The 140,506-nt window shown below is 43.4% G+C and overlaps 1 long non-coding RNA gene across 2 annotated transcripts; it reads right to left on the reverse strand.

Annotated features, from left to right (window-relative positions):
• Nucleotides 1-49,244: 49,244 nt before the first annotated feature.
• On the reverse strand, nucleotides 49,245-119,466 carry LOC141479801 (uncharacterized). 2 transcript variants are annotated; one of them, XR_012464055.1, is made up of 3 exons: nucleotides 119,343-119,466; nucleotides 79,876-80,132; nucleotides 49,245-50,366 (listed from the first exon to the last, which is right to left on the reverse strand). It is a non-coding gene; the product is annotated as an uncharacterized lncRNA (long non-coding RNA). The 2 variants fall into 2 exon arrangements; XR_012464054.1 differs by lacking the exon at nucleotides 119,343-119,466 and adding an exon at nucleotides 118,803-119,011.
• Nucleotides 119,467-140,506: the final 21,040 nt, after the last annotated feature.

Raw genomic sequence — 140,506 nt, forward strand, 5'->3', positions numbered from 1 at the left:
ACCTCAATCCAAGAGAGATATCGAGGTGCTGGAGCGAGTGCAGAGGAGGGCAACGAAGCTGGTGAAGGGCCTGGAAAACAAATCCTATGAAGAGCGGCTGAAGGAGCTGGGACTGTTTAGTATGAGGAAGAGGAGGCTGAGGGGAGACCTCATCACTCTCTACAACTACTTGAAAGGACACTGTAGAGAGGTAGGTGCTGGTCTCTTCGCACAGGTAACTAATGACAGAACGAGAGGGAATGGCTTCGAGCTCCAACAGGGTAGGTTTAGACTGAACATTAGGAAAGAATTTTTCACAGAAAGAGTGGTCGGGCATTGGAACAGGCTGCCCAGGGAGGGGGTTGAGTCACCATCCCTGGATGTGTTTAAGAGCCGTTTAGATGTGGTGTTGGGGGATATGGTATAGGGGAGAACTTTGTAGTGTAGGGTAGATGGTTGGACTCGATGATCCCAAGGGTCTCTTCCAACCTGGATGATTCTATGATTCTATAATCTTCCAGATGGGAAGCATTACAAAAGCGTCATTACACACATGTATTTTTAATATTAGGCAATTATTGTCTTGCACACAGTCTTAGGGCAGCGATCACAACTGAAACGCATGGCCGATCGCAGGGAGAGGAAAAGAAAAAAAAAAAAGCAGCTTCAGGCAAAACCACAGAATCACAAGGGATGGGTGATGTGTTTTTTACCACCCTCCTTGCCCGACCCCCATTTCAGCATTTTAAACAGTTTTAGCAAGCTGAAAAAAAAAAAAAAGCAACAAATTAAAAAAACCTTACTTCTTCTTTAAGCCGTCTGGGTGTTTTCCTACGGACGCTATCTCAGCATTACCCAGCCAATAGAGCTAACGGCATTAATTGCTTTCTCTTTGCTGAGATCCGAGTCCTTCCCTTCACTTTCTCTTGAGCAAGCGAACAAACAGAAGCAGCCTAGGTAGACAGCATCTCCAGAAATAAAAAAAAAAATAAAAAAATAAAAAAAATATCTATTTTACAACAGCAGGAAACAAATAAGATAATACGTATAGACTTCAGACATTTCAATGTTGGGTTTAAAACGCCGGCTGAAAGGCTCGGAACTCCCTGGGGCAGAACCGAAGTGAAATAAGCCGAGCAAAAAGGGACGTATTTCTGAGCAACGTGCCTTTCCACCGTGGTGTTCTCAACTTTTATCCGCAGCCTCTAAAATAAACTGCTCCGTTGTGTAATCCCAAACCTTGGAAAAGTTAGCAAAAACCTCCTTCTCCTGTAGCGGCTTCCTGCACCTGCCCCTACAGGTAATAAAGGATTAGAAGGATCAGAATTGCAATGTTTATGAAACTTTTTTTTTTTTTTTTCCCCCTCTGCTCAGCAAGCAGCTTATTTCTGATTCTTAAAATGAAAGGAGTGGCCGTGCTAAAAAAAAAAAAAAAAGGGAAGAAAAACAACATAATGAAAAGGAAGCACACACCCATATGGAAAAAAATGGCCAAAAGACGAAGCATGCTTATTGCCAATGCTCTGTAACCTTGTCACCGACGAAAAACAAACCATTAATTAGAAGAGAAGAAAACTTCAAGGTTTTCTTTCCTGTGTATTTTCAGAATCTTACAAGCGTCGGCGCTTCCATCGAGGACGCAGGTTGCTCCGCCAGTGTGATACGTTTTAATATCCAGCAGTAAACTTCTCGTTAGAATCTCAATAATTGTAAATATTCTCCCGGTGTCCCTGCAATCCCACAGATGGCAACTAAGAGCGGTGGTTTTGAGGCAGCAATTCCCTTCCCGCAGCTCCCTCCAGCACAGACAAAGCCTGTGTAAACACCACCAGGAATTCTTCGGCTTTATGTAAGAAATGCAAATTTGGGGCTTTGACAGATCTACAACCCAACAGGCTGGGATTAAACATACCCACACGCTCCTCCGCGCCTCACCTCGCACACTCGCTACAGCATCCCAACATCAGCAAAAGATTTGCTCCGCTTCGACGGTAAGAAACATCTGCCCGAGTACAGCAAATGATTTCTGGATTTCTTCCAGATAAGTACGAGTCAACGCTGATTACTGTACGAGCTGGCTCGGCTACAGATCAAAGCCTTATAGGAACCTTAGTTTGCAACAGGTGACCATATTCTAGATGAGAAAGATTTCCCTCCCTGGTTAGGGATACTTTTAAAAGAAGCCACCAATACCCTGAATAGATTTTCCAGATGCTGTGTAACCCCGTGTTACAGACTTCTGCCTGGCAATAAAACCCGCAGTGAGCGCCGCGGAGCTGGTAGGAGTTATTAAACGCGCCGGAACGCTGGGCTGGCATCTCCTTCCCGAGCACGATGTGGGTGCAACCATCGTGAGTGACGCAACTCACTGATTAACAACGCAACAGCAAGTGTGGGGTTACGGTGCTCCTGGCAGCAGGATCATAGAATAGAGTCACAGAATGGTTTGGGTTGGAAGGGACCTTAAAGATCATCGAGTTCCAACCCCCCTGCCATGGGCAGGGACACCTCCACTAGAGCAGGTTGCTCAAAGCCCCATCCAGCCTGGCCTTGAACACCTCCAGGGATGGGGCAGCCACAACTTCTCTGGGCAACCTGTTCCAGTGTCTCACAACCCTGACAGCAAAGAATTTCTTCCTAATATCTAACCTAAATCTCCCCTCTTTCAGTTTAAAACCATTACCCCTCGTCCTCTCACTCCACTCCCTGAAAAGAGTCCCTCCCCATCTCTCCTATAGCCCCCTTTAGGTACTGGAAGGCCGTTGTGACAGTCTACCTGGAGCCCTCTCTTCTCCTGGCTGAACAACCCTATCACCAGGTCCTCATCCTGCTGATGACCACATCCAGGCAAAGTAATGTAGTTTTCCTCAAAAAGGAGGTCCAGCAAGGCAAAACTCTCACCTTACCCAGCTCTGCAAAAGCCTGCAGAGCCTGGTCTCCAGTAGGATTTTTCAGTACACAGAACCACAGAATCATATGGGGTTGGAAGGGACCTCTGGAATCATCTAGTCCAACCCCCCTGCCAAAGCAGGTCCACCTACAGCAGGTTGCACAAAAACGTGTCCAGGCGGGTTTTGAATGTCTCCAGAGAAGGAGACTCCACCACCTCCCTGGGCAGCCTATTCCAGTGCTCTGCCAGCCTCAAAGAAGTTCCTCCTCATGTTTAGGTGGGACTTCTTACATTCAAGTTTGTGCCCATTTCCTCTTGTCTTATCCCTGGGCACCACTGAAAAAAGACTGGCCTCATCCTCTTGATGCCATCCTTTTAATTATTTATAGGCACTGACCCAATCCCCCCCTCAGCCTTCTCTTCTCTGGACTAAAAAGACCCAAGTCCCTCAACCTCTCCTCATAAGAGAGATGCTCCAGGCCCCTAATCATCTTTGTCGCCCCCTGTTGTACCCTCTCCAGCAGTTGCCTGTCCTTCTTGAACTGGGGAGCCCAAAACTGGACACAATGTCCACAATGTCTACACCACCATGTATTAGTTATTCCTTAGTAAATACACACCTTTTTGTCAGCTAAGATAAAGCCTGTAACTTCCTGCAGTAGTCAGTCACCTCTATTCAGGCTTCAAAAGGACTTGTTCTATTACAATAAATATTGAAAATGTACCATGCTTACATTAACTTAAAGTAACTTCAACAGGACAGTGGAGCCTTCACCTTAAACAACAGCCCAACTGTACCCGCCTGGAGAGAGGTCACAGCCAAGGTTGTAATTGCCATGGTAAATTAAAAACACTTAGGTATTAGTCACGGTGAACTATGTCCAGCCTTAGAGCACTTTAGTAAAAGATCCTAATAAAAGCCCAGTCATTCAACATTTGATCATGACTTAAAATTACTATAACTTCACGTCTCATTCATTAAAACGATCTTCAAGTTTGGGAGATGCCTTTACGCTGCTGTGTTGTGAGTTTGTAATTCCACCATATCCGTCACCTTTGCAATTTTTTTTTTTTTTGTGTCAGGTTACTCCTTCCATCTGCAGCTCTCGGGAATACCCACTACAAACTGGAATGCTCCAAAGACCCTAAAAGCGTCTGTTGTGCTTCAGCTGCTTTCTCTGTGACTTTGTTAGAGCCAAAAAAAAGCCCCCAGCAAATAATAATTATGGTCTTCTGTATTTCTGCAGGAACACCAGCAAAATGCAACCACCTGACCGAGGTGAAGATTAACACAGAGATACTGAAGTTCAGGCAGAGTAAATGATGTGCCATCCAAATGAAGTGGACAGCAACCGGTGGAGAGCAATGTGACATCTGGAGGGTCTGCCTGCTGGTCCCTGTGACAGCACTGGCCATCGGTCCTCTCTGCAGGCCTGGAGGAGGCTGGCTGTCACCAGTCCTTCGGGTATCATCCCAGAGCCGGCCCGTGATGCTGCTCCAACTTCTTCGCTGCATACCTACCCATCGACTCACCCACTCCTACCTCCTCTGGCTCTTACCAGTCTAATTACCCGCCCACCCACATTTTCTCTTACTCACTTCAGTAACCCACCCATGTACATGTTTTTCATTCATCTCCCTGTTTGGTTACACAACTTGAACCTCAAACACCTTCAATCCACTCGCTAATAGTAATTTTACCTCCTAAGATATGCCTGTCCTTACCTCTCTAATCAACACCCCTACCCTGCATCGAGCTTCCCAGTGGCTTGAAGAAGACAGTTTAACTACCACCCCAAGCTCCCAAGGTCCAGGAGGATCCACCAGTCAAGTTCTCCGCGCCACACCAATGCTAACCAGCTCCTGGGATCCATGCTGAATGAGTCAAACTTGAAATTTCTTCTGACACAAGGCAGACTCTGGCCCTGCCTTCACAGGCTTCCAGACAGGCACGTAACGCATGCCCTCGCTCCCATCCTGCAAAAAACCTTTCTCTGGAGACTTGCAACACAACCCTCTCATCCTTTGGAGCACTCCGAAAGGAAAAATGGTAGTAATGCTTCAGAAACCACAGAATCATGCAGGTTGGAGGGGACCTTTGAGATCATCGAGTTCAACCATCAACCTAATGCTACCAAGGCCACCACTAAACCATGTCCTTCAGCACCACGTCTGCCCGGCTTTTAAATACCTCCAGGGATGGACTTCCAAACACTTCCCTGGGCAGTCTGTTCCAGTGGTTGATAACCCTTTCCGTGAAGACATTTTTCCTAATATCCAATCTGAACCTCCCCGGTGCAACTTGAGGCCTTTTCCTCTTTTCCTATCGCCTGTTCCTTTGGAGAAGAGACCGACCCCCCCTGGCTACACCCTCCTTTCAGGGAGTTGCACAGAGTGAGAAGGTCTCCCCTCAGTCTCCTTTTCTCCAGGCTGAACACCCCCAGCTCCCTCAGCCGCTCCTCACAAGACTTGTGCTCCAGACCCCTCACCAGCTCCGTTGCCCTTCTCTGGACCCGCTCCAGCACCTCAATGCCTTTCTTGTAGTGAGGGGCCCAAAACTGGACACAGCACTCAAGGTGGGGCCTCACCAGTGCCCAGTACAGGAGGACTATCATTGCCCTAGTCCTGCTGGCCACACTATTGCTGATACACACCAGGATGCTGTTGGCCTTCTTGACCACCTGCGCACTCTGCTGGGTCATATTCAGCCATCTGTCAACCAACACCCCCAGGTCCTTTTTCCACTGGGCAGCTCTCCAGCCACTAGAAGAGGTCTGGGGTAAAAGCATCCCCACCATAGGCAGCTCCGAAGGGATGGGCTTGGGCCAGCATGGCCATGTGCCAGCTCACACCAACCAGCCCATTTTCTCATGGGGCGACAGCAAAAACAATGCCCATTTGTCCTCTTTACGGCCACGGAGTATTTGTTTTGGGAGGATGTTGATGTAGCTCTTTGTGGTCAAGAAAAGGGAAAACTTTGGAGTGCCTGAGGCTTCTGGTAGCGAAGACGGAGCCCTGAAGAAGAAACAATAAACAAGCAACGCCCGAATCCCACCAAAACAAGCGAAACTATAAAAAGAAACAATAGTTATGAAGTGAAGAAACTTTGAGGGAAAGACAGAATAATGGAAAGCTTAGGGGAGGGCGGGGGGGGGAAGACTCAAATAACTACATTACAACTTCCACTATTTCTATCACTAATGGAAAACTGTGATTTTTTTTTTTTCATCTTCCCTGTAATGCCATCTGCAGACTTGCCCGCACCCATCACTTTCTCGCAGTTTAAGTGCCACAACAGAGTTAAAAATCACTGAAGTTATACTGGCATAACTTCCCCATATAAAAACATCTTCATTTCCGAATAAAATTGGCCTTTCTGGCTACTTTTCAACAATTTCTCAAGTGACACCAGAACGGATGACTCTTCCACCGGAATAAAACACGCGTCTTGAGAAATTATACTATTAGCAGTTCAGTTTAAAACCTATCTTCAATCAGTATAATTTTCCCAAATCCTCAAGAACTGAAGACTTAAGTCTAATACTCAAGAGCACATAATATTATTCTGCTTATTTTTACAGGCTGTTAACACCACAAAGAGAATTACTGAAAGATGAGAATGAAGACTTGAAATAATACGGTGAAACAAAGAAATGGAAAAATTTAGGCCAAATATCGGGGGGGGGGGAAATCTTGCAGTCAAACTCTGTGGAAAAGACTCCAGAAGATGGAAGTGGAAGGCCAAGTTCTTAGAGTATCTCTTAGCCATAAACCACAGAGAAAAAAAAAAAAAAAAAAAGTAGCAGAAAACATGTACTGGCAAGAAAGACGGTCTGGATGATCTAATGCACTTTCCATCTCTAACATCTATGATTCTGTAATTCCATAGGAGGGCTTAGCAGAGGGCTGGCAAACTTTCGCAGCAACTCGATCGTCTGATTATTGTGTGATAATCACAAAGCGTTCAATCAAAAGGAGGTCCCTCGGAGCTGGATGCTGTAGCTCTGCCCCCACCACTCTCCCTCCAAGTTGCGCATTGCGTTGCCAGCGGAGAGCCTGATGTGAATGGCAGGCGGGCGGTAATTACAGAGTTGTGGGTAGCTCTCCTAAACAGGCAAAACAGAATTTAAGTAATTAAAGAGACAACCATCATCTTTCTTGCAAAACGCCCGGGGGTCAACTTTTGACAGCGTTTTTGATATTACAGAGTTCAACTTCGTCAACATTTCTGCATGCAAATAACTTTACTCACACATGCAAGTAAGAGTTAGCGTGGCTGCATCTATACTATACAGCATTTTAACTCTTGATTTGTGTGCGGATAAAATCCTTCCTTAGGGTAAAATACCAGATTGTTTCTCCAATCATGTGCTTTGTTTGCTATTTTCAAGCTGTTAGGTAAGCGTACACACAGAAAGAAGGAAGTGCAAGACGACGTATGGCACAAGCACATCTTTTATGTTTAAAGCATGTGTATGAGAAAAATGGATTATAGCAATAGGAAGAGGGACCTGGACAGGCTTGAGAGGTGGGCTTGCGCAAACCACATGAAGTTCAACCAAGCCAGGTGCAGGGTCCTGCACCTGGGATGCGGCAATCCCAGGCACAAATACAGGTTGGGTGGAGAATGGCTGGAGAGCAGCCCTGAAGAGAAGGAACTGGGAGTGCTCGTGGATGTGAAGCTCAACATGAGCACACTGACAGCCCAGAAAGCCAACCACATCCTGCGCTGCATCAAAGGAAGCACGGCCAACAGGTTGCAGGAGGTGATTCTATCCCTCTACTCTGCTCTCTTGAGTACTTGAAGTACTGTGTCCAGCTTTGGAGTCCTCAACACAGGAAGGACATGGACCTGTTGGAACAGGTCCAGCGGAGGGCCACAAAGATGATCAGAGGGATGGAGCACCTCCCCTATGAAGACAGGCTGAGAGAGCTGGGGTTGTTCAGCCTGGAGAAGAGAAGGCTCCGGGGAGACCTCAGAGCAGCCTTCCAATATCTAAAGGGAGCCTACAGGAGAGCCGGAGAAGGACTCTTGATCAGGGAGTGTAGCAATAGGATGAGGGGCAATGGTTTTAAATTGGAAGAGGGGAGATTTAGATTAAATACTAGAAATAAATTTTCCTGTGAGGGTGGTGAGACCCTGGCCCAGGTTGCCCAGAGAAGCTGTGGATGCCCCATCCCTGGAAGTGTTCAAGGCCAGGTTGGATGGGGCTTTGAGCAACATGGTCTAGTGAGAGGTGTCCCTGCCCAGGACAGGGGAGTTGCAACTGGATGATCTTTAAGGTCCCTTCCAACTCTAACCGTTCTATGAATCTATGATTCTAAGTTTAAGAATCAGGAAGATTGAAAGAAAAATTAAAAGATAAAATCTCCAAAGAAGAAAGGTAAAAAAGAGGGGGCATATAGAAAGATACTCCTTCACAACATGGAACCGTGCTGTGTCTGTGGGAAGCCCATCGCCTGAGCCATCGCTGCCCTGAAACCTTCTTTGGAGGATTGGGTTAGAGGGTGTTTTGCACGTACTTTTCCTGGCCAACAGAAATTCCACCCCAACTCTGACTAGGACGGAGTGTGATCTGTGGGATTACAGCCAAAGCCAAATTTGGTGGAAAGTATGAACAGAAGAACAATTCGCGATGCTGTCTGAAAAAAAGCCAAATTGATAAATGCCATGAGCCTATCGGCCTCTATAAATATGATTTTAATACTATTTATTTCCATTGTTGACTAGAAATTTTACTAAAGGACAATCTCCTCTTTGCCACCATACAGTGATATCAACCCTACTCTTAAGTATTTAGGCTCTGAACAGAAAATGGAAATATAAAAGGAGCACACTGACTACTCAGTGTACACAGAAGCCTAAGTTACATGTAGACACCAAAAATCCAGATGCCAAAGGAAAAGAGGGAAGACTAAAACCCACCAGATTGCTTGTTTTGGAGAACAAGGTTAACGTAGCTCTTGCTTGAGCTCCACCGTGATTAGGAGACAAGGGAGGTGGGGTTTCCTGAACAAGTTGAACTAAACTTCATGCAGGTGTCACCAAGAGGGACAGTCCCACCTCCTCCTTTGCTTCTGGCCACGAGTTCCTGTTTCTTCCCCATCAGCACGAACAGTCACAGAGCTATGCAATGAGCTGGATCATCCCCAGGCAGCGCTACAGGCTTGGGGAAGAATGGCTGGAGAGCTGCCTGGCAGAAAAGGACCTGGGGGTGTTGGTCGACAGCAGGCTGAACATGAGCCAGCAGTGTGCCCAGGTGGCCAAAAAGGCCAACAGCATCCTGGCCTGTATCAAGAACAGTGTAGTGAGTAGGACCCGAGAGGTGATCGTCCCCCTGTACTCGGCACTGGTGAGACCCCACCTCGAGTACTGCGTCCAGCTTTGGGCCCCCTACCACAGGAAAGACATTGAGGTGCTGGAGCAGGTCCAGAGAAGGGCAACGAAGCTGGTGAGGGGTCTGGAGCACAAGTCTTACGAAGAGAGGCTGAGGGAGCTGGGGTTGTTCAGTCTGGGGAAGAGGAGACTGAGGGGAGACCTTATTGCTCTCTACAAGTACCTGAAAGGAGGCTGTAGAGAGGCGGGGGTCGGTCTCTTCTCCCAAGTTACAGATGATAGGACAAGAGGCAATGGCCTCAAGTTGCGCCAGGGGAAGTTCAGGTTAGATATTAGGAAATATTTCTTTACTGAAAGGGTTGTCAGGCATTGGAATGGGCTGCCCAGGGAGGTGGTTGAGGCACCATCCCTGGAGGTATTCAAGAGAGGAGTTGACATAGTGCTTGGGAATATGGATTAGTGTTGGGTGGTGTGGTGGTGTGTGTGTGGGTTGCGTGTGTGGTGGTTTTTGTTTTTGTTTTTTTGTGTTGTGTTTGGTTTTTTTTTGGTTTGTTTTTTTTTTTTTTTTTTTTTTTTTCATTGGTTGGACTAGATGATCTTAAAAGGTCCCTTCCAACCTCTGTGATTCTGTGATTCTGTGATTTCTGATTTTCCCAGAAGAAATGGAGGAAAAAACCAATAAATCTAGTTTTCAACCAGATCAGCAAATTGAGCTGTCTCACCCCAAGGCCACATGGTCATGGTCATCAGCACTAACCGCAGAAGAAGCAAACCTTAAAACCGCACACGAAATCTGCAGAGTGTACCCAATAAATTGAACTGCTCTGGTCAACTACAAAACAACATGTACCAATCACGATAATCCGAAACCATGTCCACAGAAGCTAATATTGTCACCTTTAAATAGTAAGCCAATGGCGAGAGGTCACCTGGGAAGGCTGGGCACCTTTCACCCTGCAGATCCCACCTCCTGCAAAGTCCTGGAACCAGCAGCCTTCAAGCAGAGCCTGGGCTGAGGTTGCTTTTTGCCCTCCCGCTGGAGCTGAGCCAGCGCAGGGAGGAATTCAGAATTCACAAAGCCATCAAGAGAAAGCCCTGGAGGGTAAGTATGACTCCATGAGAAAGAGATTCCCAGGAGAAGGGGTAGAGCCCTGTATTCTGGTCCCTTCTCCAGGAATTGCTCATGCCTACTGCACTGAAGATTAGATAAAACGTATACACAGCTCCTTTTATACTAAAGCTTGAAAAATACATCCTATGAGCTATGTAAATACAGTCAAGAGCCAGTGAGAGCTCTGCCCTAACAGGAGAACAGCATATACCTACCTGTATTCTTGGAAATATTTTTATTTTTGGTGTATAAAAGTAAATCAAAGAGCAAAGCTGAGATCTTCACAGTTATGACTCACTTCTGCCAACCTCATGTTTTGGCAATACAACTGCATATACACTCTCAAAGGAACCTGTAATAACAGGTCATACGGGGAATTTCAGTAGCCGCTTAGGTCCTTAAAGTTACAATTCAGGTGACCCAAAGTTTGATTAGAAGTTGAAAACGCCTGGTAGCTTCTATCTGTTGCTGTAGTGACTCCCTGAAGTCACAGCCCTGCCTGGAGGCAGCCCAGTTTGCCAGCAGACATACGGGAAACGAGGGAATTTCAAGTCTACTTTCTCATTTTTCAGCCCTCTGGGACACCAGAGATCATAGCACACAACCCTATCTTGAAAATACACATAAAAAAAGTGGCTTCTATTCATACCTCACATTGCTGGAAAACATGTGGTTTTTTATTTGGCTCAATTTATTTTTTTAGATGTTGGTATTACTGGTATTACCATTCTGGTAGAGCAATGGAAGAGGAAGCCCTCCCCTTTTCCAGATCCAATTTTGAGCTCACCATCCTGTAGGCAAACTTCAGCTGTAAACTCTGCATTTTGGATAGCTGCGGGCCATAAAGAACTTCACTCAAAAAAAATTTACAAGACAAACAAGGAGGAAAAGCCAACAAATTCTCTATACCTCCCCTGTGAACTTTTGCATGGGAATCCCTCAGAAATCAGCACGAATGAACGCTACGGAGAAGCTGCATCAACCTAAACCATCAAGCATCATGTTGGGTTGGAAGGCACCATACCACAGACCTGTATATCTAATTTCAGATTGTGTTAGTGTTTTCCTTAGATGCAATTTATGGCTTGTGTTTAAAAAGCTACCATTTGTGGTAAAGGGGTTTTTTTTTTTTTGTTTGGTTGGGTTTTTTGTCAGTTGTTTTTTTTACAAAATCAAGTCCTTCACTAACGTAATAAGCAGTTTTCTGCTTCAGAGAGAAAGGGCTGTTAAACCTGCATCCACGTGGCTGCTTTTTTTGTCAAAATAATAATAAAACCCCATGGAAAAATGCAATCTCTACATCATGTATTTTAGATTCTATTGTATTACGTGACATTTTAAAAACTGCAAGGAAAATGGAAATACTACAAACATAGAATCATAGAATGGTTTGGGTTGGAAGGGACCTTGAAGATCATTGAGTTCTAACCCGATGTCCCTGTCCCTGGCATGGGCAGGGACACCTCCCACTAGACCAGATTGCTCAAAGCCCCAAACATACATGTAAAAAAAAAAAAAAAAAGCCATCAGGTTTCAAAACATGTTTTTTTTCCAATTATTTTGGGTGGGAACACCCCTGTGCGCTGCATCACTGGTACCAACCCGCTCCCCAAAAGAGTTGATTTTCAAGAGCAGTGATTTCCCTGTCCCAAGGGTGGGTAACACAATAATGAAACCAAGATCTAAGACTCCTTTTCTCCTCAAACAGGGTCTGCTTGTAACGTCTTAGTCAATGAAAATTGCTCCAGTGTGAGCCCGAGGCAATTTGATCCACCGCTTCAGTACAGGTTTAACAGTTAACAGTCTAGGGGCTATAAAAATTCGTAGTTTCCTTTCCTTTTTATCTGGAATGATAAGAAAACAATGGTTTTGGTTTTGTTGCCCTTTTTTTTTTTAAAAAAAAGAAAAAAAAAACCCTCCCTCCTGAGAACACTTTGATATGCTTACGGTTAAATAAATGATTTTCAGAAGATATGCAGTTAATTCACAAAAATACTTGGCAAAAATCTAACGGCGAATATCTAATTCATAGAACATTCTCCTTTATTTGTTTAATTCAAGTAAAATATTTTCCTCCGCCCTTTCCTTTTCATAGGCTTTTCACACCCACATAACAACCGAGTGACTCTTCCCTGACCCTGCCTCCCACGCCTTTGGGTACAACCGCTCGCTGGAAAGTCACCCCGCTCCCAAGCTCTTCTCCCAAGATCCAGAGGAAACACTTAAGGAAAGGAAATCCAGTACAATGCTAAACCTTCCTTTTTATTTATTTTTTAATTTTTTTTTTTCCAAACCGCTGGGTTTATTTGCAGTTCCGTAGGGATGTGTGGTGTACGGGCTGCCTTCTCGGTTGCTTGTTTGGAAAAGAGGGGACAATAAAATATCCACGAGCGCCTCACTGCATCCCGATGTCACCCACCCAGGGAATTCCTCCCTTCCCGGTGGACGCTTAGGACACAGCAGCAGAAATTCCTACAGCTGGTGTCTGGAGGGGATCTGCCACAGAGCGTGGAGAATTCAATAATCACTATTCCGCTTTCCCTGTCTTCTAATAAACTACGCCTACAAAACAACGTACTAGAAATCCAAGAGCTACAGCATCACGTTAACAGCGTCCCCTCTAAAAGGAAAACATAGTGACAAAGCACTGAAGGAAAGTTAAATATCACTATCCTCGTTTTATCGACAACTAAGAATAAATGCCTTGGCACAAGAAGCTCCCCCCCGGCTCCAAAAAATCCCTCCCCAAACCAGTGATTCGGGGCACACGACTTCCAGACCTAGCTCCATCAGCCAACGTGATTCCTTCTGGCCAATAGCATGTTAATGATTTGAGGTTTTTTTTTAAAAAAAACCACTAATTGATAGCTTGCTTTATTTTTTCTTGGGATTTACAGAGCCACTTAAAACCAACGTTGTTTCTATTCTAGGCATATTTTAGGAAAAGCATCATTAGATTTAATTCCAGGGACCGACATCTGATTTTCACGTGAAATTTAAGAAGACCCAAGCCTTGTTCGTTCAGCAAAGCGTAACAGGAAAATCACAGCATCCAGCAGGACAGGATCCCAAAGCCGAGGGCTGGCCCATCCTCTCTGCTTAGTACCAGCGTTAGCAAAGGTTCATAGGTTAAAGGTGGGAGGGAAGAGCAATTTCCAATTGTTTTTGTCGACCTGATCAACCAGGTTTCTCCCCTTCTTTACAGATCCCTGAACTGCAGCAGCCCAGTTAGTGTTTGCTGTAAAAGCTGCTCCAGTGAAAAAGACGACTACACCTTGCCACGTTCAGAAAGCTGTTAAAGAGCTTTCTTTCAATTCCATTTAGCCAGATACCATCTCAGCACTGAAAAAGAGAAGTATATAAACTTACCAATGCATTATCAGGAGAAGCATCAGAAATCACGTTCAGGTGCAATTCAGCAGTCAGCACCTCAGCTCCTTCCTGGCACTAAATAAATCCCACAGGCAGCAGGTACCAGAACTGTCTCTCTCCTTTGGTAGTCATACCCCTAAGCTCACAGGCGTCTTCTGAAGCTGCCACCAACAAAAGAAACCACAGGAAGACTGCTTCCCTAATGCTTCATAACTGAGTCAGTAGGTCAACAATTCCTTCGGTTTAGGAGCCAGACCAATTCCCTTAAACACCCCCTTTTTTCTTTTTTTTTTTTTTTTTTTAGTGATGGAGACGCCAACTGTCTCCTGCCAGTGGCAGCCCATCTGCTTCCAGAACAGAACCAAACCGCTCCAAACCACCACCTCGTCTTGGCACAGGCACCCGTCCTGACGCAACTCCATTTTGTCTCTCGCGTCTGGGCGGGGGGTGGAAAACCAGGAGAAAATACTTACAATTGGAGAGACAGCCAGGAAACTGCTCCTCGTGCACCTTGCGCTGCTGCCGCCGTCTCCCAGCCCACATTCTCCTCTCCCATCCCCGCGATGGAGCGGGAAGAAGACGGGCACTTGACGGAATTCCAGACCTATTCCCAGTCTGCCTTGTTCCGGGCGAGCAGAGAATATCCTGCATGTGCATTTCAGGAGCGCTGCTCGAACAAAGAGAAAGCTCTGAAGCTGCTATCCCTCTTCCCGAGCCATGACTCAAAACGTCTGGTTGAAAATTGGTTTCGTAATAACCCTTTAGTACCACCTACTCACATCACAGAGCAACTCTCGCAGCAAATGCACAGGAAATCACCACCGAGTGCCAATGGAGCTACTATTCCAAGAACTAGCTCTTTCGGTTATTCCTTCATCATTGGGAAACTGAGATGCTTTTACTTTCTCTATCGCACAGGATGTCTATATATATATATATATTTTTTTTTTTAAGAGGAGCTTTTAACTATGATCCTGTAAAATACTTTGTTGATAAATCACCAGCTGAAAACTTGCCCACTGTAAAAAAAAAAAAAAAAAAAAAAAAAAAGAAAAAAAGAAAGTATTTCACAATACTCATTCCAGAAAATACAGTAACTCCTTTCTGGAAATAACTCACTGGACAAAAATCAGAAGGGCAGAATTAATTTCCAGCGACAGTTTGCATCCTGCAGAGCACACAAAGACGGTGGAGTCAGCCACGTGCCTTTCTGACCACCAACAGCAGACCCCTGACTCACCCAACCGCAAGATGAGTCGCAGGGAATGATTTCCTCTTCTTCCACGCTCCCCCAGGGCTCCTTCTGTGCCACCGGCATATCCTGAGCTTAATCCCGACTTTGATGGGAATTCCAAAACTCCTCTGGTGAGGCTGTGGCCACCGGCTAACGACGCGACCATCTGCTGGCTCCTGCTTTGAGTCACCTGTCAGCGATACAAAAGGAAATTACTCAGCAGCGAGCACGTGGAAACCCATCGTTACAGCCTCTCCCGGACCCCACAGAGGAATCCAAAATTCCCCGAGCCCTCAAAACCCGCCCCCCCCCCCCCCCGAAGTAAAGCTGCTCTATTCTGTTTTGCTAACGTTCAAAAAAGGGGGAACTCGGTTAAAAAATAAAATAAAATAAAATAAAGGACGGGAGAGGGTTTTGGCTGGGTTTTCAACGCCAGCATCACTGAAGCTGCTATGCAAGGGGGGGGGGACAAAAAAAAAAAAAAAAAAAAAAAAAAAAAGAAGACATTTCACAAACACTAGACCCTTCACTGTGCGTGACAAGAAAAATAATTAAAACAACTGAGAGAACTAATCTGTGGCTGCTTAGGAAGTTAACTCTTCGAAGGAAGTGATTAAGGAAGAGAACAAAAGCCAAGTGTTATGTTTATCAAACAAGTAAACTTAACAACCCGGGAGTGCTTACTCACCTAAGTGAGGGCTCAGCACTGTCACTGCCTGTCCCCCCCCCGCAGGCACAGCTTCACGCGGGGCTGGGATCTTATTGATTATTAAGCAGTTATTATTGCAAAGAAATAAAGCTTTTAAAAAATACGCAGCGCTGCTTTGCCGAAACGCCATCAGAAAAGGCAGCCACAATGTCCTGCCCCTCTTCAGGAAATTCCCTGTATCTAATTCCTATTCAGGACAAAATTCGCCAGGATTTTCCTGCGAAGTATTTACAAATTCAGTCCAGCAACACACTTTTTTTTTTTTTTTTTTTTGTTTCATCACAAATTACGCAGCTCGTGAATTCAGCCCTCCGCAACCAGACTCCCAACTTCTCCCAAAAAAACAGCAGACGAACAGAAGACAGCGAGTATACACGACACTTCGGATCTTCAGGAATTTCACCAAAAAATTAATTAATGCTAAAGATTTAATTGTCCAACCTGCTTCTGCATGCAGAAAGAGCCAGACCTGGTGCCTCTACGGGGGGGGGGGGGGGGAGGGAGGCGCTTCTTGTTCCTGTTTTGTACTTGACTTCTTTTTTCCCCCCCCTGCGCAGGAGATGATCTAATTATTCAACGTGTCAGTGTATTGCTTCACCCTTCCTCGTGTGTCTCCTTACATTAACATATTTTAACAATTCAGCTCATTAGGAAGGAGGGGAGGAACAAAACGGCCAATTATCCTTAAAAAAATCAATCACAAAGGCTGGAGTCTTTCCGTGTTTTGCCCCGTACCTATCCCCAACTCCACGAGAGCACACGACCGCGGATGCTGAATGTAAAGGGGACACAAAGCTCCCTAAACCCAGTCCTCGCGTTAACGTACCTGTACAAGGCACAAGCCTCATCCCCGAGCTCTGCCAAGGAATAATTTTGGGTCTTGCCCGATTGGGAAGGGGAAGAAACACCCAAATGACAGCCTTTTATTGTTACTGATGCTCAGCTGCAGGCTCTATGGGCGAGAGGGGGCTGATGGAGCTCGGGTATATTCATCGGGTGATGAAAGCCCGGGATCCAACCACGTAAGGCTGCTCCCCATCGACTTGAACTGGATGCGAAACACCCCGAAATCCAAATACAACGTGTACGGCGCCAGCATTTGCATATGGAGGATGCCAGCCGAAGTTTCCGAGCCCTTTTATCAAATGCCTTTCTCACAGCAAACAGCCATTCAACACCCAGCCCTTTCGGCAGATAAGGATTCCAGAGACCTTCTCGGGGTTTAAACCTTGCCTGGAATGACAACGCCAGGTTTGCTCAGGAATTGGCTCCAGCAGGGTCCCCACGGCACGTATTAAAATCACCGGTTCTCGGGGAAACGTTTCTTCAGCAAGTTTGGCGTGCGTAACATCAGGTCCTATATATAAACCTGTTTACGACTATTTCTAAAGAAGAGCTCGTTCTGAAGCAGCTCCTTTATTGTGATCGAACGCGCTGGATTCGTTCCCAGTAAAGGCTTATATAAGGCCTTCAAGGAAGTAGAAACTTATTTTGTACAAAATCGAGCCCGTATAGTAGTAGGTGCAACGGATTTATCCTGTTACACATTAAGTTTTACTAATAAAAGCCCCACATTGCAGTTATAAAGTCAAATGCTGAATCCCACTAGTACAAACAGTCAAATATTTCCTGCCATAAAATCAAAACCTTCTCAGCCAAAGGAAAGACAACAGGTAAAAAGCATCTGCTTTTCTTTTTTTTTTTTTTTTTTTTTGGTATCAAAGCATCACGCTCCTTAAAAGCAAAATCATGTAGTTGCTGGAATGCCTCATCTTCATCCCTTGCCTAAATCTGATTTAACTTTGGTTTAAAAAACAAACAAACAAACAAACAACAGACCAAGGAACATTCAAAAGAGAACCATTTTCAAATGCACGATGTTAATTCTCTCGATGCTAATTTTTTACAAGTATATTGTTGGTATTTTTGTTAATTCTGAACAAATCACCCTCTGGGCAGGTCTGTCCGCTCTAATAAATAAGGAGCTTTCTGAACCGTGGTCCCCAGTACGTCTGTGTAAAGCTTAATCCCATGGCCTCTGTTGGGAGGGATGTGTCCTCACTCCAGAAACCCTCGTGAGGACCTAAGTCCGTACCAGGTTTGGTTCCCAGGGCCTCACCCAGCCCTCTGACACCGCTCCAGCAAGATCCATGCTTCCCAGGACCACCAGGCAACAGGCCACACCAACCTCAAATCCAGTCTTCACAACCAAAAGCTGGGAATGTGACCAGGTCCAAAAACTCAAGCTCTTGCTACTTTAGGAATAAACCCACCAAATCAAACCGTAGCGTCTTCTTTCAGGTGCTTTAAAATGAAAAAAAAAAAAAAACAAACACAAAAAAACCACCGAATAGAAATGAAAGGTTGTGAACATCTTCACGTGGCACAGAGATGTGGTCCAAGCACCACGCGGTATCAGTGCAGGGAGCCTGTTGGGCTAAAACCATCCATGTCTGACATGGGCTGGGAGGCCAGTACAGCTCCCTTGAGTGGACCCAGTTGGTACACACACAGCCAGCGAGACAAAAATACCCATTCTGGTGTCGTTTAGGTGTCTACATCTGGATATATCAATCAGTCTCCACCTGATTAGCATGGACACCCTCCACAGCACTTCATCGGTAACGCCAGGGCTTTTTGCCCTCGGCCACGTCCCATTTTGTGCTGTCACACAGAGGCAGTTCAAGGGTTAAACCAGCTGCAAACTAAACCTCCTCTTGCTTATGATTAAAACGCTATAGGACTGACCCCGTAAGCACCTCAGCCTCACTTTTCAGAGGGGTCCACGTTACAGGTCTAGCATGAAGCGCTACACTACAATTTTCTTTGCAAAAATACGGTCAGAGATGCTACTCCCCCTTCTGCATCTTCCCAGAGCTAAGTCTCTTACCTGGGAAGTGGGAGACTTATCTTCTGCTTTCTCCTCCCAGCCCCACAGCCTGGAGCGCGTCGTGATTTTGATACTACACATTTACGAACCGAGGGGTGACCTCTCATCCCTCTCTCTGAATCACGCCGCCGCTCACAAAGACATCAAAGATTCCGAGCGAGAGAATATGCCAGAGCAGCTCGACCCTTACCCTACAGAGAAAAGGGACTTCTCCGGGCATTTGGAAGTCGAGATTTCGATTTCTTTTCTCAATCCCCCCTCCGCATTTCATCCAAGCTGTATAAGCAAGCCTCAAGTTAGGGCAGCTACACCTCTAGCATTTAATACTGGCACGCTTTTTTTCTTCCCACTGAGCTCGCTGGCAACTCTTAGATGCTTAACTCCTCTTATTCCTTCTAACAGGCATCTTGTTTTTCAGTCTGTAATTCCAGCGTTGGCATTTTTGGGGTTTTTTAGCTTTCGTCTCACGGGCCCGGGCACAAACAGCGTGCACAAAGGAAGTCTGGAGCTTTAGGAGCCGAGAGGAACGGCGGAATTCTAACGCTGGCAGAAAAAAAGGATGCCGTGAAGGGCAGGAGAGGCAGCACAGAATTGCTCTCCTGACTTACCCTGGTAGCTACAACAGATGGATCACATAATCCAGTGCAAACAGCAAGCAAGTTTCTTGGTAATAAGAGAAAAAGGACACGATGACCTCTAGGTAAAACTCCTAGGAACAGCAAGCACACATAAACATCAACCTGAGCAACTTTTATTTCTGTGCCAGAGCTCGAGCTGAAGATAACAGCAAAGACAAACACCCAAGACAGATTTAATTCAGACTGTAATTCACCGCACACACACACATGCCAAATCGTGGTATAAACCTCGTGCCTTTTAACGCTCCTCATTGTAAGGCCTGTTCTTATCTGGGTGACGAATGGAGGTTTTTCGAAAGGTTTTGAATCCTTCTGCAATTTTGGTGTAGCCTTCTTTAGGCAGAGAGGAAGCTGGAAGAACTTCAGGTTACTAACTGGGGTGGAATACGTCCTCCCACCGATCTCCAGACGCGGGACATCTTTCCGCAGGGCTCTGTTGATGAATTGTTGCGTAGCTACTGACAAACACCTTATTGTTACCTCCCTCTCTCCTCCTCCCTAAAGCATAGGTGTTTTAACCTTAGATTTATTTTGTTTGCAAAGTCGGTTCAGTTCCTCCAAGGGGAGGCAGCATGAACTCTGTTTTCTTGGTATGAAGGTACAGACCTCTTAAGTTTACCATATACTTCATGTAATAGACTAAAAAAATCCCCTGTTCCTCCTTCTGATTAACAAATCCTTGAAGAACTCAATTCCCCAGCACTCAGGAAACCCAACAGGGTAGCGGGGGCCATAAATATTCATTTTCTGCCCCAAACCAGGGAGCATTTCAGAAATAACAAGTATTGGGAGGCGGGTGGATTTTTGGGGGGGATTTCCTTTATTTTGAGTGCTGTTGGTTTGCACCACTAGATGGCACGTTTGAAACTCTTGGCATCTCGGTGAAATCCCAGCAAAGTCTTTGCTCTGCATCACCCCGTGTTTATCCTGCTCAGCCTCGCCTGGGATGGAAAAGTACAGGTAAAATGATATCTCAAGAGCCAAAGAACAGAGACATGAGGACAACAGCACGTAAAAAAAGTGCTTGTGCAGGAAGGTAACGTAATTCAGTGAGCTGAGAGCAGGACTGCAGGGCATCCCGAGCTCCAGCACTTCTGTGATCCTGGCGTGGCCCTGGATGTCTTGGGAGAAGGAGCAAGGACAAGAGGAAAATGGGAAAGCAGGGTGAGAAATGAACCTTCGCAGGCACGATGCCACCTTCAACGACAAGCTGAACAATCTCTGCAGGTCCCCAAGAGCTCAACAGACACAAAACCCATTCACAACCTCTCCAAACCATCACTGGCACGAACTGATGGGAGGGAGAGCATCAAAGGCACGACCAAATGCGGGGGAAGATTTAGCCAACCCCCAGCATCACGTTTCACCATCGCAAGATCTAGCTCTTCCAAAAAGGTCAAGCATTTCGCATCCCACGGCAGATAAGCAAACACAGAGCAGCCCACGACCCACTGAGTCAGCTTCATGGGCAAGTCACCTCCTGTGCTGGACACGTTTTGGAGTGTACCCAGCTGTGCCCTGGTGTACTGGCCTTGGCAGGGGTGCCAGCTTTTGGCAGCACCGCTTCCTTTAGGCTTCTTGCTTGTTCTCGCTGCCAGTTCCTTAATTTAACTCAATCCACTTTAAAAGTGCTTTAGCACAAGCACGTATCCGCCCCAACCAACAACATTCCCTCAAAAAAGAACAAGTCGGTTCAGCACCAACGTAACAATCGCGGGCACTCAGAGACAGTACTTGTCATGGCATCGCACCCCACATTCCCCGTGTGTGCAATTTCAATAGATGAGGATTAACAACCTACCATGAGCGCTTCAACACCCCACTCAGTCCTTGGACCCGGCTCTCACATCAATGGAAAAAGTAACTGTCAATTTAAGCTGGAGGAGGAAAGAAGTTTTGTTGATAGACCCGAAGAGCAATGGTAAAGAGCGCTGCTTGTCCAGATGGAAGAAGAAATACCAACTTCCACCTCCCAAGAAAGAACACCTCAGCCCTAGAACTGTGGGAAAAGGTTTTCCTTCCCTTCTAAAAATAAGCCCACACACCAGCACAGGTTGGGGGTTGACCTGCTGGAAAGCAGCTCTGTGGAAAAGGACCTAGGAGTCCTGAGGGACAACAAGATGACCATGATGCAGCAATGTGCCCTTGTGGTCAAGAAGACCAATGATCTCTTGGGGTGCATTAAAAAGAGCATGGCTGGCAGGTTGAGGGAGGTCATCCTCCCCCTCTACTCTGCCCTGGTGAGGCCCCATCTGGAGCACTGTGTCCAGTTCTGGGCTCCCCAGTTCAAGAAGGACAAGGAACTACTGGAAAGAGTCCAGCGGAGGGCTACAAAGATGATCAGGGGACTGGAGCATCTCTCTTAGGAGGAAAGGCTAAGAGACCTGGGTCTGTTTAGCCTGGAGAAGCCTGAGAGGGGATCTCATCAATGCTGAGCAATATCTAAAGGGCTGGTTTCAAGAGGATGGGGTCAGGCTCTTCTCAGTGGTGTGACCACCTTGGTAACGACAGGGGGCAACAGACACAAGCTGGAACACAGGAAATTCCATCTCAACATGAGGAAGAACTTTGTTTCTCTGAAGGTCCCAGAACTTGGAACAGACTGCCCAGAGAGGTGGCGGAGTCCCCTTCCCTGGAGATATTCCAAACCCACCTGGATGCATCCCTGTCCAACCTGCTCTTGGTGACCCAGCTTTGGCAAGGGGGGATGGACTAGATGATCTCCAGAGGTCCCTTCCAACCCCAACCATTCTGTGATTCTGTAGGATTTAGCTCTGTAAAGATGCCCCCAACTAAATGGCAGAGAGACACTGAACTGCCCTCACCATCACCAGCTTCACCAACGGACCAAAACAGTCTCCTGAGGCAGCACCAGAAAGCTCGCAGTAGCACCATCCATCCTGGCTTGCTGTTTAGGAATTCTGCTCTTTCCCGATCCATCACTCTGACAACTATTTGTGTATTTACATATTCATGTTTACATAGTATAAACCTGCTGGGCAAATATCCCTCCCAGTGCACCCGAGTACGTTTCTGTGTTGATGTCTACGGAGTCTGCCAACAAGAGTCTGTAGACATCAATGCACGGCAGTAGCATCCTGCAGAAATATTCCAGCAAGGCCTCTATTTTCAGTGTACAAACAACTCAAGAGAAACTAATTTCAAACATAATGATGCAATAAGGTCAGATGAATCTTTTCAGTCCCCCTGGGCCCGCACTTTGGATGCAGCTCCTACTCCTGTGAGGACACGCCAATGCAGAGACGGCAGCGGTTTGGGGGGACCCCCAAATGGAGCATTTGAGCTCCATTGATGGAGCTATGGGAATGAACAGCTATGGGCTGTCCCAAAGTGCAGGTTTCCACTGGATGACGCTGAACCTCTTCCAAATATGAACCTACCATGGATTTTGACTGCTTTTAAATGAGAACCACAAGCACTCCGTCAGGTGGATTTGTTTCTCAGCGTAATTACAAACTACACTGCTAAATCCAGTGGGGAATAAAAAAAAAAGCAGATATCTATAAATTAAAATCCCTGGAATTCTGTTGTAGATTTTTCTCCTAAGCCAATGAAACCCCCAATACACTGTGTCCCAACTGGAAGAGTGAAGGAGACTTGACAAATGGGATTCATCTCGCTTCTATCTGCGTACCTGCAGCGTAGATGTTCGAATCTGAGTTGGTCACAGGGAAACCCTTTATGGGCAGTGCAAAAAAACTGTCACTTCCATGACATGATTGATCTGACTTAGTCCAGAGCGTTACGTGGGGACGTTTCCCCCTCACAGAGGGGAAGCTGGGAACTTCACAGCCCTGTCAGATGAATAACGGCGGTATCAATTCTCAAACGCTGTTTTAAGCTACTGCAAAAAGTGACATGGAAAATGCGAGGTTTTTGGTAGTGACTTATTTACGTGCACTTTTCTCTATCTACTTATTTAAGTGGAAAAAACATAAGTAAGAGTGATGCCTCTTTTAAGTTTCTATTCAAGAATTCTCTCGTTCGAATTTGTAAACAAAATTCTGTAGCACTAGCCTGGGACACGAGAGGTGGACAAAGAATTTGGGCCAATGCGCAAAGGGGAATTAATTGATCCATTTTCACACTCTTAAATAATTCGAAAGCAAACCCAGCGACATAAAGAGCAGAAAGTGGATTTCATCACGCAATATCCTTTTACTTTACTAAAAGGATGTTTATGAGGAAGGAAGAATAAATCTTATGGTTAAGGGCAAGATGTTTAAAGTGCACTACCAGCTCTGGACTGTATTTCCCACTTATGTTAACCAGTCAGTCTCTACCTCGATGCCACACACATCATGTTTGCTGCCTCAGACTTACGTTTCTGCAGAAGACTGGCATGGAAGGAGAACTTCTTGGGAAGAAGACAAAACGGGCATTGCTGAAGCAGAAGTCTCTTGAGCAGAGCATCAAGGGCCAAGCTCTCCCTCTCTGGGAAAGATGACTGCAAAGAGGATGGATCCCAAGGACAATTACAAGGACGCGGCTGTTAATGAGTAGAACTGATACTTGTGACGTTGCTCTGGCTTTTGCAGCGCTGCTTCATTTGAGATACCTTCTCTGGAAACCCCCCGGCCACTCAGCCTTGCTCTCAGCAGAAGAGTCGTCAGCAGCAAGCGTTGCCTTAACCTCGCTGCCCTTGCTCACCTCCTCCTCAGCAGACAACCGCCTGTACGTAAACAGCTTTCTGAAGAAACTGGAGAGACCAAAGGGATCGCTTCTGCGGAAGAACCGTGAACTCTCAACACTTGAGCAAGTGTCCTGGGGCTCTGGTACAGGCTTGGCTATATTCTGAAGGTGCTGGACCTCCAAATAGAGACCATCCTATAACAGAGCACTGGGGTTTTAATTTCCGAGCTCTATGCTGCCGATGCAGACTCAGACCTCGAAAACATAGGAGTAATTCATACGGCTTTTAGTCCTCTTCTAATTATTTATCTCCCATCTACATAAACAGATCCACTCCACTCTCACCAATACTTTTAACTAAATTACTATATGATGGTAGATCAGCAGCTTCTTCTGCAAAACCGGCTGTATATGATTAGCCGCCAGGAAAAGTCAACATCCTTGGTCAAAGAGCATGTAACAATTAATACACTTCATTTAGCTGCCACCAATGATGTCACCAAGAGCAAAGTACAACAACAGAACTGACAGCCAGGCGGGACGGAGCGTTTCTCGAGTATTGTTCGAGCGACAATCAAACAAACCCCTCGTTGTTTATCCGCCTGTGGAAGCGGATGGCACACACACAGCTACCTACGTGTTTCTCAACACATACTAGGAGATGCTCGGGCAAACGTATCCCTGGAAGAGAAGAGCATATCCAACAGACTGCAAGCTGAATCATGTACATTTGGGTAAAGAGAATCCCATTAAAGAAGCAAAATTAACATTAAGTGTATCAGATGAAAGATTTCACTTCTAAAGTCAGCACCTGAACAAAAATTCAAGCTGCTTCGAAGATACTCAGGTCATTCAGACAATTATTTTAAAATGGCAGAGGAAGACAGTCTGACGATCCGTGTGTGGAAATAGGAGCCAGAAGTTCTGAATCATTCGTAACAACACTTAGCAGTTCTATCATCTGCAGATCTCAAAGCTACTCCGCAAAATGGATATGAATCGTTGGCACCCAGCTGTGGCTCCTCTGGAGCTGGTTGGCATCTCACCGCTGCTCCAGGAGGCCTGGAGAGCACCAGGGTGCTTTCCAAACAGCAGTCAGTAATTACAGCTTTCCTCCCTGTTTATCCACCTACCTACCTGCGATTCTAATTCAGCATTTCCCATGGCTGACAGCTATGGCTGTATCCGATCTCCCTCCGCACCAACGCAGGAGAAACTTCATTCAATTCTCTGACACCTCCGGCAAATCAACTTTTTCAGAGTCAAAGGTGCTTCAAGGAGCTGCGTTTTACTCCGATCTCCAACAGCCACATGGACTTGGTGGACTCTCAGCACCTGTTTGTATCCGAGAATTATCTTTCACGCTACTCTTGTATTTAAGGGCTCAGACGAACCCACCTTTCCCATCCCAACATCCCTGTGCTCTTGTTTTTTCCCCCCTCGGTCACCTTTATAGATTGAAGCCCCGAGATTTACTTTGCAAGAAAAGGAAACCAATGCACAGAGAAAAAATAAGCGGTGTGCTGAAATAACAGAATGATTCCCAAAGATAACTGCAGGCTCCGCATTGCCAGAGCCCTGGCTTTCCACCCAAACCACTCCATGCCACTGCACCCAGTTGGAACATTTGTTCTGAGGTCGCCACTGACTCCCTAAAACTGTCTGTGCCCCAAATACCCCCCCTGCGTAACAGCAACAGCTGTTTCACAGGGAAGAAGTGGAGGTCTGAAGGGATATTTGCCTTTTAATTGCAGAACACCTTGTTAACAACACTGCATCGCTGTTACCCGTCGCTATTTCTGCAGCTGCCTGGTACAGCCGCGTGGTTAGAAGTTTAAGCAGCTCTAACTATGGGGCAGAGACCCGTTTCCACATCACTTCAACAACCCTCCCTGTAGCCAGCCTTGTTCTTGCTGTACCAAATAACAAGGGGAACAGCTGCTGTCATCAACTGTCCATGGAAATTCAAAATCATAGAATGGTTTGGGTTGGAAGGGACCTTAAAGCTCGTCCAGTTCCAACCCCCCTGCCATGGGCAGGGACACCTCCACTAGACCAGGTTGCTCCAAGCCCCATCCAGCCTGGCCTTGAACCCCTCCAGGGATGGGGCATCCACAGCTTCTCTGGGCAACCTGGGCCAGGGTCTCTCCACCCTCACAGTAAGGAATTTCTTCCTGAGATCTCATCTAAATCTCCCCTCTTTCAGTTTAAAACTGTTCCCCCTCTTCCTATCACTCCACTCCCTGATAAAGAAGTACTGCAGGCTGAAACCTTAAATAAACATAAACCCCACTGTCCTGCAAATGAAACTCCATGACAGGACACATTTCCCTGAACTAGAGAGCAGGGCAAAGAGATAAAATTAAAAGGAAAAAAAACAAGAGGCGGGGCGAGGCAGGGAAGAACTATCAAGAAAAAAAGAGCCACTACCAACCCCCTGTCCGTGTATTTCGGCCAGCTATGAAAGTCTCAGACACTAGAAGTTCAAGTCTCTTCTTCCTTGCTCATCCCTCAACCAGTTTTGCCCCGTGTTACAGGTCCAACTTACACCAACACCTGAAAATATTTTTTAATGAAGCCTTGAGTCACAGCCCATTTTTACTAGCTACCTCGACAATCAGTGTAAGATTAAAACCTTACATTCTCTCAGCTGCACCCTTTTACGTCTCTTTGACCCCCCAACTAAGTCATAATCCAGAGTTTTAGATATCCTCTTCCTTTCCACTCCAGCCATGGAATGACAGAACGAGGCGTAGGATTCCTCTGCACATTGAGCTTGAACTAGGAGGGGTAAAAGATTCTATTAAAACTGGAAAATGACTGAGATTTACAGAGGTAAATATGGACTAAACCCACAAGGATAAATGAGATTCTGTCTTGTAAATCTGGTTTTGGGAGCAGGGTCCTCATTTTTATATAGAACTTTGTCTCTTCGCCTCCTGAGAGTTTTCTCTTACATAGAAGCTGCCCTGTAAACGTATGTGTTTGAGATGCTTCTCCCAGTAATGCAAACATCATATAACGAAGCTCCAATAACTTCAAAGGAAGAGGCTGCTCAGGGCAAAGCTGAAAAACAAATTTTTTTTGTCACCCGGACAAATTTTTATGAACTTGCTCAAGCAGAATAATTTTTAATCCCACCCTTTCCAGGCGTGCCTTCAAAGAGAAGCGAAGGTGCCTCCCCTCGACGCGAAGCTGCAGAGAAAACCATTTCCTGGTCAAGCCCAGTTTGTGCCAAGTTACTCCTCGGCCGAGCCCTCGTGCCAAGCGGTGCCGAGAACCGCAACTCGCAGCAAGCCCCAATTTTAACAAGCACGACTTCCTGCTTTTCAAAGGGCTTATCCGAATTCCTCTTCTTCCAAAGTTCCTGGATATTTCTAACATTTGTCGTGTATTTCTTTCCTTCAATAAGTGTGGCCGTGCCCCTCTGATACCCAGGAATCCCTCTCTCCTGACCTCCTCAGTTCCATGAGTTACACAAAAAAATTCAGTCTCCCATTTATTTCTTGAGTCCATCATTTGAGTCACATTATTTTCATATCAAGTATCATTTAAATTCAGCAATAATGGTCCTCAGCCTTCCCTGGGAATACTCAGACTGTTTGAAGTCAGTCCACTACGTCTAAACATGAAGCCAGAAAAACTATTCTTTTAAAAGGCCTATAAAAGTTGGATAATTATTTTATTGTTCTTCTTTCAGTTCGCAGAGGAATTTAAAAAATTAATATTACTATAAATTAAAGCCGCAATTTAATTTCACGTGGATTACTGACGTGCCTAAAATGCTTTGCCAGATAAGGACCTATCAGGAGATCCCTAATGATTCCAGCAATCCCAGCACAGTCCAGCCGAGTCCAGTATAAAACACCTCTCTGCCATTCACGCTCTCCCACCTCCAGCGCTCCGTTTGCAGCCACCCAACTGCTGGAATGCCACCCCCAGCGCAGGCTCCAAGCCTGGATTTAGGATAAAGATGGGGCCTCATTAAGGAGAGAGTGAAGATAAAGCTTAAGCAACCAGAAAAGGGAAAAGTTATGAAGGGAACAGAGAAATACAGATGTGACCAGATGAGCCGCGCTCTGTCCAGAAGAGGACAGTGACAGAAAACAAGCTTGTCCTACCACCACCAGCCCACATAACCTTGCCTAGACAGAGCACTCTGCACCACCATCGTACTAAAAGGTTAAGAAAAAAAATGGCCATTAAAAATACGTTGAAGTACAAATTTTTCCAACAAGGTTCATTAATGATACCTACTGATGTTGAAAACAAATAGGCAGAACATACACTGAGCTTAAAGTGGTCACTCAAGTTCCAGCAGCTTCACATCCTCAGGCTCCTTGGACCTCAGTGAAAGGACTCTTTGAACTGCGTCTCAGCAACAGGTCACAACACTGAAATAACTTTACCATTTAATTTAAGGCGTATTTAGTAAGTGATGAAAATCAATACAGGGATGATTAGTTAAAAGAAGTTCATTATTGGTGTGCCTGATCTTCCCCCTCTATCCTCTGTGCCTCCATCACCCAAACCCACACACCTGCTTTTGGAAAGTATTTATTACTTTTAATGACAAGTGTGACAACAATTTCCACAGCATTGACTAGTAGCATTTTTTCGCTACAACGACTAAATAATCACAAATACTTTTAAATTTTTATTTCTGGCAACGTTACCAGATAAATACCAGAGAGACAGCTGATCCTACTCTGAGCAGGAGGTTGGACTAGAGACCTCCTGAGGTCCCTTCCAACCTCAATTATTCTATGATCCCATGATACAAGCATCGTCTTATAAAATCCATGCAGGCTTGTTCATGTTTTTTTGGGTCTCGTGGAAAAAAAAAAAAAAAAAAAAAAATCATCTCTGCTGCCAAAATGGTACAGAATTGGGTGGCAGCAAAAAAAGGACCTACCAACTTTCATTTACACTGGTAATGCTTCAAACTTGTCTATACTTCTCTGAAATTATTTTCATCTTCGGATCTGGAAACTCCCTAAGCCCCACTTGTTCCATTTCATAATACCATTTATGCTCCCATGTACATAGGCAAATTCACTCTGGCACAGTGATACCGTATTTATTTCCCCATGAATTCCTCTTTGAGGAGAGTAAAGATACGGAGCAACCAGACGAGTACTACTACAGAAAGGTCACCTAAAAAAAAAAAACCCATTATGTTCTTTATTTACTATCCACATTTGAGTGTTTAAGTATGAGGGAAAATTTGACTATGCACTTCCTCCCGTCTGCAGTGCTCTTAGTAAATCATTATATTCCCCAGAGAGTTACAGAGCAGACTTGGACAGCCCTAATTCTGCTTTTACCCAACTTCAATTTAACCTCTGCTTCAGCCTCCTCCAGCCCACACACTTACGCTGACACGTACAAGGTGAAAGTCGAAGTTATCTTTAACAAGTTAACTCAATGAATCTGCTTAACGTCTCCTAAAGCTGTCAATCCTTTGAAAACCAGTCCTTTTTCACACCCTTAATACTCTTAAACTGCCGTTAATTTATTCCAGCTGAGCCCAGCAATTCCATTCCCAGCACCCCGAGCAGGTTGGCCATCCCATCCCAAACCTTCCACCGTGTCTCCGTGGCTGTTCTCCACGGCAAGTCAAAATTAAGGTTAGAGAAGGTCTCCCCCAGGTTTCAACGTATTCAAAAATGAAGATTCAGGCCTCATAAGGTGCACAGATGAAAAGAGGAGGAGATCAATTAGCAATACACCATAGTTTTGGTGAAAAAGGTACTGCACTCTGCAAGGAAGGACAGGATTTCGCTCCGGGAAGAGTGACGGCAAAATGCATTTTCTGTTCTCTCTTTCCCTTGCGGAGTCGGTGGAATCCAGATTATTCTGCAGCCATGACAGAGTATTTGAGAAATATTCTGCACGAGAAATTTCCAGCTGGCTTCAGGTAGGATCTTCACATTTAGAAATCAGGCAGTAGATTCCACTTCACCCAAACCACTGAAGTCAGAAATACATAGGTAACTAAAAGATGATACAAATTTCCTGTCCTAAAAACCCACTGAATGCTCTTTTCATCGTAAAAAAAAAAAGGATTAGCAGCGTATAAACAATTTATATAAGGAGACTTTAACGATTTCATTGTGATGTGCTATTTAGCATTTGCAGAGGATCCGATTATAAAACTTTTACTTAGTTTTCCATGAGTCACCCTCTGAATAACATGTTTTGATTTACCTAACAGCAAGAACTCTTGGTAGGAGACTGTTTTACTAAATGCGGTCATCCAGGCCTATCATCACATTGCTGTTGGATGCAAATTGTGTACAGAAAAAGGAGATTTTGCTCCGTGAACATTAACCTATTGTTCAATCTCACCTAGCTTTGAAAAAAAAAAAAAAAAAAAAAAAAAAAAGTAACACAGGGACTTAGATTTTGGCTGCAATTGTACCGAAGGTTTGTCTCTCGGAACAATCTGGCAATGTCTGGATGGCGAGGGATACTGAATGTATGGTTTCACGGTATCTCGAAACAAAAACCAGTCAAACTTCTGGACCATGAAGCAGGAGTAAGGAACCCTAAAACAATACAGCACAGTCAGCTCTCAAATATGTCCGATAACAGGAAACTGGGGTAACCTAGTTAATGAAAAACTATCAATAACAATACTATTCTTTATAAAAGGCAGCTCCTGGCATCTTTGGGTGGTTTTTATTAGCTTGGCCATGGCACTGCAAAAAGGTGCAGATCCAGCCTGGGTCCCAAAGCAACATGGTTCCTCTAACACAGCCCTTCAGCCTCCAGGGCTCGTACGGAGCCGTTCATGTGTCTTTGCACAGGGTTGTTCAAGTCCAGAGTCAATATCACCATTATGGTATTTGGCCACAGTAAAGTCATCACCCGGACGCTCCACTTATGGACGTCACAGACCTGACCACACACACCAGACCGCTTTGGCTCAAACACCAGTAAAGTCCTGTTGGCATCCTGGGGCTGAGGTTATTCTTGCCATATCAGCTTCAGATCTTCATGGGAACCGTGGTGTTCGAGGCTAAGAGCATCTCAGGAAGAAATCATTCTTCTGGCAAGTGAGAAATTGGCCACTCAAAGAAGCGGAGAGGGAAAAAAACAAGAAGAAAAAGCAGATGCCAATAGAGAAAAAGGAAGATATTTTCATTCTCATGGAGAGCAACGCGCTCCAAGGACTGCGGGTGCCAGTACACAGTGCTACAGGAGTGCAAAGTACACAACCGCCCGGATGCCAGACAAACAGCCGCAGCCCTAAAACAATCAAAGCCCTCAATGCCCATTCTCCTGAAGACACAATACAGGTAACATTTCCACCAACTTCTCTTTTTTTTTTTTTTTTTTTTCCTCCAGGACTAGCTCTGTTCCATCTACCAATAACTCGCATAACAGGAGACCGCTCAGAGCAGCAAAACCCAAGCTGTTGACAAAGGGGGAATCTACGACGACACACGGATGCTCTAAAGAAGTACCTAAGGGGGTGGAAAGACAGTAAACAAAACAAAAATAAAATGCAGATGGTGTGTAAGTAAAGCAAACTGCATGGTTCGCCGCACACCTAGCAGGCCAAGGAGGAAGGGAAATTCCTTCTCGGGGTTTACATGAACAATGAGTTTCCCTGAAATCTCCGGGAGACCGTTCCCAGCTCCTCCGCTGGCACCATTAATAGGAAAAAAAAATGCTGGGAAGGTTCTTTCAGTTCATTACTGACCTCAGTAAAAAAAAATCTCAGCACTGGTGAACTCCAGTGTAGATCGATGTGACCTCTTGCTTCGGAGCGGTGGTGCTGTTACAGCGTGTACAGCACACCGTGCTGCTTTTTTTAAAAGAAAATCCAGCTGTCGATACGCTACCGCACTCAAATCCACGTTCCGGCAGTCGCACAGGTCTCATCGGACCAAATTCAACATGTTGATGCTCAATCCCACCCTTAGGATAACAGGCAACCTCTCAAATTTTAATAACAAAGCATGGAAAAGACACGACGTGTAACTGTAATTGCAGGTGAGGGGTGAATTCTTGAAAGCAGCAACCCAGCTATTATACATAAAAATCAGCGAGGGCTGTAGCCACCCCTATCAGTCAGAGTTGGGAACAAAATAGACGTTTTGGGATACATCTGTCACCCCATTTGTTAGCTTTTAACAACTGGACATGCAAATACAAATGAAGTTGCTTCTGAAATACTTCATAAAAACGTGTTCAAAAAAAATTCATCAAGAAGCTCTTTAAAAAAAAACAATCTTCTAAAAGCAGCCGCACCGAACACTAAAACATCTTTTTTTTAAATAAAAAAAAAAAAAACAAACCTGTGGCTCTTCTGCCACATTGTTTCTATTGCATTAAAAGGTCAGTAATGGTTAAAATGTGAAAAAAACGGAAAGTCTCACCATTTCAAACCAAACCGCAAACCACTTTGTAAGATCATGGAATTCTACAAGTTAACAGGCAAATGAACAAACACGCACACCAATAAAACTGCACAAGAAGAAACATGCCAGCTTCTATTTATTTTCATTTGCTGCCTTCTGCAGTTTAGGGGAAGAAAGGAAAAAAAAAAAAAAAAAAAAGGGGGGCCGTAGCAGTTGAGTTTTGTTAGAGCCGGAGGTAAATTTTGGAAGTTTTCATCAAAGAATTCAAGATAATTTTCTTTTTTTCAAAATGGCTTTGATTCAAAGCAATGGAAAAAGTTACAAAAGCATTTCAGAACCTGAAAATAGGGAAGACTGGAACAAACATGAAGTCATCTATGGATAATGTTCTCCAAATATAAATTCCTCCGCTCAGTGTCTTGGTAATACTTTGATGTGTGCCGTGGTTAAAGAGCGAGTAGAAAGAAAGGACAAAAAAGAGGTAGGTTCTTTAGTGCAACTCATCACAGCAGAATTTTAGCTCAGATATAAAAAACAGTCTAAAAACACTGGCACAAGTTTTTACGGAAGTTTCCATCTCCTGTTTTCACGGGGGTTTAGAATCACTAAAGAATTTGGGATTCTGTGCACAATTCCAAATAGCAACCTCGTTTTCCTGAAAGCAGGCACACGGAGGCTGGACCAGGCATGACCTAGCAAAGCCAGGGAGAAAGACGGGAGTAGAAACCTCTCTCTGCTCTTCTCCTGTCCACTTTCTCGGCAGGTATGAGGCCAGTCTTTCCTCCCGTAATCCCTTGGAAAATGATGGTGAAAATACCAGTATTTGAAAACCAATTCACTGACTTACCGTTTAAAAACCAGCTGAAAGAGAGTAAGAAGGGACAATCTGACCTTGTTTACCTACAGGACTCTGAATCTCTACTGAGTCAGCTTCTTACAGTGTAAACGTACGTCAGCACATTCATAACTTTTCGAGAAAAAAGGCTGAAATCCAACCTTTAAATACCTATTTGTCAAGTCCAGAGAAGTAGTCACTAAAAAAAAAAAAAAACAAACCCAAATAAATAAAAAATCCACCAAACAAACAAACAAAAAAAAAAACCCATAGCAAATCTCTTTGTGAGATTTTTTTCATCGTGGGTTGGTCACTGAAGGTATCAGAATCCTACTGACGCTGGACAACTGGTTGCTTATTTAACTGAATTTTTCCTGAATTACTATAACAGCAGAAATGGAAGAATATACAGCAACGTATCACTGCATAATTTTAATTATGCAACTCTTATTTAGCTGATGTTAATGACTATCCTGCAGGTAAACCCTTCCAGTTCTTCAACCAGGTTCTAATCAGCTCACGACTCAGCAGAAGCAATTGGAATCCTGGCATGAGCTGCTACAGAATACAGTTTAACCATTAATTGCAACTAATCATGTATTGTTTATTAAATCTTTACAGTCACTTGGAAGAATTCCTACCCGTAGCAATTTTCAATTCCTACAGAATACGTTAAATAAAACAGCGGTAATGAATGAATTACATTTCACTCACATAGTGCGAAGAAAGTAGAGAGAAGTAGGTGTCCTAATTAAAAATTAATCGTAATTTTTCAGATGGGAAACTGCAGCACAGAAGAACGCAATGACATGCCCAAGATCACAGGCGGATAACTGTAATTTTAACTTAAAGGTTCTGATGCAAATTTTCCCCGCGCAATACAGATGACTGCTCTTCTTCAAAGTACCGGGGACTGACAAACACTGAGCACTTCAGAAAAATGTCCATTTTCAGAGGCAAACTGACCTATATTTCAACCATAAGAACTAATGCAAACACGAGAAGCCTTACTTACATATATTAAGTATATAGTAGTATTTTTTTTAAAACCAGGACACACAACCGAAGGGTCTTTCTTTCTTGGTATCTCTTTAAAACTCGTTACCTGGCCCTTTCCCACGAAGCCCCCGCCTCCTCTCGCCCCTCGCAGACACAGGCAGTTTGCAGGCGCTAGGACCGAAACCCTGCCAGGATTAACGCGCCGGGAATATTTCACGCGAGGAATAGAGAAATCCACGCAGTAAAGAGATTTCTGGAAGAGTTCCAGAAGCTGCTATCTAAGGTAACGCGAGCAAAATCTAAAGGATTTCCGTTTGTCCTTCCTTCCTCTCTCCCTCCTTCCCCCCCACCCCCACCCCCCTCAATGCAAAAACCGCTCAAAGGCTTTTTAAGGAGCATAACGTTACTTTGAGATATTTAAGAAGCAAATATTTAAGAGGCGTTCTTAAAACCAGCCAAACAAAACTTTTCTCTCGCCGTTAACATACCGCTCGTCTCGAAGCTGTAACGACCTGCACTTGCAGCCAGGGACCAGTCACGCTTTTCAGGCGCTGCGAGAAACCGTCCTCCCGGAACGAAATGCTGCCAATCCTGCGTTTTCAGTTTGCAGCGAATTAACGATTAAAAGTACCAGGAAGTCCTAACACTTCTGAAATGACTTACTAAAAATATCTCCTCCCGCCAGAGAAAATAGCGACGCGAACTTGCTCATCGGTTTGCAGTAACGTACTTTCCCCAACACAGAGAAAAATGCTGGCGATACCGACAAGTAGAGAGAGATGTTCATCTTGGTATACGCGGATGATTAAAACAAAAACCCATTATGGACTAAAAATTGGGCTGCAAATACGCTGATGTCTGCTGGAAGCAGCCTTGCAACCTCCCGTGGAGAGAGTTGTGATTCTCACCTGCGCAACCTGGATCCGAATCTAAAGACCTCATTCCTCTACTCCAAAAATAAAAGTTACTGGAAAAGGAGCTCGCCGAGATGGATAGAAACATGCCCATCAGGCAGCTGTGTACCCATTTAAAGTAGTTAAAATAATAGATGAGGATAAAACTATAAAGACCTTTTCTGATAGAATTAAAGCACTATTAAAAGGGAAGAGACACAGGAAGAATTACCTCCGTTCTTGCTGGCAGATACGTAGCCAGAACCAGACCAACTGCATGCCCCGAGCCGTTAATAAAAAGTAGAGCAAGCGAATGAATAGCTTTCGGATGAATCCAAATAGTTTTTGTTTCTCTGCTGCAGTTTCACCACTCCCACGGGGTAATTTCTGCGTTCACTTTATACCGAAAGTAAAGCACAGGTCAGAAGAAGAAAGGGAGGAGACCAAAAAAAAAAAAAAAAACCTCCACTAAATTAGTCAAAGTTTGTCACCCTTGCTGTCTTGTTTTCAAACGGGGGGACACGGGGCTGGTGTGACAAAAAGGGGATTTAGAGGGGGTGTTCTGCTTATGCATAATAAACGAGAACCTCGGTTCATCTGCATTTTATATGATCTGATTGGTAAAAGCAGGAAGCGAGAAAAGCTTTCAAGCGCATGATTTATGGAGAGATCATCACATGACTCAAAAGCACAGAACAAGAAGGGCCAAATTCAGCTTTCGTTTACATGGATGTAGATCTCCGAAGAGCTCTGATGCCTTTGACAGATTTATTCCGTTCGAAAGAGAATAAAATATCTGGTCTCCATAAAGACATAAAGCCATTTTAAGAATCAGAATTTAGCCCCCGCTTTTCAAACACTGCGATTGTTTCAGGTTTGTTGGACGCAGAATTTCTGTAGTGGCCGAGAACGACACGATCTATTTGTAGGATATTTTTAAATATATTTCTGCCACTTCTATCGCTCCGTTTCCAAACGATCCCGCTACCCATTGCTGATCTACACATTCGTGCGCGCTTACATACTCCTATCTGTTTTAAAATCCATTGTAAATACTTAAAAGGCAGGACAGCCCGCAAGCGCATTGGAAACGCTCTCTTGCATTTCATAAAGGAAGTTAATGAAAGCAAACACTCACTTCATTATTTGGGGAACAAAATAAAAGGATGTAACATCCAGCAAGCTACGGGAATTTTTGTTCAAATGAGAATGAGAAACGGTAATGCTCTGGTTTTTTTTGGTTTTTTTTTTTGCTCTGTTGCCAGCAATTAAGCCTACATTTCCATGAAACGCTGGTAGATTTGATGAGCTACAAGGCAATTTTTTTTTTCCCCTGTCTCTCATGTATGGACTTTTATACTAAAAGGGGAAAGTAGTTTTTCTTTCACCTCCAACAAAGAGGAATGTTTACGAGGATGCAGAGTACTAAGGAGAAATGGAAAGTAACAAAGGGGTAAGAAACTAAGAGCAAACATTACGGGAGACGGTGGAACAGAACTATCCTAGCAGAGGTGGCATTTTTTTTCAGCGATGGTCTCAAAGCACTGCTGTCCCTTGAGCAGCTCACTCAGATGGCAAAAGGTTAAAAGCACTGGGGAAAACCTGAATCATCTGACCTAAAAATGGAAAAGAGGAGAAGAAAAAAAAAAAAAGAAATGACTTTGTGGTACAAGCTCACTTTTAATATGATGCCCCTTTTTAAAATACTGAAGTTTGTTATTTAAATACTGCTCCCTTTTGACAAAGACTTGGTAAAACACACACATTATGTGTGCAGACAGTGGAACCATAATGGCAGTTCATTTGATTAGGTTAGAACTAGAAACCCCATCTGTATTTCAGACGCTGCAGCAGCAAACTATGAATCAACTGGGTGAATTTTATACACAGCTTTTTGTGATACTAACAAGTGCCTCAGTAACTGTATTGGTATGTTTAAAAAAATGACAAGCAGATCCAATTATGATACTGGCATCTAATAAAGTAATAAAATGTTACAAAACCAATTATCCCGGAGTTCTCTGTGTTGTCTGAAGAGTCTGAACCGAACACAGGACACACTTCGTGTAAATAGCTGAGCAATGCATGTAGTTGAAACTACGTCTGGAAGTCCATGAAGTGTTTCTTGATAGTCTTTAAACATCAGATGCTCAGGTATTTTCCTGTACTTCAAAACTGGCAGATCTGTCTCCAGCTTGTGTGGCAGCAACCCCAAGAAAGATTCAAAACAAGATAAAAATAGACTCTTTTTTTTTTTAAAAAAAAAAAAAAAAAAAAAAGTAACTGTTTATCATACTGTCCAGGAAGTGGTTCTGTTTGAGAAATCCTGTACCAAAGCAAGTGCTGTCTTTGCTGGAGTAACTCAAGCATCCTTAACCCTAAGCAGTGAATAGGAGACAGCATTCGCGTACACAAAACACCTCCCGGGAGACTTTGCATTCATACACCAGCGAGTAGATTACTGGTGAGTTAGCTGCTATCAGCACTGGGTTTGTCTTACTCAGCTACAGGTGCCAAAAATTACAGGCTTCCTTTAAACTACATTCTGGAGCAGCTGTCAAAAAGAGGCAACTGCCGATGTTGAATCTCGTTAAATTCCTTAGGAAGAAAAAATTTACATGAACATCAGAGAGAGAAACAGCTTTGCAGGTCAGCGTGACAGTGAAGCAGAATTCTGAATTCCCTCAGGCAAACACTACTTTCTCCAACTGGAGATGCAGTTTCCCAAAAAGAGATCTTAGCATGAAAAATCTCAAACCTGTTGCTCTCAGTTTCTCACTAATTAACTCAAAAGTTATTGGCAGATTGGAGATGAAGAAGGGTAATGGAGTCACATACTTGCACAGATGGAATTCAAGTGAGGAACTACACGGAAAAGGAGAAAAACTTAAGGAGTAAAATCAGAGAAGCAGTTCGTAGAATCATCCATAGAATGGTTCGAGGTGGAAGGGACGTTGAAGATCATCCAGTTCCAACCCTCCTGCCATGGGCAGGGACGCCTCCCACCAGACCAGGTTGCTCAAAGCCCCATCCAGCCTGGTCTTGGAACACCTCCAGGGATGGGGCAGCCACAGATTCTCTGGGCAACCTGGGCCAGGCTCTCACCACCCTCGGAGCAATGAACTTCCTAACATCTAATCTAAATCTCTCCTCTTTAAGTTTAAAATGGTTCAGAGAAGTTACATGCAGAGATGCTGTGTCCCTGAACAACACATCTGCAGAAAAGGAGCACGACCAATCCCTGTGTAACACCACGTGTTACCATCAGCAGTTGGGAACACTCATTGGAGATGCTCTGAGCTCTGCTTCAGGACATCCCTGAGGATCCTGGTAGAAGATGTGACAAACATCATCTTGTGTTGACACCCAAGGTTACCGACCATCTCATTCTGCACAAATACATTAACACTTGTGGCTTATTAAAAATGTTTGGTGTGGTATTGGTTGGGATTTTTGTTGGGTTTGTTTTTTTGTTGTTCAGCACCTTTCAAGCACTGTGTGTTTCATAAAACTTTGGCAGAAATTAAACCAGATGGGAAAAAAAAACAACTCACAAGTGACTTGTTTGCTGCTGGACTCCTCAATCCCAGTCTTCTACAACCATCTAATAAATCAAAACCCTTTAGAAAAGATAATAAGGATCTGAATGATCTAAAAACAATACACTTCTAAAAACATGACGTTCTTCATGCAGAGCGAAGACAACTCGGAGCTGGTTTGAGTTATGGGATGAATTAAAAGCAGGCAGTGACCTACAAGGGATGGTGTGTATCACTCGGGGAACCACGTATCCGACGCTGCCAACCCGTCTTTGTACCAGAGATAAGTAACGGCCAAGATGTTCTTTGAACCACCACATTTGAATTCCATCATTCATTTCCTCAGGGTCCCCACCAAACATTGCGGAAGAAAAGCAAATCTCAAAAAAATTTCTTTCTAGATTGATTACACACAGGAATAGGAAAAATAAACGCATGCCTGTCTCCTGGTTCATTCAAGACTTATGCCAGACAGGAGGTATTAGTCACTCCTCCGAGCACAATATTAGGATGTTGACTGCAGCCAGTCAAAGATCGACGCTGAAGAATGGAGCCATCAAATTCGTTTCCTGGGCAAAATTCACAATCAAAAAAAGAGATATTTCTCAGAGGGAGAGTTAAACACGGGAACAGAGGAGAAGAAACTAAGACTTGGAAAGTCACTGTGCTTCCCAAGTTTAATTGTCGTGTAATTCCTCCAGAGGAAAGGGAGTGTTTCGACATGACACAGCCAGCAAAACATGCAAGAGTCACATCCTGGTAAAGGGTTGCAGCTCCAGCAGATCTGGCCTCCGAGAACAGCTTTACGCACAGGAACCCTGGCCAGGTGAAGATGAAGGGAAGCAAAGGGAAAGGGATATCTTTAAAAGAAGGTGTTAGGAGGATACGACCCTTTTTGTGAGACAGGTCTGGATCCCCAACATGCATCTCAAAGAATAAGCCGAGTAGGCCTTTGCCACAGTATTTTGAAAGCCCAGGGACAACCCTCATTGAAGTGATGCTGTCAGGCTGAAGACTGCGATTTAGCACTGTCACCAAGGGTTGACAATCTCTCTTAGGCCCTGGCAAACCCCTACAAAAACCAGTGAATTAAAGATAATCTCTCTATACCCTCCACATTACAGGAGGGACATCCGAACCACCGTTCCTTCCATGCTTCCCCACCACTTCCACCCACCCCGTCCCCCTCCCCACTCAGAGGGAATACAGCAAACTGAATTAGTTTTAAATGCATAATAGCGTTTCAAATTATATATCCATTACAGCGTCTTCAAATGAATCTGAGGATAGATTTGACTCACTTTGCAAAATCTGACTCACGCTTCTTGGGTATGGAAAAAACAGTTTGCAGGGTTGACTCCTGTAGGCTGTAAACTCTTGACTCTCGCTGTAATTTTATTTAAGTGACAGCCATGTCAGCAGAGCTCTAGTTCCCTCTGCCTCTTGAGCACCGGAGCAGAAAACCAGGAGAAAACAGTAAGCACGAAGTGAGGTTCAAATAGTAGCCTGTCAATAGACAGGAGCACACGGTGTACACGATTTTTTTGAGGAAGAAACTAAATATATTTTAAAAAAAAAAAAAGGTACGTTTCATTTTGCTAGAGGTAAGTTTCACGCTCCAAGTCAGACTAAGAAATCAAGTCAATAGTAGATGTTTGCTTAGCCAGTTTAGCTTCTGGATACAAAGGCCAAACTTTCCTATTATGCAAGTTTTATAAGATTATACCTCCTTTGATTTCTGAGGAGCTACTTAGCTATTGTGGATCTGGATGGGCTCCTGTGAATTCACACTATGTGTACACAAGAACCACCAAACCCATTCAAACTCACTACATAAAGGGAAAATTCCCCTCTTTATTCTTTTTACTGGTGCTCTTGGTTATTATCTAGGTTCCCCTCTGACTGGATTTACACATGCGGCTTTCACACAGCGACTGTGCAAATATTGGAGCTCCAACAACCAACAAAAAGGCCATATTAAGCTTTCTGCATTTTCAAATATATACTTCCCCAGTAGACGGAACTCCGTTTAAGACTGGCTCATTCGACACAATACGGATGATTAGTAACGTCTGTGTAAACGTTGGCTCCATTCTAAGGGCATACTCAAAGGCCACTACAACATGAGCTGCTTCGGAGAATCAAAGCTGCTTTCACGTTTCCTCTGAAAGCAGCAACTACTTCAGTAAACAAGGTATGATTTGACTTGAAATTATTTTCAGTGAACTGCTAATTGGTGATTCATTGTAAACTCACAACCTCAAAATGCTTCATAATGCAAAGAATCTTCCAAGGAGGCAGATTCATTTATTGAAGAGGACTAAGAGAGGAAATAATCAAGATCAGACTGATCTGTTTAAAGTGCCAGACTCTTGGTTCCGTTGTGCCTGTGGGTTTGTGGGGTTTTACATCAGATGCTAAAGAAGTCCAGAAAATTCCAATATTGTTCAGTAGCATTACTGCATCTTGAAAATGCAAGTTCAGCTCTTTCTAGCACTTCACAGAATGATATGGGGTTGGAAGGGACCTCTGGAGAACATCTAGTCCAACCCCCCTGCCAAAGCAGGTCCCCCCAGAGCAGGTTGCACAGGAACGTGTCCAGGTGGGTTTTGAATGTCTCCAGAGATGGAGACTCCATCACTTCTCTGGGCAGCCTGTTCCAGGGCTCTGGCACCCTCCAAGTAAAGAAGTTCCTCCTCATGTTTAGATTCATAGATTCATAGATTGGTCCAGGCCGGAAGGGACCTCCAAAGGTCATCTAGTCCGACCTCCCCGCAGTCAGCAGGGACACCCCCAACTAGACCAGGTTGCCCAGGGCCTCGTCGAGCTTCACCTTGAATATCTCAAGTGAAGGGGCCTCAACCACCTCCCTGGGCAACCTGTTCCAGTGTTCCACCACCCTCATGGTAAAGAATTTTTTCCTAATATCCAATCTAAATCTCCCCTTCTCCAACTTAAAACCATTGCCCCTCGTCCTGTCACTGCAGGCCTTTGTAAACATACCCTCCCCAGCCTTCCTGTAAGCCCCCCTCAGGCACTGGAAGGCCGCTATGAGGTCTCCCCAGAGCCTCCTTTTCTCCAGGCTGAACAACCCCAGCTCCCTCAGTCTGTCCTCATAGGAGAGGTGCTCCAGCCCCCTGATCATTTTGGTGGCCCTCCTCTGGACCCGCTCCATCAGGTCCATGTCCTTTCTATATTGAGGGCTCCAGACCTGCACACAGCACTCCAGGTGAGGTCTCACCAGAGCAGAGTAAAGTGGCAGAATCACCTCTCTGGATCTGCTGGCAACACTTCTTTTGATGCAGCCCAGGATGTGATTGGCCTTTTGGGCTGCGAGAGCACATTGCCTGCTCATGTCCAGCTTCTCGTCCATCAGCACCCCCAAGTCCCTTTCCTCAGGGCTGCTTTCTAATACCTCATCCCCCAGTCTGTATTTATACTGAGGATTGTTTCTTCCCAGGTGCAGAATCCTGCACTTGCTTTTGTTGAACCTCATGAGGTTCAACTGGGCCCACCTCTCCAGCCTGTCCAGGTCTGGAAGACCTGGAAGATGGAGCTTCCGGTGTTCAAATTTGTGCCCATTACCTCTTGTCCTGTCACTGGGCACCACTATCACTTCCACAGGTGACACTCTTGGGCACTCCCATGGCCCAAAAGAGGAAGAGTGATCCAAAGAAGGTTCCTGGACCCAGGTTGCAAATGTGCACAGAACACTAGTTATTACCCCTTCATCAGCCCTTTGGGTACCTACACGCACTCCTGAGAAAATACAGACAAAGAAGACACAGACAAATGGCAAGCGGCAACAGTCACGAGCTGCAATAAGGCAAATTCTGATCAGATCTAAGTAAAAAAAAAAAATCTTCAATATGAAATGACTGGATGATGGGAAGAGGAAGGTTTTTAACTCTGTTCTTGGGGGGCTGGAACTAGATGATCTTTGATGTCCCTTCCAACCCAAACTATTCTATGATTCTACGATTTTCAATTAGTAACGGCCCTTTGCAGCTCAACCTCAACTTCCAAATCAGTCCTCTTTGAGCAGGAGATCAAACTGGAGTGACTGAAGAGTCCACCAGCACAGCATGTCCCGACTGAGCTATGTCCTGACACAGCTGTGTAGATGGAGTGCTGTCATACACTGTCCTCCAGACCTGAAGCCTTCTGCTGCTTCTCCCAGGTTGTACTTCCCCACCAACCACCATTACCTCACCAAAAAAGATGGGGAGATCCGGGTCCTACGTGGTTTGGATTTCCCCCAGAAAAGCCATTCTAAGGAAACAGAAAACATCTGGCAGCCATTTGAGCAGTTGTTACATGAGAATTGTGGATGGGGAACATGAGGTCCCTGACAGCTAACCCACCTACCTGATACGCATCAGGCAATCCTTCACACCGGCTGAAGAACATACCTTCAAGAGGATTTTCTTCCATGGAAACACCACCTCTCTTCTCATAAAGTCATCTATAGCAATTACTAAAATTAATCAATAATTTCCCAGAAGTCACAAGTTGCAGACTAAAACTAGAGCTGCTCAAAAAAAAAACAAACAAACCCCAAACAACTCCTAAACACAACAATTTTTATACTGCAAAACACCGATCGCATGGAAAAGTGCTGATTTCATCAAAATGCTCTATAAAAGGCAACAAGATTGGCCGGCGGGCCAGTCTGTCCAGCTTCCTGCCAGGCCGCCTGCCAGCCCCAGGGTGGGTACTCCAGACTCCCTAATTCAAAAAATAAAAATCAGATATGAGAAAGGATGGGGATTCTGTTTCCTGTAGCTCTCTAATTAAAATAAATCCTGCATAGGTATGTGGTCAGGAAGGACAAAGATGCCTACAGTATTATAGGGCAAGAAAGGGAAAAAAAAAAAAGAAAGTTTAAGAAAATTTGTTGCATTTCAAAAGGCAGATGCCATTGCTAACAGTACAGGAGGGAGAGGATGAGCCCTCTCTGCACAAATCTGTAAGAGGGAACACAACAGCAAAGAAATCTGAACAACAAGATGACAAATTAGAGGTGGGGAATCCCTGTCTTACCCCTTCTGCAGTACGTATGCAGCTTTTGTATTTAATTAAAATAAATTACGGCTAACTTGTACACATACTGCAGGGCTTTTAGCCCTGAACCGAAACACAGCGACGCTCAGTAGCCATCCTTCAGGAGAACACACCCTCTGCGTTCCTAGACATGGAATACAGATGCTCTGTCCCGGTGCAGTTGCAGCAAGGCTGAGGGATCGACGCAGAACAAAAAGCCCAAAGAGTTCTGCTTTTATACCGTCTACTTCCTCAGCTCCACACGTGGGATTCGTGCCAGGACGTTGGTAACGTTAACGGAGAATGCAAAGCTGCACATCACTGTCTCGGGCTGCTTCTAAGCAAGGATGTTTCCATGGGTAGTCATTTATTCTCAGTACGATGATTTAACTCCACTGGGCTAAACTATGTCTGCAACACTCAGCTGTGCACGGTGACGTGTCTTCCTGGTTAACCACACCATCCACATAGTTTAGTTCCTGCTTGACCTCACTTCTTGCATTCCCAACAGCAGCAGCATCCCAGGACAAGAACTTCTCTCTGCACGGATTCATGCTGGGTGTGCCACACAGCACCTGGGCCAACTGTCCACTGCTGCTGGGTAACTGCGGTTTGATAAGGGTACATCAGCCCTTCACCTCTGAAAGCCAGAAGGTCATTAGGTGTTCAGGAATGCTGCTGAAAGGCTGTGCCACAGGACACGATAATGATGCAGAGTTATGTTAATAGCCTGACAGGGTGCTTTCTGGTGATATAAACCGTGTTTCCACCATCATCAGCCTATAGATAAGTCACCCATCCACGATCATAGAATCATAGAATCGCCTGGGTTGGAAGGGACCTTTCAGATCATCCAGTCCAAACATCAACCCAACACTGACAAAACCCATCACTAAACCACGTCCCTCAGCACCACGTCTACACGTCTTTTAAATACCTCCAGGGATGGTGACTCCACCACTGCCCTGGGCAGCCCATTCCAATGCTTGACAACCCCTTCCGTGAAGAAATTTCTCCTAATATCCATCCTAAACCTCCCCTGGTGCAACTTGAGGCCATTTCCTCTTGTCTTTATCGCCTGTTACTTGGGAGAAGAGACTGACCCCCACCTCCTTTAAGGTAGTTGTGGAGAGCGAGACGGTCTCCCCTCAGCCTCCTTTTCTCCAGGCTGAACATCCCCAGCTCCCTCAGCCGCTCCTCACAAGACTTGTGCTCCAGACCCCTCACCAGCTTCCTTGCCCCTCTCTGGACACGAAGCTTGGCCCATCCAGAAGGATTACAACACACTGCAGAGAGCTGAATATCAGTGGCAAACACCCAGAGGAGCATCCACACTAACCATCCACGGAGCAAGAACCCTACTCAAAAGGGCAACAGCTCTTCTCCTGGAAGGCTGACAAGAGCTGGTTGTCCTTTCACAGCCTGAGCAGTGAGTCTGGTCCTCCAGGCCAGTGAGCTGAGGAGGATGCTTATTGGAGAAAAGGCCTGTCTCGTGACAACACGGCAGCCAGTATGAATGGGAAAAAAAAGCATTTCTTCTACAGAAGATGAGACAGACTCCAGTCTCACAGAAGACATGCTGGAGGACAAGAAAGGAGCGCATTTCAAGCATGTTCATCACTTCACGTATTTACAATGATTTGATGTTTTAAAGAGAAAAATCCTTGTTTTTAATTTTCATATGAAGTTACATTTTTCCCTACTATCTTCACGCAAGACTCAAAACCCCAAACAAGTGGAAATGTGGGATATAAATATGATATACAAAACTGCAAGCTCAAGAAGGCTCAATCAGTGATTTCTGATTGGAAATCCGATGGTTGTCCTGCCTCCATCCCTCAGAGAGTAAACGTTAGAAGCAATGATTTATCTTTGTCCATCCTCTGCTGGCTTACACACAGGTAGGACTCAATGTCTTGGTGTCTTTGCAGGTGCACGTGAGTTGTGATACAACAGTTCACACCAACATCAGAGAATTTTTTTTTCTAGTGAAGGTCCAAGGCTTTTAAACATATTTAGCAAGCCATGTCCATGTGTTAATAAACATGTCAGTGTTGCTCTATATTAATGTGAATAAATAACGTGAAAAAATAACATGACAGTAGGCTACATGAAACAGTGAGTGAGTCACATAGAGCCCTTAGGATATAGGCTCTCACCCCTGAGCTACAGAAACTAGCCTCGGTTAGGGGAAAATAAAATCTAAATGAAGTCTAATAATGATTTGTGAGTCTCAAACTGGATACCTAACTCATCTCTGAATTTACATTTTCAGCTTGCATATTGGGGAAAGGTGAATTTCTAGGTAAGCTCTGGCTCTTAGACATCTACAAAGATCTGAAAGGAAGTGCTTTTATCTTGCTTTCTGAGCAAGAAATTAAAAGAAAAGAAAAAAAAAAAGGAGAAAGTTTTGCTGTTAGGTGTCTTCCAATTTCAAACATTAGAAGTCTTCAGAAAACTGCAGTTTTGTAGCATCAGACAGACTCCGATTGATGGAGCGCACAGGTGAGAAAGGCAAGAATAAATGTTATTTACCCTTGGCTTGGGAATGTATAAGCAGCTCCTGTGAATACAGATGGATATATTCCAGGTTGACACATCATCTCTTTTTTTTTCCCTTTTACAGTTGCAGAAAAGTTGTTTTAGCAGCTGTATTACTATGGGAAAAGGGGAAAAAGAAGATACGAGTCCCACTCCCTGGGGCTTCCTGTACCCTAGAATATGGCTGCAGACAGCGCATCCGTAAGGGATAGCCCATTCTGCAGCTCAAGATCCCTACAGCACGGGGCTCCTATTTACGTGGCACGAGAGATGTGCTCCTACGAAGTGCACATCGCAGTCTCTCAGTGTTAATGGTGGTGCCAGAACTCTGTATCTGAAGCCACCGTAGCACAGATACAACTCATAAAATGGAAATGCGGTAACTGGTCTGAGCACAGCCCTCGCTTTGCAAAGCGCACATTAAACTTACAGGTACTTTCGTATCTGACAAAAATTAAAAGCGCTCTTTTAAAAATAAGTTGTGTTTTTATGTTTCTAAGTCATCTAGAAGACAGCACTGTCAAACGGAGAGTTTCTTTATGAATACTCACTGCCTGCATTAATGGCTATTTCGCACACATCCAATAACACTGACCTCTTTGTGGTCTGTCTCCTTTCACGCCATACGTGCTAGTGGACCTTCTCAGAAGAAAATGGCTACCTGAAGAGGGAAATGGCTTTCTTTACCATTTTTGGCTGTACTTCTCTCTTCTCTGCAAACCTTCCTCATCATTCGCCTCCCTAAGGGATCAGACTGAGTGGCAACACGCTCCATGAAACCCATTTGCTCAGGCATGTGCAAGGAGTGAGCTTTGTCATGAGGTCAGAGATTTGGCTTGTACTTCTGAAGAGTCAAAATATTAATATATATCGTTGCATCTAAAACCTGAACCAGATAAGGCTCCCTCACTTCACAGGCAAGAGTGACCAACACCACTGACAAAGCGACTTTGTGGAAGCTACACGAGTCAGCAGAACTTCAACTGATAATGAAAAGCTTATCATCATCTGGATCACCCTGCATGAACAGAGTCAGAATCACAGAATGATATGGGGTTGGAAGGGACCTCTGGAAATCATCTAGTCCAACCCCCTGCCAAAGCAGGTCCACCCAGAGCAGGTTGCATAGGAACTTGTCCAGGCGGGTTTGGAATGTCTCCAGAGACGGAGACTCCACCACCTCTCTGGGCAGCCTGTTCCAGGGCTCTGCCACCCTCAAAGGAAAGAAGTTCCTCCTCATCCGACCAACAGTTCAGACAGGCACCAAAGATTTTTACCACCCCTAAAAACACATGTGTGCATACACACACACACGCAAAATGTTCCCCACTATTACTGTTTCTTCTGTAAGACATTATCTGGAATGGAATGACTAGGCTGACACGATACAACATGATCTTGTCAAGATCCTACAGCGTAGAAGTCATCTTTTAGTCCACCTTTTAAGTGCAGACATTATTCTTTACCATAACCAACAGCATCTGTGAATATAACCAGAGCTATTTTGGATCATTTTGAAGTACAATGGTGGAAACCCCAAGGTTTATGCCCTGCAGTAAAGCACCTCATTAAAATGCAGTTTAAATGGAAATATTTATCTGGCAGGTGAGGTCAGCAAGAACACAAGGTTCCCTGTAGCAAAACAAAAAGCAGATTTAATACACAAATCTTGCTATAAATCTTGGGGGAACTGCAAAGCCTTATTTCCTATCCTGAGGCATTTAACGTGGATCAAGGATTTCAGATCCCAAAGCCTGAGCCCACGAAGCAACTAACCTCAGAACATATTGCTTCCATCAGTGTAGAGCAACCTAAAGGACAATTCCAATATCTGATGTCCAACTACGAAGACATCAAAGAAAGAATATTTCAGAAAAGTTACAAATTTTGAGATCAAGGAACTCCCTATCTCCTGGTATAACCTGGTGTTTTTACCTGGAGCTCCAGCCACGCAGAGAGTTGAGGTAAATAAACATCTCCCTTTTCTTTGTACACCTGATGTTGCAGAGAAACTACCTTGGAAACTGAACACATAGAACTTCTCACAGGCTTTTGGCAAAGTTGCTTTCTTACCTGCTCCCAATAAGAAATGCCCAATTTTAAGAGCTTTTCCCAGTTGTCAGAAAGCCACATACTTTATAGAATGTAATGGTTTTAAACTGAAAGAGGGGATATTTAGATGAGATCTCAGGAAGAAATTCTTTACTGTGAGGGTGGAGAGACACTGGAACAGGTTGCCCAGAGAAGCTGTGGATGCCCCATCCCTGGAGGTGTTCAAGACCAGGCTGGATGGGGCTTTGATCAACCTGGTTTTGTGGGAAATGTCCCTGCCTGTGGCAGGGGGTTGGAACTGGATGAGCTTTAAGGTCCTTTACAACCCAAACCATCCTATGATTTTTGGATTTTTCCCCACATGGTGACAAATCCAAAGGAGTAAAGCTGGCAACACAACAGAGCACATACAGCAGTAACTCACTGCTGCTACATTCATATACATCATGAGAACCCAACAACTCTAAATGGCACTCGATTTATATAAGGAAGGTGTTAACAACTATCCTGGATTAATTTTTTCTTATTTTACCATCATTTATGCCAAAAAAGTCTACTGTGCACGCTACACCATCCCCCAGCCTCATGGGCAAATGGACAGGGACATTAAGGAAGTCTTTGGGCATTTAATTTATGCTTTTGATACAAATTTTGAGACAGACTTTTTCCTTTTTTTTATTTTTTAAATGAAGAGTTACATCACACCACAGCACAGCTTTTATTCTTTACCTCGTTAGGCATTTCTCAACGTAGTTTAGCACAATGTTTTTTAACAGAAAACTTACTGTAAATTACCAAGAGAGCAATGAGGAGATCAGGGAGCACTGGACAATAGGAGTTCTCCAGAACAAAGGTTGGTGATTTCATTATCACTTCCAGCACTGACTACACGTACCGCAAGGAAAAAGTTGACCTGGTTAAGGACTTTTCCATTTCTAACCACGATTTCTCAGGGAACGCGCTAAGGAAACAATCGTCCTACTGAATCATTTCAAGAATTTTACAGCCAAGAAGATTTATTACCATAAAACAGGTCTTGGAAACAAGAATATTTGAGGAGATTCAATAGCTATTAAATCAGTGTGGAAAACATGATGCTTAAGGAATTGCATATGCCTGACACATGTTCTACCACTTTTTCTTTTTTCTTTTTTTTTCAATAGAAAGTGTCTATAAAAAGCAAGTCTGTAGAATTACTTCAATTTTTCAGACAACGAGGAGACACAGGTATAGATTAAAATGACATTCACTTAAGTAATAGAAAAATTCTAAATAAAGCACCACACAAAAGCTGCTTGATAAACTGGAGCCATCAATAATTTCAAAACTTATGCGTTAAAACCATACTCATCCCTTAATAAGTAAGCCGAGATGCGATTTGCAGATTTACAGATATTTTAAAGTTGAGTCAACAATACATAGAAAACCTCATGCAATCTTTTACTGAGTCCACTTGTTCAGCCGGTGTGAAACTAAAGTCAGAATAATCTTAGGTTTTGTTATTACAATTGCAATATAAATCTTGTTAACACACAGCACTGTTCAAGACAGTTAAAAACACCTAACTTTTAAGATGTGCCATTGTCTACTACAAGGGAAGCAGAAAGATAAGCTGTAAGCCTTGCTGTCTAAAATTCTACTGCAAAACATCCTGCTTTCTTGACCAAAATGGAAAAAAAAACCACATACGGCGCTTCTTAAGCAAATTGTTTTAATATATTCGAAAAAGCTCAGCCAAAAATACGGCAGCCTTAAAGTAGGGTTAAAGATTTTCTTACACCCACTGATATTATGGAGAACACTAAAAAGCCCCAAAACCCTTCCCAGTTTATCTTGCGTTCCTGTAGGCTGATCTGATTCTCCAAATTTTATCAGAAACAGTCTAAGAAGAGACAAAACCTTTCCCTAATAACCTCTTCCCCTCCACATCCTTGGACCATCACTGCTACAACAACAGTAAAAACACAAATTACAAGACACAATCCTGAACCACTTCATGCCTTGACCCAGTGATGAGAAAGGGAGAGAAATGTTCTACCAAATGCAACTTGCCCTGAGCCACACGGCTTGAAATCAGGTTACTCAGCACAGCTCCACAACCTGCACATGCTACACTCACAGCCAAAGACATGAGGGAAAACTAATTGCCTTCTTAATTAAATGGATGTCTTAAAAGAACAACTGTCCTATAGTCATACAGAAGAGGAAAATGAGCATTCTTCCACTTACTTTTTGGATTGTCCCAGTTTGCTTGTACAGCTCAGTCACCATTTCTTCTTCTGCAACACAACAGAGAAAAGAAAAATTCTGTTAAAAAGAAGTATTTGCTTGGACTGAAGTTTCTCATTATACTGTTAATTAATGCTTGAAGCTTACTGCTTGCCTTTAGTCAGCGCTGGAAAATATTTCTATCCTTCATTTCTATTTCTCCGATTTGACTGCCAGAGTATTTCTGTTACATGAAGCTGCTCTATCAAGATGAAATGCGGAGACTGCCTCGTGATTTGAGCATAACGTTGAAGAACTAGAAATAAATTCCAAATCCTATTGCAAAGTTTACCAAAGAAATTCCTTTCAGCCATAGAGAAAGTGAGGAAATGTAAAGAAGGATTTAATTGCTAATTAAGATAGGTATGTAGTGTCTTGTTAGACTCTGACTGTTCCTTGTTGACCTCCAAGACATACTGCAGAAAGGTGAAGACCCAAGACCAAGGGAAAGTCCTCTCTGTGTTTCAGGCACACTGAAACACTTCAATGGGTGCTGAATATAACAGGTTGGCCATTATGTCCTGCTCTGTGCTTTGGATTCAAATCCGTAGAAACAAAGAAAATATATCCATACCTTACTGGGAATTCATTAGTGTTTTCACAGCATTTTGGAAGATTAAAAGAAGCAAGCAACCAAAAAAAAACCAACCAAAAAAAACCTACTAAGTAGAGTTATGAGAGTATTGTCCTTAAAAAGAATGCTCTCATGTTACATTCCCTATTTAGCCACATAATTAGTAAACCTTTAGCAGAAGCAACAAAGAATTCCTCATTCCCTTACTATGCCAAGTAGTGACCTGGAAGAACTACTCAGTCCTCCATAAAGAACTGGTGTGCTCCAGATAATGGAATAACTAAATAACGAGGGCCATACTGGAAAATGAAGCACAGAGACATCTCATCACTCAAGGTTAGCACTGTTCTGCTGCTGAAAACAAGAAAAAGTAAAAGAAAAAGAAAAGAGATGGAAAGAAGAGGACACCAGTCAGAAAGAATTCTGACTCCGGCTCCGGTTTGCAGCCAGAAGCGGATAACAAAGCAACAAGTAAATGCCAACATGGATTTGTCATCCTGCTTAACCTCCCTTCCCAACAAGGCAGAGACGTGGGATACAGAGACGGTGCAGTAACCAGAGTCACCTGAGTGTGTGTGTGTGTGTTTTCATGCCACATCGTCTTGTTTTCTCCTAAGTGGATAAAGGAAGGATGGTCTTCATAAACACACTGTAGAACTGGATGGAAAAATCCCATCCAAAGAATAAACCTATTAATGGCTCACACCAGCGACCACACGTTGCTCTTAGCACGTGGCACCCAACCTTTAGCACCAGAAAAACTCCAATGAATTCAGAAAGGAACCAAGTATCTCCTTAATTCATCAGACAACTGCGCACGAGAAGAAACGTTTTCTGACTTCATCAATTTAAGTGCTAAAAATCTCAATATGAAATAAAAACAGATATCATTAGTGGGCATAAAATCATTTAACTACTTTAAAAGGGCCACCGTTAAACTTCAAGCTATTTCATTTAGCAAAAAACAACAGGAAAACACAATAACAGAGCTTTACGAAGCATGTTTTTCACCAATGACCTGGCCACTATTTTTGTTATGCTTGCCTTTAAAATGCAGAGCCAATATTTGTGGTTTTGTTTTTTGGTTTTGTTTTTTTTTTTTTAAAAGACATTTCTTTTCTCAAAATGTTGTTGTGAAGGAAAAAAACAATACAGAAAAAAATAAACTGACAGTACAATCAAATATACAAAGGAAAACCACACAAGTGCAGATTTCATCATACTCCTCCAGATTTTAAATAGATCAACATATTTTGGAGATGGGTGGGATTTTATGCTGGCTATGCCCCTTTAAAATTGGCAAATCCATTTAATTCAGTGGCTTCTTATTCCAAATTCCAAACTCCAGATGAAAATAGATCTCACAATGGACTCCTACAGCTGAATATACTCTAGGGGAAAATTATTTCCTTTAATTATTCCAAATTCATTTCCATGACAGTATATCATTAGTATCTACAAAAAAAATAAATGTATTACAGCAACAGAGGAAAAATTCTGTGCGAAGAGTTAAAGAAACTCACATCCCACCAGTAAGATGAGCTTGAAATTTAAAGCACAAACCTGTTGGTTTGTTTCTTTTAAAACAAACAAACAAACCAACCGTAGATAACTGTTTGTAGTCCAGAGATGGTAATTTGTTTAGATACCATGTGATGTTAACAAAAAACATCAGAAATACGATGTGTTACTGGATTCTCTTATAAATAGCTAAAGAGCCACACGAACAACCTAGTGTAGACTAAAAATAACCGATTTAACACAACTCTCGGCAAACAACTCAAGTGCAAAGAAGGCCTTCCTACCTTGATGATTAAAAACAAATAAAGGAAGAGGAAAGGAAACACATACTCACTTTATAACTCTGTCATCAACCTTGTTGTCCTGGAAACAATTCTTCTGCGACAGAAGTACTTAACTACTAAAACATCTTCTGCTACTATTTTTTTTTTCCTTTTTCCCCCCCTTTCCCCCTTTCTCTGCAGTGCTCTCACTGTCTGATAAACAGACAGTAACAAATCTTTTATATAAAACTGCACAGAAATTGAATCTCTTGCTCTCAGAAGAAAATGCATCGTTCCATATGTGAGTATGTAGCACTTAGGGAACATCAGGTTTGCGTGAAGCCTTTGGAAAGGATTATAAATTTTTTGTTGTTGTTAAAACAACCTACTAACTGAGCCTTTTACTTTAGGAATATATAGTGCTGGTAAAAGGTAACTGCTGATTTGATACCAGCACGTTTTCACAAGGGAGCGGGGTGCGAAATCTCAGACTACGGTCCATAGACACAAAAACACACCACATGCTCTGCCAGAAGGGCTGAGCCCTCACTCGTAGGCGGCGAACAGCCCCAAACACATAGGATCACAGAATGGCTTGGGCTAGAAGGGACCTTAAAGCCCATCGAGTTCCAATCCCCCTGCCCTGGGCAGGGACACCTCCAACCAGACCAGGTTGCTCAAAGCCCCATCCAACTTGGCCTTGAACGCCTCCAGCGATGGGGCAGCCACAGCTTCTCTGGGCAACCTGGGCATGGTCTCACCACCCTCACAGTAAAGATTTTCTTCCTAATATCTCATCTGAATCTCCCCTCTTTCAGTTTAAAACCGTTACCCCTTGTTCTATCGCTCCACTCCCTGATCAAGAGTCCCTCCCCATCTCTCCTGTTGACCCCCTTTAGGTACTGGAAGGCTTCTGTAAGGTCTCCCCAGAGCCTTCTCTTCTCCAGGCCGAAAAACCCCAACTTTCTCAGCCTGTCCTCACAGCAGAGGGGCTCCAGCCCTCGGAGCATCTTCATGGCCTCCTCTGGACCCGTTCCAACAGGTCCATGTCCTTCCTGTGTCGAGGACTCCAGAGATGGGGGCAGTACTCCAGGTGGGGTCTCCCCAGAGCTGAGTAGAGAGACAGAATCCCCTCCCTCGACCTGCTGGCCAAGCTTCTTTTGATGCGGCCCAGGATGCAGAGCCCTCTACACAAAAAGATTTGCTGTGTGGCTTCCTCTCCTGACACACGGGCTATTCCCTGACCTGCCACAAGCTTCTTCCTTCCATTGAACTCACTCAGAAAAATTAAATCTAATACCCAGCTCTACCCTCAATATAATTAATGTCTCCAAACACTCCACCAATGAAATGGTTACTGCTTCCCCAAACGGAGTCACATAAGTCAGGCTGAACATCTTTTATGAGAAGCTGAGAAGATTAATGCCATCCCTGCCTGCCCAGAGGACAGACAGACAGACACTGTGACTGACAACCACACCAAGCAACAGCGTGTCCCTTACTGCTCAATGGGACTGAATTCCTTCTTTCACCTCCAGGAAGGGCTCAAGGTTTGATTCCTGGGACAACAAACAGGCCAAATACTTCTGCTGAAGAATGACTATAAACCAGCAAATGTACAGAGTGAATCCAGCCCGCTTTATTCAGGTATTCGGGGTGAGACTCTGTCTTGCAGCTGAATACCTCAGCAGGAGTGTAAAAAAAAAAAAAATCATAAACCACACACACGCACACAAAAAACCCCCAAACCGAAAAATCCAACCAAACGAACTAAAAAATCCTGATTTCTGGCTTTATAGTTAGTGTATGTGTTTGGAAGGGAACAGAACTTTCATAGAATCATACAATGGTTTGGTTGGAAGGGACCTTAAAGATCATCCAGTTCCAACCCCCCTGCCATGGGCAGGGACACCTCCCACCAGACCAGGTTGCTCAAAGCCCCATCCAGCCTGGCCTTGAACCCCTCCAGGGATGGGGCATCCACAGCTTCCCTGGGCAACCTGTTCCAGTATCTCACCACAGAATTTCTTTCCGGTATCTAATCTACATCTCCCCTCTTCCAATTTAAAACCATTACCCCTTGTCCTGTCACTACATCTCCTGACAAAGAGTCCCTCTCCGGCTCTCCTGTAGGCTCCCTTCAGATATTGGAAGGCTGCTATGAGGTCTCCCCGGAGCCTTCTCTTCTCCAGGCTGAACAACCCCAGCTCTCTCAGCCTGTCTTCATAGGGCAGGTGCTCTATCCCTCTGATCATCTTCGTGGCCCTCCGCTGGACCCGTTCCAACAGGTCCATGTCCTTTCTATGTTGAGGACTCCAAAGCTGGAGACAGTATTCCAGGTGGGGTCTCACGAGCGCAGAGTAGAGGGGTAGAATCACCTCCCGTGACCTGCTGGCCACACTTCTCTTGATGCAGCCCAGGATGGGGTTGGCTTTCTGGGCTGCCAGTGCACACTGCCGGCTCATGTTGAGCTTCTCATCCATGAGCACTCCCAAGTCCTTCTCCTCAGGGCTGCTCTCCAGCCATTCTCCGCCCAACTTGTATTTCTGCCTGGGATTGCCACGTCCCCAGGTGCAGGACCCTGCACTTGGCTTGGCTGAACTTCATGCGGTTTGCACAAGCCCACCTCTCAAGCCTGTCCAGGTCCCTCTGGATGGCATCCCAGTTCTTGGCAATGGGTGCTGGAGTAACCCAAGTGGGATCAGAAATCTCAGCAACTCCTGACTTCAGAGCAACAGCTGCCTAATGCACAGCCGGGGTTCGGGATTCTCCACTGGTCCCCAGACCAGCCACAGCAGCACAACCAGTACCCAAATGGTTCAGCAAGCTCTCCCAGCCCCACAACAGGGTTTAACCAGTTTAACAGAACCAGAACCAGTTTAACAAGATGAATTACAACATCCCAGTAGCAGGAGTCATCCACGCTCTTCCCTTCTGAGTTTGGAACCCTTCTTTTAGAAATGGTTCTCTCTGTGCTTCTACTAGAAAAGAAAAACTTGATTTTAACTTTTATATGAAATAAAAGCTGGTTTTAGAAATCAGACTGGTCTAGGAAACAGTGAGTTTGTTTCAGACCAGGACCTTTCACTCCACATTTGCCCGTACACTGATCTTTTTGCCACACGGCCCATTTCTGTCAGATGCAGCAATTTGGCCTGACCTAAACTGGTTCCATCCACTGCAATGAACATAAATATACTTACGTAAACACTTGTAAATTCTTACTTTTTAAACTATCAATGCTTTGAGTAAGTTTTGCCTCTGACCCTCTCAGTTAGCCTGCGCATGGATACTGTTGTCAAGTAAAATGCCAGAGCTCATAGTGCTCTCAGACGGGGAAAAAAAATTACCACATATTCCATTTTCAAGTGAGACCTGTTAATTACTAAAATTATTCCCCCAGTGAATCCAAAGGGCCTTTTGTTCTTTCAAAAGACCCGGGACTAAATAAAATTATGCCGAGCGGTATCCAGTACAGTATCTCTTATTTCTTGTCACTCTTTGGTAAGAAGGAGACCTGCATTTTCCCTTGACTTGCTCTAACTTACAGTCTATTAACTAGCATTAATTGGTAACATGAAAAGACTTTGCAATCCATCTTTTTGTACCTTGAAATTTCATATAAACCCCACCTGATCTGCTTTTATATTGATTTTGAATTATCTTCTCCTTTTCAAATGACTTATTTGACACATGAACATGAAGCACAGCTTTTTTTCTTCCTTTTCTCTTGTGCTTTTATTCTAGATGCTTTAACTGTGAGGTCTCTACGTATTCTCTTACTTCTTCGAGTATCTGCTCAAGAGATGATACGCTTAGTGGGTAAAATGATGTGAAATCCTCATTAATTAGGATCTGGAGTTGCTACCAATAAACTACCGTCACTAACAGATCTAAAAATCTCAACCTCACACAGTCTTGAGCTGCCTCTGCAAAACGCCACGGAGTATTTACCAGCAGAACCCAGCACACAATGAGGATTATCATTTCTCATCTCCGCCACTAACGATCCAACTCCCCGGGCAGCATTTAACGCACAGGCTCAATAATCATTACAAGGATGTGTCATCAAGCAGGCAGTCAACATCCACGAAAAGTCTGTCTTAACACGTCGAAAATTTCAGGGGTTTCGAGCATCCTCTCCTTCGTACCACGCACAATAAAAATCCAACACTGGAGACGGAGAGGAGGAAGATATTTGGAAACTTGGTACGTGCCTGTAAATTTAAGATTATGAAAATTGTGGTGCCTTACAGCAGCAGTGCTGCATGTGTTACACACACTGAGTTTTGTCAAACTGTTTCCTGTAAATGTAATTTTTTTTTTTTTCCCCCCCTCTCTCAGCACTAGAAATTCCCTATCTATAATATAAATTGATATATTATGCACTCTCTAGTTTGAAACAGGACCAGGTTTACCAGCCACCTTTTCAGAGTGTTTTTCTACCCTCCCTCTGAGCGGGTACCAAAGTCATGGTATCTCAGGCTGGAAAAACATTTATTCTACAGATTCTTTCTTCTTATTTCAGGCAAAAATTCCAAACCATAGCAAAGTTTTCACCTTCTGCTGCCACTGAACACCAGTTGCTGCACAAGTTAAACAGAAAAAAGCTGGAGTCATGATTTTAAAACAGCTTTTTTTTTTAAATCTATGATTTTTAGTTTTCAGTAGAGCTGAGTATCTTATGGGTGGGAAATTAAGGCAGTGAGTGATGCAGCCACCACCACAAAGTAAGGCAGTGGCAACAACAGAAGAAAAATAAAACCCTCTAAAACTTGCAGGACAGCGTGAAAACATAATAATGCTCTTCTACCCTCCATATAAACTAAAAAAAATAAAAACAAAAAACCAAACCATCACCCAACAAGAAAAAAAACCCAACAACAACAAAACAAAACCCTCTGGCAATTATTTTTATTCTCAGCCAGTAATGCTGCAAAATACGCAATAAAGTTGACACAAATAACTTTTAAAATGTTTACTAATTACTTGAGGCTATTTTTCATTTTACTGATTCGCTGTAATGTCCATTACCACATGAAATTATACCAGCTTTTTCCAAAGAAAGATTTCCAGTGAAGTCAGTGGGGATTCAACAAGGCCAGGACCATCATATAAATAGAAATCAGAAAATAGTATTTCCATAAGAAACCACTCAGGTTTATTGGATTAACAGGCACTTATAAGTGACTCACACTGACACAGCCTATAGTAATCCAATCTATTTGTGATAAAAAACAAATTCAAAGGAAATCTTAAATTTAGAAAATCACCTCTGTGGATTCTCACACGGTTGGTTTTATTATATGAAATCACATTAGCTGTTCTCTCCAAATGAATTTTAGCCTTTTTTTTTTTTTTAATACCGTTGAGTGCAGCGTGTTCTTAACACGGTAGTAGCTGCCACGCTGAGCACAATCAGAGCAGGGTAAAAGAGTCTGGATTTGAAGCACCGAGCGGAACACAGAGGTTTTCCTGCCCCACGAACTCGCAGGCAGACGTCGCGCCAAAAGGAGTGGGAAGAAGCAAAGCCATTAAACCACCTCGCTACGCTTTCCTTGGGAAAAAAGAAAAATCTTTCCTTGGGAAAATTAAGGTAGATTGTTAGATCTCTGACGGCAGTCATGATTTTCTTCTTGCCTGCATACTGGTTTTGATTTCCAATTTGGCATTTCTCAGGGAAATATGACTCGTCTCTAGGGAATGTTGCTAAATCTTAATATACACTGAGGTGTTCTGGCACGGACAAGTGAAGTATCAGAGCTTTACTGAAATCCTGAAGGATGCGTTCACAGCTCTCACACCTCCTATAAAACAGGACAGCAAGCAGGGAGGCTGTGGCTGGTATGTAGCTTATTTCTATAATTACTCCTTCACAGCAATTAAAGAATTTGTTCTTTGGTACAATATCTCTCAATAGTGCCACAAGGAACAACAGCCTAAAAAGATGTATTATTAAATATTCTATACGAAAAGCAAGCTGCAAATATAAGCAAAGGTGACAGCAGCCAGAGCATGGGGTCATGCACTAGGGACATGGAATCAGACTGTCACCTTTATCACCACTTTCTGTAAAACCTTCAATCAAATAATACCCGTCTGTAAGGATATTTGGAAGCCACCTTTCTTCTGCCGTCCGTAAAGCAAAGATCCATATCTAGAGTTGGAAATCACTGAGCACATGGGTGAAGATTCATTTGTAAGAACCAGCTGCGCGTTACTGAGGCCAAAGAAAGCTAAACCAAATATAGACTTCAAGGCTGAAGTGACTGGGATTTAGAATACAGCTGTGCAGCCCCCACCTGTACCCCCTGGTGAAGTTAGATCAAAGATAACAGGACATATGAAGTACATCGTAAGCAAGAGGCTTGTCATCACAGCACAAGAAGGACATGGACCTGTTGGAATGGGTCCAGAGGAAGCCATGAAGATGATCAGAGGGCTGGAGCACCTCTCTTATGAGGACAGGCTGAGAGAGTTGGGGTTCTTCAGCCCAGAGAAGAGAACATTTCAGGGAGACCTTAGAGTCCCTTCCAGTCCCTAAAGGGGCTACAGGAAAGCTGGGGAGGGACTCTTGATCAGCGAATGTAGTGATAAGATGAGGGGTAAAAGTTTTAAACTGAAAGAGGGGAGATTTAGATGAGATATGAGGAAGAAATTCTTTGCTGTGAGGGTGGTGAGACACTGGGAACAGGTTGCCTAGAGAAGCTGTGGATGCCCCATCCCTGGAGGGGTTCAAGGCCAGGCTGGATAGAGCTTTGAGCAACCTGGTCTGGTGGGAGGTGTCCCTGCCCATGGCAGGGGGGTTGGAACTGGATGATCTCTAAGGTGCTTTCCAACTATAACCATCCTGTGATTCTATGATCTTTATTTCTTTATGCACACTTCCCTTCACGCACACACGCCCACTCTTAACAGATTTCCCTTAGTGGCTACTCTACAATCCTAAAAATTAGTACGTTATAGCCTTGAGGTAAGTAAATTAGAGTGATCCGTGTTGAAGCTACAATCAGAGTGAAAATTGTGCATATTGCTTTCACCACAATAAAGATATTCCCTCAGAGAGCCCCTGAACAGCCTAAGACGTAAAAAAAACCTCACCATATTCCGCATCTCCTGTGAATTCGGTCACGACCACCTGGGGCCTTACCCAAGGACACTCAGAATAAAGGTCAAAAATTACTAAGTAGGCAAAAACATTCCTTGTATGGAACAGTTTCAACGGCAACCTATGGAATATCAGACAAGAGAGAGATGCAGACCTTAGCGTGAGGGAGCGCGTAACAGATGCCAACGGAAAAGGCAAAGCGCAAGGGGGCAACGCACGATTCGGTTTGTTTGAAAGCCGAGGTTAAGAAATCCCATTTTCTAGCAGGAATGAATTGCGTTTTGAAAGCACGACCTCCCTGCCCTCGTGCATTTTCCAGATTTGGGTTTGTGGGGTTTTTTTTTTTTTTGAGAAATTCTAGCCTCTACATTACAGCCAAATGCTGTAAAATTTTCAAATAGCTGTATTTTGTGCTAACCCTAATTCGTAATCATTCTGGCCTTGCAACCATGGTGTGAAATTTCCTGAGCTAGACAGCTGGGAAGGGGGGGGTGTGAAGAGTGGGGGCGGTGTTGGCTTTTTTTATTATTATTGCACTTCTGGTATTCAACCCTTCCACTCTATGAAATCCATATTCGGAAGCCTGTAAGGATGAAAAAGACGCTTTTACTTAACAGGTATTCCGTCAGATTCTAAAAGCATCTGCACCTGCATTTGCAATGAATGAATTCGTCTCCCTTCAAATCTACTTCAGTGACCAAAATATTTATATATTTTTTTATATATATATATTTCCAGCCCGTAACCCTAAATAAGATAAAAAGTTGTGCTGCTCAGAAAATTGTTTTGTCCACGTGAGGCTCTCTAAAATAATTTTTCTCTCTTCAAAACCCTTTAAAAGACACCTACTGAGAAATGCTTTGGAATGAAACCTATGAAGAAAATTCCCTGAGCTCGCAGCACTATTACAAAATTAAACCTTAACTGAAGTTCTAGGAAAGGATCACCATTTTTTCACATAAAACTGTGACAAGTTTTGACTGAAGCCCTCAACTCTGCCTTCCCATGCCCTAAATTCTGTACTTCATTTCCTATTCCAAATCAGTCATAACAGCAAGATGGTTTTGCTCCGTCATTTTCAGATCTCGGTCAAACCCAACACTAAACATAATTCTGGATGGTGGAACCTGGCTGCAGACTGAAAAAAAAAGAAAAAAAAAACACATTGAGACAAATCTATGAAACTTAAGTCTGCTTTTACTATCTAAATGGGCATCGGGCACAGCCCTTCAAAGACAAATGCATTCAGTCAGGTTTTATGGTTCATGTGCACTTGATACATGTTGGATCGTCATCCTGTGGTGTGCAATTTACAAAGAATGAGAGAATCATTTAGGTTTAAAAAGACCCTTAAGATCATCAAGTCCAACCATCAACCCAACGCTGCCACGTCCACCACTAACCCATGTCCCTCAGCACCACGTCTGCCCAGCTTTTAAATGCCTCCAGGGATGGTGACTCCACCACTGCCCTGGGCAGCCTGTTCCAAGGCTTGATAACCTTTTTTGGTATAGAAATTTTTCCTAATATCCATCCTAAACCTCCCCTGGTGCGACTTGAGGCTGTTTCCTCTTGAACGGTCACTTACTAATCGGGAAAAGAGACCGATGTAACGTACCTACAACTGTTTTATAACGTGAGTACATGAGAAAGTCAAACTCATGCTCAATTTCTTATGCAAGTGCTAACTTTCTACATTTACTTTTTTTTTTTTCCCCAAAACTTTTCTACTCTTAACAATACTTTAAAGGTCACTACACCCCCCACATACCAAGAACTATGAAAAGCAACACTGGGCTGTTTCACGGACCATCTCCCAAGGCTGAAAGGCAGACGACGTCACTGTATTTCAGCCTCTGTAATATTTTTCTTTAGACAGGTACAAGTTGTCTCAGTGAGAAAACATTATCTTGCGCGCATCCCATTGACAAGATTAATCTGTTCGACACCTGATGATTCACTCACCCACATGTTAAAAAGTCCACACGAAAATGACTCACTCAGTCCGTAAGAATAATCACCTGGGATACCAAAGTCCCCTCATCTTTTCCAGAGCTGGTAACCGCTTTCTTACGCAAAGCAAGTGGATGGCAGGCTTTTTTGTTACGGCACGGGTGACATGAAGGAACAACAGATATGAGACTGGTAATTCTATAAACAATCTAGATTATAATAAAAATAAATGAAACTAAGATTGTAGATAACCAAAGCACTGGCAGAGAAAATAACACTCCATAGAATCACAGAATTCCCTAGGTTGGATGGGACCTTTCAGATCATCTAATCCAACCATCAGCCTAACACTGACAGAAGTCATCACTAAACCATGTCTCTAAGCACTATGTCCACCCATCTTTTAAATACCTCCAGGGATGTTGACTCAACCACTGGGCAGCCTGTTCCGATGCTTAATAACCCTTTCAGAGTAAAAGTTTTTCCTAATATCCAATCTAAACGTCCCCTGGTGCAACTTGAGGTCTTTTCCTCTTGTCCCATCGCCTGTTCCTTGGGAGAAGAGGCCAACCCCCCCGGCTACACCCTCCTTTCAGGGAGTTGTAGAGAGCAATAAGGTCTCCCCTCAGCCTCCTTTTCTCCAGGCTGAACACCCCCAGCTCCCTCAGCCGCTCCTCATAAGACTTGTGCTCCAGACCCCTCACCAGCTCCACTGCCCTTCTCTGGACCCGCTCCAGCACCTCCATCTCTCCTTTGTAGTGAGGGGCTCAAAACCGGATGCAGTACTCAAAAGAGCCAAGTACAGGGGGATGATCACTGCCTTAGTCCTACTCACCACGCTGTTCCTGATACAGGCCAGGATGCCGTTGGCCTTCTTGGCCACCTGGGCACACTGCTGGCTCATGTTTGGCCGGCTGTTGACCAACACCCCCAGGTCCTTTTCTGCCAGGCAGCTCTCCAGCCACTCTTCCCCAAGGCTGTAGCACTGAAGACAACGCCTAACAAATCAAAGTCACCCATGCTTGAAGAAGGAACAGAGCCTACTAGTCCGTGACTTGGACACTTCCAACCCAAAAAAGAGCTCTGAAGCAACTGCACTGAATCACCCTGGTATGGACTGTCAGTGCTGGGCAAAGCCGCGTTATTGGCTCGGCTGATGACATCACCTTCCAGTGTTTATGAAATAAATCAAGCTAAATTCTAAGCTAGAACTTCACGTCCAGTTCTGATATCCACGCTGCAAAGATCCCAAAGTACTGGCAAGCGTTCAAAGGAAGGCCTCAGAAAACATCGGTCTGGCTGGGACACAGATTCACGACGCTGGGTCAAAGGTCTCCTTTAGTAAGGAGAAGATGGCTATGTGACCTTGTTTTTATAGGTACTTTATGAATATGGCAAATAACAAACAAGCTTGCAATCCCTGGAGAGAAAGGCACAGCAAGATACTACAGCTGGAAGCAAAACAAGCTCAAATTTGAAATAATTTGCCACTTCTTAGCAATAGATTTACCACTACTTGGTGTGTTAGGACTAGAGAGCTTTCTAACAGCACTCTGTGGAAAAATTCTCACCTTCTAACATACAAAGCCAGACTAGATTACAAGCTTGATAAAAACACAACTCTCAAAATTTATTGAAAGCTAGCTATGAAATCCTAAATCTAGTACTGAAGTTAATTTTAATGTTTAATTTTATTGCTACTGTTATGCAATGCTTACTGCTGCACGCTGCCTAACGATGAACTGTGCTCTTCTGACTTGAAAGAAGCATTTCAAGATGGTTTTCCCCTCGGTAAACTTATCTGTGAAAATACAAGCATGGAAAATACCTGATCTACTATTTTTCTTTCACCCCATTACTTCAAAAAGTAACATGAAAGCTAAAGGCAGAAATGAAAGAAAATACAAGCCCTTAATTTAGGGGAGAAATAGATGATAACTTAAATAGTGTATCATTAGAGTACGATGAGAATTTATGTAAAAAGAGGACATTAGTTTAGCCAAAAAAGCTATTAACTGAAGTGAATGAAGAAATGTTTGCTACTTTCATGACACAGCTCCCTCTTTCCAGCCCTCCTATCATCCAAACAGTTTTTACTGCCATCCCTTCTGTCCTTCCAGAACCCGAATTTTTGACTAAAGCTGAGATAGTACTTGGAGGAATCGAAGTGGACAGTGCACAGAGTTTGGTAATTCAGTAAAAGACAAGACTTTTAGAAGCACATACTCTACCTCCACAACCGGTAGCGCCAGCGTGCACAGAGCCCATCGATAACACCTTGCATGGAGAACACCAAGATGAAAGGGGAACAAGAAGAACAAACTGATCAACATCACAAATGTGTCCTGATAAATGAATAACTCTGGAAGAAATACTGTGGGAGAGAAAGGTTGTTTCTTGACACAAAAAAAAAAGAAAATAAAGGATATAGATTCGGAACTCTGAAGCTGAGAAAGAAGAAAACCAACATGAAGAACAAGCACTGGTTTATATTTAACCCCTGATCTCTACTGAAAGATATTCTTCCAGAAACTGCACTGTAAACAGTGTCTCAGTATTTGTTGAAAACTCACAAGTTGTTCAGGAACTAAAGAGAATCCCTACAAGATGTGACTTTCTATCTTAAATATTTATTCTTTTTTATTTCATGCTAGGTCTTAAATCTTCAAAAATCTGTTTCTACAAAGAGATTCTGCCTTCTGTGAAACTCAGCTCAGGAGAGCAGGTCATTCCTCCGTTTTACTCACCCTGTCTCTCTACTGCCCTTGCTACAGGGATATTACATCGTATCCCTCTGAAACTCTCACTCTTCCCTACCGACAACAAGTGAATTTACACAGTACTGGAGAAAGCACCATAAGCCACCCATTTTACTTGCTTCTAATTCTGTATTTCAAAAAAAGAAAATTAAATTAAACAGAATAAGGCATAACTGACTCATTTTTAATTCTGAGTCATCCTGAATCTGTGGATTCCTGTGTCAGACTATCTGTAGTCTGAAGAAGGTATCAGAATACGACCATTTCTAATCAACTTCAGAATCACGAAACTCACCAAGCAGGCAACAGTAACTGGCCACCATTTTCATTGTATACTGAAAAAAAATTAATCACAGAATCACAGAATGATATGGGGTTGGAAGGGACCTCTGGAAATCATCTAGTCCAACCCCCCTGCCAGAGCTGGGTCATCCAGAGCAGGTTGCACAGGAACGTGTCCAGGCGGGTTTTGAATGTCTCCAGAGAAGGAGACTCCACCACCTCTCTGGGCAGCCTCTTCCAGGGCTCTGCCACCCTCAAAGTAAAGAAGTTCCTCCTTGTGTTTAGATGGAACTTCTTATATTCAAGTTTGTGCCTGTTACCTCTTGTCCTGTCACTGGGCACCAGTGAAAAAAAGTCCAGCCCCACCGGTGTCCTCTTGACACCTGCCCTTTAAGTATGTATAGGTGTTGATCAGATCCCCCCTCAGTCTTCTCTTCTCCAGACTAAAAAGACCCAAGTCCCTCAGCCTTTCCTCATAAGAGAGATGCTCCAGGCCCCTAATCATCTTTGCAGTCCTCTCCTGTACCCTCTCCAGCAGCTCCCTGTCCTGCTTGAACTGGGGAGCCCAGAACTGGACACAGTACTCCAGATAATAAATAATAAAGCCCTCTCTACCAAATATAATAAAAGTTTTGAACAAACAGAGTGGGTAAGATAAGCCACGCCGTGTTTCACATGAGATAACAGCAGGGGAAGTCCCCTCCTGACTTGTCCTGTTAGAATTACAGACCTTGAGCTTGGAGAAAACAAAAGCCTTCTTGACAGCGTTGATTAGGATAAACTCCTTCGCAGAGGCCTGCGCTGGGGGCTGTGTACACCACCACACAAACCACATCCTAAAGAAGTGCCAGTTCTGCTCCTGGTGCCAGGGGGTAAACTCTCCACCTTCTCCTTACACTTCCATTTCGTCCCCTTTTATATCCTGCAAAACCAAATACATCGGCTTTATGTAATAATTGCCAGTACGACATTTACTCCACGGGATTGGAGGTTTAACTCCTTAAGGACGCAATCCTAGCAAAATAAATCCATTCCAGGATCCTGGAATACCAGTATTTCTGGGGAAATTATCACAGAAGTATTTAGTACAGTGTTTCTGAATCTTGTAGTTTTATGCAGAGACTCAAACTGCTCAGCATTTTTCTTAAAATTCCTGTTCCCAGAATTACCAGGTTACGTAAGAATCTCAAGATGCCAATAATGAAACATTTTCTAGTCTCCAAGGTAGCACAGAAATGCCTGAAATTTGTCTGACATTCCTCCCCCCTCCAAAAAAAAACCCCAGAAGGCACGTAAAAATGTTATTTATAAAGTCTCATTAATTATCAGTCGTTCAAATACTAGTGGCCTAATTGTGCCTGAATACTCGGTCAGGAATGTTGTCGACAGTTTCCATGCATTCCTGTCAGGTCTTCTTTACCGAGAGAAAGAAAAAAGGATAAAAATACTGTTTTCCATCACAGTTTTCCAACCTTTTCAAGATTACAAGTATCTGACGTTATCACTAAAATAAAGATCCATGGCTTTAATGAAACAGATGAATTCAACTAAGGCGTTTCCTTCTGAGATCACTGCATCAACCACTATCAGATCAGCACAGGGAATAAAATCAGCAGGAGCACTTCCCCGGAACGATCGCAACGTACAGCTCTGGCAATTTTTTTGCTTCAAGTTTGGTGTGATTCTGGCCCAAAACGGCTTTCAGGAACGAAGCAGCTGGGAGGCTTAACATTTTTCCTTAGCAAACGAGAGACTCTTTATAAGTGAGTGGAGCGATAAGACAAGGGGTAATAGTTTTAAACTGGAAAAATGGAAATTTAGATGAGATATGAGGAAGAAATTCTTTCTTGTGAGGGTGGTGAGACGCTGGAACAGGTTGCCCAGAGAAGCTGTGGATGCCCCATCCCTGGAGGTGTTCAAGACCAGGCTGGATGGGGCTTGGAGCAACCTGGTCTAGTGGGAGGTGTCCCTGCCCATGGCAGGGGGGTTGGAACTGGATGAGCTTTACCATTCTGTATCTATGTAAAACACAAAAAGGAGGCATCTTAACTATCTGTTCATAATTAAAGAACATGTTTATATGGTCCACAAATTTTGTTCAAATATACAAGTAGATTTTAAAAGACCAACACAGGCATTAAAAAGTCCAAATCCAATGTAACACTTAAATATTTGTGTCTTAAAGTTATTGTAAATGAACAGAAGCAAAGACAACTGTGAACCTATGGCTACAATTCTGGAACTGCGTTCTGGAATACAATTCTGGAAGCTACCAGATAAGCTGGATTTCCAGTTCAGCATCCAAACTTCTTCAGCTGCTTATAAAAGTTTGCCTTATGACTCTGTTGGCTTTAGGTGAAACACTGGACACCAAGTGTCGCTGTGTAACCCACATCCACAGGGCTGAGCTGTTTTTGCCTGCAGCACAGGGTGTTACCCACCTCCCTACCAGCAACAGACCCAGCCTCCTGCTCTCCTCAAACTGTTAAGTTGCTTAGGAAAACATTAGTTGGCCAAGCAATGTCAATGAGTTTACTAATGATTAATAGTGGGTGACCACAGGAGACTTCAAACCCACTAAACTCTGCTTCCTTTACTAGTACAGGCACAGCTTGTTTCCACATGGAGCACCAACAACCCAGCAGCAATCTGTGACCAAACCAAAAGGATAAACGACCAAAGGCCAATTCTGCCATGAAGTCCAAGATCACAGAATCACAGAGCTGTAGGGAAGGGACCTCTGGAGACCATCTAGTCCAACCCCTCTGCCAGAGCAGGTCCACCCAGAGCAGGATGGACAGGGATGCATCCAGGCGGGTTTGGAGTTATCTCCAGAGGACACTCCACCACCTCTCTGGGCAGCCTGTTCCAGGGCTCTGCCACCCTTACAGTAAAGAAGTTTTTCATCACTTTGAGGTGGAATTTCCTGTGTTCCAGTTTGTGCCTGTTGCCCCTTGTCCTGTCACTGGGTACCACTGAAAAGAGTCTGGCCCCATCCTCTTGACACCCACCCTTTAGATATTGATAAGCATTGATGAGATCCCCTCTGTCTTCTCTTCTCCAGGCTAAACGGACCCAGGTCTCAGTCCTTCCTCAGAAGAGAGGTGCTCCAGTCCCTTGATCATCCTCATAGCCCTCTGCTGGACTCTCTCCAGTAGCTCCTTGTATTTGTTGAACTGGGATGCCCAGAACTGGACACAGTACTCCAGATGTGGCCTCACCAGGACAGGGCAGACGGGAAGGATGACCTCTCTCAACCTGCCAGCCACGCTCTTTTTAATGCACCCCAGGAGACCACTGGCCACCAGGGCACATTGCTGCCTCATGGTCAATTTGTTGTCCAAGATGATCCCCACAGTGATTGAAGAGCACATCTGCAGCCTTTAAACCTCAGTGAAGTATTTTCTGCAACAGCAGCTCCACTCCCTTCTCACCAAATACTTTCCCAGGCACCAGAACTGCAGAAGGTTCTTTTTTCTCCTCCTGATTTCAGACCCAATGCCTCCAAATTCTTTTGCACAGCCATGTGGTACAACTAAACTTAGGTCGTTTGTAGAGTTAAAAAGGGCTCCAAAATGGATCCCCTCTGCGGAACTGAAACCTCAAACTGCAGTTCTGTTCATTTATATTTTAATACAGTTTGTGCGCTGGTATTACAGTAGCATATGGCAGCATGTATTTTTTTAAGTTGGAAGAGCTTCAAGGGAGAGCAGCAGTATCATTCTAAAAAATTGCTTATATACCAAAGCAAGCTCTTTTCCAAGTGAGTTACACCTCAGTCTTTAGGATGCGAATCCTCTTCTACCAACACAAATAACCCTCCACATCGAGCACAAAGTTCCCTTTGCGCAATTATCTTTAGACTGCTTTTTATGGCAGAACACCAAGAAATAACAACGACGAAGGAAGCCTAAGTTCTCTGTTTAGACCGATGATGATAAAAGGAAGAGTAGATCTTACTTCTTACTGTTTGAAATTATTCCAGCATTTAAGAGACTCTGGATAAATCTCATCTCACTTCAGCTCTCTGAAAATCACATATCCAGGTTGGGTTCATCTTAATCCGGTTGGATTAGACAGATACCTCCTTTCACGCTGCGAGATGAAACCTTCAGGTCCAGAGGAACCAGAGGTCTGGAGATCTGCAGAGATGGCATTTGCATTACAAATCTAGAAAGGAATTACTGTAAACAAGACGCATACTGTATCACTGCCAACACCTCAGCAGAATTTGAAACCCTGCGTCAAGTGTCTAAAATAGATGATATTAGAAACATCATTCCTGAAAAAAAAAAAAAACAAACCACCAAACCACCCAAAAAATCTACCTTAGGACCCTACACCCTACAGAAGGTGAAAAATCGACCACTTGAAGGAAACAAACTCTCTGAATAAACACAAACCTGATTATTCACTGATTGCTGAGCAGTCCCACCTCATACTTAAAACAGTGAAGAGTAAACTACTTTCTTTTTTTCCAGGCCTTGGTAAGTGAATCCTTACCATTGATTTCAGTGCGATTTCTGCCTGACCAAGGCATCGTTTCCTTGAGAATCATGAGAAGTGCTCAAGAACTGAAGTTACTGCATCCCCAAAAAGTTGAAACATCCCCCTGGCAAATTGTACATGAACCCTCGTTTCAAAGCAGTTAACCCACGTACTCTGCGCAGCCCTCATCTGTGGAACAGACAACTCCTCAAGTGAGTATTCTCCCAAACCACAAAAATTCTGTGTTAATTTTTCTTAATTCTTGGCAGGCATTAACTGAAAACACCCTTCATCATCTCTGTCCTGACACCGTTCCTGAGCATTTGTATTCAATCTACGCTTATTTGATGGGAATAAATTAACAGCGTGCTCTCAGCATCCTTCAGTCCTCCAGAAAAATCTTCTCTTTCCCCAAATTAACATATTAACAAACACCTGCCCTACCCTTGGCATCGCCCAGCGGGCAGAAGAGTGTTTCAAACCTGCTGGAAACCGAGATCAGCCACCATTCAGCTGAAATAAAGCCCAGCTCTACATTATGCAATCTACATAGTTTTTAGACCAGCCTGCATTCTCGCAGAGCCCAACACCGAGGAAGCTACAGACAGAATAAAAGGGAACAGAAAAAAAAAAAAAAAGTTCATTAATCTCAGCCCAAAGGCTGCTTTCGAGTCTGTATTTGCACACTTAAGCTCAGGTCTGTGTGGGTGAATGGACAATACTGCGTGAGCACGCACTCTCATAATACCGAGGGTAAAGCACCACAAAATTTCCAGCGAGTCAGATCAGTCATTTGGATGAACTAACAACTAATATGCTCGAAGATACACTCAAAAGGGGTTTATGTTTGGGTTTTTGGTTGGTTTTTTTTTTTTTTTTTCGGTAGTGCATGAATAACTCCAGACTGATACAAACTCATCTTAAAAAACTCAAAACCAGCTCAACTGTTACATTGCCACTGACCATACGGAACAATCAGAAAGTGGTAACACACAAATTATATCTGACCTTTAAGGATAGATTTATCTCACCCAATTTCTTCTGTTGAAAGTGTCGGGGGTTTTCCTCTTTCGTTTAAGCTCTTTTTAAAACCACTGTGGATCTGGGCACTTCCAAAGAACAACTGAACTGGCTAATCCCATCCTGCCATGGCCATCTCACACTAGAAGAAGAACTGCTCTCTGGCAACACTTGTCTTTCCACAACTTGAAAGAAAATGTCTGGTTTGTAGAAGGCTACAGTTATTTCAAAAATCATCAAAATCATCACTTAGAGCCCTGGCTGGTCCTCAGTGGCTGACCCAAGAGCTGCGGGCGCTGTTGCCATCTCACACATCTGCCACACAATTCAAACACAGAAAAAGCATTGTCATCACTACTTTCTCCAGAGCTCCCAGAGACCTTGCAGCATCAATACTGAAATGGAGTATGTATCGCTAGAAATACAAGCACTATCTGATTAAATCTCCAAGCTGCGGATTTTTCATTTATTCATTTACTTTTAAGAGGGTGAGGAAAAATAGGCAAAACTACCAACCACTCAAGTCCCACCAAGCTGTTCCTCACAATCAACATCACCTTTACATTACCTTCACGCTTAATTTTAAATTCCACTCTCATTTTATTTAGGTCACCCACAAAACTACACCTTCATTTCAACCAAAGAGACACTTTGTGTGAAAGCCTTCTCCTTGGTTTTCACCTTGCCACAGTGATCAGGACTGCTCTTTCTCAAGAACCACAGCGACTGAAGACAACTCTTGGCTGCAAGTGAAAACACTCCCCAGTTCAGAAGACTGAAAATGCCAGGACAGGATTCAATTCACCCAACTTCAAATGTCTCCAATTGGTCTATAAGCATTCTGGATGTCTATGCCCTCCACAACAGCCACTGGAGAGTTATCAACCCAGAGGTGGGCAGCAACCCATCTGAACACATGAAGATGATTACAGTAGGGTGAACCAAATCGCTCTTCAAACTTTGAATCACAGAATGGCTTGGGTTGGAAGGGACCTTAAAGAACACCCAGTTCCAAGGCCCCTGCCATGGGCAGGGACACCTCCCACTAGAGCAGGTTGCTTGAAGCCCCATCCAACCTGGCCTTGAACACCTCCAGGGATGGGGCAGCCACAGCTTCTCTGGGCAACCTGGGCCAGGGGCTCACCACCCTCATACTAAATTTCTTCCAAATATCCAATCTAAGTCTTCCCTCTTCCAATTTAAAACCATTACCCCTCATCCTATTGCTCCACGCCCTCATAAAGAGTCCCTCCCCATCTCTCCTACAGATCCCCTTTTAGGTACTGAAAGGTTGATATAAGATTTCCCTTATATCCACCGTTAGATGTCAATCTGGTATCTTTTCAGATAGTGTAGAATTTTCCTGACTGACTGGAGTATCTCAAAGTGGATGAAAGTTCATGAAGCTCAAGCCCTCTTCCTTCCAACAAAAGCACCGTAAAAAAGAAAAGACACAAAACGAAGTTCAGCAGGACAGAGAGGCTTCCCAGTTCCAGCCCGAAGGGGAAGGTGACGTAACCATAGCCCCATGAAGGTATCTGAGAGTTATCAGTGACAAACATCGCCTCTTGAGATTAAGGTGGAGGAACACTAGGATTTCAGAGCGACAAATAAATTCTCAGTATTGTCAATGTAATGTGAACACTCCATTTTTAGGACACCATTAATTACTACTACTTCAACAACTTTGAAAACCCACAACAGAAGCAAGACTTGACCCAGTCCTGAACTGTGTCCAGGATCTTCACTGCTGAAGAGCGACTGCATTACTGATTACAACGCACTCAAGTCCAGTATTTGAAGCATTAGTTTTCTCTTCTTTTTGGTTATCCAACTAAAAAAGAACCCTGCTTGAGCAGGAGAGTTGGACCAGATGACCTACATAAGGTCCCTTCTAACCTCAAGCATTCTGTGATTAAGAAAAAAAGGAAGCTGCTTTAAAGAAAACTAAAAAGAACAGGCAAAAAGGTGAATGTTTTTCGGGGCTGACAGCTTGCTAAAGACCCCATATTGCATACGGAAGAACAGGGTAAGTGCAATATTAAAAAATACAAAAACCACAAAGCCAAACATTAAGAATTCATGCAAAAACATACCCTTCAAAAAGTGAAGTCGTATCAGGACTTTAGCAAAATAAATGCAAATTCATTGTCTTTCAAGATAAAAAAATAATATTGAGAACTGATACGTTAGGAGAAAATAGTATCAAATACACCAGAAGGATGAAGCTTATCAGAAAATCTGCTGGGTCAATAGCTGATAAAAAGGTAAAAGGCACCCTCAACAAGACAAAGCCATGGGAAGGGGAAAAAAACCCTCAAAATTACTTCTTTGCCACATGAAAACCCAACTGAATTCACCACTGAGTACGTAACAGTTTAGGGAACTTCCAGCACTGGAGTCTGCCTGCAGAGCAGACACAGAAAGGGGATCCTCTGCCGTCAGTTGAATCATAGGCTGGTTTGGGTTGGAAGGGACCTTAAAGATCATCCAATTCCAAGCCCCCTGCCATGGGCAGGGACACCTCCCACCAGACCAGGTTGCTCCAAGCCCCATCCAGCCTGGTCTTGAACACCTCCAGGGATGGGGCAGCCACAGCTTCTCTGGGCAACCTGTTCCAGTGTCTCACCACCCTCACAGGAAAGAATTTCTTCTTAATATCTCATCTAAATCTCCCCTCTTTCAATTTAAAACCACTACCCCTCGTCCTGTCACCAGGCTGGATGGGGCTTTGAGCAACCTGGTCTAGTGGGAGGTGTCCCTGCCCATGGCAGGGGGGTTGGAACTCGATGATCTTTAAGGTCCCTTCCAACTCTAACCATTCTACGATTCTGTAATTAGCTGTAAGGAGGAATGTCTTACTAATCAACTATTAACATGCCAAGTATGTACCCGTTTATACACACAAAAAGGTAGACTCCTAGACCGATCCGTAGTTAGACCCCTCTCATTTAACTTAACAATAAATTATGCTGAAAAGGATATGACGCAAAGTCAAAGGTCTATTGAAGATAAAACATTACGCGCACCAAAGCAGTTATCCTCCGTCCTTTCTCCCAACCAGTTATTATACAGCATGACTGGGAGAAAAAACAGAAGACGAAATTCAAATAGATTAATGCAAGGCCCTGCATTTGGGTAAAAAAAAAATAAAAAATAGCAAACTACACATAGCAAGTGACGGGTTCTAAATTAATCTTTCCTGATTAGGAAAGACCTTGAAGTCCCTGCAAATAGCTTTATGAAAATACGATTTTCACAGGGGCTGATAACAGGAGCAGTGAAAAAAAGCCAACAGAATTTCAGGAGTAATTAGGGAGGGCACAGAGACAGTCAGAGAAGCAGGAGGGTGACACTGGGGACACTGCATTCGGCTGCAGCACATTCGGATCCTGAACTCTGCACGCTGTCTTGGTCACCCCAACTTAGGAAGGGGGTAACACACCAATTAACGGCAAAGATGAGACTTGGGGAACAGATTGCATGAGGAGAGATAAATCAAGCAAAATTCCTCAGCCTGCGAGAGAAAGGATTGACAGAGATGGGCTGGGGGTACACAGGAGCACTGCAGGAGCAAGAGAGTGTGGCTGTGCCATGGGAAACACATCCAGGTCCCCTCTTGTCACACACTCCCCTGAGCTGCAGACACAGGCCACCATCAGAAAAAACAATTTTATGCTATGGGTCCTTTTGATCTGACCCAGATTTCTTAATACTGCGTTAGCTGTTTGCTGTGTTAGCATTAGAAAACAAGTAACACTTCTTAGAATTCGAAAACAAGAACAAGTAACAGCTAAGGTAATTTCCTACACTTAATCATCTAAAACCAGTGTATATTTGATTGTGGAGATTTATTTATTTGCCTGATTTCCCTTATTCAACATTATTTTCTATATACTGGTAATGCAGAGAGTGATAAACCAGTAAGTTCCAACCAAGTTGCTTTCCGAGAATAAGATGACAAATGCGATGCTGTGAGGAAAGTAGGTCTAGTCCTTTTAAACGTTAAAGCAATTATCCTCCATCATCCACAAAGGTGAGTCCCTTCCCTTCCGTATCTTTTTCAAAGGTGAAGTTATAAATATGCAGCTGATGAAGAATGACACTGTATCTTAAAGATGAAGTTATCCCTTCCTACAGCGTTTTTACAGTGACTCCATGCTTACAAGCGTACCAAAACACCACGGTGAAATGACTACAAATTCAACCGTGCCACAGGCAGAAGCCGGCATTCCCACTTCTGCTTTTGGCAGGACTTGGTGAAATTTCAGCTCTTCTTTCCACAGGGATCCGCGCTGGGATCTGTTCCCAGCAACGTTCAGAGAATTCATAAACGACATGAAAAGGGCTCAACAGTGAGATGACAACATCTGTTGATGCTACCAAGTTATTCACAGCAGCAAAGACAGTAAGTGAGTAGGAAAAACTGAAAAAGGGCTACATGCAGATTATTGACTGGACGATAAAATACATCAGTGAAATTCAGTAGCGACATTCATGAAGTATCTCAAGGAAATTAAGTGTGAAGTAGGATAATTGGCGGCAGGGAAAAGTGGTCCCAGCCCTGTATGTGTCAACAGGCTCTGAACGGACTCAACACTTGGAGCAGGCTGAGGTCTAGAAAATTGGTGTTGTTATGGAGATAGTAGAGAGGGATGAATTACTTAAGTCTCTTCCAGTACAAGAAGTGGATTTTAAATGGACTTCAGTTTCAAAACGTACAAGAGTATGGTTCCTCCTCACCAGGCTGCCATGTTAAAGCTGTAGAACCACAGAGTATTACACTTGCTAATACTACTAATGGCTTGAAAGGGAGATTTAAGAAATTCCAAAGACATTCCAATTTCCATTCATTCCATTCATTCCAATGAACATCGTAAAAAAAGACACCCAGCTCAGTAAATCCCCGTACTACAGACGTCTAGAGACAAAAGAATGTGGAGAAGGAGGATCCTATATTCTCGTTTTGTTGCTGTGCTCCTCAGTTACCCACCTTTGGCCATTGCTGGAGACAAACTACTGCTCTAGATGGGTGCAGGAGAACAGCCACTATTCTACTCTTACGTTCAGTACCTCTCCTCCATAAGTCATTTTGTCTAACACAGGTATAATGTCCCAAAAAACAAAACAACTGTCAAGTGTTAGCACCACCTCCATGCCTGTTATAAATATTCAAACACTCACTGTGGAGAGCAACTTAAAGCCACATACCACCTCTCTACCAAAAAAGATACTGTAATTCTAAAGTCTTTATTTTTTAATAGCCGGAAAAGATATACAACTTAACATGAGGAATTCAAATCACAAAGAGGGACTTGGAAATATACCATAGAATCATAGAATGATTAGAGTTGAAGGGACCTTAAAGATCATCCAGTTCCAAGCCCCCTGCCATGGGCAGGGACACCTCCCACCAGACCAGGTTGCTCAAAGCCCCATCCAGCCTGGTCTTGAACACTTCCAGGGATGGGGCATCCACAAATTCCCTGGGCAACCTGTTTCAGTGCCTAACCACCCTCACAGGAAGGAATTTCTTTCTAATATCCCATCTAAGTCTCCCCTCTTCCAATTTAAAACCATTACCTCTTGTCCTATACAACTTAACATGAGGAATTCAAATCACAAAGGGGGACTTGGAAATATATATTACTATGAACAACTCTGCTGCTATAAAAATAATTTATTAGTTATTTCATTGATTCCAAAGAAAGCTAAACTGGTCCTAGAACGATGACCAAGTGGACTGACCTTTCTATTCTATTCTGGACTTTTTGCATAATTTGTCAGGTAAAGTCCTCTAACTCCACTGAAAAAGCATATCCAAAATGCGTAGCAGCAACAGCTGGCAGGGAGAAAGGGATCTCATGACTAAGCTTAAGGTCCATCATCTAGTAGATAATTATACCTGCAAAACAGTTTATGACGATTAAATCATCATTACAATTTTAACCACTCACTCACCTAAGTACAGCAAAATAGTTCTCTCGTTCTGAAAAGGTTCTGTGATTGCTGTGACTGTAGCTGTTCTCGGAGCAGTGGCCGGTCACTGAGGCAGCTACGCAGAACGCAACAGAATACAATCCATTTTACTACAGTTTCAAACTTTTACAGTGGTACTGATAGGCAAAAATAGCATCCTGTATCGATGCATCTGGAAAACGTTCATTATCACTTTGGGGCAGGTGATTTTAACTCTCTTCTGATCTCCAAGGAGTCAGAGAGCAGAGACAGTCCTAAAAACCTTAGGATACACAACTTCACATAGTGTCCCGGTGACTGATATTGCCAGAGGTTATTTTCTTTCTCTGGGAAGGTGAAAAATCTTTTCTACAACATCTTAATGAGATGCTTGATGTGTCTGCCCAGCCTGATACACCCCAAAACCTCCAGAGATGTACGGATCAAGCCTCTGAAATAAGGGGTCCATTCGGTATTTGAGTTCCCTCTAAGAGCTGGAAGGTGACTTACTGCTTACTGCTCTTTCCCTGCATTTCCTCTATATTTTCACTCCAGGCTCCTCTTAATAGAAGGAAAAAGTCCCTTTGAAAAATCCCAACTTGAAAAATTACCTGGATTTCCAAAAAACAAGAGGAAAGTGTTATCTATTCCAGGAAACAGTTAATACTGTTACTTAATAAAATTAATGGATATTTTAATGACACTTTTAGACTACCACACCGTAATTGACCCTTGATACAGTTTTTCTGACAGTATAGAAATAGGGGAAAAATGGAATCACTAAAGCAAAATCCTGTAAGAGAATTAATGTTTCACTATTTCCCATTTTTTTCCTTACAAAAGGACATCAAATTACTCCAACATGGAACATAATATAAATCTTCTGTTACAGAAAGAGAAGTACAAAGAAAATTTTATTTTTTATGGGTACATATAGTGTTAATTCTTAATAGCCAAGGCTGCAAAAACAACTTTTATGCTGACACGCACAGAATCACTTTAAGAAATTAGAAACTATTGAACAAATCACTGCTCCTAAATTTCTACTCCCCTTCATTCCTCTAAAGCTTCTCAGGGATAGAGATTATTAAAACATAAGCTATATACAGAACATCGGAAATCAATTCTGCCCAGCCACTGTATTCTCTTTCACACAGTCCAGCTGCCTAAATTTAGCATGCATATTTTTATTTCTATTAGAAACTATGTTAAAAAACTCCATGTGGCTGTCCAGTATCCCTGATACTGAACCACAAGCTTGTATATGAAGTCTGGAAAAACCGCCATGGTCAAATATACAAGTTGGGAAAAGGAGGATGAGTAAGTGGGTTGTACCAGTAACCAAGCGCAACTCCAGTTAGCATGGGAAGCTCTGGATTGGGAATGAAATATGGGGGGGGGGGGGGGGAAACCATACATGAGTTTCACGTATAAATACATCTAATTATACGCTTGAAGTTTCTGAAACGTTACACATGTTGGCTAAATTAGCAGTCCAGGCTGAACCATCAACGGAAAGAGAGAGATTCCTTTCTAGAGGCAAGTCATGCCCTTCAAGGGGGTCTGGAACAGGTACCTTCAGGGAGACATTCATCCTACCTGCTGTTCACCACCTGCTTCAGCAGGGCCTGGAAATCTAAGCTTCAAGAGAAGAATCTCACGCCCAGCATCTGAGGCGAAACAGAACAACTGAGGTGCTGGCATGTTTTATGTTTTCTTGGGATGCTCAAGATGAAACTTCTGTGTGCACTCTTGGGAATCCTGCACTACTTCACATGATTGCTACCTTGCTATTACATTACAGAGAATCACAGAATGATATGGAGTTGGAAGGGACCTCTGGAGATCATCTAGTCCAACCCCCTGCCAGAGCAGGTCCACCTAGAGCAGGTTGCACAGGAACGTGTCCAGGCGGGTTTTGAATGTCTCCAGAGATGGAGACTCCACCACCTCTCTGGGCAGCCTGTTCTTACACAAATATACAAATACACTCTGTCACAACTATCCACTTCCATCTTTGAGTTACTCATGCTTCTTGGAAGGCAAAAGATCTGGATCCACACACACCGACAACCCTTATTCTACTCACACTGTGCCTCAATTTTGTATCATCTTCACTGTGCTTGGTGCAGGAACTTTGCCAGCACACTCTTTTCACACGTGAAAAAAAGGATTTGTCTCCAAAAACCTTTTTCTCAGCTTTACACTGAAAGGAACTGAACAGCCTGAAGAATTACTTCAGAAAGAAAAATCAATTTGACAGTTAAGCCGTGGTGACAATGAACCAATGAGCTGGAAATCAAGTATTAGGGTTGAAAATTGCAGTTGTGTTCACATTGGTACCTACAATTATTATCTTCTGAAATTCTGTAATAGCTGTAAAGGGTAACAGTGGTTACTGGAGAGGTTCTATTTGTATTCCCTCAAATCACAAAGCTCCCACCACGCAATTCTTATTTCTTCTTGGACCCACCGTACCTAAAAAACAATGATCCTCTTGTGCTGTGGAAGGGATGGAATGTGAAATCCCATCCACATCCCAACAGAATCCCACAAACATTTTGGCAGGAAAAATTTATTATGTAAAGCCCAGATGGCATCCCAAATATTTCTACTTCAAAATTTAGGAATTTTTTTTTTTTTTTCTTAAAATAAACTACACAAAAGCATCACGCCTAAAATTAATTTACAAAAGCATCGCTCTAGGTAGCCAGGCTGAGCTGTACAGTTATTTGGACTATGGGAAGAACGTGAATGTGGCTTTCTTCATTTAACTTCATTGTCAAAAATGAGTAATATTTTTCTATTCAAATATATTTGAATGACTGGCAGAGAAGGAAGATATAATAGATACATCCCGTAACATACTATACTTTCAGAAGAACTTTTCCAGCTACCCAAAGCCTAACAGCTTTCCCATAAACTTTTGCAGCAGCATTTCAAACTTTCAGAACCGAATTTGTTATTTTTTTTGTTATTCTACGAGTTCTTTTGCTTACCTTTTGGTTTCCCCACTACACAATTTCAGCTCAGAATCTGGGAAAGTCGTCTTCAAAATAGTTTTAGCTGCTGCTTTACCAAAGCAGCTAAACCTGATTATCGGTTCGGTTTCAACATCAACTTAAATCACTGCATCCCCTTTAAGCTATGGTATAAAGATCGATCCTCGATTCTGACTGTCATTTTGCAGTGAGCCCACTCCTACATTCCTTTTATATCTATCACTTCACTGAATGCCAAAGAAATCTCAGTGTACTTGGCATGAAGGCTGCACTTCCTATATTTATGCTCCCACTAATGTATGCTCCATTTTAGTCCTTACCAGCTTAAAATCATCTGTGAGGAAAGACGGTATAAAGTGCAAAACGGTTAATGCAACTGGTTTACTGATACCAACTACTGTTCACTCACATCACCTTTCCATCATCGTCTCTCTCCTGGATTTTCTGTTTAAATATAACCAGAAAAAAATAACACAGAAGGACCCACGGTAATTTTCTTAAATTAATAATATACAGTCATATTAGGATTGTTGCTCCTACTCAAACTTTCAGTACCTCCACAAAATAAATCAGGACTTTTTAATTGTACTACCTTAACTTTGCTGGCAGAAACACATTTGGTTCTTCAAGACGGAAGAAAATGAAGCGCTCTCTCCAGGCAAGAAATCCTTATATCTGGCACACTAACGCTTCATCCTTTTTAATTATTCCACAGGTGGTTGCCTTGGAAACTGCCAAGTAGCTCTTGGATTTGAGGGATCCAGCATGAGAAAGTAACAAGCCTTTGTAGCCACGGCGTTCGGATCTGCGTTGGCTGCAGCAACAGGGTAACGGAACGGTCATGAAAACCTGAAAGAAATGGTTAAAATTAAGTAGAGCTGAACTATATCGCTCAATTGTTCAAAAATAAAATACAATGAGCGTTGGTAGAACCTTAACAGAGGATAAAAACTGGGCTTTTGAGAAATACGGCTTATGTAGCTTTCCAGCAGCACAGACTGGATTTCACCTTCGGGAGGACAGCGCTGAAATGTTGACGCCGAAGGAGCTCAGGAGTTCAGCTTTCAAGATAAAGCAAGATGAGACTTTCCTCAGCTTCAAGCAAGACCTTCCTAAGTGTCTGGTCAAACCGCCTGAAATTCAGTGCTATTGTTTTTCTTCGAATAAAAATAGAGTAACTATAAATAGCTCTCATCACGAATGCTGAATCACTGTATTTTGTATCATACAGCAAATTGCTTCAAACTTCATTTAAAACTAGGAAAGTTTTGTTTGCTTAAAACACAATTAAAAGCCTAGCAAAGCATCTCATGCTGCATTCATATAGCTTTCTAGAAGTAAAGAAAATTTTCCTTGCCCTCTCTGATTTCTATTTCAAAAGCTGACCATTTGCAGTTTAAAAAATTAAAAAAAAAAATCAAAACCAAACCAAAGCAGAACCTAATTACATTTTTTGTCACTGGCCAAAGTTATGAATTTCCATTTTTCAAAAATCTTTTTTTTTTTTTTTGTTTTCTCACGTTCAATTTGTTAACAAGGAATGGGTTCACCGTAAACCTTAGAAACATAATTTTCGCTAAAACTATCAATCACGCACCCAGGGGCCGTCTCATGAAAGCCAGGGAGGATCTATTAACGTGTCCAACCTCGCGGTGCGTTCTCAAGACATCACTCAAATATACGTTTATTTTGATTTGCGGCGTTGACAAACTGACTGGCAGGACCTCAAATAAAACAGCACCGTGGAAGTGGATTTGCCTACACCGTTCCAGAACGAGACACCTCAAAGTCACAATAGGTTTGTTAATTCTAAAGCTGAGTTTTACTCGAACAAACCAGAGTAAACATGTATTTGTTTCCCAGAAAAAACCCTGAAGTGAGATAACAGAAGTGAAAGGGTTTATGAACCATCTCCCCAGCACCTACTTTGTCCCTCCAGGGCAGGTCCTCTCCTTCAGGCTTGCCCTCAGCCCAGCAACTCTGCACATTTCTGACCTGTAGAAAACGCCACGGAGCCTGCTTTGGTCCCAAGGGCAAACAACTGCTTCTGTGTCCATCCCCACCCATTTCACAGACCTCCCTCTTCTACCCCTCCTGGTTCTCCCTTCTCTGCTCCTGACGGGCACCTCCAAAGTCACAGCAAATCTCAGAACCACTTAAAACTCATCTTTTAACTTACTGAATAACCACCAAATTGTACTGACAACTTCCCTCTTCCCTGCCTTCTTTAGTCCCTTGCTTGACTGAAAAATTAGAATAGTAAACAATTTTCCTTCTCTCCCTTCTTCCCTCCCTCACCCAAGCCCACCAAGGTCAAAGAACATTTAAGCAGTCCTACACAGGTTGCCTCTTCCCTGGTGGATTTTGGAGCTTCTCCTTGCTTTCTCCTGCACAGTCTTTTCAGTCACATAATTTACCCCTTTATGAGCAAGGTTTCTGAAAGATGGGTTGACAAAAACAGGCATTTTCTTTCCCTCACTCCCCAGCAGTTCCAGAAATGAGACCTGTTTAATAGTTTCTGGATGCAACTTAGGATGAACATGAGTTTTCTCAACTCCCCTATCCCACCAGCCCAAGCCACACTCGCCATCTACCTTCATCCAACCTGCCTCCCTCCCAGCCCATCAGCTTCGGTTTGGTTTGCATCTTGTAGGGATTCTCCCTGCAAAAGTGAAATGCCAAAATACTGTGGAATATTGAGAGCACTTTCTCTGTTCCTCCTCTTCAGAATTACCGATACAATCTCCTGCACGTCCTGTTAATGCAGAAGAAAACCTTTCTCTTTCCCAGTTCTCCCAAGTGTCTCTGACAGACTGAGTCTCCAAAGCTTCAAAATGACCTATCACAAACGGCTGTATTTCTTTTGAGGAAAGGTAGATTTTTTTAATTCCCTGCCTCGGGTATCTTGACGCAACTCTCAAGCACATCTCACTGTACTCATCACCTCATTTGTTGCTTCTCACAGGGTAGACAAAAGAACCTTATCTACAGTATGAACTAAGACTGTTAATCATAGAATGGTCTAGGTTGGAAGGGACCCTGAAGACGATCTAGTTCCAACCCCTGCCCTGGGATGGGACACCTCCCAGTAATCTATCATTGCTCCAGACCAAATCTGGTACATGACCAATTCCCCAGCGTTACCTCTTTTAACCCACTGAGATGTCTCCAAAAACAGAGCATCCACTTCTTAACAGGCTCCAACGCTTTGCATTTCCATTTGCCTTATTCTCAGTGCGGTATCATCCCAAGATGATTTCAAGAGTTGTGTTGCGAGGCTTCTTCTACCTTGATTTAAATTCTACACCCTTCTAAAGACATCTCTCAATAAGATGACTTCTGAAGTCTTCACCTATAGGAGGTGATGGAGCTACTGTATCTTTTCCCTACCCTTACCATCCCATAGCAAATAAGTAATTTCAAAGGCTTTAAGAGATGTCTTGCTCACTTGTTTTCTTTTTTATGTATTTTGGAAACATTTGTAAGACATATTTATGTTAAACATATTCATTTTGACACGTATTCTTCAGACACACTGTTTCTGTGAGCAGCTTGCACAATGGCTGATCTTTGCCATACACCTCCTGCTCCAGCTTCTTAATCCCAGTTCAGCCTCTTGCCCATCCAGTGATCTGACTTGACTCTTGGGCTCCTGGACTGCCTTGCTGCTCCCTATAGATAGATAAAGGTCATGCATTGGAGCCACCACATTGATCCAATGCCTGGCTTTGATCCCTTTTCGGTTCTGTAACATTTGTCCCTCTCAGGTGCTACAAAGACACCAGGATCAACAAGGGAGCTCCAAGAGCTGAGGTCTTGACCAACCCCTTGAAGAAAGGGACGTCACACTCTCTGCAGCTCTTTTCTAGACTTGAGGTAATGTTTCTATGCTACTGTCTCTTCAAAATGTAAATAAAAGCTTCTGTCTTGGTCTTCAGAGGACATATTATCTTCGCTCACTTCCACCTTCAGCCCCTGAGCCCAGAGCTGTCTCCAGATTCACATCTTGCCTCCAACACCACCGTTATGAGAGCCCAAGTCACCAAGCACTTGGAGGAGCTGCCTGCACCCTTCTTCAGAGCAACCATCATCAGAATACTAAAAGCACAGTAAACTCCAGAGCTCAGTGTTTTTAGAAAAATACATAAAACATTGAATCTGAGCAGTAAAACTAAAAGCAAAATGAATAAAAGACTTTTAAATACCTCCCCTAGTCCACTGTGGTTTCATTTTGGTTTTTTTCAGGCTTGTTCTCAAACCATTAACAATCTAGTTTTGCAAAATCCCTATGCACCCTCGAAGGAAAGCCTTTGTTTCCATGTCTGAGCATTTACTGAGACTGTTCACTGCCTCCTGCTCTGTCTCCATTCCCGACGCAGGCTCCTTTCTGACCAGTCTCTACCCCATTCTCTGAAAAGCTGCCCCTTGGAAATATGCTCAGATGCTCATAGGGAAAACCAGAATCTCCCTCCTGCCAGAGACTTGCACCTGATGGACAACACAGCAACCAGGAGAACACAACAGGGAACCTTCCTCCCTCGTAGTCAGCAAAGACGCAAGTACAAAATCATAGAACGGTTTGGGTTGGAAGGGACCTTGAAGATCACCGAATTCCAAACCCCCTTCCATGGGCAGGGACACCTCCAACCAGACCAGGTTGCTCAAACCCCCATCCAACTTGGCCTTGAACACCTCCAGTGATGGGGCATCCACAGCTTCTCTGAGCAACCTGGGCCAGTGTCTCACCACCCTCACAGTGAAAAATTTCTTCCTAATATCTAATCTAAATCTACCTTCCTCCAGTTCGAAGCCATTACCCCTCGTCCTATCACTACACAGCCCTGTAAAAAGTCCCTCTCCAGCTTTCTTGTAGGCCCCCTTCAGATACTGGAAAGCTGTTATAAAGGTACTAGAAAGCTGCTACAAGTAATTCAAGTGCCATTCCTGATGCACCCTACATCAGGGTTTTTAGAAAGGACCAAGGAAGGTCAGATTGCCAAAACCTGACTTAACAAGAGCCCAGTTCTTAATTCCCTTTTTCCTCTGTGGACATTCCCACTTAGTTTATGTCAGTAAGGTACCTTCAAGCTACAACTGTACCTTTTAGTGCGAAGTTCTTTGCCCCATTCTTGGTTTCATCCACAGCTGAATAAATAGGTTTGGAAAACTTAATGACCTTAATTTTAAAATCGCTGTTTCTCCAGTTACAATTTCTTTTCTCTTAAAAAACATCTTTAAAATTTGATACGCGCAAAACTGATACACAGCCACAACCACATTCCTTCGTGAACCAGAAAGCCGATGTTTTCTTGATAACTCTACTTCTGGCATCCGAAGGAAGGACACAAAGGGCTTTTACCAAGTAGAAGACTTCCTTTTAATTTTATGTTTTCGATCTTTTTAAAATATATATGTTTTAGGTCACATATACAACAGCAGAGAAGCACTGTAGTGAGAGTGAGCCCCACTGCCCTCTTGGGAAAAAAAAAGTTAAAACCTCCCCGCTCCAAAGGCAGTAGATTAAGGTTCCAGAAGCAATTCATCATTTGAGACTCTTCCCAAGCAAGAAAACCAACAACAACAAAAAAAACCCCAAACAAACAAACAAAAAAAAAGCACTGTTTACTGGTCTTCCCTTCTTAGATCCTTTATTTTCCACGTGAAAAGAAGTTAAATGGTATTTTAGCAAAATGTGTCAAACCTGAACACCTTTTTTGAGAAAGCTTGTCAATAATTTTGTATCTTTTACTATTTGAAATATAATAAGGGGAAAATAGCAGCAATCCTCTGAACACTTTTACGGTTGGCAAGAATCCCATCTTTTCACACAGATTTCTAAAGAAAGAAATGACCCTACATTGTGAAAAAAAAAAAAATTAATTTACTGTAGTGGTTTTTTAAGGTTTACTTGCAAGTGTTGGGTAAATAAAAAGGCATTTCTCTTAAATTATTCTGAAGTACAAGCATCTAAATTAGACTGCAAAGCTTTCTTTAAACTCTTCCACCTCCTGACGTTTGCCACAATTTTGCTATTTTACAGGTTTACCATGCTAATATATATCTGTACAATGAATACCGAAACAAAGATGAAAAAGACAAGACATACTTTTCTGTCTTCAACCTAAAGTGAGAGTTTTAAATGAGAAATATGGGAAACTCCCCTATAAAAACCACAGGTGGCCAGAGAATTTTCACCCAAGAAAGTTTTTTTCTGAGACTCAACAAAAAAAACATTATACAAAAGAGATGTAAAAAGAACGATCAGGACATAAGATACTTTGCCTGGAACAAGACTGCTCAAGAACAGATGCCAACCCACAACCGCATGAAGGGAAATGAGAAGGCAGGTACCAAAGCTGGGAGGCTCAGTCAGCTAGAAACAAAGACAACGGAAGAAGAGCTGCAGCAGAACATCATCCTTAGGACAATTGTGGCTGGACAACTTCCAGGAGGCTTCATTTAAGATAGCCCCAAATCAGTTGGTTACTTTGAAGAAGTTTATGAATTGAATGCACACTGGCAATTGGTCAGATCTCAAGTGAAGTGGTTTCCTCGCTCTCTACCTAAGTGGCGGCAACAGCTCTGATGAACTGGGCTGTTAGGAGCTCCTAAGCAAAAACAGAAAGGTAAAGAATCATAGAATTCTCTAGGTTGGAAGGGACCTTGAAGATCATCAAATCCATCCATTAACCTAACACTGCCAAGTCCACTGCTAAACCATATCCCTCAGCACCACATCCAAATTTCTTTTAAATACCTCCAGGGGTGGTGACTTAACCACTTTCCTGGGCAGCCCGTTCCAATGCTTGACACCCCCTTTCAGTGAAGAAATTTTTCCTAATATCCAATGTAAACCTCCCCTGGTGCAACTTGAACCCATTTCCTCTTGTCCTATTGCCTGTTACTTGGGAGAAAAGACGAACCCCCACCTCTCTACAACCTCCTTTCAGGGAGTTGTAGAGAGCGAGGTGGTCTCCCCTCAGCCTCCTTTTCTCCAGGCTGAACACCCCCAGCTCCCTCAGCAGCTCCTCATAAGACTTGTGTTCCAGACCCCTCACCAGCTCCACTGTCCTTCTCTGAACAGAGTCCTCTCGTAATACAAGTCACTACAACTGTGTTTATCAGTTCCCATGTCTAAAATGAGATCTGCACCAGCCAGAACCTGTGGAAATAAATTCCTGATGAAATAATACACAGATTACCCAAAACCAAATCCATCTCAAAAGAAAGGGGAATACTTTTTAATCCTAAGTAAATGTAGGTTTTGCACTGTGCTGCCAGAAGAGACATGGGATCGGTATGTTGAATAGTAAAAACCAGTGACTATACGCTTCATCCATTCAGCACTGTTGCCTAAACAATATTGGAAATCTTTTGGGAAGAAAATATAGCACGATTTTATATAACAACTTTCACTATAGTAAGAGTCTCTGGTAAACTTAAATGCAAGCAAAAAAAAAAAAAAAAAGTATTTTGACAGCACTAGAAAAAAATCAGTCAACACTTTCAGCAGTATCTGGAAGAGATTTTTTTTTTCCTTATATAGAGAATAACATCAGTAAGTGATGCCCCAGAAGACTGGTACATATTCTGACGTTCTAGTTCACGCACAGGGGACAACCATCACAGTGTTTTGTGGTGACAGCGTAGGTTTGGAGCCACTCCCTTGCCAAGACTGGAAGATCTTGTGTTGCTGGGCTTGACTCGTCCCTGGCATCTCGCTTTTCGCGGCTCCGTCTCTTTCCTTCTCCATCTCAGAAAACTGCACCCCTTCCTCAGACTACAGAGGAATTCTACACCACTAGTGTAACGTACATCTCTCTCGGATTTATAAAGGTTGATGATGCTCTCCTCTTACTAAAATGCATGATAGAGTATTCAAAATATGAGAGCTGGAACAGCGATTTCCTACCAATTGCTCTCACAAGAGAGAAAAAAAAAAATCACAAACAACTTTTTATTTACCGTTAAGTTCACCCGGTTTAATATTAGGTACTCTTCAACAGCCAGGTCTTAAGACTTCCCATTACCTAACATATATCAATTTGTACCTTTGAGACTTGAGGGTTTTTTTCCTGAAAAAACATTTACTAAACATCATCCTCGCATACTGGGAATTTCCACTTTCAACCTGCTAACACTGAGACTAATTTGTTTCATATAAGCCCTCTAGTAAAACAGTTCAAAGCCTTTTTCCCTTGATTATTAGTTGCCAATTACTACAACACAATTTATCAACAAAATTAACATTACTACCTTGACAATACTTGCTTCTGAACAGCTTTTGCTACATCAAGTAACTGCACTTTTAATTCCACTGTTCTGATGTGCACCTGGTTTTGAAGTCATGATGTTAAGACCATGAGGACCAACCCCCAGACGCAGAGACATGCTGCTGGCTACGGAGCAAAAAGAGCCACCCTTAGAACATGATTATTCCTAGGAGAAAATGGCCAAGAACCAACAGCTGAAAGTAACTCCACAGTTTCACCATCTGCTGTTGGGACAGCCACCAAAACAGGCAGCTTCACCTATTTCTCATCCCTGCCTGTTTCCACCTCCTCGTTTGTAACAGCACCCTCCATGCAGCTGTGCCACGAGCAGGATCTCAGTCCTGACCCCGTACAAATCTGAATTTGCTGTTGTTGTTGCTGGTTCTTCAGTGGATTCACTCTACAGCTGTAGAAGGACCAAGCCAGGACCAAAGGCCAGCACTCCAGCCAGACCAGCTGGCATCGAAGCAAGGACAAGCGACGGGGGGAAGCCGACTGCTTCTGTCAGCAGCTCTGCCAGTTGACACCAGCTTAAAATTCCCACGAAACTACAGAAAAGTAGAAACTAGACATATTCAAGTTAGAGATGCAGTAAAACACGACAAAAAAAAAAAAAGAAGAGAACACAGACTGTTTCACCAATAGAACAAGTTACTAAAAGAGATGTCAAAATCTTCATTTCTAAGTAACTTCAAAGACAGCATGCCTTCCTGAAAAATATTTTCAACAAACGCCTTTTAATTTTTCAGTCAAACATGAGCTACTGAGCTCAAAACCGGGAGTAACAGCTACATGTAATGACCTGCAACACTCTAAATGTCAGACTAAATTATCTAACAGCTCCTTCTGCCTTGTGCCTCTGAAACGTATATATATTTTAGTTCTCTCCCTGGTTATGTCAGATCAGCACGCTTTTAACAGTTGGAAGCAACGGAGTCGAATTTAACAATATCCCTGCTTGGAACAGGTCCAGGGGTTGAACGCGATTTCTTCGTGTCGCAAGAAGAAGCTCTACCATTTGATCTGGAATTCGTACCTCGTTAGAAGGGAAGCAGCAGAAGTCTCACTTGTTCCTGCTCCCGAGCTGGCGGTGATGGAGAAGGAGCCACGCTGTGCTAGAACCGGTCACCGACCTCGTCAAAACTCTCAGCTGCCAACGTGGGGAAATTATAATTTTGCCTGCCACAAGCAGCCAGCCTCAGCGAGGAGGAATCTTCACGTTCAGGAGCACTAAGTAGGAGGGTCAAATACAAAATCCTGGCTTTCAGCATCTTTCTTCATGCTTCAGTACGTTATGGGTGAAGGAAGACGCTTTCTCTCTGCCTCACTAACTGTATAGTATTTCATCCTTTGCACACAGACACCAAAAAAAAATCTATAAATTTTCAAGACATGTAGCACTTGGCAGCGTTTCATAACTGCTGAGTGACTAAGATGAGCTCATTTAACACAATTTTGAAATACGTGTATTATTATATATACCTAAGCCTATACATTTTGGAAGGCAATGAAAGGAGGAAGGGGGAGAGATGACACAGTGCATGGCCTGAAAGAGCGTGGCCGGCTGCCAATGCCCACACACACTTCTCTCTTTTTCAGCCTCCATCGTATACACACCCCCCCTGGAAAAAACCAATCCTCTCAGGGCAAGAAGGAGCATTTTTCTCATGCTGCCAACTTCTGCCAAAATTCTGTTTTCATTTTAAAATAAGGATTATGCTCATTTAACCACAAGATAGTTAACTTACGTAGCAACATCTGTCAGAGAAGTAGAAATGGAGCAGGCAGGTACAGGGCAAGGAATCAAGATTATTTAAAATCCTCTCCTGTTTTCTGTATGACTTTCAGCGAAGCGGAATTAATCACCACCGCTGGCAAACTGCACTTTAAAATCCAACACAGAGAGACAGAATATGGATTGGAGAAGCGCGGTCAGGTAGTGGGGAGAACGCTCATCAATACACAGGATGTGAAACAAGCGCTGGGAGATCCAAGATGATCACTTATCGCACCTAATCGCTGTTTGGCATTTTAGACCTTGAAAACCAATCGTAAACAGCTACTGTAAATGAAGACACCGCACAAAAACACCTTAACCATCAGGAGTCTTTAAAGTCCTGTTACAGTTTCTACAACTTCACATCCTCTATCGTAGGTTTGCTCTTTCAAGTGGCTCAGTTGTGGGATTTCAGACACAAGCTCCTCAGCAGAATGAGCTGCACGTAGCTTACACTGGAGATAAACCAGCACAGCACCAAAATCCAATGTTACACCAACCTCTTTATCCTATCGTTTATATTGTTCAATAATATTAACTAGGTTTCACAAAAAAAAAAAAAAAATCTTTCAGCGTTGCTTTTAATAACCCTTAAACAGAAAAGACATTTCATTCTTTCACAAAATGGATACCCGAAATCACCAGTGTCCAGTAAAAGTACAGAAAATATTTAGAGGCACCAGCGACCAAGCAATGACAGAGGAATAATTTTTCTACTGTTTAGTGCCAGCACTGATTGCCAGACAGTTTAAGAAGGAGCTTGAGCTAGTTCAGGGACAAGTGGCAGTCTACTCATCTAACAGGCAATTCATCAAGGGCTAATTTGTTAGGCTGAGAAACGGGACAAATTAAGCCATCTGCAGCTTGGGCTGATTTGGTTGTATCAACACAAGCTAAAACTAGCTTGGGAATCAAAGCAGAGCGCTGCAGACATCGCTGGTACTGCTGAGGAAGCATATAAGAAAGAGGCCAGAGGCATAAATCAACTTAAATTCAGTAGGGAACTACTAATCACATCATTTATCCCTAAGCATATAGATTTAAGTAAGTCGAGTCATTTTTGTAAATGGACATACTTTAAAAAAATAGAGAATTCCTCTTCTGTTTTAAAAGCCAGAGCCGAGTTGTTCACCGTGAAATGATTCCGGTTTGATCCACGCTGACAACGTACTGCTGGTACGGGAATTCTGAACCGCATCCGTCCCTGTGCTATCGTGTCTACGGGCCAAGTAATGCAAAGGTCAGGGATGAATATACCCAGAAAACAAAAAGACATTCACTCTTATGCATTAGAGTAATATGTTTACTCGATTAGTCATAAAAAAGTTAATTCGACCTCCTGAATCACTGAAAATAACTTAAATAACTTCAGTCCTCTCTTTGCTACACGGTAATTATGGGTCTGAATCAGTTCCACAAACCAAACTCATTTCTAACCACAACTAAGGCACGAGTATTGCAAGATTTGCTCGTGGAAAATAAGGAACTACATTGATTTAAATGAAACAATGAAATTATTGTCAGAAGTAGTAGCCGCAAGCTCACAGAAATGTACTAGTTAAAGCAAAACCTACCAGCATTTCAAAAAATTTCTGGAGAAATTCTATGCAAAACCACCTGATTTGAAACCAATCACGCCCTTGTGTGAGCACCAAAATAAATCGTACTCAACTATCATGTGAGTATTAAACTAACCCAATTTTCCCTTATGTAAGTTGCTGAGAGAATGCTTTTTCTTTTCACCCTTTGTGATCTCCAGAAAAAGATTTTTCAAAACCTGCCTCTGCTAGAATTGGGAGAGTCGGTTGGACTCGATGATCTCAAAGGTCCCCTCCAACCATGAAGATTCTGAGATTCTGTGAGTCTGAAGTATGACTGGTAATTTACAATCAGCAAAGCATATTTTTTTAATCCCTAAAAATTTGAGATAAAAATATTTTTAAATGGAAGTACAAAAATTTATTAAAAAAAAAAAATCACAGTAGTCATGACAACCCCATTCTGTTTCCTTCTGCTCACCCATGTCATCAATATGATACCTAAAATAATCCATGGTAATTAAACTATCCGCAAGAGACATTTACTTGTGCAGAAAATAATTCTAGAAGAACCTACACCAACAGCCAAGGAGAAATATCAGCATGTGTCAGAGATGCACCATCCAGCCAAGAGGCACTCGCTTCCTGGGAATAGCTGAAACAGAACCTTTGTGGAAGTCCTACTGTCAAACCAGCAGAACTGCACTGATTCTGCTGGGAGAACGTCCCAGGAACCCCCACCTCAAGAGGTCTTGGAAGTCTGGGGAAGTCCCTGCTGACTGGAAGCAGCCAGCGTTATTCCAATTTATAACAAGGAAGACCCAGGAAACTACAGACCTGAGTGTAACCTCAGTTCCTGGAAAAATTATGGAGAAGATTATACTGGGTATCACTGAAAAATGCATTTAAAGAAGAATGCAATCATCAGGCACAGTCAACAGGGGTTGACCAAGGGAAAGTCCTGTTTAACTGATTTGATGTCCTTCTGTTATAAGGTCCCCCGCCTCGTGGATGAAGGGAAGGCGGTGGATGCAATTCTTTCTGGATTTTAGTAAGGCTTTTGATGCTATCCCCTCACAGCATCCTGCTGGACAAGCTGTCCAACTGTGGGATAAGCAGGTTCATGGTGCACCGGGTGAAGAACTGGCTGAAGGGAAGGGCTCGGAGGATGGCAGTGAATGGGGCTACATCTGGCTGGTGACCGGTCACTAGTCGTGTTCCTCAGGGCTCAATTCTAGGACCAGTCCTGTTCAATATATTTATCAACGATCTGGAAGCAGGAATTGAAGGCACCATCACCAACTTTGCTGATAATACCAAACTGGGAGGTGCTGCTGACTCTCTTGAGGGACAAGAAGCCTTGCAGAGGCATCTAGATAGACCGGAGCATTGGGCTACAATTAATGGGATGGAATTTAACAAGACCGAATGCAGGATTCTGCACCTAGGATGGAGTAACTCTGGCCACAAGTATAAATTGAGAGAGGAGTGGCTGGAGAACATCCCTGCAGAAGGGACCTGGGGGTGCTGGTTGGCAGCAGGCTCCCTACAAGCCAACAGCGAGGGCAAGCCACATCCCAGGGTGCATCAAGCCACATCCTGGGGTGTATCAATCACAGCATTAACCAGCCAGTGAAAAGAGGGGACTATCCCACTGTATTCAGCGTTGGTGTGGCCTCACTTCAAACACTGCCTGCAGTTCTGGGCCCCACAATTTAAGAAGGATGTGAAGGTCTTTGAATGTGCCCGGAGGAGGGCAACAAAGCTGGTGAAAGGGCTGGAGTTTGAGGAGCGGGAAGGACTTTAGGCTTGTCTAGTTTGGAGAAAAGGAAGCTGAGGGGTGACCTCATTGCTCTCTACAGTGTCCTGAGGAGGGGACATGGAGAGGGAGATGCTGAGCTCTTCTCCCTGGGGTCCAGTGGGAATAGGTAAAAGCTGCACCGGGGCAGGTTCGGAGTTGACAGCAGGAAGCATTTCTTTACCAAGAGGGCGGTCAAACACTGCAACAGGTTTCCTACAGAGGTGCTTGATGCCCCAAGCCTGTCAGTGTCTAAAAGGCAGTTGGACAATGCCCTTAACAACATGCTTTAACTTTTTGTCTGCACTGAATTGGTCTGGCACCTGGACTAGATGACCACTGTAGGTACTTTCCAAAGGAAATTATTCTATTCTGTTCTAACATTTACAACTAGGTGCAAGCACAAAGTAGGAAAGATCCTACTTCATCATTTCAGCACTTAAGAGCTTTTATAGTAACGTTTAGATGTACACTAACTCCACCAATATGACTCAACTTTTTTTTTCCCCCCATTATTTCAACAGCAAGCAGCATTTTCAGAGATGGCGAAGTCACTCAGGAACATCAGAACACAGCCCTGTAATCCACCATCTCTTTAATCAATCCATACGAGTACTTTAAGACTATCAGTCAACTGCATCGCAGATTTCGATTACAAGAGCAGAATAAAACTCATGAAGATTATCTTTAGGATTTTAACGGTAGAGTGACCAAGGCAGACAGCACGGTGTTATTATGTATTTAGAATATAACTAGTCTGTGCTGTTAAACTCTAACCTGGTCTAGTGGGAGGTGTCCCTGCCCATGGCAGGGGGGTTGGAACTGGATGATCTTTAAAGTCCCTTCCAACCCAAACCATTTTATGATTCCACGATTCCCCTCTAGCTGCTCAATACATACAAACCAAGATCCTAAACGCACATGAAAAAAAACAGGGAAGTGACCTGGTTCAAGACCAGATCGGACAGGACTTTGAGCAACCTGGTCCAGTGAAAAGTGTCCCTGACCACGGCAGGGGGTTGGTCTAGATGATCTTCAAGGTCCCTTCCAACCCAAACCATTCTGTGATTCTATGAGATATTAATAATTCTCCGTTCTGTAAAAGCCTATTTGAGCATATATTGATTTCATTTTGGAGGACAAAAAGGCCCTGGATTCTACAGATTTCCAAAGAAAAACACTACCCAGATTTCTTAAAAAGCCCAGTAACTGAATCACACAATATGGGGACTGGAATTTACCTTGCTTGACTTCTATAATGTAGGTGTCCACATCTAAACCGAGTCAGGTCTAGGCAGTTACTGTATGTAAAGGAGATCTAGTTAAAATAGTGGAGCCTTCAGTATGGTGCTAAATCCACTAAATCCAGTGTCTACATGAGAAAATAAGGAATCGCATCCTAAACTTCTGAAGGCAACCCTCCACTACAGACAGTGAAGGGTCTGTAGTGACCTGCTCCGGCACCTCATTCACCTGCGCTGCTGTTCCCAGAGGGATCAATCCCATTGCAACTGTAGGCTTCTCCTAGAGAGGGTTCAAGGCACGCTCTTGTCCAGAACATGAAAACCTTGGCAAAAGGAAGATTTAACTTCTACTTCTCTTATCAAAAATGATATACACAAGCTCACAATGTTAATTAAAAGACATGTTGACCCCATGGTCGTCAGCCAAGGAAATGACGCCAAGGACAAAGACATTCTGCCCTCCCAGTCTGACCACAACCTCCCTCCATTGAAAAGACGGTATTTCATCATTCCATGAGAGAAATGAACCATCACATCTGATTTTATTTCCTGAAACTGCTGAGTCTTTCTATATCTAACCAGGAAACAACAGATAGGCAAGAACTCTAGAAAAAAGAAAGAAGTAGTAAGTGCCAGTAGAAAAGTGCAATTTCTCTTACGCACAACATGCAGCAATTTGCCTCATTTAATCTTTATGTCCATGACAGTTCAGTGACCTACAACCAGTAGAACTGTACACTGTAATGGGATGTCAGGGGTTCAAAACCAACCTACCTGTGACCTCTCACACTACAGTATGGGGGGAGTGGGTCAGCCTAAAGCATCCTGAAATTCCAGGGCCTCTCTTTACAAACAGGGAATTACATTCTAAAATCAATCTAGTCCAAAATTTTACCTGCTCAGATCGTCTTTTTGACCTTTTTATATTTTCTTCTTGTATTTGGACTGTATGTTACCCACGTAACACAGTGTGCAAAATTAAAACACCTAATCCCACCTTCGTGAATACTTTACTATTCATAATCAGTTTCTGAAGTTTTTAGTTACGGTTTGGTTAAAAAAGAAAAAAACAAAACAAAACAAACTAAAAACCCCAACTAGTCAAAGCAGTGCTTTCTACTCAAAAAAAAAAAAAAACCAACCCAAATGTCAATCAACTCTAAACTTTTCTTAACCAAACAAATATGAAAATCATGTATTACAGAGTATTTGAAACACGAAGACAGAGAAAAAGATCCTGTGCTGTTTTAACATGCACTTCGCTGACTTTGATCTGGTGTCAACAAGGGGTCTGACTTCTTAAGTACGTGCTTCCCAGCCTGTCAGTCCTGTTAGTGATTCAACTGCTTCTCAAGTGTTCTGCAGAAGAGAAAAATACCCTGAACAATACCAGGAATAATATCCTTCCTTTCCTGTTTGGGTACATTTATGTCAGTCACCTTCCTCTTCAAGGAATTTCAAGACATCTTTTGAAATATGGAGCCATAATCCCATTAAAAGTTATCAGTAGTGTGGTGAGAAGCAAGCTGTGCAAGCCTCACCCTCGGTGGCCAACAGCTCCGAGATAACTGATAATAAATGGAGTTTGTACATCAATTTGCACTGTTTCTGTCGGAAAAAAACCACTCGACCAACCTTCATGCACTGAACAGACTCCAGCCCCCATTTCTACTTCACATGCATTTATTCTGTTTAGTTATACACAAGCATTCTATTCCATTCTATTTACAATACACAGGGATGAATACTCTGCTCTTTCCTTGGTTCTCCCTCTCTTTTCTGCCACTCTCTGTTTCGATTTAAAACCGAGGAATATGTCAAGACTGTAATCAAACTCAAGAAAGTGATACCAGCTAATGCAAATTAACAGGAACAAATGAAGGCTCTGGAAAAGGTTTCTGGAGATACCGGCTGCCAAACGTCTACAGACTCACTTGTGTACTTTTCCACTGTTTGGTTAAGAGCTGTTAAAACAGGTCACACGAACAGACAGTAAAGTCTTCTTTAATCCCACGTTGGTTCAATTATCGTCCATCTTCAACTACGCTGGACTACAGCATCTAACATTTCCTGTAAAACATTTAAAAACTAAGTACAAAAACCCTCTTCTTGCAACCAAAGGTGCTCTGTGCAACTCCTGTACCCTTGGTGTCTATCAAAATCTAACATTAGATTGATTCAGATAAAGCTTGTGTCCTAGAACAGAATACTCATTTCTTTGCTCCGGCTCTCAGAACTATTTACACGACTGTTTAGACATGACAGACACCATTTGGTGTTGAAATTGCTTTCCTGCTGTAACAAACCTTTTTGGTCAAAGCAAAAGATGATCTTCTGCCATTGACAACATCACAACATATAGTTAATTGTCATTCCCGAACTCATCTGTTATCCCAATGCTGTTATCGCTTGTGGCACTTAAAATCAGAAAATCCATTTAGCAATGAAAATCTTTTTCAGTTAAAAAGACTGAAGGGGGAGGGGGGACGACAAAAAAAAGGCTTTAATGTAAAGCATTAGGAAAAAAAAAATTCACCAACTACTGAGTACTGAGTATAGCAATATGAAGATAAATTTACTTCTGGAAAAAAAGCTAAAATAACCCTTCAATTAAGTGTTTGCTACGACTGTGAAATAAACTGTAGGGTTTCTGATTTATCCTTACAATCTTTGAAAAAGATAAATGAAAACTATTTCCTAGAAGTTTTGTTAGAATTATGCAGAACTCGTTTCTTACTTTTAAGGTCATACGAGCAGAAATTGGCAGTAAGGGAGATGGTACATCAAATTCTACACCACGATCCGATTCTGTTCGCCTTTACCACATAAACGATGCCAACTTGGGCAATGCACCACTGCAAAGACAGTGTTTTCCATCGATTCTGTAGTTTTCCATCAGTGCTGACAAGAGTTCTGCAGTTCCACACCGAGGCAAATGAGTACCAAATCGAACCGATTACTCACTCAAATGATAGCGTAAAATTCCTTGTGTTTGTGGAGACAAAGAAAACCTGCCACTTTTTTTTTTTCTCCTCCTCTTTTGGTCTTCGGATTAGAGAAGAATGAATGTTTCATCCTCAGTATGTTCTGCAAATAAACCTGCAACTACGTTGGGGAAGCATTTAAGTTTTGGCAACCAGCTGAGAAAAGCTGATCTGTAACAACCCTTTATTTCAACACCTCTGAACTTCCTCAGCCCCTGCCTCATTTCAACCAAGAGCCCTTTTCTCCAGCGCACGTTACACAGCTCCGAAGCCAAAGGAAGAGGCTGCTTCATATTTGATTTGCTCTTTGTAACACCTCATCGGCTGCAAAATGCCAGTCTGGCAGATCCGTTGTAATGGAGTCTAAATGCTGCAAAAATGAGGATTTCACATATGACTACGCTCCTAGTGGTAAATGCGTCCTGTATCCTAACATGCTACGCTAAAATACTAATATTCACAGCAGTACTGCCTCCTGTTAAAGTGTCTGCCCATCAGATGGTTGCCTGCTTTACCCTCCCGCCTCCCTCCCTCTTCCCCTGCCCTGATCCTTCTTCCCAGCCCGTGCCAGCCGTCAATCTGCCGTCTCACAGCTGAATTTATGAGACATTAGTTAATTTGATTTTCCTCACAAAACAAGATCTCAGTATTGATCTGTTTTGGTAACTCTATCAAAACCTGAATCATTATCTTAATGTGACACCTTGAGTCCTTTAGAAGTCATTCGCTTCTAGTCAAAGGTTAAAAATCCCTACGTTGTAAAACAAAAAGCTAATCAAATAAATTGGTGTAATTCAGTATAATGTAGCAAGCAGTTTTCTAATTTAAAGGGTCTGAATAATCTAAAACTTACTTCCCTACCAACGCAGCACTGCCTTTGGAGAACACTCCAACTATTCAGTGATACTGTAATTATTCTGTGTGTTAATACTCTGATATTACTCCCAGCCATTCTCTAGTATGAGCAAGAACTAAACTTCAGCATTTATTCATTCTGAAAGCAGTTTGTCTCATTCCGTTAGTCCAGCGCAACTCCGCAGTACACAGCGTTTCATCCAACTTTTGGAACAACAAAAAAAAAAAAAAAAAAAAAAGAAGGCAAAAAACCCAAGAAAAAACAACCCTTATTTTGAACACTCTACAATTAACATTAATTGTTGCAGTCTCATCCTCCCCACTGAAGGATGGTAGTCTTTTCTCTGGGTCTGACAGTCTTTTTCTCTGGGTCTGATCTTTGCCTTCTATGCTCAAAACTTCTCAAAATTGTAACTAGATCATTTACAGAAGGGGTGCAGACGCCTAATGATATAAAAGCAGAATTATACAGTGTTTCTGCTCATATTTCAATCATCGTTTAGAGTATTCTAGGCTATTTTTTAGGATGAGTGACTAGCAGGTCTTTTAAAACTCATAAAGACAGACTGAGAAGCCTCAGTCATTAGAACTTACATAGCAAAAAAAAAAAAAACACCCAACTTTGCTGAGTCAGGTCCTACTGCAGACTTCCAGAAAGTTCTGCAAAATACAGAAAAATCTCTGCGGAGTCCCTAGCAGTGATGCTTCAGGGAAAAAACGCTGCTTTAATAAACTTGTAATTCAACTAAAATTATGAGGAATTAAATGACCCAGGGGGCTAAAGCCCCAGATCTGCAGAACGCCCAGACTCGTTCACAGTCAGCACAGATACCAGAGCCTGGAAGCGGGCTGGGTCCTCATTTTTTCAACACTAAACGTCTCATGCAGAACATCAAGTTTTTGTTAGAAAGCAGGGACCAATTCCTACAAAAAATAATAATAAAGTCAAGTGAGCCTAGAGAATACAAAAGGATGGGTAGGAACTATCGTCTGCAAGAAAATTAACAAACACGTTTTGCTGTAAGGGTGAAAGCAACACAGCGAGTACCAGCAAATGTGTGAAAAATTAAACTGTCTGACAAAGATAATGAGGGGAAGGTGAACAAGTTGTGTTCAAACACAGAAATTTCAATAAAGCAACTACACAACAGTTCCAGACCGCAGGTTCTATCAAAAGGAGATTCAGTGGTTTGTTGTTCAGTCTAACAAAATGAAACTATAGAAACAAGCTTCAATATTGAGGAAAATGTCTCCCAGTGAAATAAATTTTATGAACGTAGCAATGTAAAAACCTATTAATTTCACAAATAATAATTTTAATTAAAATAGCATTCAATCTTCTCCAGACCTACCAGGGCAAAACCACTACTAAGATTTCAAAAAAAATCACTTAAAACTGGGCTGCGCTCTTTTTTGTGGTCTCGGGGATCATCACTCTGGAAGAGTCAGATGATGCATTTTCACCATTTTCACTTCTATGCGACACAACCTGCACAAGTCGCAATGAATTTTGCACGCGGGAAGCCTGTAAGATGCTATGGTACACAACAGAAACACACCACATTCATTAATAATCTGTGTCTTCATTTCTCTTTCTCTCCATCTGGTGTTATTTTCATGCATCCTTCACTAACTTTGAATTTGAAACCATTTTTCATTTTCTCATGTCATTTTATTTAAAGCATATGCTTCAGTTATCATCTTTGTCTGCATGTGTGATATCAATAATGATTCTATACAGAAAGAGTCAGATTCTGAAATCTTTATTAGGTAACAGCTTGCCTCAGCAACACGGGCAGTCTACAAACTATTTAAATCAATTAGACTAATTTCCATATTACTCAACCCGATACAGACACTGTATATCAAAATTGAAGTAAACACATATAGACAACTCAAAGAAAAGCTATTTGCAAACACTGTAAGATCACAACCAGACGAAGCACGAATCAAGATGACAGCAAACACCGTATCAAATCCCAGCCGGTAATTCCATCTCACATAGCGTCCTGCCCAGCAAAAGCCAGCATAAACATTTCAGAAAAAAAGGTGTAAGGAATTCCTGCAGCACAAAAAATGTAAAATAAATGATAAAAAAAAAAAAAAAAAAAAAAGGATTGTCTCTACCTAAATGTCATCTATTACTGGCTGGCATACGCCCTCGAGAATAAACGTTCTTCTGATTCACTGACAAAGTAATCACCGGGAGATTTCCAAATGTTATCATACCCATTTTTAGTCCATTACACAACTCTCTTTTTTAATTTCAAGCAAAATAAAATACTTAACTAACACATTATTATATGGCAACTTTTCAACACGTTAATTTTCGCCTACCAAACCAGTTAACACGAAAAGGTAAACAATTAGTTCCTTAATATCATGGTCTATGTGTCCTCCTAGTGATAACTATCTGAAACTGCAGTGATACGCTGTTAGAGCTCCTCTTCTTTGTTTAACTCTTTATTTACTTCATTTTACTTTTTTATTTAAGGAAATTCCAGCTGTCAAGCCATGCACTGCTCACCTTTACTCATCTAAATAAAACCTTCACGTGCTCAACACTTAGGTGTGCAGTTGGGGATATAATAAAGATGTAAAGAGCTAGCTAGGAACTGTTGCACACCAAATGCAAAAACCCATAAAGCAATTTAACATTTCAGAAGAGCATACAAAGGCTAAACAGCCTTTTGCAGAGTACTTCCAGTTTTAGGTTTTTAAGCAACATAGAGAATTAAAAAACAGATTCCAACACGTAAGTCTATGTGCCAGTTTCAACCAAAAATCAAGGTATTTTAAATATGAATACACATGCAGTGTTCTTTCAATGCAGTAATTACTTAAGATTTGTGAACTTCAACCCCAAGTCCCTTTTTACAAAGAAGCCCTACCATGATTCTGTTGTCCAAAGGCTTTAGGGCACTTAAACTAAATCCTTTTCTTTCACAGCTTATTGCATTTCATCTTCATGCTGCTTCAGAAGAACTTTACCTGATTATTTTATTTTATTTTTTCACCTGACAGGTGACAAGATCGTGCACTGGACAGAGAACTGGTGAAAACTGGTTCAATGAGATATTCCCAGATTATCTCAGGTGAGCAACAATACCAAGCTACAGGGGAATGCAAACACCATCAAGGGCTCTACCAGACTGAACTGAAAGGAAAGTCCACCTGGACCTCAAACCTGACAATCAGTATGATTTTTCAGCATAAGCATTTCCTTAAAGTGCTGTCTTAATAGCAACAATTCTTACCATCATGCTAAAGGCAATGCAGGCTCCTCTGTTCTCCCCAAGAGCTGCGATGGGAGGAAATACACGGAGCGCTGTGATTATACATATAATGTAGTTACCTCTAAACAAGAGGCTCAGACACCAGCGTTCAATTTAACCCATTATCTCAAGATCCTCAGACGTGCACTACAAATATCAGCAAGAAAAGCATCACAGCAAAGAGCATTATCAAATTTAAGAGTTTTTTTCCCCCCTAAAGTCCCAAAGCTGCCAGTGCTTTAAGGTGATGCCTTGTATCAGTTCTTAATGTTTCAGAACTAAAGGATCAAAGCCTACACAATTAAAACTACATCGCACGGTGACAGTCATGACAACGCAGCAATTGCATGATGATAACAGGACAAATATATTATTGCCTCTTATTAAGACACACAAACTGAACCTGCTATTGTAAAGTTAGAATCACAGAATGATATGGGGTTGGAAGGGACCTCTGGAGATCATCTAGTCCAACCTCCCTGCCAAAGCAGGTCCACCTAGAGCAGGTTGCACAAAAATGCGTCCGGGCAGGGTTTTGAATGTCTCCAGAGAAGGAGACTCCACCACCTCTCTGGGCAGTCTGCTCCAGGGCTCTGCCACCCTCAAAGGAAAGAAGTTCCTCCTCATGTTTAGGTGGAACTTCTTATGTTCAAGTTTGTGCCCGTTTCCTCTTGTCCTGTCACTGGGCACCACTGAAAAAAGACCAGCCCCATCCTCTTGACACCCTCCCTTGAAGTATTTGCAAGCATTGATCAGATCCCCTCTCAGTCTTTTTTTCTCTAGACTAAAAAGACTCAAGTCCCTCAGCCAATCCCAAACAAAATCCCTCACATCAGAGCCTGATCCCAAACAAATGCACACTCCCACAGTTCCCAGTAACTTCACTACATAGTCTTCTTTTTTTAAGATTCATAAAAAGAGACGATTTTTGAAATAATAAACACCAGAAGTAAGAACACATTGATGAGGATGTTGGTTCCACAGCCACAAGTTTGAAAATTGGAGAAGAAAAATAAGGGGGAAAAAAAAAATAAATAAAAAAAAAATCAATAGAACAGCTAACACAGGCTTCTCAAGTAAGTTTAAAACCTCATTCTACATACGGGGGTAATAAAAAGCTACAAAGCTGAGGTCTGAACTGTAGTTTCAGAAATCTGCAAACCGATTCCTCTACGGGCAGACAAGGTTTGAGACATGTAAGGCTTATGACAGACAAGCTATTGACAAACGCTAATTACCAATAAAATTACCATGGAAATTTATAGGACTGTTGCCAACTATAGGTTGAGAGGCAGCACGTCTTTCTGGAGACAGAGAGAATGACATAATGGCTATTATAAAACAAGGTGCTGACTGGCTAACTCCACATTATTATAAAACTGCTTGTAAATTTAAGTACTAATTGTATTTTTAAGAATTTCCCATTGCTATGATTTAGAATCACAGCAAGTTACAATTTATCTTCCATGCTCATCGAACAAAATAACCTGATCTGAAAGGAATGAGTGTATTATTAACCCCCAACATTCATGTTTACAGACAACTTTTAAACTGACACATAATGTTCACTCATTTTCACATCAGAAACTCGGCACGTTCATATATTGCAAAACTTAAATAATTTATAAATGAAAGCACTCCTATACAAAGCTGTTCTAGTTAGTCTTTGCTAGCCTAGGTATTAGCCTTAACTAGTATTTTAGGCAATTAATATGAAGAGGAAAAAAAACAAATCACAAAAAAAAAGAAAAACCAACCCAAAACTCAACCCAAAAACGTCATCCAAACATTTAGGATTACACTGTTATTTAAAAAAAATACATACTTTTTTTTGTTATTTCAGTTCATCCAATTTGGTTTAAAAAAACCCAACAAAACAAACAAACCCAAACCCAAGAAAAAACCCACAACACCAGCCAGATATAACTCTTTTAAACTACCTTAGAATTCTCATTTTTCCTTCAGACATGCTCTTCATCCTGCCTGGTTCCCACACGCACTGACCTGCCACAGTTTAATTGATTTATATTGCTCTATTACGACTACACTTTCACATTTTAAAGAACACATTTTGGTTGAAATAATCGTCTCTATATTATAAATAATGATGTTATACAATCCAAAAATATGTTCTATGTTAAACAAATGAGTAATAAAGTATGGCTGTTTGTTTCCTTTTTCACACACACATAAAAGCTTGTTTCTTTTTGCTGCCAAATCCTTGCCGCCTTACAAAATTTGATGGCTACTTCTAAAACCCGCAAGTTTAGAAGCCACTGACAGCATGAGAACTTTACATTGAAAAAACGCCCAAAAATTAATTTTAACAAGCTTTGCAAGAAATGAATTGCCTTTTACGTATTTGGAACTCAACAGGAAAAGAAGAGCTCAAAATAGTTCTGCTGATGCTGGTTGTACTTCATTATTTTGAACATAACGGGATTATTTGTCGGTGTAGGACCCTCAGTTTACTAAAGCTTGAGATTGTCAGTATTTTCTCCATGTCAGACTGTGTTTAAACTGTTTCCACGCTACCACCGACTGTACTGCGGTCTGTGAACTATGTTTCTCTGTGATACCTTCTCCAATACAGCCTGTGCCCTCGGCAGCGTTACCCTCCGTCCCGAGGTAGCACTATTCCGCAGTGGAACATAAGCTCTGGAGTAGAAACAAAACTCAAGGTGGACGTTCAGAAGCAAGAGAAGAGAAAACAAAACACAGCTGAGTTTTTCTAAGAAATGCATTTTTAGATTTACCATGTAAAACAAGGGCTTTCAGGAAGTGGCTCATACCGGAAGCCAATGACCTCACAGCTTCTCATAAATACCACACAATTACAAAATGAAAGAGAGCAATATTTTGTGCTACCACTTTCTTTTAATGTTTGCACGTTAACTATTAACTCAACGCTTCCCAGTTACAAAAACCAAACTCTAGATGAAAGAAATAGGGGTTTTACAGGTTTAAAACGCAACGTCAACGCAACACTTGTGCCATTCCAAGCAGTGAAACACCATTAAATCTCTGAAATATCTTAACCCTTCAGTGTTGAGGTTTTTTTGGTGGTTTTATTTTGTTTTGGTGGTTTTTTTTTGTTTTTTTTTTTTTAATTTATCTATCTATTGTGCAAAGCCCTAGCAGGCAGATGATCAGTCACCCCTCACATCTAAGTCAATCATCAAAAAATGCCTTGTATTCTCTAACAACTGTCCCCACCCCTTTCCTTCCAGTTCCAAAACTGCCCATCATTACTTCTTCTCCATCTGGTCACCACCGTTACCACCCTTCTTATAAAACATATTTTTCTTGTGTGGCTTAAACAAGATTTTTTTAAATGTAGATTCCTATTAAAGCACCTTCCCAAAGACAAGGGAAATACCGACTTTGGAAAAAGCAGGTCGTGCCAGCGAAGGTGTCAGACCACTCCAGCATAATTTACTTTCAATAAGCTAACTTTATTATGTACTCCATGTCTCACCCCCTTAAAATTTCAGGAGTCTACTGAAGCTATAGTAAGAGTATGTATCTTCTGTGCTTTAGTATCATGCACTTTTATATCTGCCTCAGTTTCTAAACTGTCACATCCATTCATCATCCTGCCTTTTCCCCACATCCTTACCAAGAACTGAATCCATGTAAAAATCCTATCCCCTGCAAAGACAGCTCTGCTTCCCATTCTATTTCTTTATTCAGAAGACTGAAGGACATTTTGGTATTTATTTATCATTGTTTGACATGTCTTAATGTGGCTGGCATGTTCTGTTTGTCTTCTCATCTTTTAAAGCAGGCTCAGTCCTTTGTTCTTCTTGTTGTTTCTTCTTTAATGTACTTATCCAAACGTTTGGATCTGAAAACCTCAGTGTTTCTACCCAACTAACATAAAAATCTACCTACTCGTGTATCAGCTCTTTTACCACTGATTGACAGAAACTCCTGCCTTTACACTCAAATCTGCACGTTCTCTGGCTGGCTTAACTTCACTAAGTTCACTAGCTCAGAGGGAGCTGAAATGCCTTCAGGAAGAACTGGACCTCACCATCTGCTTTCTTCTAAATCCCCCAACATATTCTTAAATATATTCTATTTATTTTATTTATATATATATATATATACACACACATCTTAAGAGAACACACAAAAATCCAACTTTTTTTTCAATATTTGGACTGCACTACTCTTTTCTAAGGACCTCCACACATTCATGGTCTTTGTCGATGGATAGGTATAGATGCTTAGAATTATACATTTATCAGTTAGGCTTGGGGATTAGTTTTTTGTGGGTTTCTTAATTAGTAATCCTAGATTTTTTTGATGGTTTTTGATAAAACAGAGTTAGAAAAGGAGAATCAGGATACCGTACAACAAGAATGGGATACCCTCATAGACTTGAATAATCTAAGTGAGACGAATTTCCACAGCAGGAGATGCACAGTCATATACCTGGGTAAAACACATATTCCCACCAGGAAAACAGCTCCTTAATTTGGAAACTACAAAGGAGGAAAAACCCTAGCCCGTTCCAAAGTGACCATGGGTCATCAGAGTGACATCCCTGTGAAATAAAGCAATCGTGACCCCAATATATGGCTGCCTGAAAAATTCACCTAATTATTGCGTGTGTCCTATTTAAGAAAGGTGGATTCAGACATAAGCATAAAGAGAAGAGAGCTTTTAGGTAGCAGAAATGGCAACAGATGGTAACCTCTACCTTTCAACTCAAGAGTCCCCTACTTGCAAGAATGCACGGACCTGGAGCCCTACACCACAAGTTTAAAAAGAAGGAAAAAAAAAAAAAAAGAAGAAAAGAAAAGGACATCATTTTATCACTAGCAGTTGTCTTAGACCAAGAAATATGATTTCTCAGCCAATACGAGTAACAGCAGCTGAAGGATTTGCTCTAGACCATGAGTAGAAAAGAGGAAAGGAAGAGCACTGGTATAAACGGAGAGGAAGTGGTTGCTTGTTCCTGCTGCCTCCCAGCAACGCTGGACGCCTGCCTGCACCAGCTCCTGCGTTGTGGCTCTCTGTTCCATCAGTAGTCTGTGTTAAACTGTTCAATTGCAGGAATCAGCTGAACGAAGCGAAGAGAAGCGAAGCAGCACCTGCAGCCTCCACACTGGTCTCAGCTGGGAAACGACACAACGGCACTGGTTCCAAAATGAAAGGCAGGACCATGAAGTTTCTGAGGCAGGAAATGGAGGACGATTCGAGCAGTCAGTTCATGCAGCCTCAGCTGCTGAGCAGCAGCTAAACAACAGCAAAACGATTAAGAATAGTTTCTTAAACCCCGTTCCTGCTTTGATGAGCGATTCCAACTCCACTAAACATCAAAGCCCGGCACAGCAAGCTAACTCACCACAGGCTTCAGGCATTCTGGAGGACATTAAGGGATGCTAAGGGACGCCATGTCCCACGCTGTTTTAGCAGTGTGGGCAGCAGGCAGACTAAGGTGCAAATCCAGCTCAGACCCGAGCCAGGTACGCTGACACAGTTTAGGATGATTAGAAAAACGGAAAAAAAATAAATCAATATCGCAAATACAGACCCAAAGTTTTGTTTGCTTACCTGACCGAAGAGGCGGTAAGTGATATTAACTCCTGGTCATAAAAGCATTCAAGGAATAAAAACGAGCGAAGAGAGCTGCGTCAGGCAAAACTTGCCATTATCATTAAAAAAAAAAAAAGTGGGTATGAGGCAGCCCTTCAAGATGTTAGGCTGGGAATTCAAAGACTTTCAAGACCCTGAGGGTTAGAATCTTTCATCTAATAATGGAAGTAAAAAAACCTGTCCTTAAGGTAGAGTTATTATTTTACAGTATAAATTATATAGCAATTATACAACACCAGGCCTCCTATACTAAGTGGCAAGACTGGGAAACCCAAGAAGTCAGTTTCAGTTAGACATTCTTACCAGAAGTTACCAGTAATTCTGCAGCGATATCACAAACACCATCAGCAGTAAGTACCTTAGACAAGGAATTCAAGGTAAGAAAAAATAATTATCAAATACTGAAGAAGTAACGAACGAAACTGCCCCAACTGAAAGCTCTGCTAATTAAAATGACCCCTTCAGCAGTAATGGACAAAAACTGGAACACGATCCTTCAGAAAGCACCAGTTACATCTTCTCCTAAACAAAAACAGATATTGTCATTTTCTGATTGTAACAAGAAATACCTTACAGAAAACAGAACATACTTAGTAATGCAAGAGAAAAAGGGAAATGATCACTACCTATTAATGGAATACCTTAGTGAGAACAAGCATGCAAGAGCAACGATACTTCACGATTTTTTCAAGCTATGTGGAGTCCGAATTATTGTTAATAGCATTTGCTGTGGTGATTCACTCGTTATTTCATCAGTCTAAGTGCACACCCACTGCTACTCAGCAAGACAGAGTACCTCTAGCAGCTAAACCCCAAACACATTAAAAGCCAACACTTTGCCACCTAAAGTAAGTTTTAAGATTCACACAGGCAGTAGGGCAACATAACCCCACTGAAGTCCTAATTTAGACTAATGCAGAAGTAATAAGACAACTGGTAATTTTACAGGCACATAGCCTAAAAGATTTATTTAGAAGTTAGCAGTCCTGGAGGAATTTCGACATTGGTAGTAAGTCAAACCTGAATGTCCCAAATCACAATAATTAAAGGGCAGAACAAATCCTTTAAGAGAAAATAACCAGAGCTACAAATGCATGGTAATGAGTCACGTAAAAAGAAAAATAAAATATTTCCAATATGTGAGCCAGATGACTGCTGGACCACATCAGTTTATGGTAAAACACAAGAACAGATTTTTAAACATTTGAAGATAAGCTCTTCAAAAGCCAGCATTATCCTGGGCCAACACATTAATCTAGTGGTAGCACAATGACATATCTCCCTGTAAAATCTAAATTTAAGATTCTTGCTTTATTCCTGAACTAACTTCTGCACCAGAGCTTCAGGCACTTGACATCTCTGAACTTAATTCCTCCACCAATTCAATGGTTCCTTCAATAAGAGGCACCAACCCTTTTGTATTTACACAATCAGGTCAAATACCAGCACTTGTAAGAAAGGGCAATAAGCAAACAAACAGGAAACACGGCCAATTGTTAGGATTATGGAAGATCCAAGCAGAAATTCAACATGTAGGAAGACATGTTGAGCTCTGGGCGCTGCTGTCTTGTCAGGTGACTACGGGATAGTGCACCTTCCTACGTGGATACACTGCTATCTTCCCCACCCAAGGAGTAGGTAATATATAATAAACAGGTTATAAAATTCAATTTATAAGCTTCTTATGTTAGCAAAACCGCACAGTAATAAGTACTAGAACCATGAATTACTAATAACCAGATGAATTATAGAAAAGTTCTATGAATTGTTTGAATTTGATTTTTGTGTACAGAGTAAATGTTTTTGTTTAACTGTTTATATTAAGCTTTGCTAAAAGAGAATCTCATCCATTCTGGTCTCCCTATGTTGGTCACCTGTCTCTTTTCCACAGACTCTGATTTTTTTTTTTTTTCCCCCCTGTTATTCTATGCTTTCAGTTCTCTTTCAGGAACTGCTGCCTACAAATAGCACTCAACTCCTCTGCACAGCCTCCTCTGCTGTGCCCACTCTGCTGGTGATGCTGACCCACATCTATCAAACACCCCAGTAAGGCAAGTTGACTATGGATATCCCTTCAGGACAGTTCCAGCAATCCCCTTCCCTGCCATGCTGGGGAATCCCAGCCCCTGCTGCCCAGGCTCTATGAAATCTCCTCTGCAGTCCCAATCTCTGTTACTTACAACACTCACAGGAGACGAAGAATTTAGCAGAGGAACTGCAAATACAAACAACTTAAATCCTTGAGCTATCAGTGAAGCTGGTTAACATAATGTAATACTTAAATATGCTCTTATAAACCACAGGAGGGATTCAGCAGTAGATGGTACTATTAATATAAATATTATTTAACAGAACCCTTGAAATGCACAGAATGTAGAAGAAGGGTCAGCTGGGTATCGATTAGCTGAAAAAAACCCCACATCTTTACAAACTTCATCCATCTTAAACTAAGAAAAAAAAACACTAGCAGGGAAAATTAAAATTCCAAAGTGAATTCTGCAAGAAATGGTGCTACAAAGTTAATCTTAAAAGCAGTTATCCTGAGAACCTCCAGCCACCCAGTGCACACAGTTGAGATGCCAGGAAAATATATACCTTACAGCCACAGGATGGGAAGTCACTTACTTGCAGGACTGGGTCTACAGAAAGAGCAAGTAAAACCATACCATTCCTCACTCAGGAAATCTTTAAATCTCCAATACAGCTGCAATCCACATGAGCATTTCCTTAAACACTACTAAGAGCATAAAACGGATTTTGGGTTCAATCTTCATGCTCGGTGGCAGGGAGGGGCAGGAAGAATAGAAAACACATGTTATGATTGAAAGCTCATCTCAGAGTCTGAGCATGGCTAAACTCTGTAGTACCAGCAGAACAGGGTACCAGTAAGGGCCACCACTCACAGCAAGGACAGAGTGGACGAAGAGGACTTTTGCTGCCCTTCCTTGAACTTCTACTCTCTTGTAGACTCTTTCTTTAAATTTCCGGCACCACAAAACCACAAAGATAACCTGGCATCCAGCAAATAGGCAAAGTCTCCTTTTTGCCACAGGAAAGGCAGAAAAACAACCGAAAAAAACCCAGAAGAATCATGAATGCCATCTGCAGGAAGAGGATGGACTTATTCACCCCATTTGTTTCCTGCAAGGCAGCAGCAGACTGAAGACAAGACCTAGTACGGATACCAACAGCAGGCACAACCATAAAGGAACGTTTCAAAAATGGGACAAACAGAAAAATCTTGAAGTGAAAAAGAATCACTGCAACCTCTTTGAAAAACTTTACGCAGTTCTGCCCACATTATTAAAAAGAACAGTGAACAGTTAACAACGTTGGTTAAGGTCTTTGCAAAGATTCACAGATCAAATATGAAAATTAAATAAGCCAAGCATAGTTTACCCAGGATAAACTTTGCAGGCCAGAAGAGATGCCAGTTTATATGGTAACATTAGAGGTACAGAATAATTAATGTTGACATAGGCACCAAAGAGACTGCATCTGAAAGTATCAGAGCTCACTTCCAGTTTTAATCTAGCCAGGAAGATTTTTCTAAAGCAGCAGAATAAGGAAAAAAATAAATTACAGTCCTTGTCTGTTGGGAATTGTACACACATCGCAAACTTGTTCTTCAAAGCAGACCTCATACTTTGGGTAAATAGAGTTTTTTCATGGTAACTGATCCTGTAAGAAACTGCCAGAAGATGCATTACTACTTTATCAGCCCATAGCATCTGGAACAGAATTAAACCTGTTCATGATAATAGCAGTACTTGGTAATTTCCAAGGAAAACATCAATGAAAGGGATATATTCAGCCAGATGTACCCTACAAAGACCATGACCAGGATAACATTAGAGATGACACATTGTATTTATAATATTTACCTGATACAGCAAACAGGAGAATAATCTTACATAAACCTTCTCAAAAGTAACTTCACCCACAGGAACAGAGTTTGCTTTACAGGAAAAGATTAGAAGCGCTTGGTTTTTTAGACCAGTGGTCTTTAAACTACAGGGGCATGCAATACATCCTGAAGAGGGGGAAGGGCATGAAAAAGTTAAGAACTGCTGGTTTAGAAAAAAAATAAGGGCTATAAATGAACATAACTGCTATCTGCAGGTGCAGCATGTGCAAAACACAATGGAGAGAAGAGTCATTTACTCTAAAGGACATTATTTGTACAACAAATTAACGCAAGCTGGCTGTGAACTACATTTGCGTCAAAACTGAAATTAGATTTCTAAAAATCAGTGAAATCAGAGAGTGGACCAGCCTTTTAAGAGGAGCAATGAAGGTTTCAATCTGGAACCTGAAAACTGTTGCAGGAATCAGAGTCCATGTTTGCTTGCAGTAGTGGAGGACTAGGTCCTGCCATTCAGGCTGCCCCGTGAGAATCTATTGTCCATCTTCTGTAATCGAAATAGTGCTCTTAAAGATGCTTCCCTCCCATCACAATGCTCTGTGGTCTGGGTTAATCTATCAGACATCTCTACCAGCATTTTTTCCCCCACTATATTATGCAATTTTGGCCTCCAGAACAAATTATTGTTGCTTATAGGCGTCACTCATTTACCAAAGTAATACTGCTTTTGAGCAATTCAGCTTTACTCAGTAAATAACATTTCAATTCACAATTCATAGTTACTTCTCCCCGGTCACCATCTCTGACTTTTCTCTCTCCAATATTCAGCAAGGACTTCTTCATGAACGTCAGCAATTCCATTAACAAGAAGGACTGGGAAAACAGAGGTTCCCACTGAACTCCCACTGCAGTAGTACAGCTGAACTCTGCCCTTGTTAACTCCTTTTAACCTCAACACCAGTGAGATACGAAAACGGCAGTTTCTTGAAAACCCAAAAGAAATCATTTTCCTAAACCACAAAAAAAAAAGTGAAATAAAACCCAAAGACAAAACAAAAAACCCTGACAAACAAAACCAACCAAAAAACAAAACCAGAAAAGCCAAAACACCCAAACAGTTGTGCAATGCTACAGGCTTATCGAAACAGCAGATACAGTCAGTGTTAGTGAAATCATATGTATTAAGTTGGTCTGATCTCACTCCTGTTCCATATTGTGTGAACCATACCCAAATTTAAGTGTCTTTTACATTCAAAATACTGATTTCTACATCAATATTGTTTTATGGGTATCTTTCAATTACCAAAAAACTGACAAGGCTAACAATGCAAATTGATTTCCTTTTTTATGAGAAGGGTGCACAATTCTCCGTTGAAACTACCAGAAATAGTTGTGGTTCCAGGACAATAATCTCTGGAGAAGTAACAGGTCCCATAATGCTGGATCCACCATTTGGCTTTCTGTTTATATAAAAAAACCCCCATGTGCTTCACTGAACAGATGCCCACAGACACAGCTAAGGAAGAACGAGGAAGAATCAGACGATCTGGCTTGAACAGGAGCCACTGCTACAGCTCTAGAAGAAAGACGGTATCTTTGAACTTGAGCTGACAAGGAAGCTGGAGTGACAAGCGAGAGGAAGGGAACTCCATCCAAGAGCCCACACAGCAATTTCTGGTAGCTCTGGCAGTTGGGGCCCACCGCACAGCACTGTACCGCTGATTTCCTCCGGCAGAGGGCAACGACACTCGCACATCCCTCTGCTGCACTTAAAAACCTCTCTGAAATGAGTGTTAAGATTTCATGCCACCGAAACATCACCGACAGCTGCTTTAGACCACAAGCAGTATTTAATGCTGCAGGATTTTAACGCTGTCGCTCTGCTCAGGCTTTTTTTTACATGTGTCTTCTCTGTATGTACATCTTACCACAAAAAAATATCTTGCTTTCCACAGATTTGGAGTCCCATTCTCCATCAGTAGGATAAACATAATCCTGATTGCTTCAGGACCCTGGGTTACTGCCATGAAGTCACAGAAATTAGAATATAAAAATCTCCCAAGAACTACAGATGATGCAGCAATACACAGCAGATGTTAACAGATTAACATCTGATGTTAAAAAAAAAAAAAGGGGGGGGGGGGGAGAGGGGATGACAAGACATTGAACATGCAGAACTCACAATGATACAGCAATTACACCTTGTTAAAAGCGTTTACAGTGCTTTCAGTTTACAAAACACATCCAGACAATAGCCAGAAACCTCCTATTTCTTCTCTTCCTAAAAGTAAACACCGAGGTTTGATGGATCTTGTCCCTCCCAGGAGGCTTCACAGCTGCTTGCACCAGCTGGGTAGCAAGAAACCTCCCAAGTTTCAATAATCAAACACAAAGATCCGTTCAGCTTCAAACCCATCTCTTCTGGATAAACTACCACCCACCACCCGGTATCTGGCCACTGGGAAACACCTTACTTTGCCGAAATAAATAGTATCCAAGATAAAACTGAAACAAGGCTTGTTGTGTTTCTGAATAGGCGAAAATTTGAACATCAGTTCGATTCTACCTTATTTCCTCTGCACACTGTAATTTATGAAGCCTGTATCTGCCTTCATTTTACAACGCTATTGTTGCCAAAGCTCCTACAGCAGCTACTAAATTTATGCTAAAATCCAGTAACCTGAAAATAATACAGATATTATTCAAATTAGCACATTTTCTGGGTATTCCATACACAATGTTACTAGATAAATACAAAAGTAGTCTTTTTTTCCCTGAAAATATGTATGCTACCAAAAATATATCTCACGACAACACAGATGAAAAAGAATTAGCCCAGATTCAAGGTACATTTTTCCAGAGAGATCCAAACTCACTCCGCCTGTATGGAGAAGTTCTGCGGACAATGTTGAATCTAAGGTAATAACCACTAGGAAAAAACAAGGATTACTCCAGGCTCAGCACTGCAGTAGCTGCACTCAAATTGCTACGTTTTGGTGGAGCACACAGGTAAATGAGCACGTTCCTGTATGCAAAGATGGGGGAGAGAAATACCTGAATTTTTTTTAATAGTAGAGCATAATGCTTACCAGGTTTCCCTCTCCCCATTCTGCTCACCCCATCTTCCCACCCAGGGAAATAACTGCTGCTTCTGACAATTTGTGAGACGACATAAAGAAAAAAAAAAAAAAAATCTCAATATTACTAACAGGATGACTTCACAAGTTTTCTGTTAAGATTAGACAACTGTGCATCATCCTTTTACATGTAAGCACATCATGGGGTTGCTTGCAAGAGAGTAAGAATTTGAAACACAGGACAGAAAAAATTACTATGACTGCTTTAGTATCTGTATTTACCAACTCTGCCTCCTTTCTACGTTAACCGCACAATTTACGTACTTCAACAGGACCTACTGCTTAAACAAGCCATATTCAGAGCAGTGTTCATAAAATCATGGCGTACAAATGGTGTTGTAAAAGCCCTTTAAACCATTTGTTTCTCAATTTCTTTTGTTTATCCTTTAGTCACAAATTTCTAGCCCAGCAAGAATAAAAAAAACCTCAACCCTCACCATCAGCAATGCCTCATTAATGCTTCATAACATAATAGGAATTATGAAAAAAAGAGGTCTCAAGTAGCAGTACACTGAAATTCGGCTTACTGTGAAACCCAATTCGAGAACAGTATCATCTCCCCTCATCCACAAAACTTTCCACATGTTTAGACTATAAAATAAACCATTGTCAACAGCAAAACTTCAATGTCCATGTTGATTAAATTTAAAACAAGCATGTTATTACAATAATCATTTTTATTGTCCTGCCAAGCACATCACTTTATGTAAGAAACTTATAAAACATTTTCAGCTTGACTGCTTTACTACCATAATTAATATTTTTGCTATATAGATGTTAAGTCTTTCAGAGATCTCCAAACTTATGTCTGCAAAGAAGCACGATACTGGGGGCACTTAACACATTCCTTGTAGAGCTCAAGACAATCTGTGAAAATTCGTGAACTAGGACCTTCTGCAAGTGTTACGTGCCCAGATCAGGAATCTACGGAAGGATGAGATCTCTGACCTTGGTAAGGGTAAAACTCAGAACAAACAACTCCGATTTCCAGCCTTGCTGTTAGACAACAACACTACATCTGCTGGCTGAAGAGCAGCATCCTAAAGGACTGAAAAAGGATAGTGAATTTTATACTGTATTTTCATGAAATCCAAAGCCAGAAAGAAAAAAGCTGTTTATGCTTAAATCCGTGACAAACAGTTGCAGCCCCATTAATTCCATCCCCAGTCATTTAGAAAGCCACGAGTCAGGATCATCAAAGTGACTTGAAAGAACTGCTGGGGAAAGATTTTAATATTTTTTTTTTTAACTTCGTATTTCAGCGTTCATGTTTGCAAGTACTCTTATCCTCTATGCTGCGGCATTTTCAAGCTCATAGTCTGGTACTACCAATAATTCAAGGAGCAAGATGTTTATGGAAAAACACTGTGCAAGTATGGCACGATCGACTACAGCTAATCATACTACACACAAGAGAACAGAAAACATGACTCCATGTTTTCATTTTCAAATATAAAAGAAATAGACTAACACATGATTACGGCCATTGGAAAAAAAAAAAAATCTAGCCTGGATTAAAGAGATCCTCTTAATTTTAACCATATAATAGGCTACCAGTAGAACAAACACACACATTTTTAAAATAAATTCATAATTTCCCTTTTTATTAAAGCAGGAAAAAAAAGTTTCACTACTTCCTATCGCAAAACCACTATGAATACTAGTTTAGATATCTCCTTTTCAGATGCTTTTTAAGTACTTACGAAGAGTAAAATAGTGACCATTTTGCCACTTGAATTTGGCAAGGCATTAGATCCTAAAATGAAACTTTTGAGTACCCCTTTAAGAGATAAATAGGTATTGTTTACATAAAAAGTGGAAAGCACTGGCACAACACCTATTTTTCGTAGTCCTTTTTTCATATACATTGTACTCGTCACCAAAACAGCGCTGTAGAACGCTGTGTACAGCACACATTGTGCCTTGTCATGAACTGACAGCAATTGAAGAGAAGGTGAACCAAGTTACAAAATGAAGTATTTTTTTCCTCTAGCCGTCTGAGAAGATAAATGATCTTAGTTATATTAAAGAGAAATGGGATATGGGATCCAAAGGGCTCATTTTACGTTAACTGCATCTCACCAACAAAAATAGAGAAAGCAATTTCCTGGGGCATCAATTCCACCAGCAATTCCACATACATTCAAAAATCAGAGATGCTGGCGCACTCTGTTACTGTGCACCTTCCAGTATTCTCTAACAAACTAACTGCTCCCTATTAATTTCCTGTTTTAAGGTAGGGCGTTCTGTGTTCCCCCCCAAAATACAAAGATACGCAGATATGCCTGTACAAACTAAGTATACTACCAGGGTTGATTAAACGTATTTAACGTATTTCTGTAGGTAACATCGTTTCAAATGACTCCTGTAACTAACACAAAACATCAGCTCTCCATATGCCAAGTACAGCCAATAGCCACCCCAGCCCTTTCACTGTAACAGTGGCCCTCGACTCGTTTCATAGCCATTATTCTTCCTGTTATTTTAAGGCCGTATTCCCTCCTCGGCAACACCAGTCAATATCTGGAAACTGTCATAATTTCAGATACAAAAACTGTACTGATAAAGTTACGATGGAACAGAAGTGAAAGTGTGTGAAGCATCATAAACCATCCTCGCATAAAACTGAACCTGAACTTCCATTTTCCTTCTCATGTTCTGTATTTATAGGACATCAAAATCCTACTACTACGAACAGAAGACTCCTTTCCACTGCATCTCCAAAGCAGTTTTAAATATCTGTGCACAGTCCTCACCATTAGTTACAAAACCATCTCTCCTTTTCCTGACCTATTCTCATTCCTCTGTTGTTATTTAACTCTTTAAGGCTATTTGAGAGTCACGATGCTATTAATGGTTATGTAATTCTTACAAATATTTTGAATTTTGAATTTTTAAACAGTACAACAGGAACATACACAACGAAACACAGACACAGGGCTTTTTTCCACCCCTCCTCCACTTATTCTAAACCAAAATATCCTAGTGATCTAGAATAGCAGTCTTTTTTTGTTTTTTTTTTTTTTGCCTCAGCGTGTCAGTCCCAGAATCTTCTTTAGCTATACAGAAGTCTCTATAATGAACCTAAGCCTACAGAGAACAGATACCCCTTCCTCAGCTGCTTCCTACTGACGCCTGGTAAGTTGTTTGCAGATGGCCGGGGTCCCCTCCCTGCACGCCGAAAGCCACCGATCTAGAACTGCGTATCCTCTTACTGTTTGTTCTGCTACCCGAGAAGTTACATTAAAACGGCATTACGTTCCTCAGCTCCAAACAAACTAGCCTTTCTCCACATTGCCTGTTAACAACCATTTCCTCCAGAGCCTTCCATAAAATCCGATTTCCGGAAACAAAGAACTGTCGGAAACAAACCACCATCATTTAAGATACCTCACGTTGCCGCAGACTGGGACGCGGCACAAGTCCTTCACGCTAAAGGCTGCCCAACCTACCTATAAATAGGCTCAAGGCTCCAGAGACCGATAACTAAACACGATCTTCACGGTGTTCCCCTGTGCTACCTACATAAGGCGGCGTGCCTTAACAACGCCCAGCTAGGAACATACCTAGCTACTGCAGGATAGCACGGAGAAGATAAATAATAAAAAGAAAAAAAAAAAAAAAAGAAAAAAAAAAATCACTAGGTATAAACAGCTCTCTTCCGGAGAGAAAAACCTCCCTCTCAGGAGGCCAGAGCCGGCCGCGGATGGACAGTGATGGCTCTGCTGTGGGGAGACCCACCAGCCAGGCCCAGGCCCCTCAGGAGGGCCCGAACGGCTGCGCTCTTCAACGACACGGAGGGCCAAGCCCCCCGGACAGCGACAGGAGGGTCCCGGCCCACCTTCCCCTGGGGCAGGAGAGCCTCAGGGCCCCCCCGGACCGGCGGCCATATCTGCGCCCTGTCAGGGTTCCCCCCCCCCGGCAGCGGCGGGCGACGGCCGGGGGCGGCGCGAGGCCGGGCCGCGTGACCGCCTGAGCCGGCGGCACGTGGCCCCGACCATAACAAACAGGCGGGTGGGCGGGGGCGGACCGCGCGCGCGCCCTGCCAAGGGGAAGGGGAAAGAGGGAAGGGAGGGGGGGTGCTGAGGAGGAAAAGGGGAGGGGGGGGCCGCTAGCGGCGCGGCGATTGGCTGCCGGGGGGCGCGGTGGGCGTGGCCCGGGCCGCGGTGCAGTGCTGAGGAGGCGCCAGGCGGGGGCCGCGCCTCGAGGGGTCGCGCGCGCTTCCCGCCCTCAGCGAGGCCGAAGCCCGAAGACCACCCACCCCCCACCCCCCCCAAATCCCCTCTTCCCTCACAGCCCCCCGCATACCCATGGCCGCACTGCCGCCACGGCCACACTCCGCCACCTCTCCTCCCCACCCCGGAGCTCCACGGGCCGCGGGGCCACCCGCCATAGCCCCCGAGTTGCGCCACGCAGGAAGCGCCCACGGTAGCCATCCCCCCCCACCCGCTTCCCCTCAGCGCTTCTCCCTCAGGAGCCTCCCGCCGCCCTTCCCAGGGGTGTGAGGTGGGGGGGGGGGGGTTGGGGCGGGGGGTGGGACAGGGCACTAACCCTCCCCTCAGGGCGACCGCTTGTCCGCCGGACCCCCTCCTCTCCCCTCACGCACCCACCTGTGGGGCGGCGGACCGTGGCCCCCTCTCTCCCCCGGCCGCCTCCATCTAAAGCGGCGAGCTCGCACCCGGGGTGCGGAGCACGCAGAGTGCTGGGATGGAAGGAGAAGGGTGGTGATGGCGGGGGGGGGGGTGGGGGGGTGGAACTGCTAAATATACCCGCTGCCGGCGGCACCGCCTGTGTCACGGACCCGGGCTGGCGAGCGGCGGCGCGGCCGGGCCCTCCCCCCCCCCGCCTCCCCCCCTCCTCCTTCCACCCCCCCCCCCCCTCCGCATCTTGTTTTCTCCATACGCACTTGGAAATGCGGACGGGGGGTGGGTGCGATAATTTCGGGTGGGGGACGTTTGTTATTTTCGCTCGATTCGGGATACCCACGCAGCGGGGAAAACAAACACGGCGCAGTCCCGTCCTTCCCCCCCCCCCCCCCCCCCCCCCCAACTCCGGCCGCAGCTCGGCTGTCACTTGGCTCCACGTCGCGAGAGGCAAATACCCACCGCCTTCCCCCCCCCCCCCCCCCGCCATGTCGCGACAGCGGCCCGCGCACCTGCCGCGCACCTCACTTGCCGTCTCCGATGAGGGGTGCGCGCCTGCCTTTCCCTCCCCCGGGGGAAGACGAACGGCGCCGGCGGCCCCTGCGAAGGGACCGGCCGGGGTTGGGGGGGGGGGGGGGGGAGAACGGTCGCAGGCAGCCAGGTGCGTGGGGGGCTCCGCGGGTGCGGAGCGGTGGGGAGCCGTGATGGAGCGAGCCTGCCTCTCTCTCCCCCGCCTCTTCTTCTCCCCCCCCCCCTCCTCCTCGGCCCCCCCCCCCACCCCCCCCCGCTTGTGTTTACCTCAAGTTTGAATTTTATCTGCGCAACATGAGCTGGAATGCGGACATGGAGGGCGGGAGGGCGCGCACACGCCCGCCGCTCCGCGGGGACACCCGGTGCCCCCGGTCCCTCTCCCTGTCTGTGTGTGTCCTAACACACACACACACCCCGCACCCCCAGACCCTCCGCACACTAAACATGGCGCGACCGCCCGGCCCCCTAGCAACCCCCCAACGTGGGGGGCGAGCGGGCAGCACCCCCCGCCCGAGTCCCGCCGGTAACTTACCTCCGAGAGCTGCCGCTTCTCCTGCTTCTCCACCTCCTCCTCCTCGCCGGGGGGACGGGTGCCACCGGGCAGCCCCATCAGCGGGGCTTGTGCCACATCTGCCCGCGCTCCCGGAGACAGGTGCAGGCGGAGCGGAGCTGCGGGGCGGGCCGGGGAGGGAACGGGCGGGGGGGGGGGGGGGGGGGGGGGATGGGGGCACGGCTGCCCCGCCGTCTCCCAGCCGCCCCGGGCTCCCCTAATGCTTCCCTCCCCACAATGTTGTTTCATTATATCATGTCCATCATGTGACACCCGCAGGCCTCTCTCTCTTTCTCTCTATGGAAACTTAAAGGGGACTTTCAAGTGACGACGACACCGCCGCCGGACCCGCCGGTACCCCCCGGTACTCCCCGATACCCCCCGGTACCCCCGGCCCGACACGGGGTGGAGGGGGGAGGGCTGCCCAGCCCCGCTGCCGCCCGCTTCGCACCTCCCACCCTCAGTTTTGCGAGTCAAAGCAAGTTGTGCTGCGTTTGCTTGTGCTATTACCATTATTATTAATTAGGGTTGGTGTTTTGGTTTTTGGTTTTTTGTTGGTTTGTGGGTTGTTGGGGTTTTTTTTTGTATTTTTTCCCTTCCCCGCCTGTGATCGCTAAAGGGAAATAACCGCTCGCCGCGGCCGCGCTCCCGGGCCAGGCATCTTGCAAAGCCGGGGATGGACCCCGCTCCTCGGGGGGTGCGGGATTCGGTGCTCGTCTGCCGCCACGGTGGGTCTCCGGTGCTGAAGGCGGCAGAAAAAAAAAAAAAAAAAAAAAAAAAAAGGAAAAAAAAAAACTTGTTTGTGTCAGACTGAGGAGGCTGGAGATGTGAGCGATGCTGTCGGTGTGGCTGTGCGGGCTTGGTGCGGTAGTCACGGACGTGGTTTTTAAACTCCACCAGTTGATAGGGAACGGATTTACCGGTCTAACCTGTGATACCGTCGGTTTTCCCAGAGCGGATTGTAGAGATGCTGGAAGGAGCCGTTCCTAGGGATGTACGCTTGCCACTGCAATAATGCAAGCCGCTTATAGAAACAGCCACCCCTTAGAGAAGATAAAAAAAAAAAAAAAAAAAAAGGAAAGATGAAGGCGGTTTCCGTGCTTTGAGAAGAAACCCCCCGGTCGCCCCGCGGACCCCGCCGCCGGTCTCCAGCCGCCTGCCCGCGGCCGGGGGTGCGGGAGGCCGGGCGGGCGGCGCGGCGTTCCTCAGGCTGCTGTTCTGCCTGCGGTGCTGAAGTGGGTTGGTTTTTTATTCTTTTTTGCTTTTCCCAGCTTTCCTCCTGCCCCCAGGATTTGCGATGGAGGAGCTAAAGCCCACCTGCTCCGTGCTCCCGCCGCCAAACCGCTGCCAGGCTTGGTGATACACAAGGGGGCTCGCGGGGTTTTCTCCACGGAAGGCGGTTCTCACGGGAGGTCCCCAAATTCTGCGCCCAAACCAGTGGCATCACGTCGCTATTGGTGGTCAAGTGCAAGGTGCAGGGGGCTAGCTTGTAAGGGGGGATGGATTTGCTGTTAAAAACTGAAGGAGAAAAAGCGTGCAGCGTTTGTTCCTTATGCCTTCTGTGGGAAATCACAGCCCCTCAGCAGATTAAAGCATGACCCACAGATCTAATAAATTTTAAGTTTGGAATTTAATTTCTTCAGTGTCCCACTGAGTTTTCTTGAAGAGAGTCATATAAATGACCTTTTTCCCATCTGTGGCGTGACGCCCGTCACATGTACTGTCAGCCAGGGGAGGGGACCAGAGCCGACACAGGCCCAATCCTGGCAATGATGGCAGATCATCTCCCTTCACTCTCCCATTAGTGCTTTCGGAGTCAAAATACCTGTGCTTTACCCGACTCATTTCCAAGCGCCTGCGCAATGAGCTGTATATGTAACAGATCAGTGTTTCGGATACCTCTACTATTATTTTTCAAGGTTTTTCGGGAGTTTTGTAGAAATTAATCATTTAACTGAAAAGAGTTAAGTGAGTGAGAGAGGTTAATCCTCCTTTCCTTCCTTCTTCTCAGAGTCCTCCCTCTATCCACCCTACACTTCTTCATTGTTTATCTGTCCTTTCCCATCCAATTTTGAGGGGTTTTCTATCTCTGGGTTCCTTTCTGCCATTTTATCTGGTTGTCCCTCTCCTGTGGAGTCTAGCTCCAGCGTGCCTCGCTTTTCCTCTCCCTTATTTCCCTGCCTCACTGAGCCTCTTTTTATTCCATATTCCCTTCTTCAGATCATCCTTAAAGGAGAAAGAGGCTGGAGCTGGGATATAAAGTAGTCTTCCAGGAGTACTGCCAGAACTGATCTGTTTTATTCTGCTGCTGCTGCTGCTGCTGCTGCTGTTGCTGTTCTGCTGTGTCATGGGAAGAGAGTTACCTAGCCACACCAGCCCTCGGAAACGGCACCTCAGGCACAGCCGCTTGCTGCACACCCGAGCCGTGTTTTCCAAAGCCGAAGGGTAAGTTTGTTTGGCGCAGGATTTAGGCTGGAAGGAGGAAGTATCGCTCCCTTACCAGGCTCTGATCGGGGGAGATCGGTGCACAATCTTGGGAGATTTGCAGGAGGCAGAGTGGCGGCAGCAGCAGTGACAGCGCATCATCACACAGCTTTATTTCATTTTGTCAAGCCAAGATGCTTTAGGTTACAGCTGAGCAGAAAAGCAAAATGATGCATCTCTGTAAAAAGGGCGCCTTTACCCAAATTTTCTTTAGATTCTTGCAAGGAGGTCTTGCACTCAGAAAGAGCAGGGATTCTGCCTCCTCTTTAAAAATGTTGTTAGTTATAAAATCTTTACGATCTTGGCTCCTTCCACCTGACCCTGTTTCCTTCAAAAACTTACTTTCGAATATGTGAGGTTTAAAGATGACTCCTCTCTCCCTTCCCTCCCAAGTTTATGTTCCTTGGAAAGGCCTGAAGAAGCCTATGGCTATATCTGCCTGTGAATAAAAAAGGTTCAAATAAACACCGTCGTGCACATACACGTGCGTGTACACGTGCACGCACAGGATTTAAAGCATCCCATTGAAAGTGCACATATAGGAAAATCCTTCATCATGTGATAGACTTTAATATCTGCCTTAAAATTAATCCCTAACTGATGGACTCTGTCTTTGCGTGGTGGCAGATCACAGGAGGCTCAATAGCTGGGGTTCCTGTCCAGGTTTTTTTAAACTGTCAAATAAAATCCGCTGTTTGCTGTTGGATTAATCTGTGTTTTCACAGCAGCTACCTGGGAAATGCTCATGTTGTAAAAGCAAGTAAGAAAACTTTATGGGGCTCCAGTCCTAATTTTCTGTAATAAAAATAAAACAGAAAGAAGTTCCTTGTCATGGAATCAGGACAAGATCTGATGCTATTCCACAAGGAAATGGTTAAAGGGCTCATCGGAGTTCTTCAGTTGCTCTGTTAGAGATAACACTCTTGGGTTTTATTAGAGCTTGAGCTTTGGAGATGGTCCTGCTTACTTATCAATGTTGTCTTAGCTTCTTTTTTTGTTCATTTTTGTCACTGAAACCGAGTCTTCTCGTTTCACTTCTCTTTCTAATTTGTTTCACTCTTTAGTTCCCATGTGTTAGAAAGTGCAGTTTCATTTCGACTCTTCGACAGAAGAGAAGAAAGCCCGATCCCAGAAAGCAATTTGCAGTAATATATTTTCTTTGCTGCTCACATGAAAACATTACTACTCAAACAGATCTAGGTATAAACAATGCTGACAGGCGCTCAAAAACAAAACCAAATTGTGAAATTGAGGCAAATAGCCCAGAGAACCTGAAATGTTCTGGTTTCTAAAACACTGGCTGCTGTCAAAAATAGGGTAAAATAAGCTTTGTTTACGTGTAGAGCAGAGTGTTTGTTGATCAGGTTTCTAAGGTGATGTAGCAGGAAATACTGATCTTAGGAAAAATGACATGAACAAAGCATGAAACTATAATTCAGCAGCTATTTGTCAACTGATAATAAAAAAAAAAAAGGTATTTAAAAAGCAATGAGAGGTTTTCGTTGAACTTTTTCTCTCCCTTGCCTGCAAATGTACAGGGGGCCTCTCACCTGCTCTGCTCCTGTACATAACTATTTGCAAGACCAGAGCTAAATCGTTTATCAGAAGGAAATGTTTCTGTTGGATGCAAATACCTACATGAGCTGCTGTTTCTACGTCATGTCACGGACGAGATGGGATGCTTGAACAAGGTTATAATGTACCTGCATTTTCTCCAGATTGGTGCCAAGCTTGCTGAGTCATTTTCCCTGTTCCCATTCTGCAGTCGGCTGCTTGCTCGCTATTCCCTGTTATTTGTGTGGGTCGTAAGCCCAGCAACAGATGAGAATAAATGCTTATGTTTCTTTAGGCTGCCTCCCTAAGGAAATAAAGGTTCTGCTGAGCTGCTTTTCGTTTCACGTCTGTGTCCATCCCCCTCTCCCAAAAGCTCCTGAACCCATTAATGAATTTCAGATGAACTTGGGAGAAAGCAGGTATTTCAAAGACAGTTATATTCCTGCAAGTTGCATGAAAATCAACACCCAGACAGGAGGGAGAGAACCAGATCAGAAACTGAAGCAGAATTTAGCCATAATGCATCAGGGCTGGCAGCCACCTTTCAGCCACCCAACCTATACGTACCAGCCAATTAGTCTATATGTAGCTACGCCAAGCCACAGCACTGCCGTATTCTGCCTAGGTGCATCCCTGGCAAGCAAGGGGTATCATGGAGAAGCAGAGGAACCAGGATAGTTCAGGGAACGTGTTGTTTTCAAAGGAATATCTTCATATGAAAGGGAAAAATGAATACCTGGGGATTTCTCCATGTATTTTTGAGGAACGATCTAGCTTTTGTGCCACTCTCAAAGCAAACCATGGCAGAGGAGCCGGGTTGGGCGGTTCTTAGGGCTAGCACGGCTTTTCAGTCTAGTGCTCTGTTGGCCTTGGCACTAATGCCATCAGCAAAGGTCTCCCATCTGCACCTCTTCCAAACGTGGTCAGTAGATGCATTGCCGCTGAGATGCCTGCGTGCCCAGGTGAAGAGCAGTCTCAACCACAGGCTTGAGCCTGCTGAGTCCTACAGCCTCACTCTCCCATCTACCATCCTGGTGTGGCCTCACTGTAGCTGAGGCTCAGAGCTGGCTTACGCTTGGAAAGAGCCAAGCCTGGGGTATATCCTCATGGACAGAAAGGAAACATGATGAGTTCCTACCTAGGCTGGAGCCCTCCTGACTGCCTAACTGAGATTACAGCATGGGAGAGCTCTTGTCCTGCATCTCCACCTCAACGTGTGCTGGGAGACAAGCACAGGGATAATGGTCAGGTCAAGAGAAGAGGACAGGATCAGACCCATTCTCACCTGAGAGTAAAGAGTTGATTTGTATATCCTTTCCCTACCAGCTGCACCTTGCTTGGACCAGCCACTGCAGGACAGATATCCTAAGGCTAAGCATAACAAGCTCCCATCTCAATTGCAATTAGTTTGATGCAACAACAGTTTCAGCGTGACAAACTGCGAGCTAAAAAAAGCCGTGCCTTCATATGCATAAACTGGATGCACAAAATATGTATTGTGTGTCACCTCCCTTATGTCCCACATTTGTTCCTGCAGCAGTTGCAAATGGCATATGCTCCAGCAATACCACACGGTCCGGATGGACTATGGAAATATAGGAGTGATCTGGTACTGCTGCTCTTTGAAACCAAGGCATTAGCCGTTGTACCATGAGATGCCATGTATGGTCCTCTTCTGGAAGAAAGACTTTTACGTGTAAATTAAGATTCATTAACCTCTGATGATTAATCTATAAAATTGGAAACAGCCTTTCCATCAAGGAGCACGTTATTATCTCTGTTACAGCTGCTACACCCCAACTGAGGTCAGGGGCCTCGTTTTGCTGGACACTCTGTAGTCATACCTTAGGAGATAACCTCTGCCTTGAAGGGCTTACAAAGCAAGAAGACAAAAGAGTGAGCAATATAACTCTCAGGCAGAGCAAACACAGTGACCTTTTGCAAATGTCAAGTTAATACCATGATCTGGAAGTGGAAGAGGTTTATCACAGGGCAGAGGGGTCAACAGGGATGGAAGACACTCAGGGCTGGGGGTTGAGATGAAGGAAAAGCCATAGTAGAAGCTGTGTAGTAGGAGATGGAAAGGAAGTACATGTAGAGCATTATATGGTCAATTTGCATATCCAGGATAAAAACTGGGGGCGGAAAAAAGAGTTTGATGACCCTGCCCACAGCTCACAGGTCAATCAGCTCCTACCTGTAGCCTCTTCCTGAAAGCCAGGCAGCCTGGACAGGGGAGACGGAGAAGGCAGAGGGTGGACAGCAGGGTTCCTCCTACGTGCTGGTTCTGCACAGGCGGCTGGAGGTGTGATAACCCTGTTTTGGGGGTTGTTTCTCTCTGTGGCTCGGCCTCCTGCAGCTGTGTTTGTTGCAGCTGAGCCTCAGGGCTGGAGTGAGATGTAGTTCGGTGCTCTAAGTCCAGGGCAGCACATAATTGAATATTAACAGGAACAGCTCCAGGAGCTACTGGGACTCAGGAAGTCACAATTCCTTCTCTGCTGCTCCTTCGTCTTAGTGGGAGGTGATTGCTGGAGGCCTTAATGGATGTGAGATGTAATATGCTTCCCTCACATTAGCTCCAGTTTGCAAACTGAGGCTTTAACCACATCCTACCCTCTCTCATCATTTCCTCATGCACCTTTTCAGCAACATACTAGCTACAGCCACCCCAGCGTCCCACGGGCAACCAAGCAGAGAAATGCAGAGACCGTACGAACGTTGATTTTACACCTCTTTTCTCCAGTGAACAAAGGGCGTCTCACCTTTAAGACTTATCAAAATCTGGCAAATATAAATTGTTGAACTCTTTGCCCCTATTTCAACCTTTTGAGGGCGGGAATTATTTCTTTGCTGAATGAGGATGCTATGAACATCATATAAGGTCCATAAAGTGATTTTTAAGTGGAAAGCCTTTGGTATCGTGCCTTTGGTAAGTATTTGAGGTAAAATACAGCAACAAATCCATTAGTACTAGTGACTCACCATGCTGTCTCTCAAGACAGTTTAGAGCAGACCAGTGCTCAGTGGTCCCTCTCCAAAAGTAAGGACATTATAAGAGATCGTTCCCTCCCCAAAACCCTGCTGCAGATCTACATTGAGAAGTTCAGTCTATGGTCATGTTGCTTGTACGGAATAAACAAAGGGTGTTACAAGAAGAAATGCCCACAGAAACCCATCCGTGCCATCTGATCATTCAGAACTTGGTGCTAGTCTGAGAAGGGAGAAGGTAACACCTTCAGAGTACCATGAATTTCCCAAAGACCCAACAGTGAGCAACAGCCAAAATCTTAAACTCCTTCCTCCTCTCCTTAGTTTTCTTTTCCTTCTCACTTTAAAATTCACAATATCCTTGACCTTGGTGTACCATTTTCCTCCAGGTCCACCAGCACTTGTTCACTGCATGAGCCCTTTATTTTTAAAAAAAAACCCTTCCTCAATCTCCTTTTTTCATTAGTTGATGTACAATAGACTCTACCATGAGACTGCTTCTGGGTTTTTTTGATTTCACTCTTCCTTTATCTCTACCCAGAGACATCCAGCAGATTGTTTCATAATCTTCCTAGAGTTCAGAGAAAGTATATTCCTTCCAGATAGCCTGTGAACTCCCTCCTTCTTTTTCCTCATCACCTGCCCTTCTTGAACAACAGTCCTGACAAACTTTATCCATGTATTATTCATTTATTTGCAAATTAGGAGTTCCTTAATAGGGAAAAGTGAGAAATGCTCTGTTTCCCTGCCATGCAATGTATGGTTTTGCACAACTGCTGTACACTCCAGCCCTTGGAAGCGAGGACGGTAGCATCACATTCATCCCTCTGTCAACCACACGCTGGCGGTTGGAGATCTGCAGGGAAGGAGGCTCTTTGTTCTGCTTATCTAGAGCTATGTGGGTACTCCAAGAAAATTGGAGAAACTATGCAACACACAGGGGGAAGGACTGATTTTGGTTTTGGTTGGGGAAAGCTCCATGCTTCGTTTGGTATCACTGGCTTCCTCCTATTGTTGGATAATTCATTAAAGCCAACAGTGTGTTTGCAGCTACGCTAAAGCACAAATACAAGATTTGCATCAATATTTTGTATTCTGGGTGGACGTGGGGAAGGTGGAGGCTTTGGCACACTTAGAGAAGACAGTCATGGAAAAGGAGAGCTGGAGAGAGACTGTGAATCCCTCTCACTGCCCTGAGCAGAATCCAACCATCCCTGAGAGAGGCTGATTGACTTCCAGAGAGGAAGACTTAGGAATTAATTTAGAAATTTTAATTTTAATTCAAAGAAATTTGCTTTGAATTAGAAAGCTTTTAGGTTTGATTTGTGGGTTTTTCTTCTTTCCCAGATATCCAGTAACAACGATCTTTGCAGGAAATCAAGCCAATTTAGTTCTGTTGTACCCAGGACAATTGTCTAATATTATTTTCATAAGTCTCCTCTGTCTTAGAAGATAGTTTCATCTTCTTGTGCCTTTTTTTTTTCCCCTTCTGGAGAAAGCAAAGAAAATCCTCTGGTTTTTGAACCATTTATAATCCTTGTTGCTTTCCTCTGTCCCCTCTCCTATTTTTCTACGTCTTTCTTCTACTTTCTCCTAGCATGCCGTCCAAACCCACACCTGGTATTCCAACCGAGCCCTCATTAGAGTGGAATAATTGCTTCTGATGTTTCGCCTCTTACATTCTTGTTGATACACCCCAGAATAAGACTTGCCTTTTTCTGCAACAGCTGTGTACTGTTCGGTGTCTCGTTCATGTCTCTTTTTCCTTTAAATGGCTGCTTGACCAGTGATTTGCCACTTTGCATTGACATATTTTGTTGCTTTTGACCATACTGAACCAAATCTGGTTGATTTTATACTGTTACTCCCATTTTCCAGCAAAATTTTGAAACACATCCTCTGGAGTAATTATATATTCTTTATTTCATCATCCAAATAACTAATGAAAATATTAGAATCGGGTCCAGGAGCAAACCCTGCGGGAGCCCATCTGGAAAGCCCTCTAAATTCAAAGGAAAAGAATTAGCAATTCTTGTGTGAATACATTTTTTTTTTCTGTAAAGTATGTCTTCAGATGATTTAACAGACATCACAGTTCTCGGTCAGCTTATGGGAATGTCATGTGAAACGGTGCTAAAAGCCCTGCTTTTTTCAAAATATATGACATATACTCCCTCTGCCTTATTCTAAAGCACAGTTGTTGGGTTCAAAGATGGAAATTAGATGGTTTTAACATCACCCATTATGACAAATCCAGTCTGGTTGATTGTATGTTTTTCTATTATCCGTCAAGTGCTTAATAACTGATTGTTTAACAGTTTATTGTATTATTTTTCTGCATTACATGCTAAACTGACTGCTGTGTAATTCCCTAAGTCCTTCTGCCCCCTCTTTAAAGACAGGCACTGTGTTTGCCCTTCTCCCCTCCTCTGGGATCTCCCCCGTTCTCCATGAGCTCTCCCGGATAATTACTAATGAGTCAGAGATTGCTCTGGCTAGTGCCTGAAGTGCTCTAGGGGGAACTTCATCCAGTCCTGCTGACTTGAATTTGCCTAACTTCTTTGAATGATTTTAACTGTTTCTTTTGCTATTTTGGATTGTCTAACTCCCTCAGTAAAAGTAGTTCTGATAAATATGAGTTCATGAGTTCATTGCCGCCTTTTTTTTTTTTTTTTTTTTTGGGTGGAGGTGAGTAAAATGTAAGAAATAAGGAATGGTCCGGTCTTTTCTCTGTTGTTATTTCTGTTCTCTCATTTTCCATTAATTTGGTTACGTATAATTTCCCTTGCCTTCCTCTTATGTCTGATACCTTTACAGAGCATCCTTTTGTCACCCTCTATATCCCTTCCTAATTGAAACTCATTTTGTCCCTGTTTTTTCTCATTTTAGTCCTCCATAGTCATGCTGTTCCTTTATAGACATCATTTTCCTAGGCTTGTTTCCAGTCTTTGTACAGCTTAATGTCCACTCTCCCCTTTCTGCTTCCCTCACTCCTTCCTTTCTTTAGAGGAAGACGCTCCATCATTTTGTTATCTCCTGCAACCTAATTAACCTCCACCTTCCTATTCTCAGCAATCTCCTCCCTGTTAGTCAGAGACAAATCTGAGAGAGCTACAACAATTTCCTCCTCCCACAGGAATTTTGCTCCACCATTTGAACTTTTGTTGCCAGCCTCCTCCAAACATAGTTTAAAGCCCTTCTGCTGGGTTTGCAAGGTACTATCATGCAGTCTCTCTTTGCAGCGCACCCTTGGGTCATTTGCCAGATAGGAACCCATTATTTATTTTGCTCTATTTTTGCAGATCTAATTAATAATCAGTTTGTCTCTTAAACCCTTCCTCACCTCTGCAATATGCCAGTCCTTGCCCTGACTATAACTCCCAGACAGAAGAATGAAAGAGGACATTTCCCATATCCTCATCTCCTTCCTTCTTGTCTCCGGTGCCTAGATTTAAAAGTAACTATGAGGCTTTATTTAAAACTCTTTTTAGGGTGGTAAATTAATATGATGGTTCCTGTAAACATTACAGAGGTCATCTGCATGCTGAGGCACCCCTCTCCAGCTCGGTGGGAGACCGAGCAGGCATTTAGGAAAGGCAATTAAGACTCCTGAGTGTACTGTGCCTTGAAACATCCCTTTGCCCTTTGAGATTTATAGCACCCAGCACACAGATGGCTTTTTTTTTTCCACAAAAAAATTGTGTGGATATCTTTTAGTAAATCGTACAACAAACCCAGGCCCATATGAAAAGTATTAAATTAAGTTCCCAGTTCTTCGGGTCACTTTTCTTCATAAAATGATTACATCTCTAAACAAGGAAGAACATTAACCTGCAAGGTCACATAAGCAACCGACCTGCAACTCCACCTACCTCTTCTTTCTCCTTAAGTAGGCAGAGGTGACTCTTGCTCAAGACTTTCCCTAGGCTCTCCAGACTCACTAGCACTCTCCACTGAGCAGGTACAAGGACTTAGGTAACACTTAAGCCAGTTAAATATAGATGTCAACCTCCATTTCGGCAGAGAACAGTAAATAAGCAGTTGTCAGTATCTGAGGAGTCCGTTGCTCATCCCTGGGGCTACTGGTGAAGCTGAGCATTTTGCCACATCGGAGCCAGCATGTACCTACAAGCACTGAGCCCACAGACAACACTTGGTGGGACCCAGAAGAGTAGAGGTTATTCAGGCTTAAGACGATAAGGCTTACTGCTGCCTTTAACTACCCATAGGAGATTATTGAGAATACAGCGCCGGATTTTTCTGGAAGGCACACAGTGATAGAACAAGAGGCGATCAACCCAAGTTGCAGCAAAGGACTTCACAACTAGATATTAGGGGCAAAAAAAAAATTACAGTGAAGGTGCTTAACTATTGGAACAGGAGCCCAGAGAGTTTTTAAGATCTCCATCCTTGCAAAACTCAACTAGGCAAGGCTCTGAGAAGTCTGAGCGAAGGGTGAAGTTAGCCCTGCGGTGAGAGGGGAGCCTTCAGATCCCTGGAGGTCTTTCCCTCCCCAAATTGTTGTGTGATGTTGGGATCCCGCGGATGGGTCTGGGGTGGTTGTATTGCTGACCTGCTCATTCCAGCTGATTGCCAACAAAATTGCTAGACTGCCTGGGTGTGTTGGTTCTGTGTGCATAAATTTGTAAGAATCCTCTGTGCAGAATCCAGAAGACTATATTTCATATAATAGGAAAATCCCAGGTAATTACAATTTCATTGGCTTAACACTGATCCCAAACAATATCAAAGAAAATCTGATATAGGCTATGATTAGTAATGAATTAAAGGATGCTAACCTGATTGATATGCCTGAGCAGTTTTATGCAAAGCCTGTCACGTCAAACAAATGAATGTTTTTTTAATGAGAACGTAAGTTTGGTTAATAAAGATAAGGCTGTTATAAATTATTTAGATTTCTGCAAGTTATTGAACAGTTCCTGAACACAGTCCCAATTAAAGAAAAATAGTACAAAACCTAATCTGGTCTAGTAAATGGATTAAAAACTATTTCAGCAAGAGATCTTATAATGTAATTTGAAATTCAATTATACTAGAGATATTGAAGTCTTCCATTTATTTATTTTGGACCCTGGATTGTTCAGTGTCTTTAGGATTGACCCAGAGGAAATGATAAAAATCAGCACCAATAAACTTGCAGCTGACGTGAAAGTCAGTCATACCAGACCCATGGTAGGAGGGAAGTGAGGAAATAATATGAATTTATATACAACGAAGTGCAGCGTCACTGTTGTTAAAAGCATAGCTCATGTTTGCACGCTGGAAGACGGTGGCCCAGAACGTGAGAGCAATGAAACAGCCCAAATAATCCACTAAATGGGAACGTGCTGAGAATAAGAGAGAATTTTGCAGCAACCCCAACTCAGCTAACAGCACTAAAAGCTTTATTTGCAGGAAAAAGACTTTGTGTTCTTGAAAGTGGAGAAGAGATTGATTTGCCACCCAGGATGGCATTCCAAGAGCCGTTGCAAGGAGGTACAAATCACCAGCGTGCAGAGATCAATAGAAGAGTAGGATATTGCCGCCACCCACCTACTCTGGACCCTGCAAGTATTTGCACTGCCGCGGCGGGGACCCAGGATGCCGGGCAGCAGCTGCAGCAGGGAGCGAGCCTCCATGGCACGTTTCATATTTCTCTTCTTCATCATCCCTTTCCCTCACTCGCCGGCACCGGGCATCAACTGGTTTGTTGGTACGCGGGAGATTGCAGCCTCCTTCGGCTGTCACGGCCTGAATCCCTGCCAGATTTGTGTTGCAAGAACGGTTGCCAGTGTTTTTAACCCAGAGTGTATTTGGCCCCTAGTGTTCTCCATGACACAGAATAAACATTAGGGAGGAGATTCAGGCTTCAATGAGAAATGCTTTCCCATGATACGTTTTCATTTTGGCATGCACACTGTTTATGATGAAAGGATCCTAAAATAATTGTATTAGATGAACCGTCTGTTCTTCTTGCTTTGAGGCCAGTACAGCATGACATTTCAGAGATAAAATGTTGTGGAACAGCCTCTGACTTATAGCCCAATGGAACTTTTCCGAAGCCATTCTTCTTTCTCCTTTTATTTGCTTGAGGTTTATAACCTGAAAACGTCAAGCTTGCATCACAGCATTGCCAAGAGATCGTCCTGTGCGTTAGCTAAACCTTAAATTATCAGCAAATTTAATTTTTCTCCAGAATGCTGATTCACAAGCAGTCAGCTCCCTAGTGGAAAAAACTCCTCCCTCCAATTCAAAGGAATTCCAGGATTCACAAGAAATACTACATTTCCAAGAGGAGACCGCCTGTCCTTAGGAGAACTTATCTCTGCATGCAAGTTCAAGTGAGTCTACGGGACCTTAAATCGAAGGGGACCAATGCCATATCAGTTGCTGAGTAACTGATCCTGATCATCACATCCTGACCAGCTGGATGAATGACAGCAACAATTTCTTGGGATAGCATCTGAAGTCTTCTGCATTTTCTTTCCATGCAATTAACTCACAACTGCAACTTTAATGAGGGGAAATTAATTTGTGTTGCAGATAGATGGTTTGGTACCCTGTCTTTTGGGCAAAGGTATGTAATTGTAAAAACTCTGAATCATTATGCACATTGCTTAGATTGTTGCAATTACAGGAAAGTGAAGAGAGCCCCTTGCCAAATGCTTTGAGAGTCACAGGTGGAAAGCGTGAGCCAAAAGCCACATCATTCATGTTGGGCCAGATTCTCCCTGGCTCCTTTGGGAGGTTCTCTGTGTGTGGAAACAGGAGGGGAAAAGGTTTAGCAGTTCCTTGTTGCTATTTTCCTTCATAGACTCTACTTTGTGGAAAGAGATGGGGTCCAATCATGCTGTTCTTGGTGGAGGGACATGGTACACCTCAAAGGAGTTCAAGACCATTTCTCTACCCTTCCCAGGTCACTCTGAAGCAGTGCTGGGGGACACGAGCTGTCTCTTAACATGAGGTGTGGCATAAGATGCACTTGGGAAAAGTCTCCTTGCATGTCCCTGCAGCTCCTTTTGTTGTAGACAGTGACCACGGAAGGCACAATCTGAGCCAAGTATTTATGTTGCACTCACTTGGGATAGTTGCTTCATAGCTGAGATTTTTGAAAGCCATTGAGGACAGTGATGAATGGAGGATGATGGAAGTCTCAGCCTAAAACATGACAAGTCCTGCCCCCAAGAGCTTGGGACTGGCACTTCTGCCTGCACCTTGGTAAAGAAATGGGACAAACTGAGCAAGGCATTTTTATTGGATCATTTATTTATTGTTCTGTGCAAAGCACAGGGTGTAACTATCACCAGTCATTTTTGGCTATTGAGCTAACACCAGACATCACTGTGTTACTATTAGAGCAAAACATATTAGCTAATCGTGAATTTACTTTTAGCCACGGTGACTGCACGGCTTTCCTGTTGTTGCGCAATGCTGCAGGATGTGATACAGACCCCATAGTCACAAATTTCTCCCGGGTGGAGACTTGCTTATTGCAAACAGCCCCAGGGGTGTGGGGATGTGCATAGAGGCATCGCTGAAGGTTGTCTGTTGGACTGGTTGGACCTTGGTCTGATCCAACAGCTACATCCTTACTAATGACTAAGTAGGGCCAGGGAACAGGGTCAAGCATTGCCCACACTGTTAATTTTGTGTGGTCCCTGGTATCGTTTTGGCCGAGGCTAACGAATGCTCTCCCAGACCATGTCTGGGAACAGTCCTGAATTTAACACTCCTGATGGGCGGTTTGACTATAAGATCTCCCTGTTTTGGAGAGGAGAAGAGTTTATGCTGGTGGTCAGGTGCTGCCAGTTGGACTGGGGGCCAGGGAACACAGCCAGTATGGCTGTTACTCAGTTGCTCGTCCATAGTAGTTGCTGTCAAGCATTACCCAGGTGTACTCCAGTCCTTTGATTTGTCACAGATTTTTAATGTAAAGAAAGCATATATTTCCTCATGGCTTAAAGCTTCATAGCTAATTCCCCCAGAATACAGAGGTACATTAGCCAGTCCTAAAGACCTCTCATTCTTTAATTCATCCTTTTTCCCCTAGCATGTCTTTTTCTGCTCTCATTTTTCTTCTCTAGATAAGCAAGGGTTGCCAGGACCCAGGGAGAGGGACTAGAAAATGCTCAGTAGTCGGGGTTGTCCCAAAGCAGAGCCCCAGGCAGCACAGCCAGTGTGCATAAGCCATGGCTGGGACATAGTCCAGGGCACTTGTCTTCTCTTTCTTGTTGATGTGGTTCACTCAAGAACAATCAAAAATGTCCTTTATGAACCTGGGATAGACATCATGGGCATGTGCTCTGGATTGACGCCTGCCTCTCCCCATCCACTCCATGGAATGAGGCTCAGTCTTGGTTGCTTTGGTGCCCAAAAAGGACAGTAGCAGTGCCCATAATAAGAAACCAGCTCTTCTTCCGTAGGTCTGGGAAGACAATCAAGCCCTGGCCGTGTCCTAAGTCTGTATCCAAGAAAGACCAACGTATGCACCAGCCTGTAGTCTGTGCAAAGGACACCCAAGCCACAGTGTGGTCTGTGGTAGGAGAGGACCAGGACCATACCATGGCAAGCCCCGGAGCAAGAGGACCAGGCATAACATAGCAAGCCCCATCAGGTATCACTAGCATGGACACCCTATTCATGCCGTGACTGTTGGCTCCTCCTGTTACTCCCAGGCTAGCTCCTCACTCTTTACGTGCCTCAGTCAACCGCTACCATGGGACATCCTTCAGGGGTAGCACCAGCTCTCCTGTCTCTCCCTGTACTCAGCACCGGTGAGGCCACACTTTGAGTACTGTGTCCAGTTTTGGGCCCCTCATGACAAGAAAGACATTGAGGTGCTGGAGCATGTCCAGAGAAGGGCAACGAAGCTGGTGAGGGGTCTGGAGAACAAGCCTTGTGAGCAGCGGCTGAGGGAGCTGGGGTTGTTCAGCCTGGAGAAAAGGAGGCTGAGGGGAGACCTTCTTGTTCTCTACAACTCTCCAAAAGGAGGCTGTAGCAAGGGGGGCATCAGTCTCTTCTGCCAAGTAACAGGCTATACGACAAGAGAAAATGGCCTCAAGTTGTGCCAGGGGAGGTTTAGATTGGATATTAGGACAAATTTTTTCATGGAAAGGGTTATCAAGCATTGGAACAGGCTGCCCAGGGAAGTGGTGGAGTTACCACCCCTGGAGGTATTTAAAAGACAGGTAGACATAGTGCTTAGAGGTATGGTTTAGTGATGGTTTTTGTCAGTGTTAGGTTGATGGTGAAACTTGATGATCTTCAAGGTCCCTTCCAACCTAGGGAATTCTATGATTCTGTGATTCTCTCCAACCCTTCTGCAGGTAGACTCAAAAGCTCCCGATGGGGAAGGAGCTACTCGACCCTGAAGGCCTTTCATGAGGCTGAGCGGCCTGAATGGAGGTATTACACATACTTGTCTTTTGTCAACATTGTAGTTTTTGTTAATTTTGGGTAAACAAGCTTCCTCTAGCAGAATAAGCTGTCTTTTGCATTATGCTGACTTTTTGCTGGTATAATATAAAGAGCACATGGGCTTTTGCTGACGCTGTTATTCCAGCAAATGTTTAAGCATGGGCTTAGCCTAATTCTTTGACAATATTCCCAGATTTATTACATGCAACGAGCAAGCACAGAACAAGTGTTTCAGTGACAATCTCTGGGTTGGAAACAGACACAAAGAAATAATTTCTCTTCTCTGCAACATCCTAATTGCTCCTTTTACTCTCCGACGGGCTGTAAGATTATCAGTTTCCTAGGAGGTTTTCTTACTGTCTCTCATACATTAAAAAAATTCCTATTTGTTCTAATGTCCTTTTCTATTTGTGTTTTGAATTGTCCCTTAGGTTTCTCAATATCCAGATTATACCAGACCTCCCAAGATTTAAAGCCTACAATTTCAAAATATTTTAAGAACGCCTTTCTTTTAGTGTGCATCTGTGAATGTTTTATAAGATTTTTCTGTCGTGCTACTCATTTTTTAGTACTATTGAGTTGTATATTTTAATAAAGACTAAAATAGCTGAAAGACAGTCCACTTGCAAATGAAAATCTGCTGCAATTTAAATGTTACGTAATACACCTTTATGGGAAAAATCTCGTAGAACTCGGTAAGGAAAGAAAGCAGTGGGAGTCAGTAGAAATTTAACTTGGTTTTATGGGAGTTATTTTAAAACACTGTAGAGTTAAACAGAGAATAATTTAATTTTTACGGAGTTTTTAATAACCTCTAAAATTCTATTGCATTGATTTAATATCGTCTAAGAGCTCAACAGAAAGGTATAATTTCCTGCTAAATTCTATAGGATTGTACCGTAGGTTTGTATCCTAAAAATAATTTTATGCCCAAGAGAGCATCTTCTCTGAGCAGGAGACTGCCTCCCCCCAGCTGCATCTCTCTGTAAGATGCTTTAGCTTCAGATCCTTTCTGCCTGCATTTTGTTTCTAATATTTTATCTCTATGGGATAAAAGGGAGGGAAAGAAGAAGGAAGAGGTTGCCTATCTCTTTTTCGGTTACTCTGCTTAATAAACTCCAACGTCTTCCTCTGCCCGAATGTCTGCTTTTGGAAGCTCCATATCATGTCATAAATGCTACTTGTTTGAACAAACAGAGATTTATTTATGGTGCTGAAAGGACTTTTTGTGCTCCTTGCCTCATTTGCAACATTATTACCGATTGATTTCTGCTTTACCTATTATTGACTTGCCAGCAATATTCCAAAGTAAGGTTGGGTCTATGTCAGAAAAATTTGTTGCCTTACACTGAGCCTTTTTCAGCACCGTCTACTCAATATTGTTCCTCTACCCAGCTACTGCTCCAATAAACGAAAACAGCTAGCTGTTGTCTGAAACGAAGAATAATTGGAAAGGCTGTGCCTACTTCTTTCAGCGCAAGTAACAATTCGGCCATTTAGGGCTCCTCTAACACTCCTGAACGCGGAACTACTAAAATCTTGGCTCCCCTTAGTCCGTCAGTAATAATATTAAAACCTACAAACTCCTGGCAGCATTTACCTCTGTGCTGCACAGAGACGGAGCAGTCAGGCTAAAATAGCATGCGGGATCTGAATTACCACATGCAAAAAGCCAGCAGGAAGAGTCGCAATGTCTTACCTGCCTGGCATGGAGCAATTAATGAAACCTTAAAAATGTTCTCTGGGAAATATTTGCAGTGTGTCTGCCTACAAGCTCTCTGATGTTGCCTTTTGTTCTCTATGTCCATGCAGACCCCTCGCAGTGTGAGCTCTGGGATGCTGCTCCAGCACAAGATGGGGAACGATACCTGCGTTTCACCTGTGGCACTGAAGCTCTCAGAGGGTCAGATGTGGGACCCCGGAGGACACACAGGATGCCAGAGGTAAGTCTGGGACAGATCCCATCAGAGCTAGATTGCAGTCTTCTGCTCCAAATGCTTGAGTCACCCCCAGAGAGATTTCAGGACCTCACTAGGTGATTATGCTGATCTAGCTACAAACCAAAGCAAGGAAACCCTCTGCCTCAGCAAAGGGGATGTAGACCCAACACAAAGCACACCAGTGTTGTCTCCTTCCCCAGCAGCTGGCTGTGACTTATCCCTTGGTTTCCCCTCCTAGCCAAGACTCGTATTTGCAGGGTGATGCACCTGTGATACCACCTTCTTCTTGGCTTTGACCACCCAGCCTGGTGCCTATGACACATCTGATGGCAAAAGTCTCTCCCCAACTTCTGTCTCTTTGAACTTGGAGCTATCTCCCGTTGTCTCTCTGTCACAGGGACTCTGCACTGGCAGTTCTCTTTCGCTTAAGAGAAGCTATTTCTGGCTTTAAACACAAATGTCTCCTGCCTTTCCAGGAAGACATGGGCATGGCACACTGTTTGGATAACAGCTCTCCCTTGCTTGTCCAGTTGAGAGGGTGCAGAACACCTCCGGCATCCTTTGATTTGAGGGGATTTTCAACCACTTTGAGTTTCAATGGGGAACCATCTGGAAGTGCTCACAGGACTTCACATCTGATGGTGCAGCGCAGTCTGGGATCATGCATCTGCTTCTAGCCTTTATAGCACGGGCAGATATTCAGGCAATAAAGACAGTAATGAGGTTATTTTGACTCTTTCGACAGACAATCCCCATGCACCATGCAAATATGGGTGTGTTAAACTGTCCAACAGCTCTACGAGTAAAACAGGTGCTCCTGTGTCCTTTTTAAGTATAACATAGAAGGAGAAGTTGGAGATGGATGCACAACCCAGCAGAGCCAGCAGGCATTCTCAGGGGAGACATCCTGGCTCTACCAAAATGGATGGAAATCCTGCCACCGACTTTACTGGGATTTCAGCCCAGGACTTTTGGATGCTTTCTGCAGACTTCTCTTTCTATCTCTGCGTGAGATAGTGAAGCTGTAAGAGGCATCAGATTGCATCATTGTTTGGGCATCACACGTAAAAAGCCTTGTGCAATGCATCTCCTGTGCTACTGTAGTAATTTTTGCCATCTCGTGTGGTACATCTTTTACTGTGTTTTAAAAGTATAATGGCTGCCATGAAGGCATTTTACATTATATCATATCATATTATATTATTTTAGTCCCTGGAAGTCCAAAGTGGTACCAGGAGAGCAGTAGGGCCCAGCTGGAAAATGTGTTACAGCCCATAAAACACTACCCTTTGAGTGTGAAAGGTTAGACTGAACTATCCAGCTATCTCTTCATTATTTTAGAGTGGTTAATTACAGGATTAGATTGATGAACAGAAGGCCTCCACCCTCCACTGCACTGGGTGGTGCTTCCAATGGGACAACACAGGAACTGCCTATGCGTGGCAGGGAGAAAATCCCCTTAACTTCCTCAGAGAGACTGGAGAGAAATTGCACCTGGATGGCCATATATCCAAAGCAGACCTGAATAAATGAGCAGGTCCAGCCAAGAAAATTTGGAAGAACAAGACCTTCTGAAGTCCATGGGCAGAACATTTCTTCCCACCCTCACCTGTAAGATGCAGCTGTTATATCTGGTGCTGCTTCCTGGGGATCCCCTTAGTGCTTGGGTTATGGCACCAGATTTTACAGAAAGAGAAACTGAGACATGCGCGGGGAGACAAGTGTACAGATTTGCTGCCATCCAATGTGTTGGACATAGCAAGAATGGAGCATGTTCCCTCCACTTGGCCATGGCACCTCAGGCCATCTCCCTCCCCTACCCCTACTCCGTAGCTCCCCCTCACAAGAAAAGCGTCACCTGACAGTTTATACGTAGCACTTCCCAAAGCACCTTGCCTTCTCCTTGCAGGTCTTGTTTCCAAGTTGTGAAGAGGCTACATCCCACTTTGTAAGATGGACCTGTTGATGCCACCATCTTCTGAGCTATCCAGTCCTTCATGCGATGAGAGAGTCCTGGGGGGGAGGTGCTATTTGAGGCAGACCACTCTGACAAACATCCTCCCTCTGCAGCCTGTGCTCAGACTGGAGGTGGCACGGCTCATCCCCTGCTGAGCTGAGCAGTCACAAGGAGTCATCTGGCTGGCAATGAGACAGGGGCTGGCAGCACCGGTTGGGGTGTCACCACTCCAACCACGGGCTGCAAACCCTAAAATTCGCTACTGGTGTGGTCGGCATCCTTCATCCCAATTGCAGCAGCGCAACACGTTGCCAAACAGCTGCTGGCGTTGAAATGTCTACAGCAGCCGCTGGCAAAAGCAGCTGGCGGGATTTGGGGAAGTATTACGGCTGAAGTCATAGGAGCCAGAGCTGGTGGAAGGAAAACGTCCAAACCCTGAAATCACCGAGCAGTCATTAGATGCACATGAGCAACAGGTCAGGGAGGCAGATGGAGTTATGCACACGAGGTGCATCCCTTTGTGAGTCAGGTCCTTGTCAGAGGCGTGTGACCAGGAGCAGGAAGATACTAAAAAGCCCAAAGTACTGGAGCAAATCCCAAAAGTGAATGGTGCACAGTTGGTTCGGAGGAGGCACTGGCTCCATGTGGCTCATTCTGCTGACGCAGAGCTCCCCTTTGAGGGGAGACCAGCTTGTCAAGCGCCCTGACCCGGGGAGGCATGTGGGGAGTTCAAAGTCGGAGTAGTGTGTGGTGCATGAGATCATGCAGTTGGACCTTCCTTTCTGAGATGACGAGCCAATGCATTT

This window comes from Numenius arquata, chromosome 2 (assembly GCF_964106895.1).
Source record: "Numenius arquata chromosome 2, bNumArq3.hap1.1, whole genome shotgun sequence".
Taxonomy (NCBI): Eukaryota; Metazoa; Chordata; class Aves; order Charadriiformes; family Scolopacidae; genus Numenius; species Numenius arquata.